The following is a 135,993-nucleotide window of genomic DNA, read 5'->3' as shown; positions in this document are numbered from 1 at the left end:
AGCCATGCTGACATGGCTTTCTGTTCATAGCTACTCTACCACCTTGCCCACCACACCACCACACTCACCTTGGCACCAGGGAGGCCAGGTTCCCCAGGGCGTCCAGCTTCACCAGGAGATCCTTTGGGGCCAACAGGGCCAGGGGAGCCACGTTCGCCAGGGGGGCCCTGGGAAGGGATAGGAGAGTGACAGAGGTTACCCCAACTGCAAGATGTCACTCGGACGACAACCAGAGCTGTGTCACATGAGCTGGTGGTGGCACAGAACCAGCCTTGCCACTGCATGGGGACAGGTAACAAATGCCTGGTGTCCCCACCACTCGTTTAAGGGCATGGCTTTCTTGTCTGGATAGGCAGGAGGGAGATGTGGACACCCACCTTGGGACCAGCGATGCCATCAGCGCCAGGGAAGCCACGGCTGCCGGGAGCACCCTGCAAGGGACAGGAAGAGGGGTCAGTGTGGAGACACGGGTGACCTCTGGAGGCTTGGGTTCAGAGGAGGTATGTACTGATGTGGCACCCAGCCAGCGCTGGCAGCAGCCTCATATCCCTGCTGAGATGCTCCATGGGAGACCTCAGCGGGGCTTGGGAAGGGGCTGGGGATGTCACCACAGTGGGTGCCTGTCCCTAAGTACCTAGAAGGCTCAGCTGCTGGATGTGGGGAGATAGGAGGAGGACAGGTCTGGGACAGGGACTGCTCCTACTCACACGTTCTCCAGCGGGGCCAGGAAGCCCAGCAGGGCCAGGCTCACCACGAGCTCCTCTCTTGCCTTCCTCACCAGCTGGGCCAGGGGGACCTTGGACACCAGCGGGACCCTGGGGAAGGAGGCAAAGAGATGAGCACCCACAGGGTGGGTGGGAGCCAGGAGGGGCCAGGTCCCCAAGGAGACGGGGATGGGGAGGTCACTCACAGGTTCGCCTTTGGCACCGGTGTCTCCTTTGTTGCCTGGAGCACCAGGTTCACCCTAGAGGTGGAAGGAGAAAAGAGGGAAAAGACGTTTAACTCCAGAGCAATGAGCAGAGGGAGCCCTGGGCCCATTTTGCTGTGCCCCTCAGCATCAGAGGGGATGCTCAGCTTCTGCCAGCCTTCAGCACCATCCTGCACTTGTAGGGCTGGAGCAAAAGGGATGTGACCCCGGGAGGAGGTGGATAGAGGTGTCTGGGGATACTCACGCTGTTGCCCTTGGGGCCAGGGGCACCACTGGGACCCTGTGGTCCAGAGGGACCACGGGCACCGGGGAAGCCGGGAGCGCCAGTGATGCCAGGAGCACCCTAGAAGAGGCAGAGGAGGCAGTGAGGGAGCAGCAGGGCCTCTCATCTCAGAGCCAGGTGGGGTTAAGGGACACTCACAGTTGCGCCTTTGGCACCAGGTTGACCATCAGCACCAGGGTTGCCCTGCAGGAAAGAAAAAAGAGAAGGGTCATGCTGGGGCTGGCAGGAGGTGAGGTCAAAGGACAGGGAGCAATAAGATGCCACTTACAGCAGGACCAGCAGCGCCAGCAGGGCCGGGGGCACCGGGTTCACCACGAGCACCTTGGGGACCTTCACTGCCACGAGCACCCTGGGGACCGGTTTCACCCTGGGGAGGAAGAGGAGGGAGGAAGAGCCATGAGCACAATGGCTGCCCTGAAACACAGTTGATTTCCCCCTCATCTGCAGCTGTTTCCCCATGGAGGCAAAGCCAGGAGACACGCCCATGGAATGTGTCACGAGTCCACAGCACATTGGGCTTTCTGATTTTTGGGCCACGTGGGAAATCCATTTGATGCTCCATCCTTCTCCCCCACCTCACACTCCCCGTTTCCACCACGTTGTCGCAACCCTGGAGATGCCATCTGGGAGGAGATGCTCAGGCAGATCCTACCTTAGCACCAGCAGCACCAGGGAAGCCAGGGGGACCAGCAGGACCAGTTGGACCCTAAAAGGGAGAGAGGACACTTGTCAGAGGAGGGATCCCATTCCCACATCTGGCTCTGTCGGGTTTTCCAGGCAGCAGAGCTCTGGCTTCCAGCCAGGATTTCCTGGCCTCCGTGGAGCTGGGATGGGATCTCCCCACAGAGAAGCTGGAGCTGATGCCAGGCACTGGTGGAGTGTGGATAAGTTTGGAGGTTACTTACGGGAGGACCAGCAGCACCAGGAGCACCGTCATTACCGCGAGCACCCTGTAAGAGAAGAGGCACCCGTTAGTGATGCTCACCAGCAGGAGAGGTGTCCCCCAGTCCCCTGAACCCCAGGGCAGAGGATGCTCAGTCCTGTCCAAACTAGATACTCACAGCAGGGCCAGATGGACCAGGACGGCCTCTCTCACCAGGAAGACCACGAGGACCCTGAGAAGAGAGGACACATTTGGGTCACTAGCAGAGACACTTTCCCCTTTCAGGGCTTCCTCCCATCGCTGTGCCCACCCCTGCTCCTACCCAGATTGACATTTCCAGGGGGTTAAACCCCTTGCCACTCCTTTCTTTGGAGCATCCCTGGGGAAGTATCTCCAAGGACAAGCTGTTTCCCTCACATTCTGCCACCCACCCCTTTTGCTGGCTGAGGTCAGATCCTCCCACGGTCTCAGCACTCACCATCTGCCCAGGAGCTCCATTCTCCCCGGGGCTGCCAGGCTCACCCTAGGAGAAAGGACAACATTGAGGGACCTACTCTAGACAGAGAGAGCAGCAATGACTTTACTGGGAGGACAGGGGTGACACTGCCACCACTCCTCACCTTGGGGCCAGCAGGACCGGGCTCACCCTTGGCACCATCCAGACCACTGAAGCCCTGAGAAGCAGGAGAGAGAAGAAGAGGGGGTCAGGAAAGGACCCCCCAGCAAAGTCAGCCTCCATCTTCCCCAAAATCATGCAAGTGTGGCAGCAGGACTCACTCTGTGTCCCTTCATTCCTGGCAGACCAGCGGTTCCTGGGAGACCACGGGCACCCTAAGAGAAAAGGGGAGGTATGATGGAGATGTTCAGGGGGCTGTTCTCCCACTCTTTACTCCTGACCCCAACAGGGACCAGCAGCTGCTGTCATGTTCTTGCTTTGCCACAGTGGGGATGTCCCCTCCTGTGACATCACCTCCTGAGCATCTCACCTGGGGCCCAGGGGGACCACGCTCTCCGGGACGACCGGGCTTTCCAGCTTCACCCTAAGGAGGACACTGGGTTGGTTGTACATCCCCAAGGCAGGTGGATCCTGCTTGCCCTGGGGGCTGCCAGGGCCACCAGGCCCCAAATCTAGGTGGGGGTGATGTGAGGAGATCCCAGCCACACACCACTTACATCATCTCCATTCTTGCCAGGGGGACCGGCAGGTCCACGGGGACCCATGGGACCCTAGGAGAGATGCAGACCAGGGATGAGGATGCTGCAGGCAATGACTGTCCCCTGTCACCCTGCCACCCAGGCTGGGCAGTGCCATTCCCACAAATCCTGGCTGAGATGCCCTGGAGCGGGGAAGGCATGGCCAGGGGACAGTATGAATGTAGCCAGGGCTGGGAACAGGCACCCTTGTCCCCATCCCTGTGGGACATCAGGCTGGAGGAGGAGGTGGCAGGACTCACAGAAGCACCAGGCTCTCCAGGTTCACCAGGGGGACCTTGGAAACCTTGAGGACCCTGCAGATCAATGGGGAAAAGAGAAAAAGGACAAATGGGTTAGAGGATGAGAAGATTGGGCCTGAAGATGCTGGTGGCAATGTCCGTGCCCTCAATGTCCCTAGGTGTTTCTGCAGCCATTGGGAGGGAGGGCCCTGTCCTGTCCTCACCTTGTCCCGTCCCACCCACCCCCCTCCAAGAGACCCTTGAGGCTGCTTGTCCCCAGAGCAGGAGGGAGGAGGATACTCACCGGGGCACCGGGAGGGCCAGGGAGACCGCGGGGACCTGCTGGGCCCTGGGAAGGAGAATGGAAAGTGCAGATGAGTGGCTGCCATGTCACCCTGTCCCCATCCATCCCTGTTACCAACCATTTTGTCCCCATCACCACCCTGTTGCTATACTCGTTGAACCCACCACCACTCCACCCCTTCCATCACTGTCCCCACCCATTCCCTGTCCCCATTGCCACCCCATCCCTGTCCCAAACACCTGCAGGACTGATATCCCTCCTCATCCCTCCCACCTGCTACCACTCAGCAGCACCACCAGTACGGGAAACATTGCCAATGCTTCACCAGGCTTCACATCTCACCCTGTGCCTCCCCACAGGGACCTGTGCCCTCCCCAGTGCTCACCATGGGGCCAGGCACAGCCATGCCACCAGCTTTCTCGTCGTAACCATAAGACATTTGAGGAGCGAAGTTCTGTGGGCAGGAAGGCAGGGGGGGTTAGCGGGGCGCAGGCATCCCCATGGGGGACTGCGTCACCAGAGACCCCCCTGTACTCACTCCACCGAGGCCTGGAGGACCTGGAGGGCCTGGGGGACCTGGGAGACCAGGCTGTCCAGGGATGCCATCTCTGCCAGGGGGGCCAGGGAGTCCCTAGGGGGAGAGGAGGGTGAGCCCCAGGGCCTGGGGGGGTCCCAGCAGAGCGGGGGGCTCTGCAGGGCCAATACCCACCCTGTCGCCTTTGGGGCCGGTGTCTCCCTTAGGACCCTATCAGGGAGAGACAAGACAGGTGGTTAGAAAAGGGATTCTCCAAAAACAAGGGTGCGATGTGACGGGGTTGAGAGGGGCAAGTGGGGGCAAGGGAGCCTTTACCTCTACTCCAGTACTTTCTGGGTAGACAGGGGAGGCTGCAGGAGAGAGAAGGGATGTTCAGAGGAGCCCGGGGTCACCCAACCCCCAGCCAACCCCACACCCATGACACTCAGGGGAGGGTGCTGAGCCGGGCCAGGGCCCAGCCCCACTGCTCCCCGGGGACCTGCGCCGGGGTGGCGACAGTGAGTCGGTACCATCGGTGTCGGGACAGATGGGGCAGCACTCTCCAAAGGGGATCTCGGCATTGGGGCAGTCCGAGGTGTCCTCACAGATCACCTCGTCGCAGAGGATGTTGCCGCTGTCGCAGACGCAGATCTGGCAGGGTTCGGGTTTCCACACATCCTTGTCGTTGTACGTTAGACCATCCTGTATGCAGCTTCCAGTTTGAACTGGGAGAGAGGGGCAAGGCAGAGGAAAGCGTCAGGAGGTGGCAGCGGCAGTCCCTCACACGGCCCTTCTCTTGCTCTCCCCCCGCCTCATTCCCTGCTTTGCTCCTGCAGTTTCTCCCTTCATCTGTTTCTCATTAGCCCATCGCGGTGACACGGGAAAAGCTCCACAATAAACTCTTCCCACATACACTGGAATTTAAACAAAACCTTCCAGACAGTTGCTACGTCCCGCGGCGGCTGGGGCCAAGGCAAATACCCCCGCGGCGGGCAGGGGGGTGGCACGGGCGTCCCCGCCGCCAGTGGAGGACAGGGAGGGGACAGGATGGGGATGGGACGGCATACGGAGGGTTGGCCCCGACGTCAGAGCTGAAATTAGATCCGGGAGGCTGCGGGTTGGGGCTGGATGGGGCCAGCTGGGCTGGGGAATGAGAGTCCAGGACGGGAACAGGGGCGGAGGGGGGGGGCATGGGGAGGGCAGGGCTGTGAGCCAGGGCAGCGGCCGGCCCCGCGGTGGAGAAGGGTCCTAGGGGGCGGGGAGGGGCGGGGCTGGTCTGGCCCAAGGCTCCCCACTCAGTAAGGGGTTAAAAAAAAAGGTAAAATGCAAACTGCAGAAGGCGAAATGCAGGATGTGGAATGTGGAAGGTGAACTGCAGGCTGTAGGCTAGGGATCGTCAAATGCAGAATTGAAAAAAAAAAAAAACAACCCCAAAGCAAAAAGGCACAAAAGTCACTCTCAACCAAACTACAAAAATGGGGTAAAAAGGTACTCAGGTCCGGCCCCGTCCCACAGTCCCCCGGGTCCCCAAGACTGCAAGGTGACAGGCTGTGACCCCAGGCGTGTCCCGTCCCACCGCAGCCCCACGGGGAGGCCGTGGGTGACATCCCCATTCCCATCGCGGGGGCTTCCTGGCCAGCTCCGGCTTTACGGGCTGCCCAAACATTTTCCTTATTAATCATTCGAGACTTTTCTAATTCTTTCCTGATGGCTTTTACAGATCTCCGGACCAGATCTCCCCTCCCTCCTTCTCCTCTCTCTTCCCCCTCACCGCTCTCTCCCGCGCTCTTTTCCCCCTTTCCCTTCCCTGCCTCCTCCTCTTCCCCGGCTCCCTCCTTCCCCGGCTCTTCTCCACCCCTCCTTCCCGCCCCGCTCTTGGCAGGGAGCCCCCACTCTCCGTGCTGGTACAGACCCCCTAAAACCCCCTCACCCTCGATCCCCAAATATCCCCCTAACCCACTTTTAAAATATTTTTTAAATTTTTCACCTCATTTCCCCCAATTTGTTTGCTCGGGTTTTTTTTTTTTTTTTCCCACTCCAGTTGCCAGTCACTCCTTTGTCCTTCTCCAATCCCACAGCTAGCAGGACCAAGCATCAGAGATGCCAACCCGACCCTGTGCCCACCCACCATCCGCACCCCACCGGCGGTGAGGACTCTCACCGACACTGACTACTTACTGTCTTCTTCTCCTTGCCCGTGGGTGAGTAGTACAGTTGCTGCTATCAACAGCAGTAACCGAGAATCCACAAAGCTGAACATGTCTAAATATTAGACATGTAGACTCTTTGGGGTCTCTTTTGTTCTTAGGTTGGGGTCATACGGGGCCGATCCGACTCCGGAGCTCCCAATCCAGACCCCAGCAGAAACTTCCTTCTGCCCTTGCCCACTCCTTTCCCTCCCCTTATATACAATGCGGTGGCCGGGAGAGGTGGAACCCATTGTAACCAGGGAATTTTGGACGGCCCCTCGGCCAATCAGCAGCACTCAGAGAGTTGGGGGGCACCTCACATATACACACACACACCCCCGCATTCATGCACATGCATACAGAGCCATGCACACACATGTCGTCCCAGAGCGGGACTGGGAGCTGTGGTTGGGGGTGGGTGGTAAGGGGATGCTGGGGTGGATGGGATGGGGTTTTGAGCGGGAGGGTTGGAGGGGTTGGAGGCTTTCAAGGAGAGGTTGCACATCCTAAGGTGTTTGGGGAGCTGGATGTGTCTGGGTGGGGTGGGGACAGGCAATGCGGCACATGGCATTTTGGAGACCCCTGTGCCACACAACACTGGGTGCTGCACTGGGGGTGAATCAGGGCACTGCAAACACCTGTTCCCACCTGCAACCCCCACACCCAGGGGTCCCCAACATCCACCTGCCCAAACCCTTGTGCAGTGGGACCAAACCCCTCAGAAAAAGCTGAGGGCAGGAGCAACAGGTGCCCACAGGGAGCATCTCTTGGGTGAGGAATCCTATAGCAAGACCCCGACTCCCAGACACCACCAGAACACCCCCAAGAAACACTGCCTTCATTTTTTCCCCCCTCTGTCTTTCCATCTTTTTCCTTTCTTTTCCTCAACCCTCTCCCTCCTTGCTGTCCCGCTCCCCTCTCTCCCCCCCGGCACGCCTCCACAGCCATTTCCACATTCGAAAGAGCCACGTTGGTTGGAAAAAGCAAAAACTCATTGAGGATAATCCACAATCTACCGTGCAATTTGAGGAGGGTGTAATTACACACCAAAAAATATATGTATTTACCAGGGCCGGGGCAATTGCCTGGAGCTGGGGGCTGGGGTGAGGAAGGAGTCCTGACAGGGCAATGTGGCACCCAGGGTGGAGAGTGGGTCACCCCCTCTTTTAAGGGGTAATTTTTAAGGAAATGGGTCTGGAGTCTTGCTGGTTGGGAGAGAAAAAGAGCTGGGTCCAATAATCATGCCTTCACTTGTCCTCATGCTTGGCTTGCAGGCTCATCAGCATACTGGGAGCACTGGGCTCGCTGCAGAGGGAAACCACTTCCAAGCAGGAGTTCCCACCAAGTAAGTTACTGTTTTTATTTCTCTTTTTTGTTGTTGTTCCTAGCAACAAAATCAATCAATGTAATTCCACAATGAAATAACGGGGCTGGGGAAGGGGAAGAGACACATTGAAAGAGAAAAGAAACCCCACCAAGCCCACCCTCGCACCAGTGACCCCTCTCTCTCTCTCCAGGTCTTTTTTTTTTTTTTTCCAGCCTGCAATTAAATGTAAAGAAAAAAAAAAAAACAACCCACAGGCCAGGAGGAGTTCTGGGTGCAGGTGTTGCACACACAGAGACACAGACACACACCCGCAGGCACACGCATGCAGCCAGGGACCCACGTGTGCACAGGGAGCACTTGGCCCCCTCTCAGGGCCTGCATCTCTGCATCCGAGACACGTTGCAGACAAAGGCTCCTCCAATCATGCCTCGGCAACTCCAAAACCCCTGGCTGAGCTCCAGCCTGAAGATGTGTCTCTAATTTTTGCAGCATGACAGAAAAGAAAAGAATGTCATCTTTTGCAAGAGGGGGAGGGCTTTTCTTTTTTTTTTTTCTATATGCATGGAGAGGGAGGGGGAACAAAAAGAGGGGGGGTTGTGATGCCACCTCATCAACCCCCAGCAGCCCGCCCCAGGAATGCAGGAGGGCTCAGTGCAGGGGCTTGGGGGCTGGAAGGGGAAAGGGAAGAAATCCTATCAAAATTAAAAAAAAAAAAGAATATTTAAAAGAAGAAAAAAAAAAGTCTGGAAAAGCCATTAGGATCCAAGGAAGCAGAATGGGAGAAGTCAAATGTAGGCCTGGGCCAGCTCCTGTGGATGCAGACAGAGGATGCCCGGGATGCTGAGTCCTGCCTAGAGTGCTGGTACCCACCTGCCACTATCCTGCTCCTTGGGGACATCAGGACAGGATGTTGTCACCCACAGACACCTCTCGCCAGCCCCAGCCTTTGGGGGACTCTGAGACCCTTTTCCACACACCTTGGACTAGTTTCACCAGTGCAAACTGGGATTTTCAGCTGGCAATGTGGGAATGGAGGCGTTTGCCCTCAAAAGACCACGGTCACCCCAAAAACTTGGTGGTCAAACCAAAAAGTCTGTGGATGCTCCAAAAAGTCGGTGAGTGCATCCAGGCCAGGGGTTGCCCCATGGATGGGGGAGATGAGAGGCAGAGGAGGGCAGCACCCCTTTGGGTAGGACCTACTGAAAAGCAGAGCTGATGGGGCTGGTGGGGGGGGAGGGAAGGGCACTGTGATTTGTTTGCCTGTGCCAAGAGGAGCTGGAGCAGACGCCGGCATCTGGTGTGAGTTAACTCCCCTCGACAGCAGAGACACATGGATTGGATTAAATCCCTTTTTTTCTCCCCCCCCCCCCCCCCTTTCCCTGCTCCCCCTTTGGCAGCCCCGGCAGCCGCTTCCCCCTGCATCGAGAAGACCCTTGGGGGCGGTGGGAGGTTTGTCTTTCCCCATCACTCTGCCCTACTCGAACCCAAAACACCTCGATCCCCGTTTTTCATCCCCCATGGGGACGTGGTAAGAGCCCCGTGCCTCAGTTTCCCGCGGGCAGCCCGCAGCCGGCACCGCCCCGGCTATTCCTGGTGGCCATCCGGCTCGCGGCACCCTCAGTTGTGGCAGCCAGGGCAAAACCCGTAATCACGGCTGCGACTGCCCCGCCTATTGCCAGCCACTCGGGCAAATTGCTTAATTGGCCTCGGGGCTGCCAGCGCCACGCAGTTCCTCGGCGGGGGCAGCAGTCGCCGGCACGGCCCCAAAATAGGATGCTCGTGTCCCAAGTGGGGAACACCAGCTCGGGGACGGGGCATGCAGGTGACAAACTCCTCCTGCTCTGCAGCGTCCTCTGCCTGGGACGAGTCCCCGAAGGTGTTGGGCTTTCAGCTTTGCCCCTTCCCAGGGCTCGTCTCTCCCGGGGGGGGAGGGCTCATTCCACCTCATCTGCACCCCCATATCCCAGGGCTGGAGTTTGGTGAGGAGCTGGGGCTGGAGGGGGGCAATCCTCAGGGATCAGCAGGGCTTTTGGGAGCAGGGGAGGCTTTGGAGGGAGTGTTTCCCGGGTGGGAAGCACCAGCTCAGACTGGGCCCCCGCCGTCTGGGCTCACAGAGACAGGATGGAAACTCAGAGCTGAGCTCCATGCCGAACATTTCTTTTCTGTTGCTAGTTTGCTTCCCTGCTCACTCCTTTTCTCTTTTTTGTTTCCTCCACCCCCCTTCCGGCTTCTTCTCCTTTTCATTTTCATTGAAGAATTTACTGCTCCCACCCACAGCCCCTTGCACCCCCCGGGGCCACCCAGGGTTGGGGCAATGCTCCCCAGCCCTGTCCCAGCCAGACCATGAGCCTGGGAGGGATGCAGGGCTACCCTCAGCACCCCACCTCCAAACACTCCACAGCCCTCCAGCTCCTTTTGAGGGGATCTCCACTCCTCTCATCACTGCACCCCCAGGGGAAGCATCCCCAGGGGCTGCTGGGCTCACTTCCTCAGCGATGGGGATGGGGCCATGGCCACAAGGGCTCCCTGTGCCGGCACCGGAGCCTGGCTGGGATTTCTCCCGGCGTGGCTCCTCCGGTGACCTCATCTGCCACAGGCTGGGCAGCCACCCAGGGCCTGGCTGGGATGGTGGCTCTAGTGCCACGTGGCTGAGATGTGGGGCTACTGGCACCCGCCTCTCATCCTCCACTGCTCCCAGCCAACAGGATGCCAGCATGTGGGGGGCACCCTTGGGGGCTGCTGTACCCCAAAAATCTTTGGAGACAGTGGATTGCAAATTCCAGGAGTCCCCCAGAAGGGATGGTGGGAGCTCCAGGTGTGACAGGACTGAATGATGCCATTTGGGAAACAGAGCTGCAGGATCTCCCATGCCAGAGAGAGGGCAGCTCCCTGGTTCCTGAAGAACACTGGGCGCATCTGGCACCAGTCCCTGCCATCTCCAGTTCTGGAGGGTCTTGCTCCCAGTGGGGAGTTGGGCACTGTTAGGGTTTGGTGTTTGGGACTGTTGGGCTGGAGTTGTTGGATTGGGGTTGTGGCTGTTGGACTGGGATTGTTGGACAATTGGGATTGGTCCATTCGTGGGTTGGTGATTGGGATGGTTGGGTTGGGGTTGATGTTGCTGAGTGGTTTTTGGGGGTGTGGTTTGATGCTTTATCTTGTTAGGAGTGATTTGATTTAGATTAAGGGGTTGGGGTCCTCAAGCTGTCCAGGCAGGAGGTGTCAGGGATGGGGGTGGCAGGACTGACAGATGGCTTGAAGCCAGGCAAGTGGGATGGAGATGTCCCCTGGGAGATGAGGGGACACCAGTGTTCTGAGGTCTCACAGCCCAGGGGTCCCTCAACCTCCGCTATCCCCAGCCATGGCACCTCCCACTCCAGGGAAGTGCTGGGTCCCTGGGGAGGGGGCTTCTCCCCAAAGCTGGGGTTCCAGGGGTCTGTGGAGCTGGGAGATTTTGAGGTATGAGAGTCCTGGCCTGGCTGTGGGGGCAGGATCTGTCCCCCCCAGAGGAAGGTAGGGTTCCCTGGGGCTGGCAGGGGAAGTGGAGATGGTGTCCCCAGCCTGACCCCCTCCCCAGCTCCACCACCCCTGACAAGGGGTCTCTCCAGCTGGAGTTGGGCCCAAGCAGTATCGATGCTCCTCCTCCTCTCCCCCTATGGACACTTCCCAGCCCCACGTCAGCATCTTCCTCACAGCATTCCCTAATCCCCCCAGTTCATCCCAGTTCCCTGCCTGGGGGACCAGCATGTATGAGAGGGGGTTAACTCTTCCCTCTCAGCCTGCTGCTCTTCATGGGGTACCCCCCCATCTCCGCGGTCCCCCCAGCCATCCCCGCCACGTCCCGTTCCATCCCCAGCCGCTTTGGCAGGAGGATGCGGCTGTCGTGGTATTATGGAAGGGGGGGTGGGGGTGGGGAGGGGCGGGGCCATTCAACAAAAGGTTTTCAAAGGAATGAAAATAGGGCAAAGCTAAAAAAAGTTTAAATGCCCTTTTCCAAAAAGAAAAAAAAAAACCAAACCCAAAAAAAACCCCACCCGCCGCCGACCTCGTTCCATCCCTGCCCATGCAGATATGTGCACACGCCTGGGAGGGGAAACTGAGGCACGGCGGAGCGAGAGGGATCGTGACAAAGTCCACGCAATCCCCATGCCAGTGTCCCCCCTTGGCTCCCATGCAGATCCCCAGGAGAGGCAGCAGTGGGGTGCAGGGAGGTCCTCCACCCCAGCCCACCCGCCGTGGCCTCTACCAAGAACTCGATTTGGAAGCAGACGGGATGTGGACGGGCACGATGGACGCCGGCTGCGGGTCTCCGGCGAGCGGTAACGGTGCCCGGCACATCGCGCTGGCCCTGCCGGCCGGTACCTCCTCCCTTGGCGGGGCGGCTGCGGGCGTCTCCGCTCCCCCCGAAGCTGGGGGCAGGCGATGCCCTTGGCTCCCTCCCCACCGCTGACACGTCTCCAGAACAGCCTCCACGTCGACAGGAGGGGTGGGGGGGCCCAGGGAGCTGGGGATTCAGAGAGCCCTCCCGCCCCGTGCCGGGCTGGTCCTCACCTCGCTCACCCCCAGAGGGGTGAGTCACGGGCCCCTCCACCCCGGCATCACCCCGAGGTGCCACCGGAGCCTGGGCAGAGCCGCGATGTGCGACGGGCTCGGCGTGAGGACATGGCCCAGTAACCCCCGCTGTACCACTGGCCCCTACTTCCCGGCGCCGTCTGCCCAGGCTGTGCCCGTCCCAGTCACCGGTGCCAGGGCAGCTGGTGGTAGCTCCACAGATCAGGGTGGATGAAAGCGCATCCCCCAACCCTGCTCACGCAGGGGTGCCTTGGGGATGTCAGTCCCTGCAAGACCAGGAATGTGGGGACACCCGTGGGTGCCATCCCCGAGAGCCGGTGGGATGTCACTGCCACCTGTGACACCAGTGGGCACGTCTCCAAGGGCAGGGGATGTTGGCAGGGAGTGTTAGCGGGAGGGGCTTTAGGGGCAGGGAGAGAATAAAAGGGTTACCTGGTGAAACTCAGGATGGCTTTTTGGTTTTAGGGTCTGTTGATGCCACAGCACTAATTGTCCTCCTTGGTCATGATACAGCCATCCCTCTTCCAGCCACCTGTCTGTTCTCTACCATCTGTCCCTTCTCCCATCCATCCATCCATCCATTCATCCCACCATCCTGTCATCCATCCTACTACTCTACATTCCCTTATTTATTCCTCCCTTCCTCCTGTCTCTCCCCTCCCTCCCCATGCCCACACTCTCACTTTCCCTCCCTTTCTGTGCTCCATCCATTCCCTCTCCTCCATCAGTGCCTCCATCAGTCACTGTCCATCCCCCCACATCTATCCTCCCCATTCATCCCCCTGTCCACTGTCCCCTGTCCCCCCTCTCACCACTCCCACCCCCCCTGGCTGTGCATATTCATCGCCCTTCCCACGACAGCACCCTGAGTTGCTTCCAGTTGTATCAGACCCCAGCTGCCATCCCCAGGGAGCTGCCAGGAGCTGTCTGGGCACTTGTGACATTTTTCTCCCAGTCACCCCAGTGGATGGAGAAGTGGATGGAGAGGGGCTGTGGGATCGTGCATGCGAGCCCTGCACATGCAAACTTGTGTGTGCAACTAATGCACCTATAACCCCTGTGTGTGCAAGCCCCTGTGCACATAACCCCTCCACGTGCAACTGTGTGCATGCAACTTCTGTGTGTGCAACCCCTGCTCACATGCATGTGCTGATCAGTATCAACCAGATTCACACCTGTGTCATGCGTGTGCAAGCTCCAGGTTGCATACACAACAAAGCCCACACAGGCCACCCCGTCCTTCACTCTTCCCATCACCAGGAGGGGACTCAGTCCTCAGGCCTGTCCTGTGGTGACGGAGCTGGCGGCAGTCAGTGCTCGGGGCTCAGTGCTGGGTGGGCCATGCTTCCAAGTGTGCACAGTGTCCGGCTCCCGGCCTCGCCGGCCTGGTGCCAAATTCCTCCACCCCCACAGGAAGCCATCAGTGTGCTCAGCACTTGCTCTGCACTGGGGCCAGACAAGGCCAGAGGGATGCCAGAGCGAGAAAGGGCTGGAGGAGAGAAACCAGGTCAGCCCTGAGCTGCCGGTGTCAATCTGGCAGGTGGTGGCTGGTTCCGTCGAGGAAGCAAGGCAAGGATCTGGCTCCGTGATGTCTCCTCCAGTGCGTGCAGCACGCACCAGCCACACCTGGCCACTGCTCGCTCGCTCAAGGAACCGACCTGGCCTCGTCCCTGCCATGGGATGAGCCCCAAATAGGGTCATTCACCTCCCCGGGGGCCTGGACAACCTGAGGGTGAGGAGGGAGCTTCAAGGGGAGACACTTGCCATGGAGCTGCCTCAGTCATTGCCAGCCCAGGAGCCCCAAGGCCATGGTGAAGGGCAGCAGAAGGGTTGGGCATCACTATGTGATACTCCCATCCCCAGGTACCACTTCATCCTTGGGTGCTGTTCCCCTCTCTGGGTGCCACTGCTATCCCCAGGTGCTGCTACCCTCCCCAGGAACTGATCCTACCTCTGAGTAATGCCCCCACCCCCAAATTGTCCTCCCATTCCCAGGTCGTGCTCCCATCCCCAGTGAATGCCCCTGTCCCTGGGTACCACTCACATCTCCAGGTGATGTGCCCATCCTGACCCCGTCCCATCCTGGGTACTCTTGGTACTGATCCCTTCCCTGGTTTCTGCTTCCTTCCCTGGACAACATTCCCTCCTTGAGCACAAATCCTCCTCCCATCCTTGCCTCCATAAATGCATCTCCCCCCCAGCCCATCCCTCTCCCTGTGCTGTGAATTCGAGGGGGTCTCTGCCCTTCTCCCGTGCTCCCTCTTCTCCTCCTGGTTGCCTTACAAACACGGCTCAGTGGAAAATGTGACCTGTTGTGGTCAAGCACAGGCTTGGCTGCAGCCCCAGCAGAGCCCATGGCAGCTGGGGGGGGGCTGGGGGTGGCGGGAGACCTGGCAGGAGACCTGGCAGGGGGAGGGGCACAGCTCGGGACTCCCTCATACCTCGCTCCCTCCCACCTCCAATATTGCTCCTGCACCCGGCCCCATCCTGTGCACAGTCCCAGCCACAGCCAAGTCCCCACGGGGACAGGCACAGTGAAGGAAGATGCTGTGGGGACATACAGTGCTTGGGGACTGGTGATACCCTTCCTTGGACCATCTCTGCACTGCAGTGGGATGGAGATGGCCAGGCATGGTGGCACATGGATGGGATGGAGATGCCCAGGGATGGTGGCATGTGGATAGGATGGAGATGGCCTGGGATGATGTTAAATGGGCAGGATGGAGATGCCTGGTGAGGCAACTGGATGGAGAGGACAGAGATGGCCAGGACATCATGGAGATGCCTGGAATGGTGACAAGATGGGTGGGACTGGTGGCTGGATGGTCAGGGTGGTGCTGCCTGGGGACAGCGGTGCATGGGCAGGGAGGAGACGGCCTGGGATGGTGCTGGGAGGGCAGGGTAGTGGTGCTCCCAGCCCATCCGATGGGCAGCCAGAGGTGTGTGGGCTGGGAGCAGTAGTGGTCGGAGGAGCCCGTTTGTTTCTCATTAGCGGCTCTTGGCAGGAGCTGTGGAAAAAATAGCTTCAAACAGAAGAGCTGGAAGGGAAAAGGCCAGGCTGAGGGAGGAGAGAGGGGCCGCAGTGGGGAAGGGGTGCACTGGGCCAGGCAGGAGGTGGGAAGGGGTTGGGGTGACGGTGATCTGGACAGGACACAGCGATAGGGTCAGAGACACACACGGTTGTCTCTGCAGTGTCCCTGTCCCCAGGGAGCAGCAGCTGGGTCCATCTTGGAGACCTCCAGCCTGTGTGCGCTTGTGAAGGGCCAGGACACACGGCCGGGCACATCTGTCTGCAGGGCAGCGCCTTGGCCCTGTCCATGCCCCACCCTCCCACCCCGGGAGGCTCCCACTGCAGCCCCAGACGATTCTCACATTTTTGGGGTGCCCTCAGCAGAGCCACTTACACAACCGTGTGTCTGTGAGCACTGGCAACGCCACCAAGTCAACCAAAAGTGAGCAGGGGTGGGGACTGGGGGGGCTTTGGGGAGCTTACAGTCCTGAGCTGGATGCCTGGTGGTTCTTCACACCTGCCAGATGATCCTCCTCCTTCAGTCTCACCACCAGCTCCTTGTCCTCATCTCTGACACTGCAGCATGGCATAACCAGAGGGTGTACAAAGCCAGGTGTCCCCCATGCCACCCTGCAAATCCCATGTGCAACACTGGACAGCCCTTGTGCCACTTCCTACACCCTGAGAGCCACCCTGGCCATTCCCTGTGCCACCTTGTACATCCAGTGCCAATTCAAGTAACTCCTATGCTACCCTTCCACCCCCTGTGCCACCCTGTCCACCCTCTGTGCCGCCTGGTGCACCCCATGAGCACCCAAGCACCCCCTGTGCCCATTCCTCACCCCAAGTGTGCACTGCACACACTGTTGTGTGCACATACTGCTGTGTGCACACACACCACACACACATACAAACATCTCACACCTGGCACAAGCTCTGCACACCCCCTACATTTCACACACACCCACATTGCACCCCCCCCACACACTACTGAGCAGCAGCACAGGACCCCCACTGGTCACTGCTCTGGGTCCTATGGGAACATAGCCCTTTCCCTGCCCAAGGGAGACAGACCCCTGTCCCTTGGGAAGGAGGGCATGCAGCCTGGCAAAGGCTCCAAATCTTTCCCTGCCCAGTGGGGAGGTGGGCAATTCCCCTCCCGACCCCCCCCAGGGCTCAGGGCTGTCTCATTGTCACCAACATGTCCCACACAACCACTGGGAATGAACCAGGGCCTCAGCCAGCAGCTGGCAGCCAGATGGGGTGGGGAAAGGCAGCGGTCAGGGCCGGCCCTGTGCTGTCCTCCCGGCTGGGGACCCCCGAGGAGGGCACGGGAACACCGAGCTGAGGGGTTCCCCTGAGCTCCCCGAAATGGGGGAAGGAGAGATGGAAGGGGGAGCAAAGGAGAGCTGAGAGAGGGATGGGCGGAGGGACAGACCAGGCGAGGGGTGAGGGACGGAGGAGGGACAGGGTGCAGGTGCAGGGGGTGACAGGCTGCAGGAAGGAGAGGAGCCAGGGATGAGACACCCCCCGTCTCTCCAGCCCACTCCTAGGGGGAACATCACTCAGTCCCTGGGGACCCTACTGCACCCCCTCAGCGTGGGACCCCCATCATCCAGGCACCGGGGCTGGCAGCAGGACACCCCAGAGGTGCCATGACACCGCCCCCACATGCAGCACCGAGTCCGAGAGGACAGCCAGGCCAGGCCAGACCAGGCCAGGCAAGAGCCTCCCAGGGGTCCCCATCCCAGCAGCGGGATGACTTCAGCCTGCACCACAGCCGAGTGCCAGCATCTCTCAGCCTGGTGCCACCTCTCAGAAAGACCCCAGAGTGGCCCAACTGCCCCACGGTGGGAGTCTCCCCGAGCTCCACCCATGGCAAAGTCCACAGTGGGGCAGGGAGGGCGCAAAGGGCAGCAGGTGCTGGCTGCAGGGAGCGGGGTGCCCTGGGCACCAGGGTCCAGAGTCCAACTCCAGCAAGGAGAGTGGCACAGCAGTGTCAGAGATGCTTCGGTTCATTGGCAAGGGGATAGGGGCACCCCACAGAGGGACCATGCCCAGGAAGGGTCCCTGGGGATGTGGGCTGTGGATCTAGGAGACACCCCGCGGGTGTGGGACAGGTTTGAGGGGGGTGCACCCAGGGGTGCCAGGGAGGGGGGACCTGCCAGCCCCTAGCACACACCTCTCGGTGCCCCTAGGACCATGTTCACCCTGATGATCATCATCTTCATAGCTGTCATCTTCCTCATCCGGACCTTCCATGTCTGCCAGAAGCTCTGCCACAAGGATTCCATGTCCCCTCACCCTACAGGGACCCTCAGAGCCCTGTGCTCCCCCCCATTGCCCCTGATGCCCACACTCCCCAGTTTGCCTGGCAGGGCCATCCCCATGGGCCTGGGGTCCCCACCCTACAGTGAGGTGAGTCCCACCTGGCTGAACCTGGCATGGGGGGATGGGTGGGCTATGGGTGGTGGGTGTGGGGGCTATGGGGTGGTGTGTGACAGAGGTAGGTGATGGGTGTTAGCGGTATGGTGAGGTGGATGCTGGAGATATGGAGAGGTGGGTCTATGTGGTGTTTGGTGCTGTGGCCATGAGATGATGGGTGCTGGTGGTAGTGGATCTATGGGGTGGTGGTTGCTGGTGGTATGGAGAGGTGGATGCTGGGGCTATGGGGTGATGGACACTGGGGCTATGGGGCTCAGCAGGGCATGGTGGGACTATGGGGGTCCACAAGACTCTCTCCATGACAGGGACACCCTCCTCTACTCCCATACACTCTGCCTTGCCATGTCCCAAACAGGGTGACTCAGTTTTAGTGTCCTGAGGTCACAGAATCACAGAATCTTAAGGGTTGGAAGGGACCTTGAAAGATCATCTAGTCCAACCCTGGGGTGGGGGCACTCAACATCCTGGGAGCTAGAGAGGGGGAACCACATGCCCCCCCACTCCACTGACCCCCACCCATCCTTAGGTGACAGCGAAGCCCTTCCTTTACCTGCTGCCATAGGGACCATGTCCTAAGTGTGGCCATGGCCAGGGGGCTCAGTCCCCCTTCACCACCTAGACCAGTCTCTAGGGGTGACCCCCCCCCCGAGGACAGTCAGGTGACAATGCTACCCTTTGCTGAGGGGGAACATAGACCCAGGCATTTGGGGCCATCTAGATGCCTGGGTCAGTATTTCCCCCCCAGATGTCTGAGTCCATGCCCCCCCCCCACTCATGCCATCAGGGCACTGGGGGGTGTCTATTATTTTTAAAATGTAAAAGAACTCCCTGCTCTGCTGGTTTTGGGGGGTTGGGGAAGCTTGTGGAGGGATAAAGGGGAAGAAGGGGGAAAGTTGGGGGTGGGCTCTGAAGCCTGCATGTACCCACAGCTGGCCAGATGAGCATGTGAACATGTGTCAGCCAGGGCCCTGAGACCCTGTCCTTATCTCCATCCCCACCCCATGCCATTTCCAGTCCTGTCTCTATCCCATCTCATTCTCAATTCCATCCCATCTCCGTCTCCATCTGTCGTGGTTTAGGCCCATCAGGGAACAAAGGCCACGATTAGCCTCGAGTACCGAAGAGGCTGAGAATTGCTCAAGGGCAGGGAGAGCTTAGTTGCCGCTTAAGGTTCAGGACAAAACAGACCAGGCCACTCGGTTTGGGGAAGAAAACAGAAAAATAATTTAATGCAACATCAACTAAAACATACCCCCAAAAACCCAAAACATAACCAAAATGAAACAACACAGAGTAATACATCAATGAAGAGTCCAACCAGCCTTTTTAAGAACACCTTCTTGCCACATCTCCCCTCTTCCCGGGCTCAGAGCCCTGATCCCGGTGTTTTTACCCTGTCCCCCCCTGAACGGTTCGGGGGGGCAGGCAGTGGGGGTTTCTGTTAGTCTGTTCCCGATAGCTTCTGCCGTTTGTCCCTCCTCAGGACGGGTGAACTCCACTCCAGTCCTCCCTGCAAGTCCATGGGGTAACTCACACGCATGGCAGCCCTGCACGGGCTGCTCCGACGCGCACTTATTCCAAAGGCTGCAGCTCCTCTCTGCCTCTCGTGTGGGGCTGCTCTGCGGCGTGCAGGCTCTCCAGCACGGCCTGGGCCATGGCCGTCTCCCCACACAGTCCCTCACCCGTCCGGGCTCACTCACACGGAGCTGCTGGTAACTCTCAGTCCTGCCATGGATCTCCATAGGTTGCAGGGGCACAGCTTGTATTCTCGCCACGACTTGCAGAAGAGTCTCTGGTCTATTGCTTCTCCTTCCTTCCTCCTTCTCTGGCTGAAGGGTCCGCGTGGTCGCCTCCATCTTGTATCACTCTTACACCTCCCGCCTCGCATTTCAAATTCCCGTCCCCTAAATAGTGCTGGCAGAGGCGCCAGATTGGCCCAGCCGGGCCGGAGGTGGGTGTGAACCCAGGAGCCGGGGGAGAGTCCGCAAACTCTTTACCGGGTCTTCACTGCAACCCGCTCCCCCTGTTACTAAGCCAAAAGCTGCTCCTTGCTAAACCAGAACACCATCTCATTCCCATCCCTTTCCCCATCTCATCTCCATCCTGAGAGATGAGATCCCAGGCCAGTGGAACTTCGGGGTTTATTGAGTTGGGCCCCCCTGGCATGGGGCTGTCCCCAACAGTCACTGGCCCTGGCCACTCACACCACTTGCTGGCCCTGGCCCTGGCGTCGATCTTCTTGAGGAGCAGCAGGTCCAGGTAAAGCAGACAGTCTAGGACAGCAGAGGCTCAGAGCAGCCCCCCGTGCAGGGCCCCTGCCAGCCCACAGCTGAACATGTCCTGCCCTGGGGATGAGCACGGTGGGACATGGCCACCCCCAGAGGTGACACAGCCACCACCATGAGAGGACATCCCAAGCTGTAGGGAGCCTGTGGGGACACTGTCTGCAGCTTGCAGTTGGGCATGGGGACAGAGGGACATGAGGACGTGAGGACATGAGGATGCAGGTCCCTTACCTGTCAGGTAGAGTTTCTTCATGGGTGTCTCAGCTCTCATGGCAGCCACCACGGCCAGGCTGAAGCGGGCAACGTCATGCTCAGTGCCGTACATCTCCCCGTGGGGAGCCACCAGATAGTGCTGGTTGGTGAGTGGTGACGTTGCCTCCACAAACTTCACCTGCCTGGGCAGGACACGGTGGGTGCTTGGGGCACATCGGGGTGCACAGGGCACAAGGGGCATGGATAGACCCATCCCACCAAACAGCAGGTCCCAACGCAACGAGTCCGAGTCTACCTAGGGGCTTCACCCCCCTGCGAAGGTCCTGGGGGCTGTGATGGCCATGGCTTTGCAGGGCACCTTGTCCCTGTCAGGCACCCCTTTCCTCACTCCATCTCCACTGTGCACCCATCTCTGTGGGGCACCCCATCCCTATGAGCCCCCCATTCCTGCACCCTCCTTGTCAGGCACCCTGTGTGGCTGGGGATGCTGTGGGGACCATGTCACCTTGTCGTGGAGGTGGGGGAAGCGCTGCAGAGCCCGCTCCAGCAGGCGCTGGGCAACGGTCATCTTGTACTGCTGGTAGTCGGGGCCGCAGTGCTTTGCATGGGTCCCAGTCCACTCCTCAAACCACTTGTACCGTGCCATGGTCAGGATGGTCATGCACAACCAGCCTACGAGGAGGGGACAACCAGTGACACGTCCAACCCATGGTGGGGTATCCCAGTGCTGGTGCCAGCCTGGGATGTGGCAGTGGTGGTACTCCCCAGATCCCAGCTAGTGGGATGAAGGAGACTCTGAGTCTGCAAAGCTGAGTGGTTCAGGGCTGCAGAGCTGGAGGGTGGCATGTGGGGCCCCCTGCTCTGTACCTGGGTGCTGCTGCTCGTAGGTGGGGTCCTTGGAGGTGAGGAATGTGATGAACATCATGGCCAGGTTTTCAGAGATGTCATCATAGCTCAGGGCAGCATAGTGGGTCATACTGCAGGCAGAGCGGGCAGCGCTGTGCACCCACCCCCTCTGCATCCACTCTGCAGTGCCCAGGGGACCTTACATGGCATCCAGGTCATTGTGGGGGTAGATCCAGAAGTTGGTGGCGGGCAGGACTAGCTGTCGCGCTGCCCTGCAGCCCCGCGAACACAAAGGAGCCCATGCCTAGCCTCACTATGGCCAGGTGGGAGCAGACACCTGCGGGACATGGGACATGATGCCCTGACAGGGGACACTAGGGGTGCCAGGGACATGGGGATGCTGGGACACTGAGGACAACAGGGACATGAGGACACTGGTGATACTGGGGACACAGGAATCCTGGGGACACTGAGGACATCAGAAACACTGGAGTCCTGTGTCCAGTTCTGGGCTCCCCAGCTCAAGAGAGACAGGGAACTGCTGGAGAGAGGCCAACACAGGGCTGACAAGATGATCAGGGGACTGGAGCATCTTCCTTATGAGGAATGGCTGTGGGAACTGGGGCTGTTTAGTCTGGAGAGAGGAGAAGACAGGGGAATCTTATCGATGCTTATAAATCCCTAAAGGCTGGGTGTCAAGAGGATGGGGCCAGTCTTTGTTCTGTGGTGGTCAGTGACAGGACAATGGATAATGGGCACAAGCTGGAACACAGGAAGCTCCACTGGAACATGAGGAGAAACTTCTTTGCTGTTCAGGTGAGGGGGCCCTGGCACAGGCTGCCCAGGGAGGGTATGGAGGCTCCTTCTCAGGAGGTTTTCAAACCCACCCGGACACATTCCTGTGCCCCCTGATCGAGGGGAACCTGCTTTAGCAGGGGGTTGGGCTGGATGAGCTCTGCAGGGCCCTTTCCACCCCCACCATTCTGGGATTATATGATTCTGTGACATAGCTCTTCCTTATTGTAACAGTGGTTTCCCTATTGCACCAACCTCCTCCCTATCATAACAGCCCCCTGACTGTAAAAGAGGTAGCTGAGCAGGGTGCGCAGGTCACAGTCATCCGTCAGACAGGTCACGGCCTTGCTGTGGCTGGTGGCTGCCATGAAGATGAGTAGATCCAGTAGATGAGGCCAGTGCGGACCAGGAGGTGGCCACCCACTGCGGCACCATCTTCAGCAGCACTAGCAGCACCACGTGTTGTGAGGCCATCTGCATGGGGATCATCCCACATCACCCAGGTCACCACCATGGCCCTGCCACTGCCACCACCACCACCACAGCCTCATGACTGTCACTGTCATGGTCCCAGCATCCATCCCCACCATCTGTGCCCCACTATCCCCATCATGTCCCCACCATGCCCAGTGCCTGTATCCACATCACAACCATCACCCGTGTCTCCACCATGACATCACCCTTGTTCCTGATGTTCCTACAACCCCTTCCCCACCGTGACCATCACTCACATCCCCACCACCCTTCCCCCAGACCCACTGATGCCACCACCACCATCCCCATCCCCATATTCCAAAGCTAGCCAGTCCAGCACCACACTCTGGGGACGTGCTCTCACCCAGGGGGCAGTGTCCCCAAGGACCCACCTTGGATAGCCTCATAAACTCCCTGATGGCCACCTTCTCAGTTGGGAACTGCTCCTCCAGGGCAGTGGCAAAGGCAGCCTTGCCAGCACGGAGATGGTAGCACCAGGGGCCCAGGTTCACCTCATTGTAGGGGTCGGGCAGACGCTGCCAGCACAGTTGCCCATCCATCAGCTGGTCCAGTGCCATGCGCAGCATGCTGCCATCATGCATCTGCCCCACACAGTGGATGCCTGCAGGTGGTGGTCAGTCAGGGGGGCTGGGGATAGGACTGTCCCCCCACAGAGACACTCAGTGGGAGCCCCCAGGGTGGCAGGCGGGGAATTGTGTGTCTAACCACCATCTGCTGGGGGGGTGGCAGGGCCTGGGTTGGGCGCACAGCATGCACACACATGTGCTACATGCAAACAGTACATGCATTGCATGTACACACACTGCATGCAAACGGTATGTGCCCATGTGGCATGCTGCAAACACAACTGGCATGCAGTGAGTGTGCTCACTGCAAAAACACCGCAGGTGCTACACGCACACAGCATGCATGCAAACAGTGCATGCAGGTATGCCGCACACAAAGGGCACATGCACTGCAAAAACACTGCAGGTGCTGCACTGTGTACCTGGCCAGTGCACACAGCAACAGGCACCGCATGTGTGTGTGCACAGTGCATGCACTGATGGAACGTGTAAGCAGGACACACTGCACACACATAAACACTGCATGCAACACACTGCAAATACATCCACTCTGCAATGCTGCCACAAGGGAACACCTGCACGCAGGCGTGCAACTGGCCTGCAGGCACACAGCAGGGCAGGGAACACCTGCACACTGCCTGCACACATCTGCATGTACATGCCTGCACACACACAGGCACACACTGGCTGCACACACACAGAGGAACATGGTGACTACACACACCTGCACACACAGAGACACATGCTGCCCACACACATAGGCACAGGGGGTACCAAGGGGAGTCCTTACCCATGTTGAACTCATTGCCCTGCTCCTGGAAGATTTGGCAGCACCCGCCAGTCTGGTTGTGCTGCTCCAGCACCAGCACCTGCTTGCCCACTTTAGCCAGGGTGCCTACCACTGCCAGGCTCCCCATGCCGCTACCGATGACCATGGCATTCAGCTCTGGTGGCACCCATCAGGCACTGAAGACTGCACACATGCATATGCCTCAGCCCCAGAGCATTGCAGGGGCAGAGGCGCACAGGCAGCACACTGAGCACAGCAGGATGGACAGACAGGTCCAGCACTCACCCTGCTTAGGGGGCCCGGGGGGGCTGGGCAAAGGGGTTGCCACTGGGAGCAAAGAGCCGATGGGCCACCAGCCCCATCACCAGCATGCCCAGGGCCACCAGCAGCAGCAGCATGACCCACATGGCTGCCACGGTGCACAGAACCTTATAGACACTGCACCATATAGTCCCAGCAGCTTATAGTCAGAGAAGCTTAGTGACATGGCACCTTATAACCGCAGCGGCTTATACTCACTGCAGCTTAAAGCTACAGGAGCCTATAACCATGGCACCCTAGAGCCATGACACCTTATAGTCACAGCACCCTGTGGCCACGGCAGCTCAGGGATGAGGGGTCACAGAGGAGGGTCCCAGGATGGGCATGGCCCCCCCTGTGCCTCCTTGGTGGTGCTGGGATGTGGCAGGACACAGGCCAAATCCCGGGGTGGCAAGGGGTATGCACACGTGGAGGGATGCATGGTGTTGCTATAAGAGGAGCACACATGCAAACACGCACAGCCACACACATGTGAGAAAGCATGTGCCCACCTACACACCTGTGCAAGCAAACTGTACACACACACATACACAGAGGCAAACACATGAACCCTCATACACACACATGCACCCACACATCCTCCTGTGCAATCTCTCACCTCCTTCCCACACACCCTGTCGTGCAAACACACTGCACACCCTTACAAAATCACAGAATCTTAAGGGTTGGAAGGGACCTCAAAAAATCATCTAGTCCAACCTGCCAGAGCAGGACCAACTAGAGTAGGTCACACAGGAACTCGTCCAGGTGGGTTTGAATGTCTCCAGAGAAGGAGACTCCACAACCCATCTGGGCAGCCTGTTCCAGTGCTCCCTCACATGAACAGGGAAGAAATTCTTCCTTACGTTTCTTTGGAACTTCTTGTGTTCCAGTTTATATCCATCGCCCCTTGTCCTGTCATTGGCCATCACTGAGAACAGCCTGGCTCCATCCTCCTGACACCCGCCCTTTACATATTTGTAAATATTAATGAGATCATCCCTCAGTCTCCTCCAAGCTAAAGAGCCCCAGCTCCCTCAGCCTTTCATCATAAGGGAGATGCTCCACTCCATCATCTTTGTGGCCCTGTGCTGAACTCTCTCCAGCAGCTCCCTGTCCTTGAACTGAGGGGCCCAGAACTAGACATAATATTCCAGATGTGGTCTCACGAGGGCAGAGACAGAGGAGAACCTCTCTTGACCTACTGCCCACAGCCCTTCTAATCCATCCCAGGATGCCATTGGCCTTCTTGGCCACGAGGGCACATTGCTGGCTCATGCTCATCCTGCTGTCCACCAGGACCCCCAGGACCCTTTCCCCTCTCCTGCTTTCTAAGAGTTCATTCCCCAACCTGTACTGGTACATGGGGTTATTCTTTCCCAGACGTAAGACTCTACACTTGCCCTTGTTGACCCCCTCCCCACACTCCCTCTTGCCCACCCAAGCGTGCCCGTCCCTCCACAGCCCCAGCTGCGGCGCCTGCAGCTCTGCTGACCTCTCCCGGCAGCACCAAGCAAGGGCCTGTGTGTGCAAAGTCACACACACGTGCCCCCCAACACACACAAACAACGCTCTGACCGCCCCTCCCAAATCCCCACCCTCCCGGCACCCACAATCACCAAATCCCAGATATGTGCACACACACACGCATGTCACACTCACCCTGCCCCACACAGACACCCCTCCCCCAGGCACTGAACTGGGGCAAACCACGGATTTACAGAGAAATCCCCTCGGTGCCGGCTGCGCCGGTGGGGGAGGGCAGGTGACCCCGTGTAACCCCGGTGCCGCTGTGTCCCCATCCCGTGCCCCCTCCACTCATAGGACATGGAACTCTCCCGCGGCTTTTCTCTTCCTTAATAAAAGTCACAGCTAAGTACCAAAAAGGAACAACCCGGGGGCGGGGGAAGAGCCGAGGGAGGAGTGGAAGGAAGAAGGGGGGCAGCACTGGCCTGGGAGGGGAGCTGAGCCCCGCTGTGAGGCCGAAGGGAGCAGCCCCCCCGGCTCAGTACCTTCCGTTTTCCCACTGGCGAGGGCGGACGGCGGGGCCCATGGGACCGGCGGGGGCTGTGGCCTCCCCTACCACGGGGTCTGCCCCATCGGGAGGGGTGGAGGGGGGACACACACCAGCCCCACTGCTGTGGCCAAGGACCGAGCCCCGCAGGACGGTGACGATGTCACTGCCTGGTCACGGACATCCCCGAGTTGAAGCCCGGAGGGTCCCCAGTCCCCCGAGCCTACCCCACGGGGGAGTGAGGACTTTCTGCCCCATTTCCCCCGAGTGACAGCAAACAGCCATTTTACAAAGGTCACAGGATGGCTCTGCCCGCGCGGGGGCGGGGGGGGGGGGGCGGTTGCTCCCCATTCCGCTCCCTCCCCAGGCAGGGCAGAGGAGGCCTAAGGGGACAGGGCAGGGGGTGCCCCCACTTCTCACGGTCAGCGTGGGAGAGGAGGAGGGTCTAGGGCTGAAGGTGCATCACTGGAGCCCAGGCAGTCCCCCGAGGGGAGGGGTCCAGCCCTCGTGGCGTTCCCCGGATGGAAAGGTGCTGGGAGAGCAAACAGGGCACTGCTGCTTCCCCACACTTTATGGCTCCGGTTCCGCCGGAGGCACATTAGGGAGGGGCCACGTGCGGAAGGCCCCCGGAGGAAGGCCCTTATCAGCCCCTGTTTGCTTTTCCACCACGCAGCCAGGGGGCACAGATGCCTACCCAACTGGGCGGCAGGACAGGCACATGGCCTGTAGGGATACCTGGGGGCTGCCAGCCCCTCACCATGTCCTGCCATGACATTTCCCATACCAGCATGTCCTCCTGCAAGCACACACCGCCAGGCACAGGCAGGAACTGGCAGCAAAACCCAGTCCAGGACACTGTACTTCCCTTGCCTCAGTTTCCCCATGGGAGGGGGAAGGAACACTCTGCAGTGCCCACACACCCCAAAAACATCTCCCCTCCCTGAACCCCCTAAAGCAGCTGGGCCCAGTCCCCTGGCACACAACAGCCTGGGGAAGAGCCCCACATGTACCCTGCTCCCCAGGTCCCACACCCGCCCCAGCCCTTCACCACCCTGCACTCCCACACTCACCTCAGTACCCACCAGCTCCCCCACACTTCCCCGAGACCCACACTCACTCCAGGTACCGCAAATGCATCCTACTACATGTACCTCAGTCCCTCACAGCCCCAGGAGCCCCTCAACTGCCCCACACCTACCCTAGCCCTATACCGGCCCCAGGAGCCCCTTAGCCACCCTACACTCACCCTAGCCCCTAAAACTCCCCCACTTGCCCCAGAAGCCTCTTGGCTGCCCCACACCTATCCCAGCCCCGCACTCGTCCCAGCAGCCCCTCACAGCCCCACATGTACTCGGCTCCCCGGGCCTCACCATCCACCCCAGCCTCTCCCAGCACCTCCTTCCTCCCAGGATCCCCCCAGCGCGGGGCGGTGCCCACCGGCGGGCGGCGGCGCGCTCGGCGCAGAGCAGCAGGCCGCTGAAGCAGTGCCAGAACGGGAAGCACGTCAGCAGGACGCTGCCGCCAGCCGTCAGCAGCCGCAGCGCGCGCCGCCGCCATCCGGGCGTCGCCGCCACCCCGACAACGCCGCCATCATCGCGCCTCCGGAAGTCCCGCCGCCTGAGCCGCAGAGACGGGTGATGATTAAAAAAAAAAAAAAATCAGGTTTTTATTATTGTTTTCTTTTCCCCTAAACAACACTAAAAAAATTTATTTTTTCCTCTTTTTTTTTGTTTTTATTTTTTTCATTTTTATCTCTCCTAAAGGCAGGGCTTGAATTGTTCAAGTTTGAGCCGTTTATTCTTTTCCTTTAAAAACAAAAACGGAGGAGGGAAGGATCATGGCAAAGAAAAAAAAAAATTAAAATTAATTAAAAAAAAAAAAAAGAGAAAAAACCCCCAAAGAATAAAAGAGAAGGGGGGAACTCGGGAAGCCCCAAACCCAGGTCTGGCCTGGGGGAGGAGTAGCCACAGCCCCCCCCCCCCCTCCCCCAACTCCCTCCCTGGGGCCGGCAAGCAGGAGGGCAGGGCAGAGGGGGGGTTGAGGGGGGAATGTTTTTTGCCACGATCCTGGATCGAGAGAACTGCTAGAAGCAGAAAATATTTAAAGAACATTATATATATATATTCATATATATAAAGATAAGAAAAATAAAGAGTAATTCAAGCCTTGCCCTGTGCAAACAAAATTAAAATAAGACCGCGCTGGTCACAAGGGTCTCAGCTCGGCCACCGCAGCCAGCTCATTACTTTTATTTTTGGAGGGCTTTTGAGGAGGAGGGGGGGGAAGGGGGATGGGCAGGAGGAGATCTGAGGGGACAGACATCCTTTAGAAAAGGGGTTTGGGAGGGGGCAGGAAAAATGAAAAGAGAGTAAAAAAAAACCCCAAAAAACTAACCAAGTCTGACTCGTCAGTGGGGAAGAAAAGATGGCAGACAAAGGAAAGTCTGTTAGTCAAGTAATGCATAAGCTTTTAAATTATTATCTTTTTTTGTTTGTTTTAAAGTCTAAGGTTTGGAATCAGTTGAGCTCCCCCATTAACGAGCTCAAAAGAAAGGAAACAAAAGCTGATCCCCCCACGGGCGCCCTCCTGCCTCCAAGGACTCGGTGGTGAGGCGGCGGGCAGCCCCAGTGCTGGCGCTGGCCTCAGGACGACAGAGACGTCTCCTTCTGTGTCTGCTGTGCTTGTGAACGTTGCATTACCTTCTGGCTTTCCATGTCTCGAAAATGTTTCTCCACCTGCCAGTGGGGAAGGGTGTTGGACAGAGAGAGGGGTTCAGCAAAGGCAGGGTGGGCAAGGGGCCCCCGAGGTGGGCAGGGGGTCCCCCGAGGAAGGAGCAGGGGAGTCCCTGGGGATGTGACTCCCTCCCAGTGTCCCCAGCAGCCCCAGTGCCACCCAGCCTCTACTCACTATTTTGCGTACGTGACTCAGGGCACTCCCCTCTTTGCCTTTACAGTTTTCCACTTGGTAGGGAGGGGCGATGATGACTTCTTCCATCACAACAATGTTCTTCTCCTGCCATTTACAGTCTTTAATGCTGCAGGGAGAGGGAAAAAGGATGAGCCAGTGCCACTGCCCGGGGCTCCAGTCTGTGCTCCCACAGCCCCTCTGGAAGCTGCTGCCCACCCCAGGCCCCTGACTTGCTGAGGAGGTGACATGGGGGCAGCAGCTCCTTCTGGGTACCTGACCAGGGAGGAGTGCAAGCACGCGGGGATGGACACGTGGCCAGTGTGCCAGGGTACAGGCCAGGTGCCACCCTCCCTCCCACGCCTGCCCCTGAGGGCTGTGGATCTGGCTGAAGGAACAGGCAATACAGCCCCTCCCACACCCCCCTGCAACCCCCCAGGCAGCACACAGGAGGTGGTGGTGGCACTGACAAGGGGACTTACGTCTTATGTATAGTCTGGAAGAGCTGCTGCCCCTCCAGAGAGACACCAGCACTAATTGCATACGCCTGGCTCATTTTCTCTTCCTTCTCCGTCCGTGCTTTGTTGGCAAGCTGGAGGGGAGACAGAGAGAGGAACCTCTGCTGAGCATGGCCCGAGCAGCCACAAGAGCTCTGAGGGCACACGGGACCCCCCCAGGTACAGCTCTGCTGGCTGATATCCAATTGCTCAGCAATTAAATCAGGGTGTCAGCAATCACCATGATCCAACCACACCCTTCCCCACACCCCCCTGCAGTGCCACACGACTTCAGGCCACAGCTCAGTTCCCTTTTGAGTCTCCATCACCACTGCCTGCAGCCTCCCAGTATCTGAGGGATGTGGGCACCATCTCTTGGCACTCCCTGTGCAGGCACAAGCAGCACGTCAGTCAGCTGCAGGGGCCACACACAAGAGCAGCAGCTGCCCCTCTACCTCTTCCCTATCAGTTGATGTGGTTTGGATCCAAACCACCTTCCACCACGTGCTGTTTATGTGGGGGGTGCAGGTGGGAGACGAGCCCAGAATAACCCTTCCATGAAGGCCTGCATGGTGGAGGTGCCTCTGTGCAGACCATTCGGGAGGATGAGCAACTCCAGCCCCGAGCACTTGTTCTGTTCCCCTCAAAAATAAGTGGGTTTGGTTATTTGGGAGCTGACAGTGTCCATGTGGGGAAGCATGATTACACTGGAAAGGCCCTGGGGAAGAAAGGGGAAGCCCCAAACCTGGCATCCTCTGCCTTCAATCCCACAGCCACTGGGGGGAGTCGGAGCTGGGTCGGAGCTGTCACAGTGCAAGAGCCACATTAGCATTGCCGCCCACAACGGCCCCACTCCTCCTCCTGCCCTTGGATTGGCCTGGTGCCTGAAAGCACTCCCCAGGCCAGACCCAAAGACACTTAATCCTTTCCAAAGCCCTGCAGCCCGAGCTGCCACTGAGCAGGGGCACCTTGTGCAGAAAATAATGCCAGTCAGGGACAGGTTTCCCCATGCCTGGCAGCCCACCTCCTGAGACGGTGGGTGCAGGGCAGACACAGCCCCTTGTGCCTCCTCCCCAGCCCCTCCGTGAGCAAGGGAAGCCCTCACAGCAGGACAAGATCTTTTCTCAGCCTCAGCACAAGCTGGCTCTGAAGCCACTCACCCCACCCTATGTAGGAGCTGCTCTCTTCACCAGTCTGGTGTCCAAACTGGTTTGTAAGACTGGGTGTAATGTTCCCCAGTAACTTTCCTGCATCTGAGTTCCCCACACGACTACCAGCCTTCTGTGGGGCCACACCAAACACCTCACCATGCAGGGCTGCCCCCTGAGCCACTGTACCTGGGTCTCAACTGGCTCCACCACCTGCACCAAAGCTTTAGGGACAGCCCTGTGAGGAGGTGGATGACAAGAGGCCACTACCAGAAGATGGGGAATGCTGGAGAGGTGTGGGTGAGGAGCAGTCCTTTGCGTGCTGCCACCATAGGGCAGCATCCTAATGGTACTTCATCATCCTGGACACTCCTAGACTCTGGGATCAACAGCACCCAAAGCCCAGCCTCCTCCTGTCTCTAGCTGGAGTCCATCAGCCCTCACCTAGAACTGCTTCATGACATCATTAACCAAGTGCCAGGATCCAGAGTCCCTTTGCTTATCTTTGCCCCACAACACATGCCCTCCCTATTCATCATCACCAGCCCTGATGAGACCCAAATTGACCACATCAAGCCTCCAACTTCCAGTCTCCCTGATTCAGGCATTCAAAACACTCACCTGGTTCCCAGGGCAGCCCCCCTGCCACACAGCTTCACACTCCCCAGCTGCCAGCACCTGAAGGCACTGGTGCTACCCAAGAGCCTCTGCTATGCACTCTGTGCCAGAATGAATGACTCACTCCCCTGCTCGTGGCCCTACAGCTAGTAGGAAACACGGCTCATGGCAGGAATCCATGAGTGCCACCGAGCACTGTGCTATGGCCCCTCATCCTGCTTGGGGGCTGGCAGCCTGGTAAGAAGATCCAAGCATGGTGTACTCTGGGCAGCAAGGAGAGCAGACTCCTCCAAACCCAGGCAGCCCACCTCTCCCCAGTGCAGTTCAGTGGCTCTGCCTCACAGCTGAGCTCCCCCGGTGGGTGCCATGGGATGTGGCTGGTACCCCAGAGGTGCCAGCGCAGGCATGGCCTCTACAACATCTTCCCACCTCCAGCCATGGGAAGCTCCAAGCCTCTGGGCTGAACCACTACCAGCCCCATCACACCTTGCCAGCCCCTCATCTGTTCTTCCAAGTCAGAGCTGACCCATAGACCTCTCCCCTTCCCATGCCCTGGTGCAAAAGCATTTTCCTCCCACAATTTTCACTCTGCCTCCCTCCTGAAGGTTCTCCCGGGGGAATCTGTGACATCTCTCCAGCAGCAGCCTCATTATAGCTACACCTGCAGCCAGCAGCCCCCTGCCCCCTTCCAACAGGGGCTCGCACCCCTGCCACACCAGGCCCCAACAGCACAGTCCTGCTGCCTTCCAAGCCCAGCAAGTCCTCTGGCCCCAACATTTTCTCTCACTGAGGACCCATCAGGGCTCTGCTTGCTCTCTGGGGCCTTCCAGAGCAGCAAGGGCTTGTCCTGGAGCACCACAAGGATTCCCAGGTGCCAACAGCTCCTTCTCCCAGTATAACCATTATCAGCTTGTCCATATTCCAGTCGTGCAGCAACCATCAGACCCCATCAGCCTGCACATTCACAAAAGACATGGGTCAGAGCAATGCAGAAAACTCCTCCTGTTGCTGCAGGTGGGGAGAGGGGCGGGCCAGCAGCTGCATGCTGACTTCCATCCACTGAAGATATTGGATTCATTTCCCAGCCCCCCACACCAAATCCACTGCAGTTAGTTTGATGCCAGACAGAGTGAAGGGAGCATTCCAAGTTGCTGGGGGTGTTTTCCCCTCAGCAGGCCTGTGCACCTCCCAGTGATGTTTCTCCATGCACTCACAAGTCTTATCTTTATGGCAGTTGTGGCATTTGAGACCTCCACCAACATGCCAATCCACCGAGAAGGGACCCACAGGGCTTTGGGTACCTGGCTGGTGCCAATTGTGTCACATCAACCTGCAGGCAGAGCTTGCCTGCACCTGCTTGCCAGGAGAGGAGGTGCCAACTGAAGAGCCCCACAGCCAGATCCCACACCTGGCTTCCAGACCCTTCACACCAGCATCCAAGGGTTCAGGCTCACCTTCCCTTTCACATCATCTCTGGGAATCAGTTCCTCAAAACTCAACTCACTGCACATGTGCGTTTCCACTCCTGTCCATGCCCTGCCACCCAGCTTCATCTCAAATCATTCTGTTTCTGAAAAGGACCAAGGCCTGCATGCAGAGGTGGCTGCAGGCAAAGGGGGCACCCACTGGAGCACAAACCTTGTCAAGCAGGCACGCCAGAAGCACTCTGGTGTGTTCTTAATCCAGGATCTTGGAAAAGAAGGCACAGCACAGGCTCAAGTAAGTGAGCACCAAGTTCAGCCCTTGCCCACCTTCTCCAGGTTTCTGATTTGAGCACTTGAGTCTTTTGCTGTCAGAGGAAAACGTTTGTGACAGGCTCCATCCTCCCTTCTCTCCAAGCAGCAAAGCACCACATTCCTCTCTCAAAGGTGCTGGGGCTGCTGTGGAGCCAGAAGGATCAGAGTCACTGGATTTCTCCTGGCTGAAGAGGTGCTTTGCAGCCTCAGCATTATCAAAACCATTTCAGAGGTCCTGATACTGAAGCTCTTGGTCAGTGCTTCAGGTAGCAGCTTGCACCCACTTGTCAGCACAGACACCCACAGTGAGTGCAGCCTCCGAGGAGGGCACTGGGCTCAGTGCCAGGCAGAGCTGCTCGCCGCACTCCCAGAACTTTCACAGGAGGATGCAGCAGCACCCAGGCACTTACATCTACATGGCAGGACCACACTGGAAAGGTGCAGCCAACACTGGAGCAAACAGGGTGTAAACACAGAGAGAAGGGTGTGTGGGCAGCCAGGGGAGCAGAGTGGCAAGGGACTAGCTCCACAGGGGAGCAGCGGCCAGCCCCACACAGGCTTCTTGGATGAAGCTGGAGTTCCCTCGCCCAGGACCTCAGCTCCCTCGTGAGCAACTCCAAAGCAGAGAGGGTCAGGTGGCTGCAGCCTCACTACAGAAACCCCCAGCAGTAGGTCACAGAGGCTCAGCACCCCCAAAATATCACCCAAACCCTTACCAGTACCACAGTTACAACTGCAGCGGGTGACCTAAAGCTTATAGGCTGCCTCATCCCCAACAGGAGGAAGGGCATTAACTTGCCCCGCTCATGAGGGCAGGCTCTTACCTTGCTAACATTGAGTGAAGCTAAAGGAGGAGGCGTTTCCGTGCGGTCGTTAATTATTTCCACTTCTGACACATACTGTAAGTTTACGAGCAGAATATCTGCGTGGTTAGGCTTCCCGCTGGAAGAGGGGCATTCTGGAGGGGAGAGGACATTAAGGAAAACAAATCCAGGTAGAGACATTTACAGCACCAAAGCTGTTCCAGGACAAACCAGGAGAACATTTGGTTTTCAGTGAGTTCCTCTACCAGCCCTGTTCCTGCCCAGCCGAGCACAGGGTGGTCTCTGAGACCCCAATACCACCAATCATCTCTTCTTGGGTCCGACAGTGACTCAGTCTTCCTGACTATAGCACGAGCTTTCTGGCCACTAACCCCCTGTGCCCTTAACATACACAGTCCAGACGCTGTATGGTCTCCTCCAAAAACGCCACTGAGCCCTGACTAGCTGAGGGGTACGGAGGTGCTGCTGCCAGGTGCTGCTCCTACCCCCTCACCACAAGCACCAGCCAACCAATGCTGGTCTGCACAGGGGAGTGAACCAGAACAGCCACCCTGTCTCCAGTTTGCACCTTGTATACCACAACTATTTCCCCTCCTGGGAGGTGACTAAGGCAGAGCCTTCCCAGGAGCAGCTCTGGCATGGTGGAAGAGCCCCGGGAAAGGCTCTCACACCCCCGCACACTCCCCAGGCAGCACCTCGAACACAGACAGATTTGTAGTGGTCGGAACTGCAGCACAACTGGGAAGTGTAAATGAGACAAAAGTGTACCAACCCAGAAACAAAACCTTTCCAGAGCTGACATTAATTCCTGCGCAATCTGTTCCCCAGGAGGCTGCATTGTTAGCCCTCCACTCCCCCAAGGAGAGGGGAGCACAGCACAGAGTCTCTTCCATGCTGACACCTCCTCAGAAGTGATGCTCCTGGGAGTAATTTTTCCTCTCCTCCCATCCCCCCTGAGCCTGGCTGTGCAGGTGGAGCCCTCCCTAGCAAACACCTTTCAATAAAGGAGAGGCAGAGGGAACTGCAGTCTCTTCCTTCAATGGGATGAAACAGAGCATCCCAGCTTTGGGGCAAAGCCAGAACGGGAGCTCTCAGCCCCCTCCAGAGTAGGCTGGTGCACTAAACCAAGCTGTGAGACCTCTTCAGACTTTCCTCCCCTTAGGCCTGGGGGGCTGTCCCCACCTGAACAGCATCAAACAAATGGGAGCTCACCTGGGACAGATCTCCAGTCTGCTCCAGAAGCACCTGGTGCCCAGGCACCCCACAGGGCTTTGCCTCCCACATCTCTCAGACACGTCCTCTAGGTACAGAGCCCCCTCGCACCTCCTCCAGAACCCACCCCTGGGGCCTCCAGCACTCTTCCAGCCCCCTTCTAACCCCATCCACTTTCCTCAGCTCTCTGCAGTCCCTCTGCTGCTCTCTAACAGCCCTTTGCTCTCCTCTTACTTGCAGCCTCACCAGTAAAGCATATCCTTTATCTTTTCCCACAAGTTTGGATATGTCTGTCTAAAATTTAAGTCCCTGTCTTCCTACCTCTCCTCCACACAAGGCAGCCCAGATCCACATCCTCCTTGCTGCCCCAGCCATGGACACTTCCTGGCCCCCCTCCCCCTAGCCCGTCCCTGTCCTCCTAGAGGGTCCCTGCTATCTGCAGCCACCCATAGAGCTTCTCTTACAGGGGTCCCCAGACTCCTCCCCACCTTCAGAAGACTTTGCCTTCATAGTCTCCCTTTAAATCCCCACAAGCCCATTGCAGACTCCCTCCTCAGCCCAAACCCCACAGGGGTCTCCTGACCTCTATTACACTAATACTTACTATGGGCTCCCACTAGACTCTCCCATACTCCTTGAACCCCACAGGGTGCTCCTGCCTGACCACCCCCTCCAGGCCTAATCGTGCCTCCAAGGTCTCTCCTAAAACCCCCACTACCCTGTGGGAGACTCCCATCCCCAGGCCTCTATGGAGCCACTCCTCCCCCATACAGGATTTCCCCCCCAGACCTCTCCTATAGGGCACCTACCCCCAATAATCCCATTACAGGGCTCCTCAGTTCCTCAATAACCCCACTCCTCATGCCCTCAAAAACTTCCCTACGGAGCACCTCACCCCCTCCCAGCAGCCCCACTGAAGGACACTCCCCCAGACCCACACTGCAGAATGCCTGCACCCCCAAGGCTTCCTTACAGGGTTCCCTCTTCCCCAGTAACCCCATACAGGTCACCCCACTCCTTCCCCCCAAAGCTGCCTACGTGAGGCCTCGCTCTCCCATTAACCCCACACAGAGCTCCCCACTCCTCCCAAATCTCCTTCCCGGGCTCCCCACTCCCCCCAAGACCCCTCCCCCCCGCGGCTCTGCCAACCGAGAGACCCACAAGGGCTATTCCTTCCTTCCCCCCCCCCCCCCCAGACCTCTCCTATAGGGCACCTACCCCCAATAATCCCATTACAGGGCTCCTCAGTTCCTCAATAACCCCACTCCTCATGCCCTCAAAAACTTCCCTACGGAGCACCTCACCCCCTCCCAGCAGCCCCACTGAAGGACACTCCCCCAGACCCACACTGCAGAATGCCTGCACCCCCAAGGCTTCCTTACAGGGTTCCCTCTTCCCCAGTAACCCCATACAGGTCACCCCACTCCTTCCCCCCAAAGCTGCCTACGTGAGGCCTCGCTCTCCCATTAACCCCACACAGAGCTCCCCACTCCTCCCAAATCTCCTTCCCGGGCTCCCCACTCCCCCCAAGACCCCTCCCCCCCGCGGCTCTGCCAACCGAGAGACCCACAAGGGCTATTCCTTCCTTCCCCCCCCCCCCCAGCCCTCCCCCCCCTCCCGGGCGGGCGATGCCTCGTGGGCCGTGGCTGGGGCCCGGCGGGCGTGTCGCCGAGGGGGATACTGAGCGCTAGCATCTTGCTGGGGTAGTCGAAGGCAACAACCTCGCCCTGAAGGCGCTGCTCCTGGCAAGTGCGACAGGACACCTGGCTGCCCACGCTGAAGTACTCGCCCGGCGCCGCCATCTTCTTTCTGCCCACAGCGGCCGCGGGGCTCAGCCTAGGCGGGGTAGGGCCGCGCGTCGTATGCGTCACCGCGCGCGACACGGGGGCGGTGCCTGTCGGTACAGTGGGGTCAGCCGGAAAGCGTAGATGGAGGAAGACAGATGAGATGGAGGAGCAGCAGGGTGAGTATTTTTGTGGTCATCCTCAGCTCCCCTGTAGTGAGAATGGCTCAGATCGGTCGCCATCGGGAAGGGCCGAGCCGCCCCGGCAGCCCTCGGTGGACCTACGAAGGCCCAGGGCCTGCTCCCGGCCTTAAGTGGGACTGGGATTCTTCATAGCAGCCCGGATCCGTCGGCGACTCCCGGGACATCCTCGGGATGGATTGCCTTGGGCCGTTTGCTGCACTCTGGTTTCTCTTCCCACCAGGTTCTTATTCGGGAAGTACCCGTTCTGGTGGGTCGATGAGTGGGGTCTCGCCAGAAAGGAGCTGGTCGTGCTGCACCCATTCCCTATCTCCCGTAAAACGGGACTGGGTGAGTAATGGACAAAAGCTTTTTGTCACATCTCTGGTGGGCTCCAGGATCTGTAGGGAAGGACTGGAGGAGCTGGGAGGCCCTGTCTAGATGGGAACACTGCACCTGAAGGCTGCTGCTGGGCTGGTAGGATAAGGGAAACCATTTGTTGGCCGGTGCCTCAGGGCAGAGCAAAGGAGCTAGGGGCAGGGAGCAGGGCAGGCGTCAGGCCGGGTGCTAGAGCTGCTGGCACTGCACACACCATGGCATGGGCAGATCTGGGGCTAGGAAACCAACAGAAGAGGCTGCTGGCAGCAGAGACCAGGTTGCCTCGCTCATTGTGTGAGTCAACACAAGCAAGACCAGGCAGGACGCAGGAACAACCACAGATAAAATGCCAAGAGCAAATTTATTCTCGTACCTCACGATCCAGGGGCTCTGCGAAACTGCACCTGGGAAGAGACACGTATGCGGGGATGCAGCAACACAGAGCTTGGTCCTGACAGCAGCAGAGCAGAAAAACAAAGACTTTGGACCTGCTGCTTTTCATAGAATCATAGAATGGTGGGGTTGGAAGGGACCTTTAGAGATCATCTAGTCCAACCCCTCTGCAGAAGCGGGTCCACCCAGATCAGGTCGCATATGAACATGTCCAGGCGGGTCTTGAAGACCTCCAAGGAAGGAGACTCCACAACCCCTCTGGGCAGCCTGTGCAACTGCTCCCTCACCCTCACAGTGAAATAGGTGGTTTTTTTATATTTAAGTGGAACTTTTTGTGTTCCAGCTTCATCCCATTACCCCTTGTCCTGTTGCTAGCTACAATAGAAAAAAGGGATGTCCCAACCTCCTGACATCCACTATGTAAAAATTTGTAAATAAGATCCCCCCTCAGTCTCCTCTTTTTCTAGACTAAACTGTGTCAGTTCCCGCAGCCTTTCCTCATATGAAAGATGTTCCATTCCCCTGATCATCTTGGTGGCCCTGTGCTGGACTCTCTCCAGAAGTTCTCTGTCCCTCTTGAGCTGAGGAGCCCAGAACTGGACACAGGACTCCAGATGAGGCCTCACCAGGGCAGAGTAGAGGGGGAGAAGAACTTCCCTTGACCTGCTGGCCACACTCTTCTTGATGCATCCCAGGATGCCATTGGCCTTCTTGGCCACGAGGGCACATTGCTGGCTCATGTTCAGTTTATTATCAACCAGGACTCCCAGTTATCTCTCTGCAGAGCTGCTCTCCAGCAGGTCACCCCCAGCCTGTACTGGTGCATGGGGTTGTTCCTTCCCAGATGCAGGACTCTGCACTTGTCCTTGTTGAACCTCATGAGGTTCCTCTCTGCCCAACTCTGAAGCCGGTCAAGATCCCACTGATTCAGCCTTCTGCTGAATCAGCCAGTCCTCCCAGTTTGGTGTCATCTCAACTCTGTCCCCTCATGCAGGTGGTTGATGAAGATGTTGAACAAGACTGGCCTCAGAACCAGTCCTCAGAATGTCTGTGGAATTCCACTGGCCAGAGGCCTCCAACTCGATTCTGTGCCATTGATCACCACCCTCTGGGCTCTGTCATTCAGCCAGCTCTTGATCCACCTCACAGTCCACTCATCCAAGCCACACTGCTTGAGCTTTCTGATGAGGATGTTATGGGGGACAGTGTCAAAAGCCTTGCTGAAGTCAAGGTAGATGACTGCTGCTGCTCTCCCCTCATCTAGCCAGCTGGTTATGCCCTCATAGAAGGCTCTCAGGTTGGTCAAACAGGATTTCCCCTTGGTGAAGCCATGTTGACTCCCCTTGATTACCATCTTATCCTTCATATGTTCAGTGATAACATTCAGGATGAGCTGTTCCATCACTTTTCCAGGGATGGAGGTGAGGCTGACCAGCCTGTAGTTTCCTGGGTCATCCTTCCTGCCCTTTTTGAAGACTGGGGTGACATTGGCCTTTCTCCAGTTCTCAGGCAACTTGCCTGTCCTCCATGATTGTTCAAAAATGATGGAGAGAGGCTTAGCAATCACAGCAGCCAGCTCCCTCAGCACTCTTGGATGCATCCCATCAGGACCCATTGACTTATGAGCCTTAAGCTTGGCCAACAAGTCTTTAACCTCTTGCTCTTCCACCCAGGGCAAGTCCTGTCCTGTCCAGGCCACCCTGTTATCCTTGCTGGAGTGGGCTTCCCGAGGGTCAGCCTTGGCCATAAAGACTGAAGCAAAGAAGGCAGTGTTGTAGTGGTGCAACCAATATTCATTCAAAGATGTAGAGAATCTAGGTAATACCCATGCAGAGACATACACAGACAACATACTACAACCAACAGAGTTGACTCAAAGCCACCTTTCCTTTGCTGGCTACTTCCTTATATGCTGCTTCTGCCCATGTGATCACCCAGGGCCCAATTGATTAACTTGCAGCACCTGTTTCTGATAATTGGAAGTAGCTTGCCAGCTGCATTAACTTGTCCCTACCATCTTTATTTAAGCTGGCTTGTCCAAGCCACATTTGTGCCTACAGGCTTTCAGTACTTTGGCCTTCTCTGCATCCTCAGACACCAGGGCACCCTCAGTGTTTAGCAGTGGGCCCACGTTCCCCCTCGCCATCCTTCTGCTGCTGATGTACTTGAAAAATGCCTTATTATTGTCCTTAACATCCCTGGCTAAATTTAATTCTAGAAGGGCTCTAGCCTTCCTAGTTGCACCCCTGCATGCCCTGGCAATGTTCCTATACTCTTCCCAAGAAGTCAGCCCCTGTTTCCACCTCTCATAGATGGCTACTTTCTGCCTGAGTTGTCCCAGCAGATCCTTGCTCATCCATGGAGGCCTCCTGCCTCCTTTTCCTCCTTTCTTGCACATTGGGGGACACTGATCCTGGGCTTGGAGGAAGTGGTGCTTGAAGACTGACCAGCTCTCATTAGCACTTCTGTCTACTAGAATCATATCCCATCAGATTCGTCCAAGTAGATCTTTGAAGAGGCCACAGTCGGCTCACCTGAAATCCAGGGTCACAGTCCTGCTTTGTGTCCTGCCTCTTCCACACAGGATCTTGAACTCTACCATCTCATGGTCACTGTAGCCAAGGTTGCCTCCAACCTTCACATCCCCAACCAGACTCCCTTCATTCGTCAGTTCCATGTCCAACAGCACACCCCTCCTCCTTGGGTCCTCAATCACCTGTGACAGCAAGTTGTCATCAACATTCTGTAGGAATCTCCTGGACTGTGTATGCTTGACTGTGTGGCTTTGCCAACAAATATCAGGGAGGTTGAAGTCCCCCATGAGGACCAGGGATTGTGACTGCGAGGCAGCTCTCAGCTGTTCATAGAAGGCCTCATCCACTTCCTCCTCCTGATCAGGTGGTCTGTAGCAGACTCCTACAACAATATCACCTGCCTTGCCCTGCCCATTAATTTTTACCCATAAGCACTCAGCCTGCCCCTCATCCCCACCCAGGCACAGTTCAGTACACATTAATTCCTCCCTCACATAGAGAGCAACTCCACCTCCTTGCCTGTTGGCCTGTCTTTCCTGAACAATCCATAGCCCTCCATGGCTGTGCTCCAGCCATGGCAGCTGTCCCACCACGTCTCTGTGACTGCAATGAGGTCGTAGCCCCGCATCTGCACCCACATCTCCAGTTCCTCCTGCTTATTCCCCAGGCTGTGTGCATTGGTGTAGAGGCAGTGCAGGGGCTTACTCAAACACACAGGTTTCCCTGGGTGGGTGCAGGAGGTTCCTCCCTGGTTTGTCTCTTTCTCAGGGTGGTCAGCCTTCTGCATCTCAGCCCAGTGTGCAGATGAGGGACACTTATCATCACATTCCCTGCCCTGCCCTTTTTCCCAGCTAGAGGGGACAACTTGTTCTGTTTTGCTTCTCCCCTCACCCCCCAAGTCCCTTAGTTTAAAGACCTCTTTATTAAGTTTGCTAGCCTACTCCCAAATAATCCAGTGCCCTTACGGGAGAGATGAATCCCATCCCGTCCTATGAAGCTGTAGTCCCCAAGGAAGGATCCATTGTCAAAGAACCCAAAGCCTTCCTGCTGGCACCAGCCTCTCAGCCAGGAGTTCACTTGGCTGATTTTTTCATTGTAGACTTCCCCATTTATCTCTGGTGAACAGGGTGGAAAGAAAATAACCTGAGCCCCCCTACTTTTTACTTGTTCCCCCAAGGTTTTAAAATCTTTTTTGATTCTGGAGATATTGTTTTTCATTACATCATTCATACTCACATGGGACAGGAGTAGTGGATAGTAGGCCGCATCCCTGACGAGCTGTGGCACGCTCTTAGCCACATCACTAACCTTGGCTCCTGGCAGGTAGCATGCCTCTTGAGACTGCACACCTCTCTCGACTATAAATCAGAGCCTGTGCCTCCTCCCACCCTCATCCTTGAGCCAAGCCCCCTGCCCAGGCTGGGAGCACTGAGCTCAGCAGATGTGTCCCCAGCATTCCTGGGTGACCTTGGGTGCTCCCCTCCAGGACACACTTCCCTCAGGGACATGCTGCCCCCCCAACCTGTGTGTCAAGCGTCCTGTGTTTCCCCCTCACAGGGAGCCCTCCAGCCACTGCATGATCATGGGGGCAGTCCTCTGGCCCCTGATCACAGCTCTGACTACACTGGCATCTGCACGCTCCAGGAGGTGAGTCCCGGGCCAGGGAAGCCAGCGTCTGGAAATCTCCAGAGCACCTTTTGGAAGACGGAAGTGAGACCCTTCCCCAGTGAGCAGCAGCCACAGGAGTGGGAAGGACACCTCCTCCCAGTGAGACAGCTCCTGGGAAACACAGCACTGTCCTGGCAGCTCTGGCTGCCCAGAGACCCCACCAAGCCCCTCCTGCCACAGCCAGGTGGGATTTTTCTCTCTTTCACCTCTTCTTTTACTTGTCCCTCCTGCCAAGTGAGGTCAAACCCTGCCTGCCTGGCACAGTGCCCTGGGCAGCACTGAGCTGGGCCTGTCACTGCCTCACCACTGAGCCCCCTTTGCCTTCCAGCCTGGCATTGAAGCTGACCCCCTTCGTTGCCTATGCCCTGCTCCTGCTGGCCGTGGGGTTCTCAAGGGTCTTCATCCTGGCCTACTTCCCCCATCAGGTAGTCAGTGGCATCCTTGCAGGTGAGTGGGGGAACATTTGGTCCCTCCAGCTCTGGGCCAGGGCATTCTGGGCAACTTGCTCACCTAATCCCAGTACCCCAACCTGCCTGTCCTCGCTGTGCAGGGGCCGCCCTGGGCTGGAGGCTGCAGGCTCACACCCCGGCCACCTGGGGCTTCTTTGTGGCTGCTGCGCTGGCCCTGCTGCTTGGCACCCTCACTCTGCACAGCCTGGTGATCACCACTGGCATTGACATCAACTGGTTAGTGCCTGGCGGGGAGGGCTGGCCCCCGAGATTTGCCCTCCAGGCTGGCAGGAGGCTGCCCCCAGGACTATGCCCCTAGGCTGGCAGAGGACCAACCCTAGAGCTGCTTCTTGTCTCACCCCACCACAGTTCCATCCACTTAGCCACCAAATGCTGCTCCAATCCCACCCTGGCTCTGCCTCGACACCCATCTGCCGTGATGCTGCCAGTGCCCTGGGGCTAAGGTTGCCCTCCCCCACTCCTCGAAGCAGATGGCCCCCCCGGCAGCACCTGGCTAGTGCCATGTTGGCCTTAGTGGCCTTCCAGGGCCTACACCAGCTGCTGCAGCTGGCAGATGTCACCCTGTGGTAAGTCACCAGCTTCCTCAAGTATGCCATTGGGCCCTTGCTCATCCTCACCCGCCCCCAGGGCTCACCTCACTGAATAGGGGTCCCCACTGTCTCCCAGTGAGCCCTATGCCCTCTTCCTGGCCTTTGTCTGTGGCTGTGCCCATCACTGGTGGCTCCTGGCCCAAGCACAGCCACTAGCTGCACACCAGGAGGGCACCCACAGTACCCCTTGCAACCACAGGCCAGTTGTTGCCAACAGCACTGCTTCCCTTGGGCAGCGACAACCCCACAGGGCAGGGGGCAAGTGGGGCAGAGCTGGGGGTGCCTCGTGCCCAGCACGTCCAGGAACACAGTGTGAGACAGCCCCAGCCCTGAGGTCCACTCCCACCTGCCCACCCTCCCAGCTGCCCCAGTTCTCCCAGTTCAATCTCTCACTCTGGGGCCACCCCCTTTCTAACCAAATAAAACTACTGTTATCAAGCTTCCAGCCCTGAGTCCTTCAAAAAGGGGGGAGGGGGTTGGCATGGCAGGGCTGGGGATCCACAGGGTGACAGGCTGGAAGGGCCCCACTCCACACCCCTGTGTCACACCAGACGGATGGCAAAGGAGCAGCCCTGCGGCTGCAGGTGGGGAAACTGAGGCAGACAGGGCAACCACAAAGCCCTGGGGCATGTCTGTCCAGGGGAGGGGACACCAAGGCCCCCCCCTAGGCAGCAGGGAGCACTGGGTATTGCCAGAAACAGTTTATTTATCCAAGGATGAACATGGGTAACATCTTACAAAATACTCAACTGAAAACCAGATCACGAGCGTGACTGGGAAGGTGAACGGACAGAAAACAAATCAAGGGGAGGTTGGCGGGAGGGGACAGGGAGGGGGGATGCACCACCCAAAGCAAGGCAGCCTTGCTGCTGAGGGCTGGCACCCACTGCCCCCTGGGAGGTGCTGGTTTTTAGACAAGGTGCTTCTCCCTCCTGGGATGGGGGCTGAGACGCTCCCTCGCCACCCAACAGAAGCTCTCCCAGGGGACATGGGGTTGTCCCCAGGGCTGGGGTCCCCGCAGTGCCCAGTGACACCCCATCCTCCTCCGCACCCATCACCTCGAGTCAGCCCCCCCCCAGGCCACATACTCATCCCCATCTCCACCCCTCCAATTTGGGGACCCCCTCTCCCCCCTGACCCCCATAGCCACCCCAACCCCCTTCCAGAATAACTTAAAACACAAAGCACTGGCCTCATCCTCTGCCCCAGGATCCCTTAAAAAATACTATTAAATAATACGTCTGTAATAAAATTATATACCTTTTTTTGGGATGGGTTTGTTTTGTTTTGTTTTTTTTCTCTCTTTTAAAGCTAAAATCACTCGAGTCCCCTCCAGCTGGTTAAGTGATGGGAAAAGAACATGGGTTTTTTCCTCCTTGTATGTCCTTTTTTCCCCCCCTCTTTGTTTTCCCCTCTCCTCTCTTTTTACAACAAAGTTTTGTCCCAACAAAGGTGCTGGGATCCTTCACCTAGCACCCCAGGGTAACAAAGGGACAAAGGGGCTCATTCCCCATGTCTCATGTTCCCCATCCAAAATGGGGATGCCAAAGGGAAAAACAAAACAAGATGAAGGAAAGTGAGAAAAGCCCCCAAAACATCACAGTGGAAATTAAAGTGTTAAAAAAGAAAAAAACCCAACCCCAACTGACTGAATTAAAGGCACGAATATTTCCCATCAACATCCCTGGAGGGGAGGATGGATGACAGTGGGAAAGAAAAAAGGGAGAGAAAACAAGGAAAACCCCTTAAAAAAAGAGAAAACCATAGCAGGAAAACCCATCGTGGGGCAGGTGCTGGTGGAACCCAGGCTTCACAAGAGACACGACCACAAACACCACGGGGAGCTGGGGGCCGACAGGAGGGGCAGGGGCCATTTTTTTGGTGTTTTTCTTATCTTTTTAATAGAAAAAGAAAATATTTTCCTCTTTTTTTCCTGTTTCTAACTTATGTGTGTTGGTGTGTGTTTTTGTTGTCATTATGAGGTTGGGTTTGGTTTTTTTTAATGTAGTTTTTTGTGTTTGGGGTTTTTTTAGTGTTTTTTTTTCCTCTGTCTTCTCCTCTTGGTGTTTCTTTTCTTGTTTCAGAAAAAGATAAAGCTGTGGGCCGCGCGGTGAGGGCCAGAGGGTCACAGCACAGGCTCAGCCTCCATCGGCTCCTCCGCTGGCCTGGTCAGGGGCAAAGAGCAGCCTCAGCAGGGCCCAAGCACCTGGCCCCCCCACCTTGGGAAACTGAGGCAGAGAGGCCAGAAGGGCAGCCCCAGGAACGGCTGCCCCCAACCCCATCAACCTGCCCGGGATCCCATTTTCCTCAGGGTGAGACATGCCAGTGTGGAGGGACACATGTCCATCACCCCCCAAGGACCTGTGTCACTGGCAACCACAGCCCAGGGACACAAATACCCCCCCAGGTACATGCATGGCTGCATTCACATCCTCAGGGACATAGATATCCCCTGAGGATACATGTGGCTTCACACATATCCTAGTGACACAAATACCCCCCAAGGATGTGCATAAATTTTCCCCCCAGGGCACACCCCAGGAACACAAATGCCCTCCAGGTCACACATGACTCCCCACACATCCCCCAGGGACACAAATACCCACCCCCCTCGCATATACCCCACCTGCAGACACACACATCCCCAGTGAAGACACCTGTGGCTCCATACACATTCCCAGGGAACACAGTCTCCCTCTAGGACACATGTGGCTGCACATCTGGGGACAGCTGTGGGCCATACCTGGGCTGAGGGTCCACACTCCCCTGCTCAGATCCCACCGACAGCAGAGCCATGGCCGTCACCGTCTCGGCCTCCTCCGCCTCCCCCTTCTGTGCCTCCAGCAAGGAGCAGCCCAGGGCGGCCGCAAAGTGCTTCAGTGAGCCCCAGTGCTTGCCTGCAGGCATGGGCAGGGCTGGGCACGGCCCCCCCATGGGTGGGACAATGCAGGGGGCCCTCACAGGTAGAACAGCTCTGAGGATCCCCATGACAGGGAAACCTTGGGACCTCCATGATGGAGGCAACTCAGAAGGTCAAGAGACCCTCATGGCAGGGAGAGCCCAAGGGATGTCTCTGGGTTCCCCCAAGGCAAGGACAGTCCCCAGGACCCCCCCATGGTGAGGAAAGGCCTGGGGATCCCCCTGTATCCCCCAGTGGCAGGAACAGTTGTGGAAAGCCCCCAGGGACCCCGACAGGATCTGTGCTCAAACCCCCATCCATGGGTTCTCACTCTGGATCTTGATGACCTTCTCCAGGGTGGCCACTGCATTCATGTTTGGCTTCTGCTGCAGGAGAGACGGGTCCAGGGGCTCCAGCTGGAGTGGGGGGGGACAGGCCATCAAGACCCCAAACCTGCCACTGGCACCCCCCCCAAAGCCCCCCCATATGAGAGCAGGGACAGGACTTAGAGCCCCTCTCATCAACTCAATTGAAACCAAGGCACAGGCCAGTGCACGCATCTCACACGCCCCATGCCTGGGGAGGGGATCCCCACAGTGAGGGGTCCCCAGGGGTGACCCCGTACCTCGAGGCCAAGCAGAGCAGAGACACAGGCCTCTGAGGCATCACAGATGGCCGTCAGGTCGTGGCCCCCCTCCAGCGCCAGCACCACCCGGCCCCTTGCCAGCATCATCAGATGCTTTGTCAGATGGCCAAAACCTGGAGGACACCAAGGTAGAGGTGACAAGCCACTCAGCCAGGGTCCCCACACCCTGGGGACACCCCAGACCCCACTCACATTTGGCGGTGACAGAGTAACCCCCGAGAGGGGAGAGGTGACCCTCCACGGCATCGAAGCCAGCCGAGACCAGCACCATGTCTGGGGAGAACTCGTTCGCAACGGGCATCACCACGGTCCTGGGGGGCAGAGGGTCAGGGCTGGGCACAGGGAAACACCTAAGGGCATGGAGACCCCTCAGGACACAAGGAGCCTCCTGGGGGCATGAGGACCCCCCAAGACACCCACCTGAAGGCAGTGAGATACTCCACGTCCCCAATGGGGGGGTCAACGCAACCGGTCCAGGCAATGTTGATATTGTAGCCCACTCCCATGCCACTGCCCACCTGGGCAGAGTCATGGGTAACCCCTCACTGCTGCAGTCAGGGTGGGAGGCATGCAGGGTGACACTCCCCCCCACCCATGCACCCCCATACCTCCTCAGGGGCCCCACTGCCTGGAAAGAAGTTGCCATCATCATAGCGGTGGAGGGAGATGTAGAGGACATCGGGATCACCATAGAAGGCTTGCTGGGTTCCATTCCCATGATGGATGTCCTGCCGAGGTACCAGTGGCATCAGGGACCTCTCTCATCCCACAGGGTCCCCGGCACCCAGGGGGTCCCTGTCCCCCTCCCAGGGGGAGGTGTACCCAGTCCACGATGAGGATCCTGCCCACACTGAGCTTCTGCTGGAGCAGCTTGGCCGAGATGGCCACTGAGTTGAAGAAGCAGAAGCCCCTGGAGATAGGGGCAAGGTCAACACCACTGTGGCCCCAGGCACCCACAGGTCACTACTGTGACCCATTGTCCCATACCCCATCTCACATGGCTGTGGACTCCTCCGCGTGGTGTCCCGGGGGGCGAATGACAGCAAAGCCGTTCTGCAGGGGCAGAGAAGGACACCTGTGGCATGTGCCCAAGGGCAGTGGTGCACACCCAGGTGAGGGTCCAGGGGAGCAGCACATACACAAGTGTGCACAAGGGCTGCCATGCACACCTAAGCCAGCGTGCACTAGTGCAGCACACACATACAAACACACACATGTGTCATCATGCAGGCACGAGGATGGGGCACACAAGCATGCATGAAGGCAGTCATGCACACCCAGGCAAGCACAAACATACACACAAGTTAGCTTGAGGACCATCACACACGCACAGTGTGACCAAAAGCAGTACACACATGTGCAAGTCTGCACAGAGACCATCACCCCCCCAGGTAAGAGTGCATGAGGACACTGAACATATGCAAGTGTGCTTGAGAATCCTCACACCCCCAAGTAAGTTGTGCACAAGAGCGGTGCAGAAGCATGGGAGCTTGCAAAAGGGCCATCACGCACACAGGCAAGCATGTACAAGCACAGAGCACACACATGCAAGCGTGCATGTGGGTCAGTACACCCTGAGGTCAGGCAAGCATGCAAGAAAGCAGTATACTCCACCTCCTCTCCCCCCGCTCACCTTGATCTCCCCAGCAGCCACCTTGAAGGCAAGCTCCAGCAGGCAGCCCACCGCCATGCGCACAGCACTGGATGAGTGCATCTCGTTCCACACTGTGTCACTGTCCACCTGCAGTGAGGGGGACACATCAGTGGGGTCAAGTCAGGCCAGCCAGGACCCCCCACCTCCCCCCTGACACCATGTACTCACCCCGATGCCCCCACAAGGCAGCACCGTGTACATCTGGCTGATGGGACCTGGTGGGGCAGAGCATGCTGTGACTGGGGGCAGAGGGAGAAGCCAGGAGGGACAGTGTGTGTCCCCCATCCCAACTCCAAAAGGGGAGCCAGGTATCTGGGCACCCCCCTACCCCCCAGTCAGCACTAACCCAAGAGCTTCTTGCTGTCAAGCTTCTGACGGTTGAGGGGGCTGGTGCCATAGAGCAGCGTGTGATGCTCTGAGTGCACTGTCTGGATCTCCTCCAGTGTTGCCTTCCTGCCCCGGATGCGCTGGGGAGGGGGACATGGGGTGAGCTACCTCCCCAAAACAAGTGGGGGACCCCCAGGACATAGGGTGCCTCACCTCACACTTGCTGAGGAGGCCGGTCTCCTGCAGGCGGGACCAGATGCTCTGGATGCGCCCAGCATGCTCAGGGTGGATGTTGGTGTTGCCGCAGGTGCACTGGTGCTTCAGCATGAACGTGTCGTACACCACGCCTGCATCGGGCAGCCACGGTGCACACCTGAGACTGGCCCCGGCACCCCAGTCCCCCGCATCCCCAGCTCCAGGGAAACTCACAGGACACCACAGGCAACCCATGCACCCCAATGGATGGGAATCCCTGTGGGATGGGGATCTGTGGGACATGGGTACCCTGAGGGACAGGGGAGCACCCCTGGCTCCACCAAGTGATGGGGCACCCCATGGGACAAGAGTCACCTCCCCTAGGAACACCCACTGTGTCATCCTCCACTGCCCCATACCTGTGGTGAAGAGGTGCTTGGGTGGTCCGTCAGGCATGGGGGGCTCGATGCCAGCGCTGGCAGGGGATGACTGCGCATGGGCGAGAGTCATGTGGGGCAGTGCCAGGATGCCCAGGGCAGGCCCGGGGTACAGCTGCAGCGATGCCTCAGGGAACACCTGCAGGGCCCAGACCCCCGTTAGTCCCTGCCACTGCCCAGTACGAGGCACAGCCATATCCCAGTCATGGAGGAAGTGAGTCACTCCCACAGGGGGAGTGGGGGAGTCACCAGCTCCTCCGAGTCATCACTGCTGCAGCGAGGGGGGGGGGGGGGGAAGGAGGGGGCAGGCCCCTGAAAAACTGCAAGTCGGTATGACTGGCTGGAGATGCTTGTGCAAGACATGCATGTGTAAAGAGCCACCGGGGGGGACATTTAGAGAGTCAGTGATATTTGGGGCCCCCTCTCACACTGATTCATTGGGACCCCCAAGGCCTCACCTGCTTGTATGTGACTCCCAGTTTGGTGACGTCAGGGGCCCTGGGGAGCTTGGCCTCGCACCCGCTGTCAGCTGCCTCCTCGCAGGGCACCCCGCAGCCCTCAGGGTCCTGCAGCTGCTCTGGGGGATCCCTGGCGTCCAGGGAAATGAGGGCGAGGGGGTGGGGAAGGGGGACCTCATCCCCTGGGGAGGGTGACTGCTGCTCTGTCAGCTCTTCCTCTGTCTCCTCGGGGTGAGTGGGGGGCTGCCATGCCAGCTCCCCAGGCTTGGGGAGCAGCTGGGGGGTGGGCGGTGGGTGGAAGGACAAACTGACTCCCCCTCCATGGCCAGCCCCATGGCTGCCCTATGCCAGCCCCTTCCCCATGCCCCCCTTCCTGCCCTACAGACACTCTATATCCACCCTATGCTCACTCTGTCCACGTCTATCTCGTGCCCATCTCACACCTTACAGCCACCCCATACCCACCCCACATCCACCCTGTGCCATTTCCAACCCATGTCAGCCCCATGCCCACCCCGTGACAGTCCCCACACCCACCCCACACCTTCCACTCCTCCCAGCTCCACAGCAGCCCCTGCCCCACCTTTCCCAGTTGGACCTTCCGTTTGTCAAGGAAGTGGTGCTGGAGGGTGCTGTGGGGCAGGGCTCCGTGAGGCAGGGCCTGGGGTTTCTGGGGCAGCGGTGATGACTGCGTGCGGCTCAGGGGCTGGTGCTGCGGCAGTTTGCTCTCCATCCGCATGCTCCCCACGCGCTCACCCATCACCAGCGGCGACTGCCCATGCAGCGGCACTGCGGGGGGTGGCCACTGTCAGCAGGGTGCCCCCACATATCCCCCCTCCGCCCCCAAATCCATCGGGGAGGGGAGCTGCAAACAAGAGAAACTGAGGCAGGGCAGGGACTGACCAGCAATGAGGGTGTTCTGCTGCCGCGCTTGCTCCAGTAGCAGGATGTGCTGCAGCAGGGACACGGGGTCAGAGGGGGGGTCTCCGTCCAGGGCCACCCCCAGCAGGCAGCCTGGGATGGATGAGGTGCTCAGGAACTTGCTGGTGAGGGCAGCTGCAGGGTGCAGGGTGGCCACTGCCGGGCGCTCGGCCTCTGACTGCGGTGACAGCTTGGGGGATGCCTGGAGGGACGGAGGACAGATTGTGGTCCCCCTACCCCCAGCAGCCATGGTGGGGGCAGAGGGATGCCCCTCACCCCTCATCATCAGCCCTCGCAGTGCTGGGTGACACCCTCAACCTGACCCTGCACCCTCCAGCCTGGGAGCACACAGGTGCTGCCAATCCTCCCCTGATTTCCCTCAGCTTCTCTCATGTGGGAAGACTGAGGCACAAGCCCAGCCCTGGGGGTTGAGGGGCTCAGATGGCCTGAGTCCTGACTTGGATCCTCCCTCCTGCCTATCAGCAACCCCGCAGGCACAGGGTCCCCATGTCAAGCCTGCGAGGGGTACCAGGTTGCCAGGCCACCCCTAAGGACATCAGGTCTTTGGGCCATCCCCTGTGGGGTCCCAACTCTTCATGTCACCCCATGGGACCCAGGGCCATATCAAGCCCCCTCAGCAGCCCCACTCACATTGAGGTGGGAGTTGGTGACGGTGACCTGCAGCCCCAGGGAGATGTTGGGCAGGGATGGGGACGTGTAGAGGCTGAGCTGGCTGGAGCCATCCGGGGCGAGGGCTGAGTGCTGGGGCAGGAGCTGCTGTAGGAGCAGGAGACATAGCACCAACATGCCATAAGCACACACATGTGCCATGACACACCACAGATGTACCTGAGCTGCAGCCCTGGGAGCACACACTATCTGCATGCACCTGAGTATGCATGTGCACCCTGAACATGCAAGTGCTGGTGCACACACCCAAGCACACATGCAGCCACATATGCTGGCTGCACACATCTAAATAGACATGTGCACCCTGAGCATGCTCCTCGCACATGTGTGCATGCTGAGCACACACCCTGGCTGCACTGATCACATGTGTACCCTGAGCAAACTCACAGCACACACCTACAGCACACGTCCACCCTGAGCACACTCACAGGATACACCTGAACACACATGTGCACCCAGCACATGCTGACGCACACCTGAGCATACATGTGTGCCCCAAGCACACTAATAGCATGCACGTGAACATATGCACAAACACTGAGTACCCTGGTTGCACACACGTGTGTACACCAGACATTCACAGCACACACCTACATATGTGTGTATGTCAGGCATTCAGAGCACACATTTGCATGTGTGTGCACGCCAGCCTTTCACAGTACACACCTGCACATGCATGTGCACACTGGGCATTCACAGCACACATCTGCATGCGTGTGTGCATCCCAAGCACACCAACAGCACACCTGTGTGCCTCTCGTGAAGGCTACTGGCACAGCCATGTGCCTCCCATGCAGGCTCTCAGCATGCTCCCCCACGCATGCGGCACCTACCTCAGCGTGGATGTTGGGGATGGAGCCGGTGAAGTCGTTCTCAGCAATGGCACAGTGGGAGCTGTTAGGGGAGCTGGGCCCGGAGCCCGGGGCACTGCTGCACACTGAGGACACTGCGGGGCCGGTGGGCGTCATGGGGGGGGACACCACTGCCCCCAGAGCTGCCCACGCTTGGGGACACGTGTGAGCGCAGAGGTGTGCAAATGCACAAGCAGGCATGTGCACAAGCACGTGCACACACGTTGCACCAACACGCAGGTGCACAAGTACGTGTGTGCCCTGGGAGGCAGGGAGGGGACGTGAGGTCCCAGTTGGAAGCCCCCAGCACTGCATGGGAAATGCCCCATGATGTGGGGAAACTGAGGCCCTCAGACTGCGCCACCAGCTCACCCGTGATCTTGATGGCGCGCTTCTGGAAGGTGCTGATGATGGTGCCATCCTTCCTCCGCAGCAGGGGACTGCTCCTCCTCTCTACCACCTTCTGTTTTAACCGCGAGCGCACTTTCAGGTTGGGTTCAGAGGCTGCGGGGGGTGGGGGTAAGCCGGGAAGCGGTGTTAGCCCTGGCATGGCTCCCGGCATCCCCCCCTGCCCCAGGAGCTGCCCACCAGCGCTCCGGCACCCACCGGTTTTGCGGAGCGGGAAATCATCCCAACTGTCATAGGTACCAAGGAGGGGGAGTTTGTAGGATGGGGGTGTCTCCAGGCTGCCAGTTTGGGGGGTGGAACTCTGGTCCAACAAAGTGTGGTGAGTCCTGGGGAGGGGAAAGGGGGGTGGAGGGGTGGGTGAAAGCAGCAGAGACCCTGCTAGGGGTCCCCTTGCCCCAGTTTGGGGAGGTTTATCTGGGATCTGGGGTGACCTACCAACATTTGGGGTGCTGGGGGAGGGAATGGTTGGGGGGGGCAGTTCCTGGCTCCTTTGTCTTGCTGAGCAGGAACTCCTGCAGCTTCAGCTTCACCTCTGTGCTGGCGATGGCACCTGTAGGGCATGGGGCTGGGATGGGGGGCATGGTACACAGCCCCCAGCCCCCAGGAGCCCCCCATGCCCACCTCCCCACTCCCGCTGTCCCCCAGTCCTGCTCACTCTCACAGCTCTTGTCCTTGGTGCGCAGGGCCTGGAGCTGCTCCAGGTGCTGCTGCTGCTCCAGGGTCTCCTGCTGCTCCCGCTGCTGTTGCTGCTCCAGCTCCTGCTGTTGGCGGGCGGGCAGGGCTTCCTGCTGCTGCTGCGGGGCACAGGGGCTTGGCACCCACATTCCCCTTCCTGCCCTGTTCCCCCCTCCCTCAACACAGCTCCATTGCCCCGGCTTATGACACCCCACAACTCCAGCACCCCATGCAACACGATGTCCCATAGCTCCACCACCCCCAGTCCCTCCCCAGCAGCAGCATCGCTGTGGGAAGGCGATACCCAATGGCTCCATCACCCCAGACAGTTGACACCCCACAGTTCCATCATCCCCAATCTCCCCCCAATCCCTAGCTCCATCACCTCCAATATGCCCCCAATAGCTCCATTAGCTCATCCACTACCCCAAACAGCTGATGTCCCATGGCTCCATCACCCCAAATCCCTCCCCACAGCTCCATCACCTCCAACAGGCCATGCCTCATCACCCCCAAATCCTTCCCCACAGTTCCACTACCCCAAGCAGGTGATACCCCATGCCTCCATCACCCCGAAGAGGCGATGCCCCCCAGCTCTATTGCCCTCAGCCCACCTTGAGGTGCTTCTGGAGCTGGACCTCGTGCTGGCGGGTGAGGTGCTCATGATACTGCTGGAACTCAGCGAAGAGCAGCTGCTTCTGGAGCTGCTGCTGCTGTTTGAGGGCCAGCAGCTCCTGCTGCAGCTGCTGCTCCCACGCCGCTGCGTCCAGCCCCAGCCCCTGGCACTCCCCACACGCCTCGGCTGCCCTGCATGCCTCTGCCATCCCCTCCGCCCCTGCGGGCACCAGGTGGGCTCAGAGGGTGGGCTGGGGGGTGCCAGGGATTGAGGGGGGAGCTGGGAGTATTTTGTGGGGGGAGTTCCAAAGATGGGGGACAGCTAAGGCACACTCAGGGGGCAGGCTGGGCAGTCCCAGGGATGGAGAGCAGTTTGGGGGCTGCAGGGAGGGAGGGGACATGGAGATCAGCCCCTCTCATCAAGACCTTGGTGGTCTCCTACCAGCTTCAAATGCCCTGGATCAGCCCTGAGCTTCAGATTCCCCCTCCCTCCCGCCGAATAAAAAAATAGAAGAGTCACCCCAAGCTGAGCCCTCACATCTGCAACATGCAACAACTGTCCCAGAGGACAGCCAGAAGGGAGTAAGATCGAGTCCCCCCTGCCATGTTCCCCTAAACAGCTCAGCTCAGAGTTGGGCATAAATCCATCAGTGACAACCAAGCTCCCAAGGAAGATCGAGGGGGGTCGGGAGGAAACACAGCCGCAGCTCACATCCCATCCCCTCATCAACAAAGGACATAGGGAGGGAACCCACCTGCCTGAGACCCTGCCCTTCCCCTCCAGAGGGAGCTGGTGCGGGGGAAGGGAGGGGGCCCTCCCCACACAAACAGGAAGGCAGGGGCAGGGGGCACGCGCTGCATGCTAACACGCTCCCTCCCCGCACTGGCGACTGCACATCTAGCACTGACGTGTGCCCGGGACGGACCTGCACGTCACCCAGACACGGAGCTCGGGCACCAACATCCCTCCCCTCCCCACCAGTTCTGCCAGCCCCATCAGGGACAGACAGTCCTCCTGGCCCCTGCAACCTGCCGGCCCCTCCTTCCCAGTACCATGCTGCACTCCCCAGCACCAACCAGTCCCCCCCCAGTGCCAGCCTCCCTCATCAGGCAGTCTCCCTCCCTCAGTATGTCCAGACGTCCTCACTGCCAAATAGCCTCACAGCCAGTGCTAGCCCCTCTCTCAACATCCAAGAGGAGCCCTGGGAACCTCCAGCCCCCCCTTACTATCTCAATTCCTCCACAGGGAGAGGGGTGTTTGGTTCTCCCGAAGAGGGGAGGATTTGGGGTGGGGGCACATTGGGGTGCCCCTGCAGCTTCCCCCAGTTTAGGGGGAGGGGGGAAAGCATGCCAAAAGCACCCTGATGGGTGTCGGGGTAGGATGAGAGTGGCGGCACCGGGGGGGAGGGGCACCAAAAAATAGCCCCAGGAGGGACAGGGATCAGCCCAGTCACAGCCAAACCGGCACTTAGGGGCTCAGTGGTGGCTTTGGTCTTACAAGAGGCCAGGGCCACCACCCTGCAGACCCCCAGCTGCTTTCTCGGGATGGACAGGGACTGCTTAACCCCTTGGTGCACATGGTCTCCCAAAACCGAAGAGCCCTCAGGCCAGTGCAGTGGGGCCCTCCTCGAGGGCTGGCACCATCCCCATGGGGGTGCAAAGTGGGGAGGGTCCTGTGGGTAATGGAGACATATAGCAGGGGCTGGGACTCTCCCAGTGGCCCCTGACCCATTGCCACCATCACCAGGGTCTCCTGCCTCTCACACCCCCCATCATGCAAGGAGAGCAGCTCTGCTCCTCCCACACATGGGTGACCGCACAGACACTCCCATGCCATGCCCTGCTTCACCCCCTCACGCCAGGCCAGAGCCACCACTCCATAGCTGGCTGTGTCCCCAGCTGCCACCACAGCAGCACCCACCACCCAAACCCACCCCAGGGCCAGCAGGGAGCTGCCAGGGAGCCCCTGTCCCGGTAGGGAGACACCACACCACCACTGCAGCCAGGAGCTCAAAATCCCCAGTGAGTGCCCCCACCACAGGCACAACACCAGCCACCATGGGGCTGGGGACCAGGGTGTGTGTCCCCCCAGCACAGGGACAGACAGGCTGCTACCCCAGGAGTGAGACAACCCAAAAATTAGCAGGGTCGGGAAGGCTCTCAGGGCAGGATCTGGCCTGGGGACATCCCATCCCCTCGCCTGTCCCAGCCCCTCAGCAAGGGAGAGCCCCTGGTGTGGACGTGCAGCTGAAATGTTCCAACCCTCAGGGACAGGATCAATGCCATCAGGTCTGAGAGGGGGTGGAGGTGCCGGGACTCCCCCCCCCCCAACACTCACCTGAGGCAGGGAGGTTGGCGTGGAGCTGGACATGGGACAGAAGCTCCAGCGAGGGCTCATGGCCAGACTCCCCCTCTGCATAGAAACAGCAAGCTACCCCATCAAGAGGCTGGGACATTGTGGGAGGGCCTGGGGCATTCCCCCTCATCTCAGCCTCAGCTCCCCAATCCCAACCTCTCTCTTACCCCCTTGGCATGGGGGGGACAGGGCAGCTACCAGATAGGCCACCGAGCATCCCTTGAGTTAGGGGCGAGGGGAGCAAATCTAGGCCCCCATCCTGGGTGGGGAGGGGCAGCGCTGAGTGCCCCCCCCTACCTAGCCACCACATGTTTTCCCCTGGCCAGGTGCTTCTCTCCGTCATCTGGAACTAACTGGTGCACAGGAACAGCAGTGTGGTGGGGGGAGCCACAACAGTTCCCGCGGGATGGGGCAGCCGTGGGTCCCCAGCCCAACACAGCTCCCACTGCGGACACGTGGGGGGCACCGCCGAACTGCCCTGAGCCCTGAGGGACTGGAACTGTCCCTGCATGGGGGACCCTGGGATCAACACCCCCCCCCCCAGGGCACCCCAAGCTCCATCTCCTCCTGCCCCTAATTGCTGGGGACATTAATCTGCATCAGTACTGCTAAACAACTGGGCTATGCAGAGGGGGTAACATCCTCCCCACCCCAAACAGCAGTCACGTTTATTTACCAGTGCATTAATCTCAATATAAAACTTTTAATAGCTTGGAAAATTAATGGGTCATTCCCCCTGCCCCCACAGCTGCCCCCCTGAGGTGTTTTGGGGCTTGACATCAGCCTGGCTATTTCTGGTGCTGCCAGCGGGCAGGAGGCCACAGGAACAAGCCCTCCCAGCTGCTGGACCCCTGAGCATGCATTGGCTGGCACCCCGGGCAGCCTCATCCAGAGGTGTTGGCACATCTGTAGGATGAGGGAGACCCTCAGGGGATGAAGGGAGAATTGGGGACCCTGAGGCAACCTGGGAGGGATGGGGGAGTTGCATTCCTGGAGCCCCAGTATGATGCTGGGGGATGATCAGCTCCTTCAGGACTCCCCCAGTGCAGCCTGGCTTTGGGGTGTGAATGGGAGAGGGAGAGCCCTGGGGGCACTGAGCATCCAAAGGGTGATTGAGGACCACCATACCCCGTCTCCAGGGGTACCTTCTGCCATGTCCCCTTTATGGAGGGAGCCCCAGGGATGCCTGGCTGAGATCTGCCCAACTCATCCTAGCAGCTGAAAGGTCTCATCCCATGAAAGCATCTCCCACGTGCCCCTGAAGCCCCCTGAGCTCAGCCTCAGACAGGGAGGGGCCCTGAGGAAAGCATAACAGGGACAGGCAGAGGCAGCCAGGCTGTGCCCCTGTGCCACCATACTGCACTGCTCCAGCCCTTTGGCCACTCCAAAAGTACTGGCAGGTGGCAGCGGCACCGGGGCAGGTTTGGAGACATGCGCTGACCTCAACTGACATCGACTCACCAGCTCCACCCAGTGGGATGGGTGGGGGGGTGTATGTCTCTGCTGCCACTCCCCCTCCCCCCACCCCCCTGTGTCTCAGTTGCCCTCCCGAGTGCCCCAAAGGGTGCAGACAGCCCTGTAGCGGGCAGAGCTGCATGTCCCTGAGTACTGAGCGTGCATCCAGATGTCACCGGAATTCCCACGGCACTAATTGCAGGGTGGCTCTGAGGAGGAGCCAGCAGTGGGCAATGCAGGGCGGGCACAGCCTCGTGGCAGCTCACACTCACTCAGGCTGTCCCCTTGCTGTGGGATGTCACTGAGGGGACTCCATATCCTGGCACCTCAGAGTCTGCAGGGATCCACCACCAAGTGCTGCCACCACATTTCACCCATAAAGAACCATGGCAGCCACTGCATGTAACCCGTGTTGTGGCAGGTGGGAGGACAGCAGTGCCTCGATCCTCCACTTCAGCTTCCCCCTGCAGCAGGTAGGTTGCTGGAGGTCCAGCATAACCAGGGAAGGGGGTGGCTTGGCACAGCCCTAGGCTCACAGACGGCCATGGCACTGCATCCACCACCGCTCTACACGTGTCCATCTCGCATGGTGACACCCATGCTAATGAGTTGCTTGACAGCAGCAGTAGGCATGCGGCATTGATGAGCCGTGCCAGGTCAGACGCTGCGTGGTACACGAGTCCCTGGTCCCCCTGACACCCGATGGGTGCTGGGGCAAGGAGAGGGACACCACAGCGGGGACCTGATCCCCGTGCAGGGGGCTGTGCCTGGGGAGGGGGAACAATGTCCAGCACAGCGCAGGGGACTCGGCTGCAGCAACCCCCTCCCAGTGTCCCTAGGTCTCACCTGCATTGCTCTGGGAGTCCATGGTGGCTGGTGGGCAACAGTGATGCCAGAGGGGGGCAGAGAGGCAGATGTCTGGAGAGGCTGTCAGGGTCAAGGCTGTGCCTGTGCCACCTGGGAGCCCTGTGAGACCAAGCGCCCTTGTCAGCATCCCTGGACCCCATCCGTTTGGGGAGGGGGGAGGAGGAGGAGAACCTGGGCTTTTCAGAACCAACAACATCACAGGGCCAGAGCCAGCACCGTGCCCCCCTTAGACCCTGAGCATCCACTGGCCATGGCAGGATATGGTCCCGCTCCTGTCCCCTACTCCCAGAGGTCTGGGGGCACCCACAAAGGGGACGTGGAGGGGAGGGCAGCAGCGTTACACAAGGCTCTGTGGGAAAAGGGAAGTGGCCCAAAGCGAGGGCTGAGCAGGATGGCAGAGAGGAGGATGTCAGAGAGGACGATGTCAGAGAGGACGATGGCAGAGAGGACGATGGCAGAGAGGACGATGGCAGAGAAACGCAGCCACTGGAACCCTGGGCAGCAGTGTCACCACATAGGGACACGGGTGGGTCCCCACAGCAGCAGAGTCGAACTCAGCTCCATAGGGACATATACAGCTGTCCCCTCCACACTGCGAGACCCTCATAGGCATCGCCCCGAGTTGGGGATGGGGAGGGGCCACGCTCGGTTCCTCACGGTGCGGGGGAGAGAAGGCCACTACTGGCAGATCTGAGCCCGGCGCGGTGCAATGGGCTTCCTCGCCTGCAAACGGCCCGCTCTGCGGAACCGCCGCCACACTGACGCACAGGCCCTCCCCCGCGCGGGTCATCCCGTTCCCCCCGTTCCGCTCTACGCAGTGCAAACCCCGTTGCACGGCCTCCTCCCACATTACATGGCCGCTCCCCAATACTGCACACCTCCCCTCCCTCCGGCATTACATTATGCCAGGCCCGCTACCCGGCGCCCCCCGCCCGCTCCTCACGATGCAGCCCCCTCGGCGCCGCATGGTGCCCTCCCTGCCGTAATCCCACTGCACCGGCCCCCACTTCCACCGCCCCGCGCCGGTCAGTCCCCCCTGCACCATTTCCTCCCCCTCCCCTCCGTACCTGCGCGGTGCCCGTCCACACCACCCCGCACATATCTCGCAACCCCTCCATCTTTGAACCGGTGCTCCACCCGCTCCAACAACAACATTCGGTGATGTCATTTACTGTCACGTGACGGAACCCGGCGCTAAAAATATTCTCGCTCCTCCCCTCGCCCCCGTGGGCGGGGCTCCGGGGGGCGGGGGGGGAAGGTGCGCCTTAAAGGGGCCGGGGTGTGCAATGACACACGTATGTGAGTTTGTGCTTACCGTGGGACGGTGTGCAACAGCCGAGGCGCGAGTGTGCACCACGCGCTGCTGTGCGATGACCCACGTGTAAGAGTGTGTGTATGGCATAGACTGGTGTGCAATGACACACGTGTGTAATGGGAAAGGTCATGTTCGTTAATCAAATCATAAAAGACAGGTCGAGCAAGGGACCATAAAGACCATTGTGAAAGATAAGTCTTGCAGAACCTTAAAACAAGTGCAGCTTGCTTAAGACGTATACCGTAGAGTTTACATAAGATGCACCTGATTGCGCATGAGCCAACAGACTCCAAGAAGAAGGGTCACGAACAGGCCACTAGAGGAAGACTACTGACTTCATCCCCACGACCACCGAAACCACCAGAAGGCAGAGAAGGACCCCCTAGCAACAGAACCAGCACATGCGCACAGTACTCCAGGAAGTGATGCACCTGGCCAAAAAAGGACTGTATAAAAGGACTCTGGTATAAGGGGATGTTGCGTGCCGTTGGTGGAGCAGAGTCTCTCGGCCGTCTAGCACTGTTTTGCTTATTTGCTGCTTGCTTAATAAATTGCTTTAATGACTCATTTAAATTGGCTTGTAAACTTTGTCACAGCAATTTATAACACATGTGAGCATGCATGACAGGAGGACATGCAACAGCCCATGTACATGTGTCACAGGCTAGTGTGCAGCTGCATGCGTGTGCATGCATGCACAAGAGGCTAGTGTGTGATTGCTCTTGTATATGAATGTGTGTGAAACAGACTGTCAGATCACACATGTGCAAGCGCACCTATGGCAAGCAGGTGTGCAATGGCACATGTGCGCTCTGTGTGCGGAAACCTGTGTGCAGCTGCACATACATACATGCATGTGTGATGAGCTGGCTCGCAGTTGCACATGCGTGTGAGTACACCCAGGAGGCTTCTGTGGGCAGCCCGTGTGTGCGCACCTGCACGAGGGACTGGTGTGACCCCATACATACACAGGCGTGCACCTGCCTCACTAGCCAGCAGCATCTTGTTATAGAAGGTATAAAAATTCAAGTAATTTTATCAAATAGTTTTCTTTAAGTAAAATTTAAGTAAGTTAGCATAACTAAGCAAAACTAGGCCTCCTTGGTGAAGCTGCTCCCAAAGAGAAGAACATGCATGAGAAATCAGGCACAATGAAAATAAGAGTGATAATGAGGGGGATTGTTTAAATACATGCACCTGCAAGCCATAAAACATCTAAGAACAATGTGAGGAGTGATTGCTTCAGAGGAAGAAAAGAGTTTGTTATATTAACCTTTAGGCTGTTTGCTGTCCTGAACTCCCATAACTTTCTGGTCCTGAGCACCAAATAATCAATAGCTTAAATCAGTTAGTTGGCCAAGTGATTTTGAAATATATATGAATATGTATAACTTGTGTAATAAGGGACCAATCGATTAGAGTGATGAGATGTGATGTGTAAAAGTAACAAATAACCAATCAAGGTAAAGGGTAAATTTAATGAACAATTCTAAGCAGGCTTTTAGGCATAGGGGAAAAGAACAAAAAAATGCTGGGTATAAACATTTGTTAATTTTAATGCCTTGTTGGACATTCTTTGGGAATGATCCCTTGTCCCCGGTGCATTGTCAAATAAAGGATGTCTCTGCTTATCTAACTGTTTGGATAAGTTTTTTCCTCCCCAGCAGATTTGCAACAATCTCGTGCATTACACAAGTGTGTGTGTGACAGCCAGGGGTCTGCAGGGGGTCCCCTGACTGTGCAGCGTACACTGTAACCCTCCCTGGCGGTGGTAGCCCGTTAAGCGACACTGCCTCACTAAGAAGTGACTCTCTCTTGGCTTTGATCCCGGGGGGGCTGTTGTGGCAGCGTTCTGTGCTGGCCTGATCACCCCATGGTGGCTCTGCACGGGGCTGTTTGGCTGCCTGGTGCCTTTTCCTTCCCACCCCTAGGGTTTCCCCTCTGCCGTGGAGTATGCAGAGAACGAGTTTGTGTTTCCCAGATGTTCATTACCTGCTGATGGCCCAGTCCCTCCCAGTGCACAGTCCCTCTGCCTGCAGGGACCTCAGCTTGGTCACCATCCTGGTAAATATATCAGGCTGTGGCCCCTCAATGGGCTGGGGTAGCAGCCTGGGGGCTTCCAGGAACCCCCGGCTCAGGAAGTGGCCCCCATGGATGAACAGGACGATTTCTTCCTGGCTGCCTGCATGGAGCTGGAGGGCCCCGAGCTGCCAGCAAGGTCCAGTGCTGCCCAGCTGCCCACAGATGGAGAGAAGCCCCCATGGATATGTGTGGGGCAGGAGAGACCCCAGGAGTGGATGGTCCCTAAGAAGCTGTGAGTGGGTGTCATGGTTTGACGACAGCCTTTTCTGGTAAGGGGGAAGGGGCTGTAAAGATGGCTCCTGTAAGAAGTTGCTTGAAACTCCCCAGCTCTGAGCCAGACCCACTTCTGGGGCTGAGCCAATTAGACGCCTCCACGATCACTTTTTAAGAAGAAGATGGAAGAGGAGGTTTCTTCCTCCTTCTTCTTCTTGTTTCTTCCTTCTTCTGCCCCCTCTTCTTTTCCAGCTGGTGGTGGTTCAAGGAGTGGGAAGAGAGAGAGAAGCAACCATGCAGACTCCAAGGTTGGTGAGGGAAGAGAGGAGGAGGTGTGCTGGAGCAGAGACTCCCCTGCATTCTACAGAGAGAACTGGTGAGATTTGTTTGCATTTTGCTAAAGACTCCGCATCAGCGGTAGAGACTTATTTTGATAATGAGCCCAAATCAGGGGCGGTGACTATGGCCAGAGGAGGCCGTATCCCGTGAGAGGGACTCAATATTCACAGAAGCTGTAACTGTGGGGAGAAACCCACAACAAAGAAACTCATTAAAATTATGCCCAGAAGAGGCCGGATCCCGAGAGAGGGACCCTGTAACTGCAGAAACTGCAACCGTGGCAAAGAATCCACACCAGAGATATTCACCAAGGACTGCGTCCCATGTGAGGGACCCTGTATCGGCAGAAGCCGCAGCTGCTGGGAACAACCCACACCAGAGAAGTTTGTTAAGGACTGAGAAGACAGAAGCAGCAGAGCCCATCTGTGAGAGACTGACCACATCCCCCACTCCCTGCCCCCCTGAGCCGTTGAGGGGGGAGGAGGTAGAGATATCAGGAGCAGTGAGCTGGGCCCGGGAAGAAAGGAGGGATGGGGGAGGGAGAGCTTAAAGTGCTGGTTGTAATTTTCTCATCATCCTACTCTCTTTTTTTTTTTTTTGCTTTTATTCTGTTCTGTTTCTTGTAGGCAGCACAATAAACTTTCCTACTTTCCTCTCTCAGTCGAGCACTGGAGTCTGCCCGGAACCATAATTGGCAGCGAGCCCTCCCTGCCCTTGTCTCAATCCACAACATCCTTGGTTATCTTTCTTCCTCCCATTTCGCTGGGGCCTCCACCATCCTAACAAGGATGGGAGTGAATGGGGGGCACTGAGCAAGAGACTTGTGGTGCTTCTGTGCTAGTTGGGCCAAACCACAGCAGTGGGACAGGAGCTGGTCTCCCCCAGCTCCAGGGATCCAGAGTTCAGCCTGGACTTTCCTGCCCACCCCCCAGGCAGCTCCTGTTCCCAAGCTGGTGCTGTGGCCCAGCGCAGCTGGTGTCTGCCCCCCCAGGCCCCCCACTCCACTGGGAAAGCCAGGCATCTTGTGGGGCTCCATCCCCACTCCTGGGGGTCCAGCCCTGAGGCCTCTCCGTGCATCCCCATGCCAGCCAGGAGAGAGCAGCTCTGCAGGGCAGAGCTGTCCCCCACGCCGGCTGCCCCCCAGACCCCCCAGCAACCCGACGGCCTTGATGAGCTGTGTGGAGCCCCTGCTGAGGCAGCAGCCACTTGGGTCAGCCCCAGACAGCCTGTAGACACCAACCATCTCATGCAGCTGGTGACAGCAGCTAGCAAAGCACCAGGGGCTGCCCCCTGCCTCCCACTGAAGACTCGCTGGTTCCCAGGGACTGCTGGAATCCTGCCCCAGTAGGTGAGTGCAGGGGAAATGATGACACGGGAGCAGCTAGTAAAAAGATATGAAGCCCTAGGCAGCTTCAGAGCCTCTCCTGGGTGCCCCATGATGTGTCTTTTTCGCTCTCTTCTATAAAACATGCTGGGAAGCTCCTGGAGGAGATCCTCGTTTCTGCTCCCCAGACTCCAGCTCATGGAGCTGTGGTGAAGCTGCAGATGGAGGTAACCCCTGGCTCTGGTGCAGAGCTGGATGTAGGTCCCAGCAGTGCTGCTGTGGGCAGTTCCTGAGGCTTTTGGAGGGCGATGCTGGAAGGGGAGGAGGTCCCTGGGGCCCCTCTTGCTGTGACAGGCCTACAAGATGCGCTGGCTGTGCTCTGGGGTGGTGACTGCAGTTGTCCTGTGACTCCAGGAATTGCCCAGCTCCTCACTGTCTGCAGAAGAGGATTTTGGGAAGGGGCTAGATGAGAGGGACCCTGGGTGCTTCCTACAGCGTGGTCATGGTGCTGCGGAAGGTGAGGGAGGCTCTGGGTGAAGGTACCAGCCCTGAGGACTCCTTGGCTTACCAGCTCTCCCCTTGCCCCTTGGAGCCATTTCCAGGACCAGGTGTCAGTGTGGGGAGGGGGCTGTGCTGGGCTGACTGCAGACATCCCATAGGGCTGCCCTTGGGGACATGGGTGTGATGAGTGTCTACATGTTCAGGCAGCCTTGAAGCAGCTCCCGAAGAACAAGGTCCTCAGCATGGTGGTAATGATCAAGACACTGACCAGGACCAACGTTGATGCTGGTGCCATGTTCAGGGACCCAACTGGTGTGTCTGGGCTCATGCCTGGGTTGGATTGGGGTTCCTGGCTGTTGCTCCCCATGGCTAATGTGACCCCTCTCTGTCCACAGGAGAGATACTGCTGGAAGATAGACACTGTGAACTCAAGCCTGGCTCAGTGCTGCTCCTGAAGCAGGTAGGAGGCAGCTCTCTGACAGCAGTAACACCTTTGGGGCCCTTTCTGCCTCAAGTGTTGCCAACTTGTGGTCACTGTGCCCAGTTGTTGGGCTCACATCCCGAGGGAACAGGACAAGTACTCTCTGTGTGTGTGTATATGTATATACACATCCCCTGTACTGGGCACTGGTGAGGCTGCACTTTGAATACTGTGTTCAGTTTTGGGCCTCTCGCTACAAGAAAAGACACTGAGGGGCTGGACCGTGTCCAGAGATGGACACTGGAGCTGGGGAAGGGGCTGGAGCACAAGTCTGATGGGGAACAGCTGGGGGAGCTGGGGGTGTTCAGCCCAGAGAAGAGGAGGCTGAGGGGAGACTGAGGAGCATTCTCTGCAACTCCCTGACAGGAGGCTGGGCTGGGGATCAGTCTCTTCTCTCCAGTAATGAATGATAGGACAAGAAGAAATGGGCTCAAATTGCGTCAGGAAAGGTTTGGATTGGAGATGAGGAAGAGCTTTTTCATCAAGAGGATTGTTACACCCTGTCCCAGGCTGCCCAGGGAGGTGGGGGGAGCCCCTGGAGATATCAAAAAGACACATAGCAGAGGTGCTGAGGGCCGTGGGTTAGTGGTGGGCTTGGCAGTGTGAGGGCAGGGGTTGGACTTGATCTTAAAGGTCTTCTCCATGACCTTAATCTGACATGATTCTATGAGTCTAAGGGGCTCCTCTGGCTCCTCCCCAGGCTGCAGCCAGGGGTGCCACTGAAAACCACAGCTCTGGCTCTGACCTACCGCTCTGTCCTCACAGGTGGGCGTCTTCTCCCCATCCCACCACAATCACTACCTCAACGTCACCCCCACCAACCTGCTCAAGATCTACCCACTGGAGCCTGAGGGCAGCTTCTCCCAGCCATCGCCAGTGCAGCAGGAGGTGAGGGAGGGCACAGTGCTGCTGGCCCTGGAGACCTGGGATGCTGAGACCTGCCAAGGGTACGCAGGGGGAAGGAATTCCAGACCCCTGTACTGCAGGGATCCTTGAAAACAACTGAGGAAGGGGAGGGGCTTAGCAGGGATGGATAAAGCCTCCTGTGGGCTCCCAGCCACTCATCTCTGCTGGGTTTTGCAGGTCCCTGCCTGTTGCCGCCACCGGCAACACCACCAGGCCACCCACACGGATTACTCAGCCCCCCCACTGAGGGGACAAGGATCACCACACACTCAGCATGGATGATACTTTATTCCAACCCCTTGTTTACACCATGTGCTTATATCTGCTACCACCAGCACCTCCTCTCACTCCACCCCATGCCCACCTCTTCTGTACCTTCCACCTCTCACGTTAGAACCCGAGATCTTCCAGATGCCTACCACACCTGCCCAGGCTGGGCTACTCCTGCCTCACCCTGCAAGGCTCCACTGAGTGGCCCTGCCTCTGGGGACTGGGGCCAATGGAGGCCGGGCAGCCACAGCACAGAGCAGGCTCCTGGGGGCATCTCCCTGCACTGGCAGAGCCCTGGGCCTGAGCAAGAAGAGCCAGTGGGAGCTGATGGCTGTGATATGGGTGAGTTGAGCCCACTCTGTGTGGGGAGGAAAACAGGTCCTGGGGTTGGGCAGTGTCTCCTCTCCCTTGTAATGCCAAAGGGACATCTTGTCCCACCACATCCCCAGTATGTGGAGTCAATTCTTCCTCTAGACATTTGTAAGAGTAGCACATTTTGTTCTGCCTGTGCAGATGACCTGGATGGGCTCCTGGGAGAGCTGCCTGAGGATTTCTTCTCTGTGCCGACCCAAACTGACTGCTGCTGACCTCGGGGAGCTGTGGCACAGCCATGGGGCTGGGGACACATTCCTGCTGCCATGACCCAGGCTGAGCTGTGGCCTGCTAAGGATGCACCAGCCACTCACCTGCTCCTTTGTGTGTCTGTTGTGTTTGTTCTGGAGCCAAGAGGTGTGTGTGGGGGGGGACACCCAGGGAGTCCCAGGGGTACACTGTCTCAGTGTCTGTTTCTGCTCTTCAGGACAGAATGGCCCCTCTTGGTTTCATACCTATATTAAAGGGCTGTTTTGTCCCTGCCTCACTCTGTTTGTGTGTCACTATTTCCTCTGCCACTGGGGCCAGTGGTGCCCCTCTCCTCTCTCTGCTCATCTGCAGCATTCCAAACCCTTCCTCTCTGGGGGTTCCCTGCTCTCCCTCTCCTCCCCAGGGGGTGAGGTGCTGGATCCCAGCCCCATGGGACTGTCCTCCATCTCACACTCACCAACAGGTTAACATCTGTGGTAGCCTCACACCAATGTGATTCTGTTTACCACATTAGGGAAGTTATTTATAGGGTGGTCTGGCTTGGGCTCTTGATTCAGCATTTAGTGTGGGGCATAGCCCTATTTATAACCCCTATAAGGTGCAGGAGGCAGCTTGCTCTTCCCCCAGACTCTCCCTGCCATCCTGAGCCACCTAGGGACCAGGAAACCACCTCCTTCAGCTCCTCAGCCCTGCAGTCGCTGCAGCTCCAATGGGAGCTGTTGGAGCAACAGGAATGCTGGTGAGCCCTGTCTCGGGAAAGGGCCACATGCTGGTTGCTGCCCCCTAGCCCCCCACCCCCTGCTCGGGCCCCAGTACTGCTGGGACCCTGCTGTCCCTGTACACTGGGACCCCCTGCGCATCAAGAGCATCTTTAAGGATGAGACCACCACGAACCTGATCATGGAGCCGATCACTGAGGAGCTGGTGTGGTCACCTGAGCGGGGAGGGGGGGGGGGGCAGGTGTCCTCACTGCAAAATAAAGGGGGGGAAAGGGGCAGCAAGGTCAAGAACAATGGAGGAGGAGGGCTGGCTGCTCTAATTCGGGGGTGTGGCTGGGACGGGGAGGACGCCTGGGGAATCGGGGGTGTGTGTTCCGGTGAGTGAGCCGGCTTCCCCATTCTCCGCCAGGGTTGTGGGTGCTGAGTTCCTGCCAGCAGCAGACGTCAGCTTCGTGCATCGCGGCCGGCCGGGACTACAGCGCCTGGCACCTGCTGCTGCGGGGCGCGGAGGTGAACGCGGTAGTGGGCGGCCGTGCCTCGATGCACGACAGCGTGGCCGCGCCCCGCGCCGATTACGCCTGCCTGGTCCTGGCCTTCGGCGCCGACCCCAACCTGCCGAGTGCCGACGGCGCGGCCCCGCTGCACCGCGCGCGACAGCCTCCGGTGCACGCAACAGAGAGAACCCCACCTCGTCTGCAGGGCCAGGTCGGGTCACGCCTACAGTCCATCATCCCCATTTGCAGGCCCCTCGCCGAGCCCCCCCCCTCATCTGCATAACAACCCCCAACCCCCTCCTCCGAAGCGCCTCCCCTGCCCTGGCCCCATCCCCGGACAGCCTCATCTTCATGCGAAGCACCGCCCCCACCAAAGCCCGCCCGCCACCCGCGGCCCCGCTCCGGGACCCGCCCGTTCCCGCCCCTCCAGGCTCCTTCCCGCGGCCCCACGTTTGGATCCCCGACTGCAGCACTCCCAGGGGGTGGTCCCGGGGGGCGGGCCCAGCGGGTGGGTGACAGGGGTCTTTGGGGGGGTTCTCAGCCCCGTCTCACCCACATTCTCCGCCAGGTGTGGAGCTGCTGCTGGCGCACGGGGCACGGGTGAACCTGGGGACGCGAGACCGGCAGCTGACGGCGCTACATGTGGCGGCATGGTGGCCTACGTGGAGCTGTACCTGGAGCACGGTGCTGACCCAGCGCGCCGCAGCCGCCAAGGCAAGATCTCCCTCAAAGCCACCTGTGCCGCCGCCGAGCACCCCAAGGACGCTGAGCGCTACTACCAGGTGGCTAAGCAGTTGCTGGCAGTGGGGTCCGACTCCAGGGCCGCCAGCCGCAAGGACCTCATGCTGCTGCAATAACGCCTGTAACGGACAGGCGTGGTTACTGCTGCACCACGGGGCTGATGCCACTGTCTCCAACTGCGCTGGCTATACCCCCATGGACTGTGCTCTCCACGCTGTCGAGGAGTACCAGCATCAGCATCCTGAGGAAACCATCGCCCTCCTCAACCACGGCGCTGGCCCAGTTCACCGTGGGCAATCGGGGGTGGAGGGTGACAGGGGTACTGTAATAGTGACCCCTGCCTCGGTGACAGAGCTCTGTCAACAGATGCTCAAGTTCTGCTGCCGGCACCCGCTGGTACTGGAGCTACATCTACGACTGCATTCCCCCTGTCGAGAGCTGGGTGGAGGCCATGCCTCCAGGGATGTGGGAGGTAAGGGGGTGCAGCATGCTCTGGCCTGTTCCCCCACCCCAGCGTGCTCACCCCTGTGTCTGTCCCCTCCCTCTCCAGGAACACCAGGATTTCTATGCCTTGGCGGTGCACATGGTGGGCACCATCCAGCTGCCCCTCGAGGGGCCCATCTCCTGAGGGTGGCCCCCATGGCCCGCCTCCCCCCGGATAGGAGTGACAAGGGGAGGCCGGCAGCTCCATGTCACCCCGTGGCTTCCTCTTCGCCTGCGTCATGTCCCTCCCCAAGCACCTCGATGCGAATAAAAGACCTGGCAGAGGTGGCTCTCGATGTGGCTCCCTCCCGCGAGGCCTGGCAGGAGCCGCGGACACCGCACGGGGCAGGAGGGGAGGGCACAGCCTGTCACGGGGGAAGGTGAGGGGCCGCGGCGCCTCGCGAGGCACCGGCCGTGGGCCCCGCCGTCGCCCCGCCCCTCCACACGAGGCTCCACCCAGGCTAGGGGCGTGTCGCGCGTGCTCCGCCCCTGCGTGCTTTGAACCCGTGGCTCTCGCTCCCCTCGCTTTCCTCCCCCCGAGGCGGCAGCAGCACCATGGCGTGGCACTTCTGGCGCGCGGGTGGCGGCGGAACGTGGTGAGTTCTACACCCGTGACTTCGGCAGCCACACACACCTCATCCCCCGGCAGAGAACCCCCCGCGGGCCTGACAGCCACACACCCGGCCCCTGCCTTCCCTGGGCCTCTCCGCGCAGCACCGGGCCTATCAGAGTCCCCCTTCCCCGGGAGCGGCCCCGCCGCTCGAGTTAGCGAGGCCGTCTCCCACCGCTCCGCGCCGTCCTGTCGCTGCTCGGCCCAGCCGCCGCCGCCCCTCGCCCGCCTTCAGAGGGGTTGAACTCACCGGACTGTGCCCGCTGGTGGCCGCCGCTCCCCTCCCTGCCAGGCACGGGTCTGGTGTTCGGGAGTGGCATGACCCTGTCTGGGCACCGAGGGTCCTCGGGAGCCCACCACGGAGGGTTCTCCGTGGCGAGGTCAGTGCGGCCCCGTGGAGTGCCCGGCACCTTCCTGGCCGGGCCGGTTCCAGCTCGAGCTGTATTCACAGGTGCTGTGTTGGAAGCACCAGCATTGCCCTCCTCCCAGCGGGAACAGGGCCATTGCTCCTGAGCCATAAGTTTTGCCTCCTGGAAGAAGCTTTGCTATTGCAGAGGTGTTGCTGCCTTCCCTCCCCGCACCATCAGGGAGGCACAGGGTCTTCCTGGGGAAGTTGAGCCAGAAAGCAAGCTACTGGGCTGGATGGGGGAGTCCTGACTCCTCCAACCGGCTCCAAAGATGGAGCTCCCCACTGACACCTTCATCCAAGGGGTGGGGGATGAGGTGACAGTGGTGGCTGGTATAGTGATGCTGGTCCTGGTGCGGCTGTCCACTTATGTTGCTGACAGCAGCAACCAGCTTTTGGGAACAATTGTGACAACAGGATGCAGCTATTATCTGGCTTGGCCACGTGGAGCGGTTTGTGGGGACAGCAGGGACAGATTAAGTACCAGAGCCCCCCAGGGTCCCTGAAAACCCAGAAGAGAAAACAGAAGAGGAAGGTGGAGCAGTGTCAGGGCCAGTAGCAGAGCAGGGGGCTGGCAGCAGCCCCCCTGACCCTGGCCTAGAGCAGCTGCTGGTCATCCAGAGATTGCCTAAAAGGACCACAGCTGCTGAGCCCAGTGCCCCAGGTAGCCAGAGGGAGCCACCTGCCCTGATGGGGAGTGATTTGTACTCTGGCATCATCAAGATCTGGCTCAAATTCCTCAATGACATGGAGGAGGACACTGTGGGGGGCCTCAAGAGGTAAGTCCTGAGAGAGGTGGACACAAGGGAGCACCGGTTACCTCATTGCAATCCCCCCTCCCTCCCTATGGTTCTTGTACAACAGCCCCCTCCCCACCATTCTGCTGGAGAACAGAGGAGGGTTTCCATCCATTTTTGCTGTGCTTCTCCCCCTGTGCTTTGCTGAGGGATCCCTCCAAAAATAATTAAGTGCCAGTTTAAAAATGGCAAGGTTAAAAGAAGGGACAGCATCTGGTGGCCACTGCTCCCCTGAGCTGGGACGTCCATCACCTTTACCCTGTGGTCTTCCTCCCAGCACCCAGGTGACTTTATCTGCATCCAGGAGTGCCAGCTCTTCTATCTCTGACCTCTTCCCTCCTCCCACAGCAAGTATTTCCTGGGCCAGGAGAGCCAGATAAAGTTCATATACCGTGGGCACCTGCTGCAGGACCAGCAGCAGATGCTGCGTTCGCTACACATCACAGACAACTGCGTCATCCACTACCACCGCTCCCAGAGTGCCACCAACACCCCCACCTCCCTGCCCAGTGCTGCCACTGCCACACCAGGTGCCAGGGGCCTCCCCCTGGGTGCAGGGAACCTCATAGTCCCCACCGTCATGGTGGTGCTGGCAGTTGTCTGGCATTTCTGGTCCCCCCCATCCCCCAGGGACCAGCAGTGCTCAGGTGGTGCTTTTCTCCACTGTGGCATTATGGTGACTGCAGCTGGTGCAGCATGGAGCTTGGCCCACCCTTCCCAATCTTGCTGCTGGACTTTGCCCCCCCCCAGAAGGGGCTGTGCTCCCCCCAGATACTGTCTTCCTCCTCCTCCCCCTAATCCCAAGCACAGATCAGGGGAAAGATCTCAGCCTGAGTGAACATGTTGAAGGTACCCAGGGCTCCGCACTGGGCTGCTGCTTCCTCCCACAGACTTTTTAAAGGAAATATAAGATGTAACATCAGCCCTCCCCTTGCTTCTGGGAAGCATTCATTAAAAAACAGGCAGCCCCAAGAGCAGAGTCTGGTAAACTGTGGCTGCAGCTGGGCTGGAGGAGGGTATGATGGCCCTGCTCCATTAAACACAGGCAGCCACATGCCAGGGATACCAATTCAAGATGCAGGTTTATTTACAGGGGCAGCCACAACCCACTGCTGGGACACACAGACCTGCCCCAGGCTCAGGGCCCCCGGGCAGGATGGAGCTCAGGAGGGCCCTGGGCACCCACAAGCTTGGCCAGGGGGCTCACCCTGTGAGGGTGAGGACATGGACTGGCGGTCCCCAGGCTCTTTATGGCCCTTGAACCCCAAATTGCAGTACCTCTCCTGCAATGGGAGGGGCTTAGGCTGTCCCAGGCAGTGGGAGAGGGCCCTGTTTCTGGGTGCCTGGATGCTCCTCCTCGGGCCCCAGAGCAGAGGCCAGCTTGGCCTGCTCCAGCATCCAGGCCCAGACCCAAAGCCGTGCCAGGAGCTACTGCCAACTGAAATGGAGAGGAAGCCTGGGGATCTGCAGGCAGCAAGGCTCTCCCCCAGCAGCTTTGGCTGCTCAGGGCTCTGGGGGAGCCCCCTGGGTCCTGCTACAGCACTAGTCTTTAGCAGCAGTTTTAAAACAATAGCGAATCCAGAGTCAAGAGCACCATAAATTTGCAAGACCCACTGAAAGTAGCCCCCCACCCCGGTATGGGGAAGTGGAACAGAAGCAGCCCCTGCCCCCCCCCCAGGGACATACAGCCAAACTCAAGGTGTCAGCTGGTGGGTGAACAAGAGTGGGGACTGAGCTAACCCTGTTCCCACACAGCCCCTGTGATGAACACAGCTGGGGAGGGGTAGGAGCTAGGGAAGGGTCTGGATCCAGGCAGAGGGACCTATCCTTCCTCACTGCACAGGAGAGTGCTGCACAACCTCCCCCCTGCCCCCAGCCTGGAGCCAGGGCCCCAGACACATGGGGACTGGGACATTAAGCTGCCCTGGGACCACTAGCCTGGGGATGAGGCCAGTGCTGGGGGGAAGGGTGGAAACAGCATACCACACTCTGCCTCAAGTCCAGGTTGTGGCCCTCAGGTTTGCTCTGGGGCCCATGGGCTGTCCCCTGGCAGGTCAAGGTCCTCCCCTCCCTCCAGAGGCCAGTTCAGAGCTAGAAAGGCTCCCCCCCCCTCCCCGAGCTGCCCCAGCTGTCCCCCTCAAACACAAAGGATGCGGCAGAACCCCCCGCCTCCCAGGGCTTGGGCAGGTTCTGTACAAGCAAGGCTGGGCCCCCAACACCCCCCAGCAGCTGAATCCAGCCGCTTACAGCAGAGTATGGGGGAGGTGTGGAGTCCCTACTTGTCTCCATCAAGCATGAAAAAGCCCCCTGCAAGCACACCACCCCCTGATCCTGAGCCAGCCCAACCCATGAGTGCTGGCCTGCAGCAGGGAGGGGGGAGCAGCCACAGGCTGGGAGCAGCCACAGGCTGGGGGCTGCCCCCAAACCACAGGAATCTGCACCCCCATCACCCATGTGCCTCCCCCCACCCCCCTGGGGTAAAGGGTGCTCTGGAGGAATGAGCCTAGGAGGAGGCACAGCGGGTTTCTGGGTGGGTGGTGGGAAGGGGGGTTGTGCCCCCATCTCTGAGCGAGACACTCCCCTCAGAGCCCTGATGGGAGCCCCCATGTACAAAAACTATGTCACAGAATAAATAGAGGCACCAGACTGGGGGAAGAGGGACACAACTGAGGGCTCCCAAATCCAGCCCCGTTGCCACCCCACCCCCCAATCCCTGTGGCAATGGCCGAGTCCTCCTCTGCCCCAGGCACCCACTTTGTGTCCAAATGTCAGTGCTGTCCCAGTCGAAGGGGGGGGGGTGCGGGGGAGAGGGGCTGCCCCAGCCTGTGTCCATCTGTCTGTCCATCTCCCCCCTCCTCCATCAGCTCTGCTGTGCTCAGCTGATGTCATCATAGATGCTGGGGGTGTGGGGCGCAGGGGGTTTGGGCTTCTTCTTCTTGCTGGAACTCAGCCCTGAGGTCCCGCTCACCAGCCCCAGGTGGGGCTTCTTCTTCTTGGTCTTGCGGGATTCAGAGTTGTTTGTACCTGAAGGGGAGAGAAAGGGAGGAGATGAGGACATGGGGGAGGAGATGGGCCATCAGGAACCCCCACAAAACAGAGAGGATCTCCCTGTCACCAATTCATAGCCAGGAAAGTGTCCCCAAAATACTCCCTCCACTCCAGGAAGGTGAATAATGATGTCCCAGCAGAAGCTCCAGGGACGCTTCAGGCTGGCTTGGGGTAGCTGTGGTCAGTCTGTGTCCCCTCTTGTGCTTTGGGGACATCAGGAGGACTCAGTTTTGCCCCCACAGAGGGGTCTATGTTGCAGGATTTGCTTCCCCCGCCCCCAAACACTCACTGGCTTTTGAGGAGGCCGAGTCAGAGGGCGAGATGTCAGAGGAGCCGTCCCACTGCAGCCGGCTCATGAGGGCCTGGCTCTCAGCTACCTCAAAGCTGTCATTCTCCACGCTGCTCTCTGCCTCGGGTAGGGACCTGAGCAAAGGCGTTATGGGGGTCCCCAGCCCCTGAGAAAGGGCAGGATGGAGCCCGTGGTGCTGCACCCCTCAACGTGAGAGGCTGCCAGGGGCTCCATCCATCTCCCCAGGACCCTCCCACCTTGCACATGCCAATCCTGGCCCTCCAAGCCTCCCTGGAGATGTCCCTGTGCCCACCCCCACCTGACCACTCCATGCAACCCCCCCAGTCCCTGTTCTCGGGGGGCAGAGCCTGGTTTGCCCCTGCCCCGTGCCAGGTGTGTGGTGGCATGTGCTGACTCACGCGGAGGGCCCCAGGAGGTACACGCGCACCGACCGCCGCTGCTCATCCGTGTGCTGCGGGCACCGCAGGGACCTGCCAGTGAGACACCGCGCACACTCAGGCCTCTGGCTGCCCCCTCCACAGCTCCCACAGGGATCCAGGCATGTTGAGGACTCCCCTCCTATCCCAAAGCCCCCCAGCTTCCTGCTTGGTGTAGGGTAAAGCCAGGATTCACTCACCTGGTGCACATCTTCTTGGTGTGCTCAGAGATGACCCCACATTGCTGAGGAGAGAAGGGATGGGTGAGGGAGTGGACGAGCAGCCACGTGATCACCAGCCTGCAGTGTGGTCCCGTGACCCTCAACTCCCCAGGCGCTGTCCTGTCACCCCAGACCAGCTCCACACTCACAGGCCACCATGTCCCCCAGGATTGGGACTTCATGCCCTGTAGGGTGCAGAGCTTGTCCCAGGGAAGAGGCATCTCCCTGCCACTGGGTTCAGATCACGCGTGTCCTCATTCCCTGGGTCAGAGCTGAGCCAGGAGAGACCCTGGCAGCGCACCAGTGCCCGTGTGCCCCATCTGCCCAGGTCAGGGCTGCGCTGTGCCCACTGGTGCCTCCCCAGCCCCGTGGCCCCAGACACGCACCGTGGTGAGCAGCGTCTGCAGATCCTCGGGGCCCAGTGTTTCGTAGCTGATCCCTGCTGAGTTGCTGTACTGTGGGGGGCAGAGAGCCGAGTTGGGGCTGGCAGGGGGCAGGGGACACCTAGGGGGGTGAGGGACAGGGCCCAGGCCCCCTGGCCTCATCTCGCACCAGGCTCACCTTGAAGGGGTCGGGGTTCCCGCTGATCTCACCTGGAAGACAGGAGGGATAAGGAAGATCCCTGCCTGTGACCTGGCCCCCATGTGACCTCCGGGGCCACCAGCCGCTCCACTGTCACCAGTCCTCACCTCACCCCCCCCAGCCACTCACCATTTTTGTGTTTCAGGGACTTGGACCTGCGGGGCGAGTTGGGGTTCTGCAAGGAGACCAGAGCTGTTGGGAGATGCAAGGTGCCCCCACCATGTCCCCCACACCCTCTCCGCCCTGGGTCCTCCCACCTCTCCAGCAGCCCCTCACCTTGTCTGATTTCCTCTTCTTTGCTACAGGGAGAGACAGAAAAGGGAGAAGTTTTACCTTTTCTGATGGATTTAGCCCCAACTGCTACAGCAGTCACTACCAGCCCCCACTCTGCTCTGCTGCCAGGAGACTCCCCTGCCCAGGCATGGACTGGGGCAGTCAGGCACCCCAGGACTTGGTTGTTCTCACCCTGCCACCCCCTCCACACATGCTCAGGACTGCGGTTCAAGGGCCATGGGGCAGCCAGGATGTGTCCCTGACCCCTTACACAGGGGCTGGGGGCCTGTGGCACCCTGTGTCCCCCCCACCTTTCTTCTCAGAGCCATAGGACCAGTCATTGTCATTGATGTCATCGTTGTCCTCCTGGTCGCTCTCTGACTTGTTCATGTTGTTGCTGCTCGCGATCCTGCACAGGGAGGGAAGGAAGGTCAGGGACCCACAGCTGGGATCCATCATGCACCCTCCCTGGCACCCCAGGACTTGTCCCATACCCCACCAGCTCTGCCATGCCCAGCCCAGATCCAAGGCAGGGGTTCCCAGCAGCCACCAAAGGAAGGGGGGACAGAGGATCCAGGATTCCCAGCTTGTTTTTCCAGAAATGAAGCAGTGGGTTGGGGCAAGAGGAGCTGGAGGTGGGACTCCAAGGCTGGGGCACATGGATACACCCCCCACAATGAAAAACAAGGAGTGAGGAGAGGCCAGATGTCCAGTTTCCATCCCAGGCTCATCAGCACTGAGATGGGGGTACCCAAATCCTCCACACCCCCCAATGAGAAGAGACACAGCCCCACAGCCTCAGTTTCCCCTCGTGCCCCCATTTCCCTATGCAGGGGGGACCACAGGAACCTCCAGCCCTGCGCTTTGGGGGTGAAGGGGGCCATGCCCACCTCCGGTTGGCAATGCGGCTGCTGTTGCGGCCCATGCCCAGGCACTTCTCCAGGTGGGGGGCGAAGCGGGAGGCAGCAATGCTGCGGCTGCAGTTGGGGCACACGCACTCCTTGTTCTTCCACTGGTTATAGACCTGCCCGAAGATGTCCACGCCAGGCTGATCCACGATCTCTGTGGGAGGCATATGCATCAGTCCCCCCATCCCAAGACCTCCCTCTGATGCTGACCATGCCATGTCCCTCAGCTCCGGTGCTTTTCTTGGGGGGGGGGAAACCTTGGGCTGCTAGTCCCCTTCCATATCTGTGGGGACCTGAAACCAGTAACAGGGAAGCTGGATGGATTTACCCTCCCACCCCCGACCCAGCCATGCTTCTCCAGGGCAGACCATCGCACCCCAAGGAAACATTTCTGGGGTTCTTTACCCCAAGGCTTTACAAAATGGCTCCTCTGAGATGGGGCATTCATGTCCCAGCAGCGCTGACAGTGCCAGGGGGTGCCTGGGCCACCATGTGTCTAACCCTCCTCAGCACTGCTTGTGCTCAAATCCCCACAAGTAGGGACAAGCAGTGGTCCGTGTCCCCCTCACAGCCTCTTCGTGGCCTTTCCCAGCAGCATAGGTAGCAGGATGCTCACTGTGTCATCATCGTCCCCTCCCCCATCCACCAGGGAGGACATAGCAGCAGGATGCTCACCAAAGTCTTTCATGCTGTCTGGGTCTGTGTCATCCAGGAAGAAGTAGCCACACTTGACTGCCCGGTGGACTTCAAAGCAGAGGCCCAGACAGGCATCTTCCACCAGATCTGTGTAGATCTCATGCGAAACAGCCTAGGGGAAGGGAGGGGCAAAAGGAGAGATGAGGAGGAAGGTGTGGGCCAGGGAGGTGGGGGCCAGGGGAGGGGGCAGCCATCCCTGGGGTGCTGCTCACCTCTAGTTTGCTGTTATCCAGGCCAGATAAAGACATTTCCTCCATTTTCATTTGCAACTGCTTGCAGAGAAGTCACGAGGAATGCTCATAGCACAGGACACACACACACGGGGGGGGGGGGGGCTTGCTGTGAGTGGGTGGAGGGGAGGCAGGGCACACACTGGCATCTCACTCCTGGCCAGCAGACACCCCCCCCCCCACCCAGCCAAAGCCCCCACTTTGTGCCCTGGGCAATGGGAAGCTCCCAAGACCTCTGGGGTGCCTTCCAAGTCCCAAGAGGCAGAGTCCTGGGTTAAAGCCCTCAGGAATGGCATGGGGAGTGGGGGGGCATGGAGGTCCACCAGCTTAGCATCAACTTCCCTGTATGATAGGTCAAGGGGAGACAGGGAAGGGTCCTGCATTTGGATCAGCTGCTTGGCTGCCCTCAGGCCAGCCTGGGACATGCCCAAACATCATCAAAGCCTCAGTTCCCCCAGGTGCACACTCACACTCCCAGCACTGCCTCCACATTGCAGGTGGGCTCAGGGGACTCGAAGTGTCCCCTAAAGCCACCCCTCCGCAGAGGGGCAGGGGTTTTTGCTGCATCACCCTCCCTTGAAGCTGATGGAGAAGTAGAGGGAGAGGACAGGGCAGGGACAACCATGCCCTCCTCCCACCTCGCAGAAAGGGCACCCAGACTCCCCTCTCCAACAGCAGGTATAAACGGGGGACCCAAACTCACTCCAAGACACTCCCACCAGCACCGCTCTGCTGCCAGCAACCACAAACGGCGGGTACTGACCGGTAGCTCCATGCCCCGGTTGCCATGGCATGGGGGTTCTGACCACAGAGACTGGATGGCGAGGTCCCCGCGCCCGCCTCCCCCCACCCCCCCCGACAACATCGGCTGGCAGCAGCTCGGACCTGCGCCGTCGCGCCCGCACTCCACGGGACCCTCCGGGACCCCCCCATATGCCTCCCCCGGGGTGAGAGGAGCCGAACAAAAGGGATGCGGAGTCCCAGCTGCAGATAAGGGGGGGAGCTGCACCCTGCCAGCCCCCCACGGGACGATGCCTGCGGGAGGGGGGACATGGCTGAAAAGGAGGGGAGCTAGAGAGCGAGGGGCGGGAAAAAAGGGCCAAAGCAGGGCGGGGCGGGGGGGTCCGAGGTCCTCCGGGGCAACAGGGCGGGGTCACCGGGCCGCCCTCCGGTGCTGCAGGGCCCCACAGTGGGGCGGGGCCCCAGGAGCAGGAGCTCTGGACTGGGCAGGCCGAGAGGGGCGGGTCGGTCACTCACCAGCGCAGAAGGCCCGTCGGAGGCGGGCCGGGGTCGGGTTAGCACCCTCCGCGGCTCCGCCGTGGGTCCTGGCGGCGGCTCGCCATACTCTGCGGAGGGGGAGGGGGAGGGGCCGGGGCCGGGGCGGTGCGCGGGCTGACCGGACCAGGCCTGGCGCTCCCTCCGCCCGGCGGCGGCCCGTGGCGGAGGGGGAGAGGGGCGGGGCGCCGCACCCGGCACGCGCACGGCCCGCCCCCGCGCCCGCTGCCAATGGGGAGGCGCCGTGCGGAGCGCGGCCAATGGGGAGCGGCCGTCGCGGGGACCGACACCTGGTCGAGAGGCGCGAGACCGAGGGGAAGCCCGGGCGGGGCGGGGCCACACGAGGAGGGGGGACCTGGGGCACGATCCCCCGGGTGCTTCCGCGGGGACCTCACGGACTCCCAGTCCCTATAGACTCCCAGCCCCGCGGATTCTCCCCTCCCTGAAGATCTATCTCCTTATCCCCATGGATCCCCCCTGTCCTTTTAGACCCCTCCCAACGACCCCCAGGGACACTCCCACACACATAATGACGCTAACGGAGCCCCCTAATCCTCGCCCCTACAGCCTACCCTCTTCCCCTTAGCACTCCCTACGAATCCCTGTGGACCTCCCCCAGCCCCTAAAAGTGACCCCTAGGGATCACCCCACCCCCACTCCACAGACCCTTCACATCCACAACGTGGAGAAGCTGGGGAGAAACACTCCTCATACTTGGCCTATTTTTCCTAAATTTTTATTTTTTATAGTAAGGACATGAAAACAGAAACATCATTTTTCACTTTATTGTACAAAAGAAAAACCAACTCAAAACAACGAAAAAACAGAAAACCCGAAAAAAAAAAAACCCAGAAAAAAAACCTAAACCCCCCCCAAACAACCCAAAAACCAAACCAACAAAAAAAACCCCAAACAACAACGAAAAAAAGGAAACCTAAACTGCAGCACAGCAGCCTGGGAGCCCGCAGCAGGAGCCCCGTGTCCTCCTCAGCTGTACAAATTCCAACTGGGCATTTTTTAAATTTTTTGTTTTAACCTACAAAAAACACTCTTTAAATATTAGAAAAAAAAAAAGATCTTTTTTTTCTTGTTTTTCTCTTTTTTTTTTTTTTAACATAATTCACAAGAAACTTCCATCTAAAGGAGCCTGGGTTTGGGTTTTTTTTTGTGGCAGTGCCAAAATGCACTCAGGTTCAATTCTCTTGCAGCGCAAACGCCTTTCCCCCCCCATTGTTGGCGCTGTAAGAATTTCTTTTTTTTTGGTTTTTTTTTGTTTGTTTTTTTTTAACAGAAAAAAAAAAAGCTGGGGGTGTCGTGTTGGGGGTTTTTTTTTTCCTTTTTTTTTTTTTTTGTTACTAAAACCACATCCACTAAAACATGACGGTGCTGGGTACATTCAGCAGAAAAAAAAGGAGGGGTTTCTCCTTGGGGGATGGGGGGAATAAAAAATTGGGAAGAAAATGAAAGGATAATCCCAAATGGAGGTCAGGAGAGGGGAATGACAGAGGGACAGACAGACAGATATGGACATGGACACCACACACACACACAGAACTGGCCGGGTTCTCTTGGGGGGCTCCAGTCCCTGGGGGGGCCCAGGGGGAATTGTCTGTGCAGGGGCACTTGGGTTCACCTCACTCCTCTCCCAGGGGAGGGTTGGGACCTCCTCCCCATCCCCCTGCAGCCAGAAACGACCCTGCAACTTGCCCCTCTCAGCTCTGCTCTCCCCAGGATACCTGCTGAGCTGAAATTTGTGTGAAGAGAAAAATGGCTAAATTAAAGCCCTTGAGAGTAAAAGCCCCCCAGACTCCTCTCCCCAGTCTGGAGAGGAGGAGCAGGTGCCCCTTCCCCCTCCTTGGGGCCCCTCAAATCCTGTCCCCCAGCCCAGCTCCTCTCCAGGGTCAGGATGTGGGGGGACAAGAAGGGACAAACTTTATTCCTCTCCCCCTAGAGTGGGGAGCTGGAGGAGGTCCCCAAGTGCACCAGATGTTTGGGGACACGCGCGCACACACACACACACATATATGGACGGACATAGGAAACCTGCAGGGAGGTGCCATGGGATTGCTGGTGCTCATGTCTGCTTAGAAAAAAAACAAAAGGTGGGGAGGGAGTGTCCCCAGACAGGCACTGCCAGCCCCCCTCTTCCCCCATGCATCCACCTTGGTCTCCATGGCCCCATCTTCCCCCCAGAGACTCTCCAAAATTAAACCCAAAACACACCAATATTTACAGCATGGCCAGTGGGGTGCAAAAGCACCCCCTGGGGGGGGGCAAACTGGGGGTAACTGGGATGAGAGGAGTGCTGGTCACACTGGGGATTTGAGGCGAAGGGAGAGGAGCAGTTTCACCAGAGATGGCGGGGGAGGGGGGGAAGGGGCAAAGAAAAAAAAAAATTTTCATTTTATAAAAAGGAAAAAAAAGAGAATAAAATACAACAGCACAACAACCACCGACAACAGCGAGGGGCCTGCAGCCCTCTGCCTCCCCTTGGTCATGCACAGCAGTCAGGTGCCCTCCCAACCCCGCATTCACGCTCATACATCCCCCCATTCCCCCCCACCCCCAGCATCACACCGGGCAGTCATGGTGCGTGGTTGGCACTCCCAAGTGCTGTGGGCGCGGAGATCCCGGTGAACTTCTGTACAAGGGGTGGTGGGAGGCACCCCCAGAATGCCAGGGAGTTGCACGGAGGAGGGGTGCGCAGAGAGGGGATGGGGGGAGCAGAGAGACATTGTCCCAATGGCTGAGTCCTGAGCAACTCAGCTCATGCTCTGTGTCTGTGGGGCAGGACAGGGGGTGCAGGGTAGGTTTGGGGGGGTTGGGTTTTTTTTTCTATTTATGTTTTTCTTAATTAAAAAAAAAAAAAAAAGTCCAGAGCTGGTAGTGAGGATGTGAAGGGGTTGAGGATGGGGCGACCCTCCCAAAATAACATCTTAGCAAACAAAAAAAATCTCTTCTCCTCCCTCAGTAAGGGGAGAGGGAAAGGAGCTGGGAGGGATGGGGGGGGCTCACTCCCTCCTCTCCCCCCAGCCCAGACAGTAGCAGGCCCCAGTTTCTCCTCTCCATAGTGTGAGCTTGGTGGAGGGGTCTCTCCAACCCCTGCTCCCCAGGCTGAGGGGTTCCCACAGGGACACAGAGGGGGAAGGGGGCAGGAGGAAGGACTTTTGGGGAGCTGGAGGGCAGGAATTTGTGACCAAAACTGAAAAAACCAAACGACGTTACTACAAGCTTGGTTGGATCAGTTGGAGTCGGAGTCAGAGGAGTCCCCTGAAGAGGAGGAGGAACTGCTGCTGCCCTCAGAGTCGTTGTCATCCTCATCATCATCATCCTCATCCTCATCATCCTCATCGTTCTGCAGAAGGGGGCATGGCAGAGAGGACAGGGGGAGGAAGGTTAGTGGTAGGGTGGAGGGTGGCTCTATCTGCTGTCCATCATTACCCCCCTTGCCCCTTGCTTGCCCTCCCTGCTGCAGCATGGGAGGTTCCCCACCACTACCACCCTGGGGTGGGTGGGGCAGGAGTGAGATTGCAAAGGCTCAGCCTGGGGCTGCCAGGGAGCGAGAGGAGCGTGCCGGAGCAGCGCACAGGGGTCCCTACTCTCACCTTTGTCACGATGCGAGGAAGGGCCCCCGACCCACCTCGTGCCTCATTTTCCTCCCCTCTAAAGCCAGGGAAGGAAGAGATGTGAGCTGAGACCAGTGAGGGGGTCAAAACATCTCACCTGTCCAGTGGCGAGCACAGGGCACAGACACGGTTTCTGGCCCCAGCGCCATCCAGCATACTCTGATTTCAGTTGCACCGGTGTAAAGCCTTGACTCTGGTGATTTACTCAGCATTCACACTGGTGCAAACGGAGTCGAGACCAGACTCAGTATCTCCATCAGGAAAAAGACAGGAGATTTTTCTCTGCTCACTAGGAGCTCTGCACAACCCACACCTCTACAGCCCGAGGCTGCTCCTAACTATGCCCTATGGCTGCTCCTTGCACCTCCCCGGAGATGCCGGGCAAGGGGAGGGGAATCCCATTCCTCTTCTCCTCCCCATGTCCCCCCACTTCCTGGGGGGCTTCTCTGCCACAGTCCTATCTGAGCCCGGGGACAGAAGCCCCCGAGCCCCAGAGGAGAGGGGCCAGGCATAAGAGCAGTACAGGAGCAGAGCGAGGCTCGGGCTGGACCCGCTGCCCTCCCGATGGCACACCTCGCAGCCTCACCTCGTCCCCATCCTCACTCTCCTCCTCACTGCTGGACTCCGAGGAGTCGCCGCCTTCCTCTGATGAGTCACCATTGTCATCATCATCGTCCTCATCTTCATCATCATCCTCCTCCTCCTCTTCCTCCTCATCATCATCCTCTGACTCCTACAAGGTGGAAGGGGATTAGTCACAGGTGGGTGCCCCAGGACATCAGCACCCATGGGTGCACTACCCCATCCTTGGCCATCAGCCTTCATGTTCCTCCATCCACTGAACAGGATCAGGTAGCTCCTACCCCACACTCTGTCTGGGAGCCTTTCCCCCATTTATGTTACAAACAGCTCCTGGAGTGGCTGCAAGAGGATGTCATAGACCACAGGGGCACAAAATGAGACCTGGGTGGGTTTTGAGTGCAGATTTGTGGGGGGCCCTTGGTTTGTTGCCTCAAGGAAAAGGGTGGGCAGCAGAAAGTACCAGGGCTGCCTTGAACGAGAGGTCTGGGTACCCCCGGGATGGCCTTCCCAGGAAGAAGGGTGTGGGGTGTCCCCAGTGCAGAACACAGCCATCATGCACTCACCGACTTGGACTGCATCGTTGGCTTCATCTTGGGGTTGGGGCCCCGGATCTTCCCTATGCTCTTGCGTTTCTGCAGGGCAGGGGGGAGCAAAGCAAAACTATTTAGAGCTGCAGGGCTCAGGCTCAGCTTCTCTCCTGTGCCTGGCACAGAGAAAACCTCATCACTGAACTGCTACAGGCCTGAGTCCCTTTGAGGGGCTCTCCTGAGCTTGTCTCATCTACTGCACAGCCTGACCTTCCCCAGGGCTGACCCCAGCCCAGCCCCAAGCCCCTATATCTCCCCCTGGATGGTTACTTACGTTGGTAGTGTGTTCCTTGTAGGCAGCTCGCTCCTGGGGTGAGAGGCTCTGCAGAGGCAGGGGAGACAGTCAGGACATAGGAAGGCATGGAGTAGGATGGGATGGGGTGGGGAAGGACACAGCATGGGGCAAATTCCACACAAGCATTTTTTTTTAGAGGCCTTTTAAGTTATAAAACGCCAAAACAGGGTCTAGAGATGGTGGTTCCCAGCAGAAGGCTGTGAGCAAATACCAGGACAAGCATCCCCAGGAACAACTGACCTCAGTCCCACCCCACCATCGGGACTCGGTACTCACCTTGAGCCAGATTTCAAGGTGCACCTTGTACTGTTTCTGTTGCTCCTCCGCCAGCTTTTTGTAGTGGTCCTTCTGGCCCTGGGAGATGCGCTGCCAGCGGCTGCCAATCTCCACCATCCGCTCCTTCAGCGGGAGGTGGTTCAGCTCCCCATTTGACAGCAGCTCCTGGGAGAACTTCTGGTAACCATTCCTGCGGGGGGGAGGGGGGCACAGAGACCGGATTAGACTGCACACACAGAGAAGGGAGGTGCAGCCTGAACTAACCACCATCTGTGGGAATACAACAGAAGATCAGAAGAGGATTGTGAACACACTCAAGTGACCTGCAGCCGGAGTGTCAAAAAGCACATATATCAATGATGCTAATTGTTGCTTAGCCCTGTGTGCTTGGCAAATAGAACATCCTTGTTTAGATAACTCAGGCCTGTGATGGACTCAGAGGCACCTATCAGACATTCTCAAGATTCCTGCCTTGCTGTGGGAAGGATCAAAGCACAGGGGAAAATTACACCTGAAAACCAGTCCCTGATTTATAGAAGAAAGCAGCAGGTTCAAAGTCTTTGCTTTTCTGCTCTGCTGCTGGCAGGACCAAGCTCTGTGTTGCTGCGTCACCGCTTACATGCCTCTGCCTGGGTGCAGTTTTGCAGAGCCCCTGGATCGTGAGGTATGAGAATAAATTTGCTCTTGGCATTTTATCTGTGGTTCTGTGGTTGTTCCTGCATCCTGCCTGGTCCTGCCTGTGTTGGCTCACACACCATCTATCCCCACCATGGGGCTAACCACCTCGGTCTCCTTTGCACCAGCTCACTTGCCCAGCCAGATCCAACTTTTCAGGCCTCAGGTACTCACATGGGGGGTTTCTTCGGCTCCCCCTGGAACTTCATTTTCTTTGAGGAGTTGGTGGAGCATGGAGGGGCCCGCATCTCACTCAGCTCCCTCTGAGAGGAGAAAGAGGGGTCAGGGAGACAGGGGCAGCACTGGCCATGAGGATGCAGGGAAGGGCAAGAAGGAACAGGGACCCACCTCATATCGTTTCTGATCCTCTGCTGCTTTCTTGATCCACATCAGCTTCTCCTTCTTCTCCATGTTGTTCCAAGTGGCCTCCATGGCCTTCAGTGCCTTCCCCCGGTCATTCTGCAGCACAGCCCCCCATGCCAAGTCAGTGGCACTCAAGGTGCCCAGGACACAAAGGTGCTACCAAAATGCCACAGATCATGGGGGACCTGCTCCCTTGCTGTGACCCCTGTCCTCCCCATGGCTTCCAGCCCCAACCTGCTGTTTCGGGTGTGAAAGCAGAGGTGAAGGTACAAGGCAATATCTGAGGGTGGAAGTGATGATCCCACTTCCAGCTCCTTTCCCAGCCCACTCCTCACCTTAAAACGAGCCAGGTAGTCTCCAATGACACTCTGTTGCCAGATCTCCTCAGCTGTCTTGGGAGACTCAGGCAGCTTCCCACGCTCCTCTTTATCTGAGCCATGTTTCTTCTCCGACTGCGCCTTCATTGCTGCCTCTCGTGCTTTGTACTTGGCCTGCCCCGAGTGCACAGCAGGGGTGAGGGAGCAGCATGACTGCCTGGCCACAAGCCCCCAGTCACCAAGCACCAGGCAGGCAGGCAGCAGGCTGCTGCAGCTTCCCCTAGTGCTGTCCCCACAGTACCCTGCACACCCACGCCTCAGGACATTCCCCTCCCACCAGCCAGGAACACCATCAAGCCTTTAAATTGAGGCTCAAGACTCTCCAAAGTTTCTTAAGCTGCTGGGATTTGACCCACCAGGTCAGAGAGGGAAAGGGCACAGCACCTGGGTGATGGCTCACTGGAGCTGTCGCGCTCTTGGGGAACACTGTACTCTGGCTGCAGTGCCCAGGGGTGAGCAAAGCCCCTGGCAGCAACAGGGCAAGGACAGGCTGTGTCCCCTAGACTGCTGGAGATGCCCAAGGGAGCAGCACAAATAGGGATGGAGAAGGGTTGGGGACGATACAAACCTTCTTCTTTTCTGAGAGGTCATTCCACATGCGGGCCAGAAGCCGGGTCAGCTCACTCTCCGACAGCTCTGGCCGCTCCTCCTGCAGCTGCTTCCGCTTCTCTTCCGAGAAGATGAACATGGCAGAGATGGGCCGTTTGGGCTTCTCTGAGCTGGCCTGCGAGAGGGACAAGGGGCCATGGGTTGGGGCAAGCCCACAGAGGGACCTGCCTTGCACTAGTAGCCTCCAGCCCCAGGAACATGTTGAAATAACCAAGGAATGAAGCCCTCAAAGCATCCTGAGACACCAGCAACCCCATCCCATGTCTCTGGCACGTGCTGCCCCATCTCTCCAGTTGCTGCTCTCACCTTGCCGGTCTCTGGTGAGGACTTTTTGGATGCAGGACTTGTTGCCCCTTTCCTGTTGCTTCCCAGCATCTTCTCCTCACCCAGCACCCGCTGCTGCTCCTCCTCAGGCAGGCTCTGGATGGCAAAGGAGGAGAGACACAGTTAGACAGCCCAATGCTAACAAGGCTTTGATACAATCGGGGAACAGGGACATTGGAGAGGGAGAACTAATGCCCTCAGTTGTCCTGATCCAAAAGCTACCCCAGCCAGGGCCAACATCAAGCACTGCAAGCCTGAGGGTGCAGCCTGGAGATCCCCATGCCTGTCTCATCCCCTTCTTCCCCAGCCCTGTCTCCTCCCCAGCTCAGTCTCATCTGCTTCCTCTTTGCACAGGCAGGGAGGACAGGTGCCCAGATCCAGGCACATCCCTGGGCTTTCCACCCTCTACCCCTGCAGATGCAGCCAGAGCCACATCACGTCTGCCTGTGGAGCGAGCGCAATGTCAGGGTGGCCTCAGCATGATGTCAGCCAGGGGGGCTTTGGTGTAGCAGTTGTCACCTACACTGCGGGAAGGAAGCAAGAGACTCACTCCTTCAGCAACAGCCCTCGCCCCCAGCTTCCCCTCCCACCTGTGGGACCCATCCCCACCTCCCAGTGCTCAACTGGAAGACTCTGGGTCAGGTGTTAGGGCAGCTGGGGAAGGGTCAGCCATGTTTTGGAGGGAGCAGGAGAGGGCAGCATCAGTACATTCCCCATTTAACCCATCCTGGCTCCTGGGCAGTGCTCCCTCCCTGTGTTTAGAGTCTCCAGCACCCAGTGACTGAGGCACTCACACATCACTCACCTCCAGGAAGCGGAGGAGCTCAATCTCGTAGTCTTTCTTTTTCTGGAGGGAGATGAAGCCATGTGGTTACAGAGAGACCCCATACCCCATCACCCCTGCCTCATGCAGTCCCCAACCTGGCCTCAGCTCCACCCCAGCAACAGCATCTTTTCCCTGGACCATCTGCTAGTCCCACACACATGGACCAGGGAGACAGAGGACCAAGAAAGATGACCAAGGACCTCAGTGGGGATTCACGGTCAAGACAAAAACGGGCACTGAGGAAGCGTGAGGGGCTCACTTTCAGTGAGGTTTGTAGCCCAAGTTCTCATCTTCTACTCTCTCCTCCCCCAACAGCACTGGTGCCCATCTGTCTATGCTCTGCCACTCACTTGGTCACACTTTTTGTGGTATGCATCCTTTTCCTTCTGGGAGAGCAGCTTCCACTGCTGGCTGCACAGCACCATTCGCTCGGTGCTGGGCACATCTTTCATGTTGGCCATCAGCTCTGCACAGTACAGGGAGTAGCTATTCCTGCAACCGATGGAAGGACCCAGAATTAGGGACAACCTGCCCCACTCACATCCCCTCTGTGGCACTGTCTGGGTGCTAAGAACCCCCCCCAGTGAAGTGCTGTGCCAGAGGTGTCTGCCTTTTAGGGAAGCTAGGAGTTGGATTATCCCCTAACCCCAAGAATGCAGCATCACCATCAACCTCGCTCAGATTCTCTGCACATGTATATTTAACATGTGTTCAAGGACCACTTCAATGGAGTCATCAACAGCCCATGCCCACAGTCTCAGAAACAACTGGGGAATGTCTCAAAGCCAGGCAGAGCCCCAGTTTCCTCATCAGCATGAGTCAGCATCCACTCGAGGTGGCCAAGGGCCTAAAGTGACAGCTCAGAGAGGGACACAGCCCTGGCAGGACTCACGGAGGTGGCTTTGTGGGTCGTCCATCAAACTTGTCCTTGAGCTGGCGCTCAGCCTTGGTGAGGGTGGAGCGGGTGATGCCCTCCTCGCTGATGTTCAGCTCAGGGTGCTTCTGGATGTAGTCACGCATGATCTCCTACACAGGACACAGAGCTGTCAGGAGAGGGGCTCCAATCCCCGCCTGGCTGGGGGCTGGAGGAGGAGGAAAGAGAAGCCAACCATTGCCCTAATCATCGCCCAAGGAGCACTTCTCCCTTCCCTGAACATCACTGTAGGAGGCAGAACTCAGACTCACTAGGGACCTACTGGAATCTGGCTGAACCCCCACGCTGGCTATGGGGTGAGGCTGTGTAGCTGCCAGTGGTTGTGGCCAGGAGGCAGAGTGGTTCGGAGTGAATGCAGGGACGAGTGTGGAGTGTGGAGGGGAATGGATGAGACTGCTCCCTACCTCGTACTCCTTCCGCTGTTCCAGGGCCTTATGAATCCATTTCAGCCTCTTTTTATCCGAGAGTTGAGACCACTGCTTGCCCAGCGACTCTTTCACCTCCTTCGTGGTGGCCTGAAAACCCAAAGCCAGAGGTGAGGGCAGAGGGGTAAAATCCAAAAATAGAAGAGGAAAAATAATAAAAAAAAAATCTTAAAAAAAAAAGGGCAAAACCAGCGTGGCCCAAGGCTGTGTGCTGGTGGCCCCTGGCTCAGGGCCGAGGGGAGGCTGTGAGCGGCCAGGAAAGGGGCTGCATGTGAGTGTGGGGCATGGCCAGCGGTGGAGGTCTGTGCTGGGAATCCTTCCTGCCCTGACTCAGGCTGTGGTCACCCTTTCGACTGCAGGCAAAAAGTGGGGTCTGTAACACCCCGAGCCTCTTCCAAATGTACAGAGCTCCTTCTTACCTCCATCCAGACTGCTGGGAGCTTCTAAGCAGTGTCTTCCATCCCGTCTCCACCCCTAAAATGCTTCTCTCACTTCCCCCTCCTCTCCCCTCACCAGCGGGGCACAGGACCCCTCCACACTCACACGCACTCTAACCCACCGTACTCACATCTGGACGCACTTTCAAGTAGATCTTCTTCTCGTGGTTGTACCACAGCTGCTGGGGGGTCTTGGGCTTTTCGGGGACGTCAGATTTCTTGGCGTTCTGGATGAGATCCGGGTGATCTTCCCTTTATCCAGCAGGGAGGCAGGGGAGGGAGAGTATTACGGAGGCTGCGGGTGGAAGGACAGCACCCTCCAAACCTTCCCACTAAGAGGTAACTGACATATTGCAGGGCTGAGCCTCTCCAGGCTCAGATACTGGGGGGATCCCCACAAAGAGCAGGAGGGTTTTGGGAGAGATTTGGGTCTGCCCCTCCTGGGGGAACATCAGCTACAAGCATCCCCTTTAACATGCCAGACTGGGCTGCACTCCTGGAGCAGCGGCAGGTCATCAGGAACATCAAGATGTGCCTGGGACACGGTGACCACGTTCAAAGGGAAGGACTGGAGAGAAGGGGGTAGTCGTTTCAGCTTCTAACAGTACTGGTGGCAGGACTCCTGCACTTCCCTCTCACACCCTAACCCCCACAGCGTGGCTGGTCCTCTGCTTTCTGCCCCTCGCCAACTCTCCCAGTTGGAGCGCTGCTCTCAGCCTCCTGTTCCTTGCTCTTTTTTTCCAGCATCTCCAATTTTGTTCTGCCTTCAAGTTGCAGCACCCATCAAGGCGTCCTCCATGAGCTACAGGCAGGAGGAGAGACTGGGTATGCCTGGAGGGGCCCAGGGAAAGGCAGGGGGGCTGCCCACTCACCTGAACCTCGCCAGGTTCCTCTCAAACTCCTGCTTCTCTCGCTGGAAGTCCTGGATGTATTTCATCTGGGGACACAAAGCCACCAGGGAGGTGGAGAGGGATGTCAGCATAGAATCATAGAATGATAGGGGTTGGAAGGGACCTTTAGAGATCATCTAGTCCAATCCCCCTGAAGAAGCAGGTTCACCTAGATCAGGTCACATAGGAACATGTCCAGGCGGGTCTTGAAGACCTCCAAAGAAGGAGCCTCCACAACCCCTCTGGGCAGCTTGTGCCACTGCTCTGTCACCCTCACAGTGAAATAGTTTTTTCTTAAGTGGAACTTTTTGTGTTCCAGCTTCATCGGATTACCCCTTGTCATAGCTACTATAGAAAAAAAAGGATGTCCCAACCTCCTGACACCCACCCTTTAGATATTTATAAATGTTAATAAGATCTCCCCTCAGTCTCCTCTTCTCCAGACTAAACAGTCCCAGTTCCTGCAGCCTTTCCTCATAAGGAAGATGCTCCAATCCCCTGATCATCTTGGTGGCCCTGTGCTGGACTCTCTCCAGCACTTCCCTGTCCCTTTTGAGCTGAGGAGCCCAGAACTGGACACAGTACTCCAGATGAGGCCTCACCAGGGAAGAGTAGAGGGAGAGAACAACCTCCCTTGATCTGTTGGCCACACTCTTCTTGATGCATCCCAGGATGCCACTGGGGAATGGGCAGGCAGATACACCCATCAACCCTGCTAACTGGGCACCCCACCAAAGGGACTTGAGGGCTCTCCAGCCTACCAGACTGGTCCCGTAGCTCCCAGATAAGGCTTTTCAGCTTACCCAGGGATTCAGAGGCAGGATCTCCCCCTCTCCCTGCACCAAGCGGCCCTAAGCAGCCCTGGCCAAGAGGCCACAGCAAGACTTTGTGCCCCTGGACCTTTCCTGCTAGTGGAAAATCCACCCAGACTGAGAGTTGGGGCACCCAAAACACCTCCCCAGGCTCTGGACAAGCACAAGGCCTCCCCCAGAGCTGGAGGTGAGACAGGCAGCTCTCTTCCCAGCATTGCCCACAGCTCAGAGCAGAGCCTGCTCCTCTGCCCCTCCATCCCTCACTCAGCCAGGGCGGCCATGGCAGGGCACAGGATTTAACTCCAGTGCTAAATACTGATCCACCCAACAGCAAAGTCACCATCCAGGTCCGTCTGGAAGAGACAGTTGGATGGACAGACCCAGTCAGCCTCCACCTCACAGAATCTGGGAAGCAGGACATGAAAAGGAAATCTTACTGGTCCGACAGGACTAAACAAGCACCCAGGCTTCTCCCATCAAGAATTGGATTAAACCCTCACCAGAGGGAGTCTAGGCTCCGGTGGATTTACTGGAAGAGCTGGGCAGGCAGAGCCCAGCACACAGAGGCACACAAGTAGGAAGGGCCTTGCTGACTCCCCTCACTGTACCTTTTTCTTCTCGGGAAGCTCCTTATATTTCTTGGACAGGATCTTGGTGAGATCCAGGTTGCTCATTTCAGGGTGTAGCTTGGCATATTTGGCCCGCTTCTCCATGAAGAAGCGGAAATAGGGAGTCAAGGGCTTCTTGGGGAAGTCGGGGTGTTTCTGGGGAGACAGCAGAGCAGCACATGCTGAGTATGGAGACAGTGGCACTGCAGTGGGCACAGCTGAACCTCACTGGCTCCCAGCACCCCCACTACCAGAGGAGACCCAGCTCCCTGATGTGTAAACACACTAGCTTTACAGGCAAAGTGAAAAAAATATATGCTGGGAACAAGGGCTCCTTTCCCTAAGGGTTACAATATCCCAGTGCTGGGTATCTGGGGAGCAGCCTCCAGAGCTGTTGGCACAGAGTAGTTGTGCTACAAGAAGGGAAATTAAGGCAGGAAGCGGGGACGGGACCCACAGGTGGTGACAGCATCAGCTGCCCTGGGGCCACCCAGCTGAACACAGCACCCCACTCAACCCAGAAGGCCAGGAATAGAATGGTGGCTTCCCAGCCCCTCCTGTACTAAACTTGGATGCAGGCTGCCAGCACTACAGTCAGCCATATTAAATGTACCCTGGGCTTGGCCCAGGTCCAGAGCCCATGGCCTCCAGAGCCTTGGACCACAGGGCTTATGGGCAGTGAGGTACCTGCAGGGGCTCTGGAGGCAGAAACATATGGGTCTGGGGTGCCACACAGGTGACAGTCCCCTGTCCAGGGGAACAGAGAGGTCTCCCTTTAGTGATCAACCACAACTCTTGTCCAATACCTTGAGCTTTTTGCCCTTGTAAGGATTTTTCACATGCTCTTCAGCATCCATAATGAGCTCTGTGAGGGTCCGAAACTTCCTCACCTGCAGGGTAACAAAGGGCAACAAATGTGAACAGGCTGCACACAGAGGACAAAGCAGGCACCTGCTCAGCACCAAGCCACACCGGGCCCAGCATAACCCCACAGTTTTGTAATGCCACTGGGTGAACAACCCATCCTAGTGCCTCCGAAGGGTTCGTGATGGCGACAGTAGCAGGATGGAGTCAGCACTAAGGATTGAGGTGCTGAGCTTGAGTGATTCAAACAGCCCTGAGAGGTCGCCAGGACACCCATCCCTCTTGCAGAGACCCCTCTGAGCCCCGTACTGCTGTCCATTACCTCATTAGAAATCTCCATCCACTTCATCTTGCACATCTCCCCCGAGAAGTCCTTGAAAGCCACTTTCTCCCAGTCCAAGTGGGACTCGGTGGTTTTGAACTTGCTCCCATCGTTGGAGGGCAGGTTATTCTTCATGCACTCCAGCAGAGTCAGCATGTCCTCCTGAGACCAGCGGTCTGAGCACCAAAGAAAAAGGCTTAGCAGCAGCAAGGGGCAGGCAGCCTTCCCGGCAGGGCACGGGGACTACAGCTCCCGGTGTGCAGCTCCACACTGTGTGCCAGGACACGTCATCTCTGTGTGCAGCCTCTCCAGAACAAAGATCAAAGGGACGTGGCTATTTCCATCACCCTCAAGCAACTTTCTATGGGCCAAAACAATCCAGATAAAGCTAGAAAAACCACTTGGTACAAACCAGAGAGACTCGCTCATCCCCATCCACCATCAGATAAGGCGAGGGCTGTGCCACACGGGAGCAGAGGGCTCTTTCCTACACACAGGAGCGAAGCCCTGCAGAGCCAGATGGGAGCCAACGTGTTCTCCAGCCAAGAAGGAAACGGGGAAACCCACTTTCTAAGTGGGAAAGATGTCTGGAGCAACAGGAAACCTCCCAGCGCTGCTTTTCCTTCCACTCAGAGAGCCTTGCCATCACCTGGGACCAAGGTCAAAGCTCAAAGACTGCAAAGCAGGAGGCAGAATCCAGCACAGTTCCCCTGTCTTGAAGCAGGGTCCTTGATGGCACAGAGGTGATGGTTATGCCATCCCAACACCTCCTGAGCTGCCAAGGGTAGCATCCCCAGCTCCTGTACAGACAAGCTGACAGCATGTGGCAAAGCTGGGGAGCCTGGAGCAACCAGGAGGCCAGGATGGACAGCAGCCCTGTGCCAGGACAGGCAGCATATCCCAGCATTGAATGCTCCATCCAGCACAGCCTCTGGGGCTGCTTCCTTGCCAGGGGAATTCCTCTGCCCAGCTCTCTGCTCCGAGCTTGCATGCCAGCTGGGGAGAGGAGGCCTGCAAAGGTGCTCTGCAAAGAGAGGTGGCCCTGGGGAAAAGCAGCAGGCCCTGGGAATGGAAAGAGAGGTCTCCAGGGAGAGGCTGGAGGAGGAGCAGAGCCCCAAGCCATACACCTACACAGCCCTGGTTGCTTCAGTCCGGGATGAGCACCTGAGCACAGGGGCTCCCCAGGTTCTCCACAGCATCCCCTGCCCCACACCACTGCTGGGCAAAGATTTGCTGGGCAAAGATTGGAACTGCCTGAGGCACACAGGGCATTCCAGTGAGATGGGGACAGCACAGCCAGTCATGGACTTGAGGGAAGCATCTCTCCCCATCTGCCCTCAGATGGGGAAACGAGCTCCCACAAATACCCTGCTGCTGCTCTCCCTCCTCTCAAACTCAATATGCACAAAAACAGCACTTCTGCCTCCCACCTCCAGCTGCTGTCTCTGCATCAGCCCACTGGAGGGCAACCCCCCCCAAACCTGAAATCTCAGCGAGGGATATTAAAAGACAGGTGAGAACCCCAACCAAGGGAGCACAGCCAGGACCTGTCCCCCCACCCCATTTCACCTCCCAGATCTCTCACGTTGGGAGGGTGGGGATGAGGCAGGAACAGTTTGGGATCTGCCTGGTCTCCAATATTACCTCACCAGGTCTGTTAGGGATTAATTGGGGGTGGGGAGGTGAAAAGAGCTCCCCCATAAAGCAGAAAGGCCAGTGGCTTGGGATGTGTAGCCATGCTCCCAGCTTTTAGAGGCCCATCACAAAGGGGGAAAAGAGACACGGTGTTTTGGGGGGATCAGAACTGGGGGAGCATCAAACCCAGGTTTTTTTTCTTCCTGTTTTTCCCATTCACTTGCCAGACCACCTCCAGGGAAGGGCCAACGAGGCAGAACTGGACTGTGAAGCTGGTGCTGACTTTACTTGCAGAAATCAGGAGAAATAACTGAAAGCAACACAGCCATGAAAATCAAGTAGGGAGGGAGGGGATGAAGATCCTTCTCTCCCCTCCAAATCTGCCCCATGCCTCAGTTTCCCACCCCCCAATACAGAAATGGCTCAAGTCCTTTGGCCCCGTGTGACTCCCCCTGGCTGTCAGATGGCCAAAACAACCACAGCCTACAGGAATACGTAAGAAACTCTGGAAACCTCCCAAAACTCTCGCTGCCAGCCAAGTGGGAACAATAGGGATCCCACACTCAGCCATCCCTCCATCCCCCCTCCCTCCAGCCAGAGTTTGAGGAGAAACGCCAGATTTGCAGAGTTCACCCACCAAGATGGATGGGGTTGTCTGTGCCCTGGGACCAATTTATCTCTGGCTCTCCTGGCATTGGCTGGGCTGGGTCTATATTAGGAAAGCTGCCCCGGTGTAATTAAATCCATCTAAAGACCCAGCAAAGGACACGTGCCCCAGCCGTGTTTGCTCAGGGCAACAAATCGACTGTGGCAAGGAAGAAAAAATGGGGCCCAGGTGGGTAGAGAGGCCAGACTCTGCTCCCCAGGGCTGCCGGGGGGACCTGCAGAGTTTTTGGGTGCTGGAGTAGCAGAACCCTGATGCCTGGCCAGGCTGTCCAAAATATAAACGTCCATTTTTTCTTGTTTTCCTCCCCCTTTGCCAAGAAAAGCTGAACCTCTGATGTCATCCCAGGGTTTGGAAGCCAGAGGCCCAAGGTAATAGCTTGGCTTTTAATGCAGCCCAGATGCAAACGGTGAAGGCAGCACCTATCTGTGCCAGATCCCCTCCCTACACCCCCAACCAAAATGCCAGCCACCCAAAAAAGAACATCCCCAGCGGTGGGGGGCCAGAGAGGCTGCCAGCACACTGGCATCCATACGCTCCCAGGCAAACCTCCCCGAGCAGTCAGGGCTATGGCTTCTTCAGCCCTTGGACAAAAGGGCCGCCCTGAGGATTTTTTTAAAATTTTAATAGCAGAAGCAGCATTCCCATGGGAACATGGGGGAAGGGGTGTATTTCAGTGGGGCTCACCTTGGTTTTTGGGAGCTGTCATTTCCAAGTCTGTAGGGCACTCGGCTTCACCATTCATCCTCCACCTGCCTGCGCCCAGGACAGTCCCCACCAGCTCCCTTGTGCGCTACCAGAGATTGCTCCTGCTTGGCTCTGCAAGCAAAGGGAGACCCCTGCTAGGCACCCCTATGCCAGGACAGTCCTTCAACCCCTGACAGGGAGCAGGGGGCCTGACCCAGGCATCTGTGTGTAACCTTTTCTGGCAACTCCCCCACACTCAGCCTTGTGAGGTTTGGGGTGACTTGGGAGAGGGGGTGGAGGGCAGGGGTAATAAGGGAGTTGAAGGTGGGTACCAGAGATTCTGGGAGGGGGAGGGTTGAGGAGGAAGGATACTGAATGGTAGTATGATCCTCACCCTGGCAGGAGAAAAGGGGTGTGTGGGCAGGGGAAAAAAGTTCAAGGAGATGTCTAAAAGGTGTGGGGCTAGGGGGAACCAGGATCCAAGGGGAATCCCCACAAATTGGAGGGGAAAAGGGTTCAGGAGCTCTCCCTGAGGTAGGGTAGGTGGCATCCATAGCCCTGGGGTCAGGGGGATGTGATCTCCTAAGGGAGGTTCGCTCTCACAAAAGGGGAATGTCAAAGGAAGAGATACCACAGATCCTGTGAGACCTTCCCCAGGGAGGTCAGAGATCCTCCAGATCTGAGGGAGCTCAGGGGATACCTATTTGGGGCACTCTGGGGAAAGACCTCTACACATCTAGGGGGGGAACACATTTCAACAGGGCAAGGACCCCTGAGATCCTAGCAAGAAGGATCTTATGGCTCCATGGGGAAGGATCATCTGGATTGGGAGGTGGGGGGCAGTATGGAAGAGGGCTCAGTGGGGGTCTCCAGGCTTAGGGGGGAGCAGGAAGGCAGCCTGCAGGGGTTCCCTGGTGGCAGGTGTAGTAGGGCTGGAGACCTCAGGAGAGATTGCCCCAGGGGACAGGCCGAAGGCCCAGTGAGGAGGGAGCCAAGGGGGCCATCGGGACTGCCCTGGGGGTACAGGGCCCCAGCAAGCCCGGGGTAGATGGTGGATCTCTCCAGGGCAGAGGATCAGCCCCCAGAGTGGGATAGCCCTGAGTTAGGGTCAGTCCAAGGAAAGGAATCAGGATCACCCCGGGGGATACAGACCCCACCAGGCCCTTAGGGGGATAGGAGATTGCTGCAGGGCTTGGATCAGGTGCTGGGGGAGGCGGATGGGATGGATCAGTGCCTGGAGGGGTGGATGTGGGATCACCCCGGGGTGGGACGAGCCCTCGGGGGAAGGTTAGCTCCAGGGCTGGATCAGCCCCCGGGAGGCCGATCTGGGACAACCTCGGAGGCTGGACAGGGGATCGCCCTGGGGTGGGATCGGCCTAGCCGCCGGGGGTGGGGGACCGGGGATCGCCCCAGGGGAGGAAAAGCAGACGGCGGGGGGGGGGGGGCAGGATTGTGGCAGAGGGAGGGAGGGATCCATCGTATCATCGCGGGGCGTGTCGGAGGCGATCGCAATGCGCGCGCAGAGGGATCCCCAGGAGTGGGGGGTGCGGGATCCCCGGGGGGGACGGACGACGGGACGACACCGGATCCGGGGGGGAGGGGGTGGTGAAGAGGAGGCGGGGGAGGAAGAGGCCGGGCCGTCGGGCGGAGGCGGGGAGCTCGCACATGCCCTGCGCCGCTGGCCAGCCCCAGTCTCCTCCTCTGCCAGGCAGCAGGAACCGGGTGGGACCGAGCGCAGGCGGCCCCGGCGGCGCCTCCTCGATCCCTTCCCGCCCCCGGTTCCCACCCGAGCGCCAGCGAGCCGCGCTCCGCCGCTTCCCCCCCCTTCCCTCCGCAATACCTGGGCAGACAATGGAGAGGGGGAGAGGGGGCGCTCGCACTCCCCTGACCCCTCTCTGCTGCCTTGGCCCCCTGGAGCGCTGCCCTACGGCTTCTCCCCATGGGCTTCCCCATCCGCCATCCTCCCATCGTTACCGGCCGGCGCGGCCGCTCTCCGCCGCGGCACACAATGGCCGGGCTGCGCCCGCCTCCGCCCGTCGCTCCTTCCCCTCCACCCGTGCAGCCGGCGCGGTTATAAAGCCGAGACAAACCCACCTCTCTGGGCTGCAAGGGGGAGGAGGAGAGGAGAGAAAGAGGAGGTAGTGGTAGAAGGATGAGGGGGGGAAGCTGTAGCCGAGCCGCCGCAGCCCCAGCTCCGCGCCGGAGCCGCTGGGGGAAGAAGGCGGAGGGGGAAAGGGGGCGGGGATGCCCGGCTGGGGGCGGCCGAGCAGCTGCAGCGAGCCGGGCGAGGGCAGCGCGACCTCCCCGCACCGACCCCCGGGGAGCGGCTCCTACACAATTCTTTCCCCACCATCGCCCCCTCTTCTCTTCCCCCTCTCAACAACGCGACCCCTCCTAAACACCCACCCAGCGAGGGGCTAGAACTCGCTCCCGGTCCGGAGGAAAGAAAGGAAGAAAGATGGGGGAGCGGAGTAGAAAGGGGGAGGAAGGGGAAACAAAAAAGGGGGGGGGGAATTAAATAAATAAGGGGGGGGGGGGGGCAGTGAACGAGCTCGGCAAGGCTCCCCGCCACGGCGCAGGACTCACCCGGGCTGAGGAAAAACAACCAGGCAGCACTGGAAGCCTGGCCGCCGGGCTCCAGCTGCAGCAGCCGGGAGGGCGGGAGAGCGGGAAGGAGGGAGGGAGCGAGCGAGCCAGGAGGAGGAGAGGGAAGGGAGAAGGAGGGAGGGGAGGCACACCGAGGCCGCCGAGCCGAGCGCTGCCCCCCGCCGGCGCGGAGCGGGCCGGAGCGAGCGAGCGGCGGCTTCCTGCTCGCGGGGCCTGAGTGAAATCGAGCCTTTTTTGTTGTTGTTCCCTTTCTACGAAAATATCAACCTCTCTTTTTCCCCAAAACACCCTTAAAAATTCCCCCTTTGGCGGGTGCAAAACCCCCTTCCCGGCGGAGCGGCGGCGGCGCCTTACCGAGGCTGGTGCGCGGCGGCAGCGGCGGGAGTCCAGGGAGGAACAAAGCGCCTCCTCCAGCCCCGCCGGCGGAGCGGCGCGGCGGCGAATGGCGAGCTCGGGCGGCACGACGCGTCTCCGCTCCCCCGGCGCAGGCACGTACTTGCGGGCCCGCGGCTTTGGGGGGCCGCGGCTCGGCGGGGCCGGGGCTCGCTCGGCTGGGCCGGGGCGGGGAAGCGGCGGTTGAACGGCGGCCAGCTCTGCAGCGCTGGCCCCGGGCGTGGACGCACTCCAGTCCCCGCAGAGACGATCGCGCTTTCCCCCGCCTCCATGGCGCTGCGTTTTCTCTTCCAATCAGCCGGGCTCTGGGCGCCGGGGTCCGCCGCCAGCCTCCGCCGCTCCCCCAGCGGCACCGTCGCCTCGCCGCCCCGCGCTCCCGCCGCTTTCGCCTGGTATTTTTATTGCTCTTTGCTTTTGCAACACTGTGGCGAGAAGAAAAAGAGGAGGAGGAAGGAGAGAGGAGGGGAAGGGAGAAAAGGAGAAAAAAAAAAATCTTACATGTGCAACAATCCGCGCCCGGCGTTTGCATTTAAAAAAAAATAAAAAGGGTGAGGGGAGAGGGAAAAAGGGGGGGGAGAAGGCAAGGAAGGGGGAAGAGGGGAAGAGGGGAGCCGGGGAGCCGAGCCGCCTCCCGCCCCGGTGAGTCCCCTCCGAGACGGCCGGGCCGTGCTCCCTGCCCACTCCGGGACACGACAGCGGTGGGGATTTTCCCCGGCGGGGCGGCCGGAGGCAGTTTCCTCCCCTCCTCTGCCCTCTCCTCTTTCTCTTAATTTTTTAAATGCAATTTCTCCAACTCCACCTTTGTTGTGCTGGGCGTCATTTCCCGCAGCCAATCCCGGCCGGGCAGCTGCCTGCAAATTACCGGCCGTCCCAAGCTGCCTATACGGTACTGGGTTTACCCTAGTGTTGCCACAGGCAGCCGGCCGGGGCTACCAGCGCACCGCAGCCCCTGCCCCTCGGCTTCCCGCGTGCTGTCGCGGGGTCGGCTCCGGCGGCACCTGCCGCGAAGTAGTGCCGGGACCTCCGCGGGTTTGCAGTAAGGCCTGGTAACGCCGGGTCAGGCTGCGGACCCGCTCGGCTCTGCTCGCTGCCCACGTCTCCTCGGCCGGTTGCACAGGAATTGCTGAAATCGGGTGAGGTTTTCACCCCGGTTATATTGAAAAGGGGCCAAAAAGAAAAAAAAAAATCCCAAATCTGGGTGCAATTTTCCCCCACTCCTCAGTTGATTTGGGGGTGCGAGGTGGTGGCGATGGGAGGAGAGCCCGGCAGTGCCAGCGGCTGCTGTAGGCCTGCTGTTGGCGAAGGATGTGTCGGACGGGACGGCCCCTGCGCCGCGGCCCGGCCTCCAGCCTCCGCCGGGCGGCTTCGGCGCCGAGTGGTTAATCCCGCCGGTGAAAGTTTAAAAAAGAAGCAAAGAAAATATTTATTCTGCGTGGAAAGGGCCTTCATCTGAGCTGTTTTTCCTGGTTTAAATTAGATGAAATGTCACTGTTTTGCAAGAGGGAATAATTGCAAAAGAAATAAAAGCCAATAAGTATTTTGTATATAAGTATTACTATTCAATATATTAATATATTATTGTATTAATATGTATATAATATTTTGTATATAAGTATTTGGAGCATACGAAAAGAAAAAAATTTAAATTTATAGTATTTTTTAAAACCAAATATATATTTAAACCAATATGTTTTTTAAACTAAACTCCTGTTTTGGCTGGGACATGTGAACACACAGCAGCCCTGATGGCAGCACAGATTTCCCCCCCCCGCAATGTTGTTGTGTGGCTTTTGCCACTGAGAAGGGACACAGGAGCCCTGGAAATCATCCACAAACCCCATAGCAGGGGGTCAAAAATAGGGACCCCTCAAATGCACACCCCCAGCACTCCTTCCCCCTTGCTCTTTGCCCTCCTCAGGATTTGCCTCTTACCAAGGGAATTTTATAATTGCTGTTATTGGCATAGATTAGTATTTTTTTGCAAATAAAGATGCAGTAAGGCGGCACAACTGCAGCCTTTTGGTTTTGGAGGGGTTTTTTTATGCTTTCACTTGTTCAGTGCACAACCAGTAAAGCAGACTGATCCTGTTCCAGGGCTGTTGCAGGCATGCATCAGCAGAGGAACAGGCAGCACAGGTGAGGGCACTCCATGACACTGTGGGCATTTTTTGGCTCTTGGCCTAAAAAACCAGGCTCGAAGCTTAAAAAACAAAACCAGACTCGAAGTCTAAAAACCAGGCTCGAAGCCTAAAAACAAAACCAGACTCGAAGTCTAAAAACCAGCTCTAAGCCTACTTCATGCGGCGATCAACCCAGGGTCCGATTCTCAACTAGGTGGGAAGAAATCCAGTCCTACTCAATGTGAGTGATAGCAGAAGTCTTCATTATTGAAAGCAATCTCTTATATACACAGCAGCTTCAAAGCTAGCTCAGCAACAGCAGCTAATAGGTTACATTTTCATGTTCATCCTACTTGCGGTTTCTGCGATAAGCAAGCTCCCTCACATTTTCCCATCTTGTTTTTCCTTGAAGTTGTCTACCACCTTTAGCCGAAAACAGTCCGACCTTGAGGGAACAGAATGCGGCCTGCTGTCTACGTGACAGCAACTGCTTTAACCATGGCTCTGACTCTGGTCTTGATTGTGCATTAAATTCATATAACTAGAGCTCAGGCTGCCTTGCCCCAACAGGCCTAACATTATACCCTGGGGTCCATGTCCATGCTCCCTCATTTTTTCTCCACAATTCCCCCGTTTTGTTTTTGCACAATCAAGACTGAGTCAGTCAATTTATGCACTGCCTTCATAATACAACTATATACTATCTTAAACATTATAAGCAAAAGCATAATAATCAATATCCATCTTAACCCTTCTTTGATTAACATAGTCAACCAAGGTGACAACCCCCCAAAAGCTGATTGAAGCCAATTATCAAAAGGGTTATAACCCACCGTAATGTTCTTAGCATGAACCTTTAAATATGCCAAAGCTTTGTGAATAGATTCACTATGATCAGAAAGATTAAAACAACACATGCCTTCAAAGTCTTGACATCCGTGTCCTTGTGCCAATAGCAAAAAATCGATAGCTGCATGATCTTGTAATAAGGCATGTCTAAGGCTTTTCTGGTCTGCTAGCAATTTTTCTATAACATCAGTAGTAACATTAGCTTGCTGCTCCGACCAACACACTAATTTTTCTAACTGCTGTAAGGCCTGGGCTGCAGCCAACCCAGGTACAAATGCTGAAGCAAATACATTCACTGTAATGGACCACAATTGTACTTTACCATCACAATCTCCTTTTAAGTTGTGGGTGTCTCTTGTTTTCCGCAACTTGGTAATTTTTAACCATTCCTGTTGTCGAGGAGCAAACAAAGTCAATTTCCCTAAATAACATGGCCCCCCAATTGGGTTAGCTGGGATTCCCTGCCATGCTCGATCCCCACATATTAAGAAGATGTTATTAGGAAGGGCTTTAGCAGACCCATTGCTCCACAGAGTAGGCCCCTGAGGGGTCCCGCATTCCCAATCAGTGTTACTCCCCCCATATATCAACCCAGATAAATTGGCCATCCAAGTCCCACCAAATTGTCCTATGGCCAATTCACAATATCCTCCTTTTGGATCTACAAATTGACTATATGCGCCCTCGGGGGAAACATCAGTCCACTGCTTAACCATATATTTATATTGTTCCATTCCTCTTAGTCCTTGATATTTAGTCCCAAAGCTAAAACAAGTATAAGTCCAACTCCCATTCGTTATGTTTCCGATTGCTTGACTTCCCAGCAACTCCAACTCTTGTGGGTCCCAGGGAAGAGGGACTTTGAGCCGACTTAACAAGTCCGTGGCACAGTCCAATGTCACTTTGCTGGAACAGGAGGCGCTCCCGCTGACATATTTCTGGAAATCACTAGGATCAAAATCTGGTATCCCAACCAGGCAGGTGTGGAATGTATCACTCACCGACTGAAGACTCAGACAAAAGTCAACTTGGCCTGTCTGATTCGCCCAGGTGACCCACATGTTCTGACGTGGATTCACTTGATTCAATGGCGATGTGTGAACTGTCACCATCAGGATTATTAGGAGTAACAGCCACTCTAGTCCATTTTGCAGGAACCCATATTGGACCTGTAGATGTAAGCACAGACATATAACCCCTGCCTAAATACTGCACTTTAGCTGGGCCCTGCCATATACCTGTTCGTGGATCTCTGTAAGTTACCCACATTGCCGGCGGTCTTTTCGATGTTTCCACCATTCCTTGATGTAGTCGAGCTGGAGGTTCTTTCTCCTCCCCAAAGATACATAAATGATTTATAGTAAACAATACCTTAGACAACCGTTCCTGTGGGTCCTGTATGTCAGAAATCTTGCTTAAATATGATTTTAACACTTGATGAGTTCGTTCCACTATAGCCTGTCCTGTCGGTGAGTGTGGTACCCCTGTAATGTGTTTCACTCCCCAGGTTTGGAAAAACTGTCTCACCCGTTGACTAACATATGCAGGGCCGTTATCAGTCTTAATGGTGCTTGGCACCCCCATAACAGCAAAACATGCAGTGGTATGTCGGATTACATGCATTACCCTTTCTCCTGCTTGAGCCGTTGCCCATATATACTTACTGAATGTATCCACAGTTGCATGAACATATTTAAGCCTTCCAAATTCAGAAATGTGAGTGACGTCCATCTGCCACAATTCTAATGGTCCCAGACCCCTGGGGTTGACTCCCAGACCTAACCCTGGGCCATAGTGGCTACACTGCGGGCAAGCCATCACTATCGCTTGAGCATCCTCTATTGAGAGGTCAAAACTTCTCTTTAGGCCTCTGGCATTTTGATGAAAGGTGGCATGGGCTTCTCTTGCCTGATTGAATTTATTTACAGGCACTCCCAAAGCTACCAGCTTGTCTGCTCTAGCATTTCCTGCTCCTAAACCAATGTCATACTTATGACTTCTGATGTGTATCACACAATATGGAGATGTGCGCTGCCGGATAGCAGCCTGCATGGCTCTAAGCAGGTCAAAAAGGTGTCGATTGCGCACATCTTTAATGCGAGCATCTTCTATTCGCTGAGCAATTCCTGCAACATAAAAAGAGTCAGTTACAATATTCAACGGTTTACACCACCACATTTCAAGGGCCCGAACAACCGCAAAAAGTTCTAAAGCCTGTAAAGAGTCCATTTCCGTGGCATGTAATAGCTGGTGTTTCCATTGTCCTGCCTCTTCCCAGACTATTACAGCCCATTGAGATTTCTTTCCTGCATCTGTATATGCTGTAACGGCATTTGACAAAGGTTGCTCACTTAGCTTAGGACGAATAATCCACTGTTGTTGTGTCATACACGCCAACACCTTAGATTCTAGTGACTGTATGTTTATCTTTTGGGCAGATGACAATAAGCTAAGCTGTAGAGGCTCCGATGTTGCTATGATCCATTCCAGATCTCTTCTCGCTATAGGCACATATCAAAAAAAAAAAAAAAAAAATCCTTCACCAATGAGTCTAAAACACAAACCACCTTTTAGCTTCTCAATGTCAAAATGTTCTGTTCTTCCAAGTTCCATTCCTGACACCTAAAACACCTTAGAAAGTTTCCACTGTAAGAAAACCACTATTCATCATCACATTTACAGCAAAATGCATAACATCACGACCAACAGTTTTTACACTCTTTGAGGCAAGGGATTGAGGATGGAAAGGACGAGCCCAGCGGTCCGTGAGGACTGGGGCCGGCGGTGTCGGCGCGCGGTGTGTGTGGGGGGGCACCGGAGACACCGACCGGGCGCGGGAAGCGGCTGCGCGGCGGCGGCTGCGGATGGAAGGGGCGGGGGGGTCTGGCTCACTCCGTGCCGTCCCCGGCGCCGGCGGCGCAGTCGGTATTACTCTCTCTCGTGTTTTCTTTTTCTTCCCTCGCGTGCCCGATGGTGCCCAGTCTAACACGGGGTCGCGCTCCCCCACTCCTCTGATCGTCCTGCGCTGCACCCCCGCCCGACTCCGCCCACTTGGCATTCCCCTGCAAGTCGTCCCAGGGGTAACTCGGCGGGCTGGGCTCGAATGGGAAGCAGCTCTCCCGCGGGGGCTCTGCTCCGAAGCCCCTTCGCCTCTCTGACTTTGCAAAAACTCTTGTGTAGAGGAGAACTTTTTTTGTTTTTTTTCCTCGCAGCACGCCCCGCTCAGCGACGGGCGGCACCGGGCTGGCTTTCAGTGGCGACTGGCTGTGTCTCCATGCTCTCTTGTCGCTCCAGTTTCTTTAATACTTCCTGCAGGAGCCTGTCCGTTCCCCTGTCTGTCTCCTTCGGCCTCGGCGCAACGGTCAACGCCTGGGCTGCAGCCATGGCCACACGCTGTTCTGCTTGCATTTCTTTTAAAGTATTTATCACGTCTCTCCAAACGAGACCTAAATCTTTACTGATCTTACTATTGTCCTTATCACCACTAATAGTGGCTTCCCAGAGAAGGTTTCCAATTTCTCGCCCCTCACCAGAAAAGGGAGGTGAGACATAATTAGTCCCGATACCATACAGTCCAGCTGTTGGCTCAGCTACAGTCTCGGGCATATCAAGCCGCTGAGTTACAGCAGCGGCCAAATCCTTTTCCATCTTCAGACAGTTAATGACCTCTCTCCACGGTTTTATCAGTTTCCGAGCAGTTTTGTCTTCGTCTATAACCAAGTCCCAAAGACAAGTCCCATATGCTCTCCACTCCTCCTCATCAAAATATTTCTCAGAGTCTTTAAAAAAGCCTTTGCAATTACCATGTACAAGTAGACCAGATAAATCGGTCAATTTAAAGTCCACCCCCCGCTTTTCTAAAAAGCGATGTAAAAGTGAGAGTGCTACCTCCTTTTCCATGTTGCCGGCTCCTCGTCTCACCGCAACCTGTAGCCACTCCCCCGGGTACAGCAACCTCTGCTTGGGATCCGGCAGGCTTCCTCCAACGTCTGCCTCTGCCTCCGGATTTTCAAGTCTCAGCTCCCCGCAGGCAGGCTCTTTACCCGGTAACACCCAGTGAGTGCCCCACGTTGGGCACCATGTAGCCCACCAGCACCAGGGCTGTCCCCTTCCAGGGGTGATGGCAAGGGGCATGACCCAGCTCTCCAGCAATGTGCCTCCTGCTCTTCATTAGCAAACCTGTTAATTGGAATTTTTATTTTTCCCCCTGCAATTCACAGCCTGCCAGGAGCCATCACTGCCCATCCCCACAACAAATCATTTTTTTCTGGGCTAAGTCAAGCTCAAATGAGAGCCTGACCTAAATCCTGCCCCCTAAACCAGGATGGATCTTGTGGCAGTAACCTTGCTGAGATCTCCAGCAGAATAAAAAGCTCTTCCCAGAGTAGAAAGCAAGGACGGGGTGCAGGCAGATGCCTTCCTCCAGTGCGGCTGCACTGGGCATTGCAGCAGCGGGTCCAGGCGGCAGCAGCAGCAGTCTGAGGAGCCCTCTTGATGGCCTTTGGTGTGGCCAGCCTGCCTGCCTGAGGCCAGCAGAAGGATAGGCAGCTGCCAGATTGGCAGGCCTTGGGCTGAAAAATACCATCCATGTACCTCTGACCTCAGGAAAAGAGGGCCAGCAGCTGCGCCAGGCTCAAACAGAACCAGTGCCCATGATGGGATTTATCCTAGCCCCACAGACAGCCCTTGGGGTCACAGTCAGGAGCAGTTGCAGATGCCAAGCTCAATGCCTGCTCCATAGAAAGGCTCAGGGCAAGTGTGCACACTTCTTCCTATGGCCCTATTTACAGAGCTGGACCATGGGCAGGTGCCTTCCATGGGGGCAGCAGTGCTACTGATTATTCTTGTTAATGAGATTATGGGTAATCAGGGTCAATTCAGTGGCAGCATGGTTTGGAGTGAGGTGCTAGGATCTACTCTGGGGTACGTTATAACATCATCCCTGGGCAGGCAGCTCAGTGTGTCTCCCCCTGGCGTGGGAACAACCATGGCTGATTGGCCCTCAGCAATAAGGGGTGCAGGGGGGGCTGAGCATCCCAGGATGGCTGTGGGGAGCACCCTGAGATGGCTGCAGTGAGCACCCCGGGATGCCGTGGAAAGCATCTTGGTACAGCTGCACTGAGCGTCCTGGGGCAGTGGGTAGCCACTACCAAAGGATGCTGCTGCACTTTGTGGAGTGGGGATGGGGGATGCAATTAAATGACGTGACACCTCAGCAAATGGCCAACTGGAAAGAAAAACCCCATTTCCTCTCTGATCTTATTAATTTCTTTATTAAAACCTGATACAAAGGCGAGTGAGGAGGGAAGGCAAAAAGCCCAACCCCAAAGCTCGCAACATTGTTTATTTCAGACACTTAATTAGTAAAACTAAACCAACCCAAACAGGAAGTGGCACAACTCTGGGCACAGCTGCCCCTCCCCTGCTCTCCCCCATGATGATTTTAGGATCTTCTCTTCTCTGATTTATGCCAAAAGGAGCAAATTCACAGCCCGATGGAGTGTGCTGCACCCTGGCTGGATCTGGCCCAGGGCAGGATCAACCCTGGCAGGTACTCAGCCAATTCGGGAGCTATCCTGGAAGAAATGGGGCAAGATGCAGTCAGCAAGCAAGGGAAGAAAACTATGCAGAATTAACTGAAACGCTAAAAAAAATGAAGATGATACGAACACTAATTCATCAGTGGAATGATGATACCAGACTAGTCTGTAGAGTTTAGGCCCTGACCGGGATCCTTTAAAATAAGCCTTTCTAGAAAACTGTAACTTTTTATATAGCTTCTCTCTAATATATACACACACACACTCACATGGCCCCTGCTGTGCATGGGAGCACAGCCAGTCTTTAGAAATTAATTACAAACTCCCCCAACCACTAGCATCAAATATACAGATCACTCCTTGCAGATGCTTTTTTTGGTGTGTTTTTTTCTGATTTTTTTGTCTTTTTTAAGGTGCTTTTTCATCCTTGTTTTTATTATTATTATTATTTTGATTTGCTTCTGAGTGAATTCTACCTGTATAAGCCTATTTTTATTTTTTTTCCCCAGTGTTTTTATCATTATTATTTTCATTGCAAATATATAAACCCTTTCTCTGGACTATTTACATCCCAACCACAGGAGATGCTGCAAACAGCCACTAGTGCAGTGGAGCATCTGGGATGCTGTCACTGGAGCAAATGATGGAGAAAAGGGGGAAAAAAGGGCTCTGTGGGGCAAAGGATCCCTGTTTGGGCTCATTAGCACTGAAAGTTGATCTGGTGAAGAGGGACCAGGTGGGAGGGGGGGGTCCCTGGGGGAGTTGGCAGGGCTGGAGGGAGTCGGAGAGACCCCGTCCTGCTGCGTCTCCATCCCCGCCATATCACCCCATCCCTGCCTTTTTCCAGGCCCCAGCATCTTCCTCCAGCTCCTCCCTGTTATTGGTGCTGGGCCCCAGGATAGCCTTGGAGACAGAACGGTGACATGGGGCACAGGCCATCCTGCCCTGCCATAAGACCCCCGGCCCCCAGCCCAGCCAGCCTCTTCCCTAGCAGGTAGCAGTGTGATGAAATAACACCATTCAAAATATGTATAAAAAAAACCCTAAAAAAAGTCAAGAAAAGAAAAAGTGGCTCAATTCACAGTGTGTGCAGGTGGGGACTGTGTCCCCGAGTTCTCCATTGACCAGTGACCCTGGGACAGCAGCAGTAGAACTGTAAGCAGGGAGGAGTGGGGGGGCCAGGGGGCATGGGGCCATCCTGGGGGAGCCCAGTGGTAGCCAGCCCTTAGCTGGGCATCTGCACCTCATTGTACATGTCTGTGCCCTCTGCCTCTTCGAAGGTCACCATGGCATTGTTGGCGTCCAGCTGAGGGTACAGGAGAGGTTGTTAGGTGGGATGAGAACAGGGACAGGGGTGAAGATGAGGTCAGGGATAGGGATGGGGACAGGAATGGAGACAGGGATGGGAATGAGGACAGGGAGGGGATAGGATGGGGACAGGGTGAGGATGGGGAGGGGTCAGGAATGGGGACAGGACTGAGGACTTGGACAGTGATGGGGATGGAGACAGGGCTGGGTATAGGAAGAGGAGTTAGGGATGAGTGGGGACAGGGCAGAAACAAGGATGACAATGGAGACAGGGACAGAGATGGGAATGGGAACAAGGATGGAGACACAGAAGGGGATGAGGAAAGGGACAGGGATGAGAATAGACACAGGGTCTGCAACAGCACCACGGTGGCTCACAGCCAGTGCCAGGGCTACGTACACATTTGAGCTCGACGTCCCTGAAGATCTTGGGCAGTAGGAAGCGTCACAGGACTACAGTGAGGATGAGGACAAAGGGCAGTGCCAGCGAGGCTGGGGTGGACTTCACCACCCACAGTAGCACTAGGACGACAATTTGAGTGAAGGTGAAGAGATGCATCCGCCAAGTGAGATGAGGAGCCCGGCAGGGTCAGGGTGGTGGGTCCAGTACCCCTCACTCTTCCCAGGGTGCTGGGTGCTGAGGGGATGGGAACAGTGCCTCAAAGAGCCCAGCAAAAGCCAGCACTGAAGGAGGAGGCTCTTTGGGGTGCTCGAAGCAATTGTAGGCAGCCCAGGACACTCCCAAGCCCACAGCCACCCAGAGGCTCACTCACTCGGGTGACGTAGGACTCATTAGGGTGGTACTTGGGTGGCATCAGCAAGAGCAGGATGCGGTCAAAGAGTTGAATGCCAAAGAGGGAAGTGACACCCATGTAGAGGAAGATGCCAAAGAGCACAGCCAATAGGATGTACTTTAGGATGGGCTCCATGAGTGCCTGCAGTGGAGAAGGAGAGGTTGTGGAGAGCTGCTGGGGACACCCAGCCCTTGCTGCCTGGGGCAGTAGGCACCTCCCCAGCTCACCAATGAGCACGACCACCAACAAGCCACTGAGGCGCTGCTCCTTGACCTCCAGGATCTGGAACTTCTTGTTGGGAGCAGAGGTCTTGGCCATGATGGTTGAGGGCGTTGGCGTGGGTGATAGTGTGGAGTGTGGTGGCACTGAGCCAGGGCATGCCGAAGAGGGTGTCCAGTCCCCCCATGGCCACAATCAGCAGCAGGTCCAGGTGGAAGCCAGAGCACTTTACCAGCTTCCTCTCAGGCTTGCTGACGATGACTCTGCCAGTGAGAGGGGAAAGAGCGGTGAGAGGTTCCCTTCCATCTCTGTCCCACTGGGCACCTCACAGCCCTCCCCTCCCTCCCTGAATGCCCCTGGTCCTCACATGGTGATCTGTGTCTCGAGGAAGATGAGGATAAAGACCACGATGGCTGGCACCACAGAGGCAAACATCATCCAGGGAGGGAAGCTGTTGTTTTTCCCCATGGGGCTGATAAACCAGCCACGGGTGGATGAATTGGTGACCTCCAGCCCTTTGGGGACATTCAGTTTCTGGATGGGAGCAGACAGGGGAGTGAAAGGACAGGGATGAGGCCCAGGGATGAGCATCCAGTTTCCTGTCCCCTTGCTGGGGACACCCTTTCCCCCTGCCCAGCCCTGCCCTCCCACTGCTCCCGGACCTGCGTGTATGTGTCCTTGATGAAGAAGTCAATCAGCGCCATGATGAAGATGGAAATGGGCACCCCAAAGTCCCTGATCAAGCGTCGGGCCTGTGGGGACAGCATGACCATGTTAAACCTGCCAATGTCCCTACCCAGCCAAGGGGTTCCCCACTGCCATGTCCCTGCCAGCAGTGAGCTCTAGCAAAGACATCTATAGGAGCATACAATGAGTTTGTGTGGTCTCAGCCAGCCCCTTGCAGAAAACTGCACCCACCGGGCTCCTGCTTTGCCCCTGGTTCTGCCCCCAGGTCCAGTGGGGGGGGGATGCCATCGTGCCCCCCTTGTCCTCACCTTGCCAGGCAGGAAAGCGCTGTTCTTAAACTTGCGGAGGAAGAATGCCAGGAAGAATGTGCCAGCCATGAGGACGAGGGAAAGCAGCACCGTGTTCAGCTCCAGCACCTTGGGATCCACTATGGCCTGCACATTGTACTGCCGCTTTAGCGGGTGATCCTTGAAGATCTGGGAGGGGGGAAAGGGGAGAGGGTCAGAAAGAAGGGGATCCCTGCTAGTGGATGGGGATGGGAGAATCCCCCTGCACCCCTCCTGCCCTGCTGGGAGCCCCACAGCACCATCCCGGCGGGTACAGGGCTGCAGGATGTGTGCCAGGATGGCTGGTATGGCTGGGAATTTGCCATACGGTGAGCAGGAGGTTATTTTTAGGCTTGTTTTTCTCCATGCTCCTTTGGAAACAGGGCTGGAGCAGGGGCTGGGTGGCATGGCAGAGACAGAATCACAGAATAACAGAATGGTGGGGGTTGGAAGGGGCCTCTAAAGATCATCTAGACCAATCTCCCTGCTAAAGCAGGTCCACCTAGATCAGATCACACAGGAACATGTCCAGGCAGGTTTGGGACAGATTAATGTGACTCCTCTGCAGATCATGTGTCCCCCAGGACATTGGGGGTTGTGCCTGTGAGAAATGCTGATGTTGTTTTTACAGAATTAGAAAAGAAATGAAGACAAAGAATTGGGGTTTTTTTCTGTTATCTGTTTCTGTATAGTATTAATCAGAGAACTGGCCTTGTCCGTTTCTGTGTAGTGTAAATCAGTGAATTGGCCCTGGGACTGTTATCTGGTTCTGTGTAGCAACTAACATCTGTTTGTTTGAAGTGTTAATTAGAGTTTAAATCTTAGGACTGTGGGGGGAATCTATGATAGGATACAAAAACCAGACATCCTCTGCAGAGGATTTTTAGACGCCTCGAGAAGTTGTAAATCTTGGAGTACCTAATCAATGGGGAAACAAGGGAGGGAATAAAAAGCCAAATACTGTATCTATCAGGTGTGCCTGCTAGCTAGGACACCTGCTCTTGCAAGAACGCTTAATAAAAGTGCTTCATGGCAGAGTCTGACCTGAGTTGCGAGAAAACTTGTTTTGTTTCTCACATGCCCAGCTCATAGAGGGGTGCACAGGGGCACCTTGGTGCAATGGGGATCTAGGGTGTGATGGGGCCTGTCACATCTCTGGCACCACTGACATCCCTCTGGGTACCCAGTATGTGGGGTGACACTACTCCATTGCTACTGGCCAGCCAGGAAGGGTCTGAGACAGGGGATAGGGGAAGAATTTGTGGCTCTCCAGGAAGTTTCTGTGCAAGGACCATATTTGCTGCATCCCAGGTGGGACATCTGCCTGGGCTTCATCTCCCTGCCCCCAAATCTCCTGCAGAGAGACTCAATAGCTAGGAAACACCTGGGGAGAGGCAGAAAAATGCTACAAGATGGTCTCTGTTCCTTGCCTGCATCACTCGTCCAGCTCTCACTATTTCTATGGAAACCTGGTTGCTGAGCACAGCCTGCAGCCCCGCCCTCCCCTTCCCCCTTCTGTGAAGAAGGTCTCGTAGATGAAGATGAGGGAGATGAGGAAGGAGAAGATCTCCTGGGTGTAGCGGGACACGTAGCGCACCAGGAAGCTGCCCTCACAGGCCACCACCACCAGCACCATCAGGATCATCCAGAAGCCGATCCAGACCCGGCCCATGATGTACTCCACACCATTGACATTGCAGAACTGGGGAGACAGAGGGCACAGCCCCGTCAGTCTCCTGGAGCTCCCAGCATGGGCACCCAGGCTGGCTGGGCCCCAGGGTCTCATGGTGGCCCTGCAACACCTGCTCAGGGGCTGGGGGGTGCAGGGATGGGGATAGTGGCATCTCGTTGTGGCAGGAACCCCATGGGATCGCCCACCTGGAAGCACCCTGATGGCAGCACCTGCCTGGCATCACCCTCATGGTGTCACCCATGTGGTGTCAGCTATTTGGCATCACCCATGGGGCATCATGCACCATGTCTCACCCCTGTACCAAAACCTGGATGACTCTACTTGCATGATATCACTCATGTGCCACACCCACATGACCTCACCTGTGCAGCATCACCTATGTGCCATCCCACCAGAGCCATCACCCACGTGGTAGCACCCTGTACCTCTGTCAGGGCTGGGAGAGACAACATGAACCCGCTGTGAGGACCATGGGCAGGGGGCACCCAGGAGCACAGGGTGGCACCCATTGAGTAGAAGGCTTCCTCAAAGACAAGGAGGGGCCCTGAGAAGCCGATGACAAGAAGGGTCTGGGCGCTGAGGATGCTGAAGAGGACACACTGCACGCAGGTAGAGATGAGCAGCTCCAACACCCCCATCATGCCCTTGGTCTTCTCACCTAGGGGGCAACAGAGCCAGTGAGTGCTGGGGGAGAACAGTGCTGCATCTCCCCCATCCCACACTCCTCGTCACCGAGATTAGGGGGTGCAATAACCCCCCCAGGAGCATCTCCAGGGGTTGGTGCTGCAGGCAGTGGCAGCCTGCTCCCTCAGCCCCATGCCCAGCTAGGGGACATCCCCAGCCCCCGATGTATCCTCAGTCTGTCCCCCCCATTACTCAGCAATCCTCCAAAGGTGACAGCAGGTGACAGCGCAGTGAAGTAGATGAAGATGACAGCGGCCAGGCACTGGGGACTGAAGACGTCCTTGATGTCGCTGAGATATTTGGGGTAGCAGCAGCAGATGTCTTGCACCAGCCCCCCAAAAGGTTGCCCCATCCTGCGCAGGGGGTCGTCATCCTCTGGCGCTGGCTCCTCCAGCCCTGGGGACACGAGCAGGCAGCCATTGGGGGACTCTGCATGCAAGGAGGGGGTCCTGCCAGCCACAGGGACAGGGGAGCCTGGGGTGGTCCCCATTGTACCCAGGTCTTTGAGGAAGCCCTCGCTTGATGCCTGCTCAGGGGGCTGGTCGCGGCAACAGAGTAGCTTGTGCTGCAGCAGGAACTGCTCGTTGGGGGTCTCGGTGGGTGGCAGGACGATGCTGACCTCCACCCCCCACAGCAAGTCCTGGCAGCCCTCAGCCAGGTAGGCATCCTGGCAAAAGACCTGTAGAGGGGCCCCGGGCACAGGCACTCAGCCATCTCCAGCATTGGGTATCTGGCCCCTGAGCATCCCCACAGGGATAGAGCATCATGGGGACATGAGGATGAGAGGGGGCATGAGACCACAGGGGCATGAGGACATGGGGAGGACATGGGAGACATAGGACCACAGGAGCATGGCAACATATTTGATCAGCCACATGGAGACAAGGGGATATTTGACCTCAAGGCCATGGGTACATGGAGACACAGGTGCATGGGGTCATGGGAGCATGAGGCTACAGGGACAAAGAAGTGTAGGGACAGGGATACATGTGGAGATGGGGATGTGGGGACAGCATGCATGGGGACATGGATACTCAGAGGAATGAGGACTCAGGTGTGTGGGGACAAGGGGGGGACAGTGTCATGCAGACACAGGGACACGAGCACAGAGAAGGACGTGGCACAGGTGGACAGGCCCTATAAGAAGATGTAGCCACAGAGCTGGGGACTGTAGGGTTCTCAGGGGGGCTGGCACCCTAGATGGCAGTGCTGGTGGCGGTGGCAGTGACAGTAGCAATGGCAATGGCAGGCAAGCCCTACCCTCTCAGACATCATGGTGGCAACAGCACGGCTCATCTTATGGTAGCTGATGTGGGGGGTGTCAGGGCCCAGGACCACAAGGAGGAAGCGGACGGGTAGGGACACATCGAGGATGGCATCCAGTGTCACTGCGTCCTTCAGGCGCACAAAGACCAATGTTGACTGCTCCAGGAAGGCTACACAGCCTGGGGGGAGGAGGACAGGATGGGATCACAGGGAGTCAGGCACAGGGACATGGGGCACAGGGACACGAGAACATGACAGCACGGAGATATGGGGATGTTAAAACATGGGGGCATTAGGATATTGAGACAAGGTGACACAGAGGCATGGAGATGTGAGGGGATAAAGGGAATAGGATAGAGGCACTGAAGCACAGGGACACTGACGAGGGAACACAGGGACGTGGGGGCACAGGAATAGGTGGGCATGGAAGCATAGGGACATTGGGGCATGGCAACATGAGGGCACGGGACATAGAGACATGAGGACATGGGATTACAGGGCACTGGAAAAAAATGGAATGTGAGGACAAGGGATGTGGGGTCACGGGGCGCAGAGAGCAGCAGCCAGGGCTGAGGATAGGAAGAGTCAAAAAAGGTGCAAGAAATGCAGCGAGTGAGCAGGCAGCGATATGCAGGCACCAAAGCATCCCCTGTGCATCTCAGCCTTGCATCCACTGCCCTGACCCTGCAAAAGGGGTTCCTGGAGAGGTTCCCCTGGGGGAGGAGGCAGGGATGGGGGACATAGCCAGGTTCCTGTCTGTCTACAAGGGATCACCATCCTCAGGGTGCCCTGTGAAGAGGTGCTGGGACAGGCAATGCTGCATTGGTGCAGGGTGAGATGGATGTGTACACATGTGTATGTGTGTGTATGAGTGAGTGCATGTCTGTGTACACATGGGTGTGTGAGAGAGAGCATATCTGTGTATACGTGTGTGCATGTTTGTGTATAGGAGTGTGTGCACGTGCATGGTCAAGTGTGCATGAGTGTATTTGCACACATATGCACAGGCATGTGCACACACATGTGTATATACATGTACACATGTGTGTGCCTCTACATTTGCAACCTTCCTAAAAGGCTCCTGGCCCCAGCCCCAGTTCCCAGGGTGTAGGGAAAGAGACCACTGCTCAAACATACCCATGAGCACATAGCTCATGTGCCAGCTGTGGGGTCAGGATGCTGCTGACACCTTGCCCCAGATACATCTAGGGAGACCATCCAGGCTGGAGGCTGTGGGCTGTCACTCCATTCCACGCATTAGGGATGCGGTGGCATCCACTGAAGGGCCAGGAGACATCATAGCTGTGGGGCTGGGTGCTCAGATAAGGGCCCCTAGCATTATCTGGGTGCTGCCAGGGGTTCCCCTCCTGCAGCAGCCTTGGGCATTTTGAGCATTCCTCCTCCCCAGGGCAACCTGCTGCCCCCCAAATGGCTGAGTCCCCTTTGCAGGGGCAGAGGAGGGCATGGGGCACCCCAGGGGGCACAGAGAGAGGGGACATGTCCCCACAGGTTGTGGCTGGGGGATTCTCTCTCTTCTCAGGGTGACTCTGATTTATGTGGATGCTGTGGGGGGGATGTGGGTGCCTGTGGTATTCACCCCTTACCAAATTTCCCTGTCACATCGATGGGGAAACTGAGGCATGGTGCAAAAGCAAGGTGCTGGGAGCATTGCAGGGCTCCCCTCCAGGCACAGCGAGCTCCCCGGGGGCTCCCCCCCACCTCCCCTGCTCAAGGGGTCCCACGAATCCCACAGACTCCAAGTGAATGATGCTCAGCACCCCCCAAAGTAAGGACCTGGGGCAAGAATGGGGGCAACTGAGTGTCATGGTTTGACATGACAGCCTTTTCTGGTAAGGGGGAAGGGGCTGTAAAGATGGCTCCTGTAAGAAGTTGCTCGCAACTCTCCCCAGCTCTGAGCCAGACCCACTTCTGGGGCTGAGCCAATTAGACACCTCCACGATCACTTTTTAAGAAGTCAGAAGAGGAGGTTTCTTCCTCCATCTTTTTCTTCTTCTGCCCCTTCTTCTTCTTCTGGCTGGTGGTGATGCAAGGAGTAGGAACAGTGAGAGAAACAACCATGCGGACTCCAAGGTCAGTGATGAAAGAGAGGAGGAGGTGTGCTGGAGCAGAGACTCCCCTGCATTCTATGGAGAGAACTGGTGAAGCTGAGATTTATTTTCATTTCTTTAAAGACCCTGCATCAGCGGTAGAGACTCATTTTGATAATGAGCCCATATCAGGGGCAGAGACTCATTTTGCTAAAGCTGGCCCCAGACCAGGGGCAGCGATTCACTTCATTAAAGGCCCCGAGCCAGGGACAGTGACTATGGCCGGAGGAGGCCTTGTCCCGTGGGGGGGACCCAACCACTTCACTGCAGACTCCGAGCCAGGGGCAGTGATTTTCTTCTTTAAAACTTTGGCCAGAAGAGGTCGTGTCCCGAAGGAGGGACCCTTTATCACTATGGCCGGAGCAGGCCGTGTCCTGAGGAAGGGACCCAATATCCACAGCTGTAACTGTGGGGAGGAACCCACGACAAAGCAGCTCATTAAACTTATGCCCAGAAGAGGCCTTGTCCCGAGAGAGGGACCCTGTAACTGCAACCGTGGTGAAGAATCCACACCAGAGATATTCACCAAGGTCTGTGTCCCGTGTGAGGGAACCTGTATCGGCAGAAGCCGCAGCTGCTGGGAACAACCCACACCAGAGAAGTTTAAGGACTGTGTTCCGGGGGAGGAACCCCGTGTTGGAGCAGGGGAAGAATGCCAGGAGTCGTCCTCATCTGAGAAGACAGAAGCGGCAGAGCCCATCTGTGAGAGACTGACCACATTCCCCACTCCCTGCCCCCCTGAGCCGTTGAGGGGGGAGGAGGTAGAGATATCGGGAGCAGTGAGCTGAAGAAAGGGAAGAAAGGAGGGAGGGGGGAGGGAGATCTTAAAGTGCTGGTTGTAATTTTCTCAATCATCCTACTCCCTTCTTTGCTTTTTGTTCTGTTCTGTTTCTTGTAGGTAGCAGAATAAACTTTCCTACTTTCCTCTCTAAGTCGAGTACTGGAGTCTGTTTTGCCCAGAACCATAATTGGCAGCGAGCCCTCCCTGCCCTTGTCTCAATCCACAACAACCTTGCTTATCTTTTTACTCCCATTTTGCTGGGGCCTCGGCCATCCTAACGACGGTGGGGGTGAATGGGGGCACCGTGCGAGAGACTGTCGTGGTGCTGCTGTGCTAGCTGGGCCAAACCACGACACCGAGCTCAGCTCAGGGAGGGAGGGGGAGGGGCTTCCCTAATTACCCCAGGGGCTGCCCGGGGTTCGGCTGGAGCCTGTCTCCCCTCCCAGCCGTGGCTCTGCCCATGGGGGTTTCCACTGGTGGCACGTCAGGACGAAGGAAGCTGAGCTCTGCAGGGAGGAGAGGCCTCCCCCGGGGACCGCTGCTCCCCCCCCCCCCCTTTCTTCCCTCCATCCCCTCCCTCCCCAGGAGAGAGATTTGGGGGGCCGGGGGCAGGGAGAGCACCAGGCTGCGCATCCCTTTGGGGTGGGGTTGGGGGTGGGGCGGAGCAAGGGGCGGTGGAGCAAAGCCTGCGCGGTGCGGGGAGCCGTGGAGCGGGGGGGCACCCACGGGAGAAGGGGCATCGCCCGTGGCCGTGGCCTTGCCGGCTCGCCCTGCTCTGGATGGTAGCGACCTGCGTGCAGGCTGCCATGGCTCTGGGGCCCTCCGCCAAGAAAGCTTCCTCCCGAAACATCGCCGTAGAGAGAAAGAACCTCATCACCGTCTGCAGGTGACGGCTGGCCTACGGGGGACACCCACAACAGCGCGGGGGGCAGGGGAAGAGGACCACCGCTGGGGCGGATGGAGGAGATGGGGGAGGGATTGCGGGGGGAGGAGATGAGGAGGTTGATACCATGCCCCACTGCGTCCCCTTTACCTCGGGGGGGGGAAATTTTTGTTGTTGCTGCAGTTGCTTTTGAGGGGGGGAGAATTCAGGTTTGGAAGTGGGGAGGAGAATGAGGATGCGGGAAATGAGGAGCCGCGGGGCCGCAGGCGGGCTGAGGGCGCGGGAGCCGGAGGGGGTCCGGGAGGGGCGGGGAGGGGGATGAGGGACACAACGATAACATGGAGGCTGCCAGTGCCGGGGATGTCGGGGGCAGCCGGGTTGGGCGTTGGGAGGTGGTGGTGCAGGGGGGCAGAGGATGCGGGACGGGGGTAGAGCTGGGGGCAGTGGAGTCCCTGGAGGCTGTGGGCCAGGGACCCCCCTGCAGGCGAGGGGCCGAGGAAGTGACGTCAAGGCCCCCCCCTCACACCGCTCTGCTCCGGAGGTGGGGATGGAGGGATGAAGGCAGTTGGGGGGGGGGAAATCGGAGGGTGAAGGCTGTCATGGCAATCCCCAGCTGGACCAGGGCAAGGAAGGGAAGCTGCTGCAGGGATGAGCTGGTGGGGACAGGGGTGGCGGGGCTGGGTGGTCTCCCAAGTGTGGGGATGGGGTGACACCCCTTCAGCCCCTGGTTGTGCCAGGCCCCTGACAGGAGCCTTGCTCCAGGGCTGCCAGGGGAGGGATGTTGGGTGCACTGAGGCTTGGAGTCACTGTGCCAGGGACCTCCAGGTCCTGCTGTTAGGGTCTGGGGGACCTCCAGGGCTCTTCGTCATGGCATGGGGCACCTCCAGACCTCTCACCCTGACACCAGGATGTCTCCTTACCACTGTAGACTCCTCTAGACCCCACTGCCATAGTGAGGCATATTCCATCTGCTGTCATAGGGATCCTCAGTCTCACTTTCCCCACATGTGGCCGTGACCCACAGATGGGGCAGTCCATCCCTCTCTCCCTCCCCATGCAGACACCTGCCCTGGCCCCCACTGTCTTGCTGGGCCCAGCAGGTTTCGTGTCTTTGGCATCTCTGTGCCAAGCGCAAGTGACTGGGTGGAAGGGAAAGCCATCACCACCCGCGCACAGCCAGAGAGGAAGGGGGCCTTTGTTCACCCTTCCTGGACATTCACACGGGGGAGTGGCAGCCACTCTGGTGGGCTTCCCGGGGGGGGGGGGGGGGGGGGGGGGCACAGGACTGAGCGAGCTGCAGCCCAGCCCACCGCCTTCTTCCCATTGCCGGGTGCGAAAGCCAACATCTGCAAAAGTGTTTTGCTCCATTGCTAAAATCTAACGTGTGCTGGGTATGGGGTACTGGCTGCCTGTTGCCTCCCACCCATGATGCCCGTGCTCCCCAGCAGGTTCTCGGTGAAGACCCTGCTGGAGAAATACACAGCAGAAGCCATTGATGATTCCTCTGAGGAGTTTGTTAACTTTGCTGCAATCCTTGAGCAGATCCTCAGCCACCGCTTTAAAGGTAATGGTGGCCCACAGGAATAGGCCCCCGTTCAGCTCCTGACATGTCCCTGTGCCCGTCCCTGTGCTGCACCGTGGGGTAGGGAGGCAGGCACACATGCTGGCACCAGGGAACATGTACAGGCTCTGGCTCGGGGCTTTCTAGGCGGATGGGGTTTGCTGGCACAGCGGCCCCTGACTGCAGCCCCTTGGTCCCTGCAGGCCCCATCAGCTGGTTCAGCTCAGATGGACAGCATGGGTTTTGGGACTACATCCGTCTGACCTGCAGCAAGGTCCCCAACAACTGTGTCAGCAGCATTGAGAACATGGAGAACATCAGCACCTCCAGGGCCAAGGTCAGGAAGGTGCCAGTTCCTATCCCTGTCCTCATTCCTGTGCCTATTCCTGCCCGTTTCCATTCACACCTGGTCCCTGGCACATGGATCCATCCCTATCTCCATCCTTGTCCTCATCCCCCTCCTCATCCCATTCCATCCTCTCTCTGCACCCATTCCCATCCCCTCCACCCTGCCCTTCTGATCCCCATCTCACCTGACAGGACTTAGAGGGGCAAAATGGGAGCTATCAGTCCCTGTGGGGGGAAAAATGGGGCCAAAAGCAGCTTGTGGGTGGGAACCCCGCTTGCCTGCTGGTGCCCAGTGACCCTGGGGTAGGTGGGAGCATGGCAGGTGGCAGCTGAGGGTGGCACCTGACAAGCAGCCAATGGTGGCCCCTGTCCTCAGGGCAGCCCCGCGGGGCTATGCCTTGCAGGGCCGGGCCTGGATCCGCGTGGCACTGATGGAGAAGCGCATGTCCGAGTACATCTCCATGGCGCTGCGGGACACGAGGACCACGAGGTGAGTGGCCCACAGCACAGCTGATTGGCACCGCTGAGGGCATGCGGGGGCTGTGGCGCGTTTTGGAGTGCTGGGGAGTGCACATGCAACTGTGTCCCCACAGGCGGTTTTATGATGATGGGGCCATCATGCTGCGGGAGGAGTCCATCGTGCTCACAGGGATGCTCATCGGGCTCAGTGCCATTGACTTCAGGTAGGGGCAGGTGGCACGGTGGAACACGGGCACCCTTTCCCCGTCCCCCTCCCCGACGGGCCTGCCACTAGCCCCTCACTACTGCTCTGACTTGGCTCTTTCTCCTGCTGCCGCTCAGCTTCTGCCTGAAGGGTGAGGTGATGGATGGTAAGACACCTGTGGTCATCGACTACACACCCTATCTGAAGTTCACACAGAGGTATGAGCTGGGGTGTCTTCTCTGAGGTGGGGACTCCACTGCCTCTCCCCTGGTACCCTGCAGTGCTGTCCCCACTGAGTCCCTGAACACCTCAGCTATGACTACCTGAGCGAAGAGGAGGAGCGGGGCAGCGTGGAAAGCAGCACAAGTGAGGACAGCTCCCCTGAACACCCCTACCTGCCCCTGGTCACTGATGAGGACAGCTGGTACAATAAGTGGCGCAAGATGGAGCAGAAATTTCGCATCGTTTATGCCCAAAAGGTACTGGAAGCCAGGATGGAACTGTCCAGGCACCATCCCCCGGGATGCTCTGGAACAGACCATCCTCAGTGCATCCCCACAGCCTGGTGGTACCCACAGCCATTCATGCCGCTGCTGGGGTGACCCAGTCCTCTCCTTGTCATCCTGGGTGGCCCTGGAGATGTGAGGGGGGCGTTTGGAGGGGGCAGTGGGACACTGATGACAGTGGCCTCGTTCAGGGGTACCTGGAGGAGCTGGTGCAGCTGCGGGAGTCACAGCTAAAGGACCTGGAAGCAGAGAACAAGTGGCTGAAGCTACGCCTGGAGGAGGTGATGGTGCAGAACCAGTTGGAGAAGAGGGAACTGGAGGGCATCATCCTGGAGCTTCAGGAGCAACTGTGAGTAGGGACCTGCCACTGCTGCTGGGCATGGTGGTGAAGGGGGTCCCTGCAGCCTCAGTGCCCCATAGGCTCTGCACGAGTGGTGATCCCTAGCACACTGTGCCTGGGTCCTTGGGTGTCCCTGGCTGTGGAACACAGTGTGTCCCCCGGTGTCTCATATGCCCCACGGTATGTAATAGGTGGCAGGTCCCTGGTACCAAGGTGCCCCATGTGCCCTGTGGAACACAGTGGGGCCCCAGTATCACATATGTCCTGTGGGAGGTGGTTGGTCCTCGATACCCCATACATCTTACAGACTGCGCTGCCCGGCAGGTCCCTGGCACTTGTGACTGTGCCAGGTGCTGAGCACTTTGCTACAGGACAGGGCTGATCCCCTGTGAGAATCCTCAGCTGGCCCAGCTCTCCAAGGAGATGGTGCCCCCCTTGGTGAACCAGTGGCCCTTGCTGGGGACCCTCAATGGCAATGAGAGCAGCTCGGACAGCAAGTTCTACCGGAGGTAACCCCCCAGGTGGGGGGAAGAGCTACTCCAACCCACATCCAGTACCCTATCCCGCCCCGGGGGGTCTGTCCCCGGACAGGGAGAAGGGCTGGCTGTAGATATCAGGGCTGTCACAGCTCCTGGGGCCACAGTGCAGTGGGGGCTCAGTGCTGTCGCTCTGCAGGCACAGTGTGAGCACCGACCAGCTCTCAGCAGAGAACAGCCTCAGCTCCGACTCCCAGCGCCTGGGCAAGGGCAAGCGCAAAGGTGAGCTCTGGGTGCCTTTGGGTAAGAACCCCCTCCCCCCCCACCACTGTAGGGTGCCCTGTGAGACTCAGCACGTCCCCCAACACACACCCAGGCTCCTCCAGCAGTTCCCCCATAATGGGGATGCTATCCCAACAGTGCAAGGACACCCAGGTCCCTCCTGGAGAGGCGGTCCCTGTCCCCATCCTTCTCTCTGCAGCAGGGCTGGGGTGCGAGGCTGCAGCCCTCCACAACATCCCACTCTGCCCACAGGGAAGGATCCCACACCCTCCATGCTGGGGCCCTGCGGCTCCCTGGCCTCCCTGCCCAGCTGCAAGTCCCTGACCAGCCTCAAGTCTAACGAGTGGCCTGGTGAGTGATAGCACGGAAGCCAGCCCAACCCGCAGCACAAGCTGAGGCTCCTGGCCCCGTGGCCTGGCCCCACTGTGGAGGACTGACTTCAGCCTCCCCATTGCCGACCCCCTCAGGGAGGCCAGAGACAGGCAACTCCCTCTCCTGATCTTGACATCCCCCTGTGGCTGCAGCTTGGTCCCCCGAGCCCTGGGCCCTGGCTGGAGACATAGACCCACAGGGATGGGACCCCACATGAGCTGTGGAGTCTCCTTCCTTGGAGGTCTTCAAGACCTGCCTGGACATGTTCCTATGTGACCTGATCTAGGTTGATCTGCTTCTGCAGGGGGGTTGGACTGGATGATCTCTAAAGGTCCCTTTCAACCCTACCATCTATGATTCTATGACAGTTGTCCCTCCCGTTCCCCACATTCGAGGTTGTTTTGGGTGATTCTGGTTTTAATTCAGCCTATTTGCCTTGTTGGAGCAAAAGGAATCAATAAACGCAGCAGGAAAAGTTGGCCTCCGTGAGCTTCCCCCTGAGCCAGGAGGGAGGAATAACCCCTTGTGCTCTCAGCCCAAGATCCTGTTCCAGGGAAGGATGCTGCAGGGGGCATCTAAGTGAGCCTCCCTTAGCCCCCCCACTGAGACCACCAGGGCAAGGAGAGCACCTCCATGACACAACAGGTCACGTGAGGATGGGGCAGCCCCTGCCCATCATGTGGATTGCTAATGGGGATTGCAGGGATGTCCTGGGGCTCTCCTTACTCCCAATAAAAGCTCAGCAAGGACTTGGTGGATGGCAGCACCACATCCACACGGTGACAGGACAGCTGTCACCCAAGGGGTGCCTTTCACAGCCCCAGCATGCCAGAAGCAGGGAAAGTCATCTGTCATGGCTTAGCAAGGAGCCACTTTTGCTTGGTAACAGGGGGAGCGGGTTGTAGTGCAGACCCGGTAAAGAGTTTTCAGACTTTCCCCCGGCTCTTGGGTTCAGACCCACCTCCATCCGGCTGGGCCAATCTGACGCCTCTGGGATCACTATTTAGGGACGGGAATTTGTAGTGCTTGTTAAAAGATGTAAGAGTGATTCAAGATGGAGGCGACCACATGGACCCCGCAGTCAGAGAAGGAATAAGGAAGGAGGAGCACCAAACCAGAGACTCTGCAACCTGTGGTGAGAGCGCAGGCTGTGCCCTGCAACCATGGAGGGCAGTGGCAGGACTGAGAGCCACCAGCAGCTCCGTGTGAGTGTGCCCGCCGGACAAGAGACTGTGTGAAGAGGCAGCCATGACGAGGCCGTGCTGGAGAGCCTGCGGGCCACAGAGCAGCCCCACACGAGAGGCAGAGAGGAGCTGCAGCCTTTGGGATGAACACACGTCAGAGCGGCCCATGCAGGCTGCCGGTGTGTGAGGTACCCCATGGACTTGCAGGGAGGACTGGTGCCCTCAGGAATAGATTGACAACCGCCCCCCCCCCCCCCCCCCCCCCCCCCCCGACTCTTCATCATTGTACCACTTTGTGTTGTTTTGTGTTGGTTATGTTTTGGGGTTTTATGGTTATGTTAGATTAATCTTCTTTTCTGTTTCTTCCCCAAGCTGAGTAGCCTGTCTCTTTTGTCCTGGGACCATAAGTGGCAATTAAGCTCTCCCTGCCCTTTGGCAATCCTCAGGTCTTTGGTACTTGAGGCTAATCATGGTCTTTTGTTCCTGATGGGTCTAAACCATGACAGTGAAGTACGTGGAGTCTTATACCAGGTGATGCAGTCATTTCCATTCTGGCAGATGTATAGATGTCTATGAGCCCATTGCAGTAGAGAAAACACTCCCCTGGGGTAGAATGCAACACCACTGCTGTTAAACAGGAGACCCTTCCCCTCTGCCCCATGCCCAGCCCATTTGATCTCCAAACCACCATCTCTCTCTAAGAGAGCCAAAACCCTCAATGCACCTGAGCCTGGTGGTGACCAGCCCCAGACCAAAGCCAGGAGAGGGATAACCCTTCAGCATGGGTAGACCCCTGGGGTGGGGGGCATCCAGCCCCACCACAGGGATGGTGGCAAAGCAGCAGCCCTTGCCCAGAAGCTGGGAGGTTTATGTCTTGCTGGCGCTAACTCCACTGCCCTGGCATAGATGGATGCCATTGCAGGGAGCCAGCACAGCCCTTTGACTGTGCTCTTGGGCCAGGTTGGGCAGTAGGGTACAAGCAGGGTGGCAGAGATCCAAGGGGACTTTAACATAGCAAGAGGACAGGACAGAGTGACGAGACAGGTCAAGGTCAGTGGGAGCACAGACAGCCAGGCCTGTTGCACAACAGACCCCCAGCAGACCTCCCAGACAAGAAACCAGCAGGGCCGTTGCATGGGCAGCCCCAAAGTAGGGCTGCAGGAACAGCTGCAGTGCTGGGGATGATCACAGAGTGATATCCTCTCAGCTGAAGGATGATGTAGAGCTTTATACTAACATGTGCTAATAAACCTTATACTAACTTATCGCAATAGTATAAAGCTTATTTTTCAGACGGGACAAAATTCACACAAGCTGTAAAAGGTCACGCTTATCTCCTCACACAATACCTCCGGGGTCCTCCAACTTCCTTGAGGGCAGAAACCGGTGCTGCCAGGGGCCAAGCGATATCTGAAGATCAGGGGTGAGAAAGCCTCAGGACTTATCAGCCTTCATCTCCCAAAGCCCCAAAGACCATCACCGGCCATCACCGGGAGACATCACGCAAATGAAAGGAAGAAAAGACCTAATTTACATGCGAAATCGGGGACAGGTTGTGTCTTTGTCTAGGCGGATAATGTCATCATATGATTTTGTAACTTTGTAACAAATATAAGTCAAGCAAGTTGCGGAGTCGGGTGCGCACGTTTGTGGTGGAGCGATCCCCCGTGCGCCCGGCGCCGAATAAACATACCTTCTTTATAACTCTTTGAGTTATAGAGTTTGATTCCACAAGTCAAGGAGCCCAAGCCACCACCAGCAGGGAAGCAAACTGGGGTCAAGGCTTGGGAAAGTAGAGTTGCCTGGAGCTCCTAGGAGTACTCACATGTGGCCTGCTGAGTGCCAAAGGGCACAGACCCAGCTGAAAATGCTGAAACACAATGGGGACACTGCTGAGCTATGACATGGGGACATGCCACCTCCCCAGGCTGAGGAACATGCATGTGCTGCAGCCACAAGCTGGGCAGCAGGAGAGCTCCATGGCTGAAGAGGCAGGATGCCTCCACAGCCACTTTACAAGCAGCCCATATTGTCACCAAACCAATCCCTTAGTATCAGCCCCAGCCCGGTGACCCCACAAGGACAGGGGTAGACAAGGGGCAGAGTCCATAGGGTCTCTCCTGCCTTGTGGACACTGCAGAGCAACACAGAGACCAGGATAAAGGTAGCTGGGGGAAGTGAGCAGCTGGGGCAGGCCAAGCCCTTCCGCCCCCTCCCCAGGGCTACCAGGCACAGTGCTGACTTGGCATCCACCCAGAGCTTTGAAGGGAGATGGACAGAGCCAAGCACTAGCCCAGATTCCCCAGCTGGAATCAGGATGAGGGGCCCATGGTAATCTGCCCCTTCACAACAGCCCCACGCTCAGGAGCTGAGAAATCCGTCACCAGCTCCGCTGGAGACATCCATATAGGCTGCTGGCTGTGGGTGCTTGGCCGGAGAGCCCTGCCGTGCCCCGAGCAGGGTTACCTTTGGAGAAGGGAGTCCTCTGGGCTTGCAGTTGGATCTTCACCATGTCCAGTGGCGTCACTGCAACACCACCACCCTTCAGCCACTCCGCACTGCACCAACCCACCCACGCCTCTCACCGAAGAGGGAGGTGAGGATGGCCCCAGTCCCCGAGGCTAGCATCTGCTGCAGCGGCGTGATGCTCCCGTTGGGGCTCCATGATGACATCTCTGCCATGGCACCGGTCCCCTGCAACACATGGCGGGGGGATGCTAGGGGCTGGGAGTACTGCGGGGGGAGGAGGGGAGTCGAGCTCCCCAAAGAGCAATGGGACAAGCAATGGCTCCCCAGGGAGCACCCCCCCTGCCCTCCCTACCATGCCAGTACACAGCTGGGCATCCCCCCTCCAGCCCTGCTACCAGGGAGGCACAGGGCAGGCGCGGTCCTCCCCATAATCGTGCTGTCCCGGGGATAGGGGGGGATAGGGACCACTCCTGGGGCTGGTCCAGCCCTGACAACACTTCCCCCAGCCCCATTGCTGGCAGCAGGCCCAGCCTCAAAGGAGAGGTGGGAACACCCTTCTGTGTGGGAAACACAGGGTGGGAAACACCCTTCTGTGTCCTCAGAGGGGAGGGCTGAGCCTCTCCTCCCTGTGCTTGGGAAATGAAGGGACAGGAAGGCACAAAGTCCAAGGGCAGCCATGCTGCGACAGCCTCTCCATCCCCAGCTGAGAAGGCAGCAGAACCCAGCACTGCCATGGAGGGACGCCTGGAGGGACAATCCCCCTCACACAGCGGGGGCAAGTTTGCAATGAGCATCACAGAAAGGGTTTGCACACCCAGAACCTTCTGCATGTCTTCCCCCTTCCCCTGCTGCCACCCCCTGCGAGGCTTAGCAAGGATACAGCCCCCAGGGCTGGTGTCTCTACTCTCAGGGAGGGGGGAATATCAGACCCTTCCTGTGGGAGAAGGATAGGGTGAAGGGAGCCCACCAGCTGCTCCTCTGTGCCACAGCCTGGGCCAGTGCTCATGCTGGGCTGGGGCCCTGGCTGTGCCAGGAGGGCTTCCAGCCTTCAGAACTTTTTTTTTTTTTTTTTTTTTTTTTCCCAAAGCCAGCAAATGGAGGGGAAAAAAAAAAAAGACCCTCCATCTTGTGAGTCAGCAAATTGCAAGGTCAGAACAGTCATAAATCTCCCAGTTACAGGCTTCAGACTCATTATGTGCCCAGGGCTGCAAACAGGGCTGGGTCCATCCTGGAGCTGCACCAGAGAGCTGGGTGCTGTGTGCAAGGGGGCACAGTGCTTACTGTGCCTGTCACAGGACAATGGTGAGGCGGTGCAGTGCCCTGGCACACTGCTCACAGACCATGGCAAAACTGTGCCAGAGACAGGGTGCTCAGCCCAGCACCAGATATGATGCAGCCCTCAGGTAAACTCTTACAGAAGCTGGGGGGAATCTCTCGCTCAAAGCACTGTAACACCTGAATGGCTTAAAACATGCCATTTATATGTGACACAACATGTCCCTCACTTTCTGCTGGGAGCAGTAGAGCCCAGCACGCCTGGGGCACCAGCAAGTGCATTCTGGTCACATCCAATCTCTTGTCTCAGCTGGAAGCTGCTTCCTCTTCTATCTAGGAAAAGACAGGCCCCTAAAACCATGACCTTGAGCCCACTGCTCAGCCTGGAGCACCATTTGGTCTGGGCACAGTGCCATGATGGTTTATACAAAGTTTATACAAAGAGTAGGGAAAAAAGCAAATGTGAGTTAAAACAATAAAGGCAAGAAACTCGAGGGGACATGATGTTGTTGGTGGAGCTCAGCATCCTCTTCCCACGCAGTAAGGGCCCCACTAGGTGTTAGAACCCCAAGGAAAATCCTGTGGGCAGACCCTTCCAGTGCTTTCCAGTGCCTGGGCTGCTCCAGCCCTGGCTGCACAGCAGTGCCCAAACAGCACCAAGGTCTCATTCTGCCTGGGCACACCCCACCACACTGCCCTAGCTTGGGCAGGATCCAGGCGCTGCCTGAACAGCTACCAGCACTTCTTGGGGTGTGTGTATGAAAGCTCCTGGATCCAGCTGGGAGGTACAGGGTGTCAGTGGGTTGGGGGACAAACCTATCCCCAGGGAGCAGCAGGATGAGTGCTGTCGTGTCCCCTGGGGTGCACGGACACCCAGTCAGGCCCGGGAAACGCCCTCACGGATGAGTGCAGCCCCTCACCCTGGAGCTTGCACCTCCACGTGGGGTCTGCAGTCCCCCTCCGAAGCTTGACCCCCTCCCTCAGGGCTCGCAGCCCCAAGCCCAGGGCTGCACACTCCCCGCCGGGCTTTGCAGCCCCTCCAAGCACATCACTGCCCTCTCCAGACGCTGCACCCCCTCCTCCGGGACTTGACTATCCCCCAGGCTTTGCACCTCCTGTCCTCGGATTCGCATCACCGCCCCAGAGTCAGGCATGAGGTGGCTGCATGTCAGGTCACAGTGAGGTCAGCAGAGGGGGGGCGCGGACGACGACACCCCCACCTGCTCATTCCAGCCACGTACAACATTCCCATCCACCGGACGGCAGCGTGGTGCAAACACAATGCGGACTACACACCCCTGCTGGGCTGGGAGGCTGCAGCCCTCTTGTGCCGAGATGGTTAACTCGTGGATGTGGCAGTGCTAGGATAACAGTGGGATTCAATGATCTTAAAGGTCTTTTCCAATCTAAGCAGTTCTAGGATTCTATTATATGTTTCTGTTGTGATTTGGCCTAGCTAGCACAGTAGCACCACAACAGTCTCTCGCTCGGTGCCCCCATTCACCCCCACCCTCTTTAGGATGGCAGAAGCCCCAGAAAAATGGGAGGAAAAAGATAAGCAAGGTTGTTGTGGATTGAGACGGGCAGGGAGGGCTCGCTGCCAATTATGGTTCTGGGCAAAACAGACTCCAGTACTCCAGTAGGAAAGTTTATTCTACAAGAAACAGAACGGAATAAAAGCAAAAAGAGAGTAGGATGATAAGAAAATTACAACCAGCACTTTAAGCTCTCCCTCCCCCATCCCTCCTTTCTTCCTGGGCCCAGCTCACTGCTCCTGATATCTCTACCTCCTCCCCTCTCAATGGCTCAGAGGGGCAGGGAATGGGGGATGTGGTCAGTCTCTCACAGATGGGCTCTGCCGCTTTGCTCTTAGATGAGGATGACTCCTGGCATTCTTCCCCTGCTCCGACATGAGGTTCCTTCCCTGGGACACAGTCCTTAACGAACTCCTCTGGTGTGGGTTGTTCCCAGCAGCTGCGGCTTCTGTCGATACAGGGTCCCTCACATGGGACGCAGTCCATGGTGAATATCTCTGGTGTGGATTCTTTGCCACGGTTGCAGTTTCCGCAGTTATAGGGTCCCTCTTGTGAGAAACAAAACAAGTTTTCTCGCAACTCAGGTCAGACTCTGCCATGAAGCACTTTTATTAAGCGTTCTTGCAAGAGCAGGTGTCCTAGCTAGCAGGCACACCTGATAGATACAATATTCTGCTTTTTATTCCCTCCCTTGTTTCCCCATTGATTAGGTACTCCAAGATTTACAACTTCTCGAGGCATCTAAAAATCCTCTGCAGAGGATGTCTGGTTTTTGTATCCTATCGTAGATTCCCCTCACAGTCCTAAGATTTAAACTCTAATTAACACTTCAAACAAACAGATGTTAGTTGCTACACAGAACCAGATAACAGTCCCAGGGCCAATTCACTGATTTACACTATACAGAAATGGACAAGGCCAGTTCTCTGATTAATACTATACAGAAACGGATAACAGAAAAAAAACCCAATTCTTTGTCTTCATTTCTTTTCTAATTCTGTAAAAACAACATCAGCATTTCTCACAAATTCCCCCCTTTTTTTTTTTACACATTTGTTGCCATTTGCAATGACTCTTCGAGGTTAGACAACATTATTTCACAGTTATTCTTTAACTCTATCTCTTCTTGATCTTCTTCCTGGTCCTTAAGGAGAAGCATTGTCTCATGGTAGGGAGGCGGGTCTAAGGGCATTTGTTTGGATATCGCAGTTTCAATTAATCTGTGTACAAGCTCCCTAACACATGGGATTATACAGCAGTCAACTGCCGTTAATATCCCTGCAACTACTCTCAGAGATGTAACCACAGATATTACCATTTCCCAAACCATGATTCCAACCATCCCATAATAGAGTTATCTATCCCTGAATTCTCAGCCAATTCCTCTCAGCCAATTCCTCTGCTAGTGTGGTAAGTCCCTGTAATGCTCTGGTTATGGTTCCATCTGGTGCTGTGTTGTTTGGTATGAAAGTGCAACATTTGTCTCCTAACATTACATAAACCTCTTCTTGTTCTGCCAATATCATATCTAGAGCTATTCTGTTCTCCCATGCCATTCTGCTAGTGGCATCTAGTTGTTCTGTGATTCCTCTGATTGCATCTCTGGTGTAATTTATAAACCGCTGCTGATTGTAATAAATATAGTTTATCCAATCCACATTCTTATTTATTGTTACCCACCAAAACAGAGAGGATTCAAACCCTGCTGCTATTTGATTTCGTGCTTTATGTTCATCAGGTACCCCCCTGGGAACTCCAAATGAATCAATATAGATCCTGTCATCGAATGACACCCCCAGATTTCTTTTCATTCTTTTCCCCGAAATACATGATTCTCTTTCAAATGCCAGGGTAAATGGAATAGCCAATTGAACAAGGGCACATGTGCCTTTCCACTTTGGAGGGAGCACGGGCCTCAGGATTTTTCCTCCACAATACCACTATAGATCTGCCCTGGGGATACTCACAGCCGAGTAATTTCCTGCTTTATCCTCAGTCACGTTCAGTGACTCAGTGCACATTTCCAGGTCTCCCAGATACCCGGTAGCCCCTCCACCCTGTCGTGAGAGACAAGCTGTGTGGTTACCAGCCACTGGAGAGAAAGGAGGTACTTTGACGTCTTTGCTCTGCAGAGCAGGAAAAAACAGTGAGAGAGGTTCGCAGCTCTCTTTTTCCCCATGCAGTCTTTTCTTGGTATAGGGCAATCATACAATCTCATTCCCTGTGGTCCTTTACTCCATCCCAAAGGAAAGGGAACTACCTGTGCAGTGGGTCACCCTGAAGCACATGCATAGCAATTACTGCAATTCAGGCTTTTTACCGTATACTTAACCCATTCAGTTCAGGCATTTGCATCTCCATATCCTGTTGCAACCTCTCAGATTGCTTACTTCAGTTATAGTTACAATCTTTGGGTCATTTGGTGGGTCCCATGGTTTTATTTTGACTCTGGAGCAGTCCATCCATTAAGAGTAGTTGTGAACCAAGCACTATTCCATCCAGTGCAAGGTGGCATTCTTTCTGCATGGTTACTGTGTTCTGGACACAAGTATTTATCACGGTTACTAAGTTGTCTTTGACTATTCAAATTCTCACAGTCCAATATTTGACAAGCATAAAACTGTATCGTTTGTGGAGCCTCCCTGTCAGTTACATTTATCCATAGTTTAACCGAATACTACTTTGTCCCACTCCAGTGGTCATGATGCTGTCCCCTGGATTTCCAATAAACAATAGCCCATAATTCCAGTGATCCCCCTCATTTTCAACAATTAATGATGTTTCTGCTACTACCACCTCATCAGTTAGTAACATTAATGAGTGTCCTTGTTTCCATTGGATTCTTATTGTTTCTTTAGTTTCTTTTATATCAGTACTCTAGAATGGGTTAGCCACCTTTCAGCTTTTCAAGTTAAAATAGTTTTCACTTATTGGGAGGTATTTATTACTAATATCACTCCGAACTTGAGTTTTCTGCTTTCCTCTACTAAGAGGGCAGTGGCAGCTTTTGCCTGTACACATTCTGGTCATCCCCTCAATATGGGATCCAGAAGTTTGGATATATATGTGCCATTCATCCCCCCATTCTTAACACTCCCTTATCTACTGTGACAAACAAAACAAGCAGTTAACCCAAGGATGACAGTGCTAACACAGGAGTGGTGATTACACTTTGATTCCTGGATTGGCTTTTCTTCTCCTTCTGTCCAAGTTAAAACATTTGTCTCTTCATTTAGCAATTTTGAATCTAACCCATTTGTTTTCTGTGCATAACAGTTTTACCCACAGAGGGCCACAGTCAATCACAAACATTTTCTTAATTCCTTTTTGTTTATTTATTGGCAAGAAGGGCAATTCCACAACTCCCTTTATTCTCTCTGGATTCATTCTGTGTTTCCCTTCACAAATAAAATGTTCAAAATATCTAACTTCCTTTTTGACAGATTGCAATTTGGATTTTGATACTTCTTGCTCTCCTAAAAAGTTTAATAATCAACAAAAAAAATCTGTGGCTTCTTTTACCTCATTGTTCTCTTTGCCCAAAATTTAAAAGTCATCAATATACTGAAGTAAAATAACATCAGAAGAAGGACTATCAGATTTATTTGTTCTTATATTCTTTCTTAATCTTAATAACATCAGTTTAAACATAAGGAAAGAAAATCTCTCTCCTTTAATTCCCGAGAGTTTTATTTGTTGATAACTTTGCCCCATAGAGTATAAAGTTTAATGAGATTCTGGCAGTTCCCATGCCAACCAAGAGGACCACCTCTTCTTCCTGGGATCCCACCTTTAGATTTATCAAGGGCTCCCAATGGGACTTCTAATTACAAAACTCCAGACCTCCCCATTCAGTATCTTCAAAAGCCATTAATGACACCACCGTTTCTTTTTCCTTCGACTTGGGGCATTCTGTCTCAAAGTGCCCCGCTCCCCCACACTTAAAACATCCCGCTGGGGAGGAAACATCTACATTGCCTGCCCAGGCTGTCCTTTACCTTCCCCCAACACTTCTTCCCCTGGCTTCTTTCGTGCCTCTTATTTTGTTCCATGCAATACACTCCTATCTTCCTTCAGATTCCAATCACACACATCAAATTTGCAACCATTATCCGACAAACTCTATCCATTCGCTCAACTTCCATAATCCCAGTCTAAAGTCACTCTGAGGCTAAATTAAAATTTCATCCCACATTCCTGTGAATTATCTTTTCTTTCTCTTCAAACAAAATAAGTTTCACATACATTTTAACATCAACTTTAGATTATATCCTGAACATCAAAAAAAAAAATAACACACACTGACTTCCTCACACACACATAGTATATCAAGGGGTTAAAACCTTCCACAAAAACTCACTCACTGATTGCAAAACATTTTACCCAAACACACTCCTCGTACATACAGTGCAGAGACCGGCTCTGCAGGCACCTTTAGTTAAGAGCACACACAATTGCTGCAGCTTAAATTTTTCATTTTTCCTCTAATGTTTATAGTATACAACCTGAACTGCAGCCTTTTTGCCATCTTTACAGCAAACAATTTGTTTTGATGTTGCGATATTACAATTTGACATTACAAATCACATTGTCATTCTATATGAGTGTTTTGATAACACCTTCTCCTTTTGTTGGAGCTGGTTTCACTATGCTGTTAACAAAATCAATTCCCGTCTTCCCCAGCCCACAAGTTCCTTTTCTTTTTCAATAGACAATCTTAATTTTTCTTTTTGTTCCTCATTCGGGAATGTTAAGGTGAACTGATACGTTTAGTTTATAAAACAATCCTCTCTGTGACACTACATTTATTTTGTCAAATGACAGGGACAATGAGAAAGACACAGACACCAACAAAAAGACCAGTCCCACTTTACTGTCTATGGCAAAATGACACAGAAAACAAGACAATGCATTCAGCCACCACAAAAAGCCCACTACACTCTGGACGACGACAACAACAACAAACACCAAAACAAAATGACACACATAATCATTTATATATTATGCAGGTTTTCAGGTGAGCTCACTCAATGTCAATAATTGGATGCTTGGAGGCAACAAAATCTAAGATCCACAAGCACTCATGCTGCCAAAACTTGTTTCCTCATCTCTTTAGACCACATAAAACAACAGTACTGTATCCTGAGTACCCGACATGTTTTCTCAGCTTCCAACATCCTCCCAACGGACTATCTGGAGGAATGTTCCCGGGACCCTTTTCCTCGTCCCTTTTATTTCCTCAGGCCTGGCACTTCTATTTCCCATTCTGACTTCCCAAGACCTTTACTGTCACTCTGTGCTTTCGCTTCGTCCTTCTCTGGTTGTTTTCCTCGCGGAACAACAGAACCACGGATCTGGACTCCGCAATCACTTCGCACCTGTGGTACGTCTCAAGCACACACATGAACACAGAAAGTCTCTCAGAATGCCTTAACTATCCAGGTAATACTTAATTTTCTTACCCTGGATACCCGACCACCAAAGCAATACTTAAAAGTCAATTTTCTTACCTTGGCCCGTGCACAGTTTCCTGGTCGATATGATTGTGCCTACTATTCCTATGAGTCCTACATAAGTCTCTGCCCCTGATAGGGGCTCATTATCAAAATGAGTCTCCACCGCTGATGCAGGGTCTTTAAAGAAATGAAAATAAATCTCAGCTTCACCAGTTCTCTCCATAGAATGCAGGGGAGTCTCTGCTCCAGCACACCACGTCCTCTCTTTCATCACTGACCTTGGAGTCCGCATGGTTGTTTCTCTCACTGTTCCTACTCCTTGCACCACCACCAGCCAGAAGAAGAAGCAGAGAAGAAGGAAGAAGATGGAGGAAGAAGCCTCCTCTTCTGGCTTCTTAAAAAGTGATTGTGGAGGCGTCTAATTGGCTCAGCCCCAGAAGTGGGTTTGGCTCAGAGCTGGGGAGAGTTGCAAGCAACTTCTTACAGGAGCCATCTTTACAGCCCCTTCCCCCTTACCAGAAATGGCTGTCATGTCAAACCATGACAGATTCTATGAAATGGGGTATATTAAGAGCTTCTGGGGATGTTTTTCTGTGTGTTAGCCAGTTGGAAAATCTCTTTTATGTGAAGGGCTACAGGTTGTGCTTCTACGCCTTCTACTTGAGAGTGGCTTTCTTAGTGAAAAAGCATGAGAAGAGGATTCTTAAGTCCCTTCTCTGGTCTTAGAAGAATAATGTAGTTAAAAAGATGCTGTTAGAAGTTCACTTCCCAAAATGGGCTGCTGTACTCTGGTGGTGGCTCATGTCTCCATCAACAGATAGAAGTATTGGAGCCTTCTCTGTTACTTCCCTCTGGAGTTGTGACTCAACTTAGGGACTTGCCTTGTCTGGGAGGCTAAAATACTACCTCTGCTTAATGTAGTTGTTCACATTTGCTCTTTGGACTGTATTGGAAGTGCCAGTGCTTCCTGTGGAGAGTCCAGAGACCTATTGTGCTCTCTGAGATTGTCTGTTGGTATTTTAATCTAGAGAAGATGCTTTAAGTTTGCTTGTTCATGGGCTGATGGGAGAGCAGCAGAGCAGTGCTGAAGGCTATCCTTGTACCCTGACAATGGGTGCTGCCTGATGCTTTAATGTGAGCTGATAACAGCAGATGGCTCTCAAAGCCCCTCTGAAACCTGGACGGACACTAACAGAGGAGCACAGGCTCTGGCCTGGCCTGTATTAGTGGTCCTGCATAATGCAATCCTCTCCCTTACTTCAGAGCAGGTTTGAAATCTTCCCCTGACTTAAACTCAAGGTCTCAAGACTGCAGTGGTGCCTACACCCCTCTCTGCTCCCGTGAGAGTGCCATCCTGTGGCAAGAACAGAAAAAACTTCAAAGACAGGCAATCTACAGATAGCCACCAGCAGACTGCACGGGGTAAGCATAGTTTAGGGCCTCAGAGTTTGCTGACACGGTGGTATTTGGTAAGTAGCCTGTTTCACACTAGAGCGACGTTCCCTGTCTCTCTGCAGAACTATCAGGGCTGTGATGACTGCTCACCTCCAGGAATAAAGTCTCTTCTGGCCACTGGCATCTCTGAAGTTTGTCAGTGTGGAAGATGCCAATGTTGTTTTTGCAGAATGCAGCTGTGGGGCTAGATAACT

The 135,993-nt window shown here is 56.9% G+C and overlaps 11 protein-coding genes across 43 annotated transcripts in view; 4 read left to right on the top strand and 7 right to left on the bottom strand.

The window, feature by feature from the left end:
- Positions 1–6,685, bottom strand: part of LOC104554855 (collagen alpha-1(I) chain) — a 14,538-nt gene extending 7,853 nt beyond the window's left edge. The window contains exons 1-23 of one of the 2 annotated variants that reach the window (XM_062016622.1): positions 6,524–6,685; positions 4,876–5,070; positions 4,682–4,716; positions 4,541–4,576; positions 4,370–4,462; positions 4,217–4,285; positions 3,832–3,876; positions 3,549–3,602; positions 3,268–3,321; positions 3,081–3,134; positions 2,872–2,925; positions 2,715–2,768; positions 2,573–2,617; positions 2,273–2,326; positions 2,117–2,161; positions 1,864–1,917; positions 1,480–1,578; positions 1,350–1,394; positions 1,173–1,271; positions 911–964; positions 708–815; positions 378–431; positions 69–167 (exon numbers count right to left, since the gene is read on the bottom strand). In XM_062016622.1, the coding sequence (XP_061872606.1) occupies positions 69–167; positions 378–431; positions 708–815; positions 911–964; positions 1,173–1,271; positions 1,350–1,394; positions 1,480–1,578; positions 1,864–1,917; positions 2,117–2,161; positions 2,273–2,326; positions 2,573–2,617; positions 2,715–2,768; positions 2,872–2,925; positions 3,081–3,134; positions 3,268–3,321; positions 3,549–3,602; positions 3,832–3,876; positions 4,217–4,285; positions 4,370–4,462; positions 4,541–4,576; positions 4,682–4,716; positions 4,876–5,070; positions 6,524–6,605 (1,581 nt within the window). In that variant the 5' untranslated portion in view covers positions 6,606–6,685. Of the gene's footprint in view, positions 1–68; positions 168–377; positions 432–707; positions 816–910; positions 965–1,172; positions 1,272–1,349; positions 1,395–1,479; positions 1,579–1,863; positions 1,918–2,116; positions 2,162–2,272; positions 2,327–2,572; positions 2,618–2,714; positions 2,769–2,871; positions 2,926–3,080; positions 3,135–3,267; positions 3,322–3,548; positions 3,603–3,831; positions 3,877–4,216; positions 4,286–4,369; positions 4,463–4,540; positions 4,577–4,681; positions 4,717–4,875; positions 5,071–6,523 lie in introns of those variants that run through there. The other variant, XM_062016623.1, reaches the window with a different exon arrangement.
- Positions 6,686–19,805: 13,120 nt separating this feature from the next.
- On the bottom strand, positions 19,806–24,282 carry LOC133628603 (all-trans-retinol 13,14-reductase-like). The gene is given in 6 exon segments (XM_062016989.1): positions 19,806–22,412; positions 22,415–22,438; positions 22,441–22,498; positions 22,891–23,120; positions 23,876–24,043; positions 24,201–24,282. Coding segments are annotated over 6 exon segments (708 nt in total). The 3' UTR covers positions 19,806–22,266.
- Positions 24,283–28,403: 4,121 nt separating this feature from the next.
- On the bottom strand, positions 28,404–36,996 carry LOC104558545 (protein LSM12). Its single transcript, XM_062016878.1, has 5 exons — positions 36,810–36,996; positions 33,917–34,050; positions 29,576–29,685; positions 29,097–29,223; positions 28,404–28,924 (listed from the first exon to the last, which is right to left on the bottom strand). Exons 1-5 carry the CDS (start codon positions 36,928–36,930, stop codon positions 28,832–28,834), a joined length of 585 nt encoding a protein of 194 aa, XP_061872862.1. The 5' UTR covers positions 36,931–36,996; the 3' UTR covers positions 28,404–28,831.
- Positions 36,997–39,536: 2,540 nt separating this feature from the next.
- Positions 39,537–59,740, bottom strand: LOC133628546 (histone deacetylase 5-like). Of its 22 annotated transcripts, none has more exons than XR_009820737.1 (26): positions 59,646–59,740; positions 58,558–58,677; positions 56,239–56,313; positions 53,900–54,120; positions 53,266–53,404; positions 53,046–53,175; positions 52,809–52,936; positions 52,575–52,706; positions 52,185–52,354; positions 51,313–51,438; positions 50,644–50,863; positions 50,324–50,529; positions 49,265–49,421; positions 48,864–48,997; positions 48,670–48,790; positions 48,492–48,538; positions 48,303–48,410; positions 47,667–47,722; positions 47,492–47,579; positions 47,278–47,397; positions 47,090–47,187; positions 46,862–46,980; positions 46,649–46,782; positions 46,355–46,439; positions 40,397–40,578; positions 39,537–39,614 (listed from the first exon to the last, which is right to left on the bottom strand). XR_009820737.1 is itself a non-coding variant. In XM_062016864.1 (26 exons), the coding sequence occupies exons 1-26, from the start codon at positions 59,731–59,733 to the stop codon at positions 45,250–45,252; spliced, it is 3,216 nt and encodes a 1,071-aa protein (XP_061872848.1). In that variant the 5' UTR covers positions 59,734–59,740; the 3' UTR covers positions 45,159–45,249. The 22 variants fall into 22 exon arrangements, 19 of the variants coding, with proteins under 19 accessions (XP_061872852.1, XP_061872841.1, XP_061872842.1 ...); XR_009820738.1 differs by having other exon boundaries at positions 39,607–39,676; XM_062016864.1 differs by lacking the exons at positions 39,537–39,614; positions 40,397–40,578 and adding exons at positions 45,159–45,289; positions 45,868–46,021.
- Positions 59,741–62,043: 2,303 nt separating this feature from the next.
- Positions 62,044–65,986, top strand: LOC133628602 (homologous recombination OB-fold protein-like). Its single transcript, XM_062016987.1, is given in 10 exon segments — positions 62,044–62,163; positions 63,460–63,705; positions 63,753–63,871; positions 63,991–64,078; positions 64,266–64,339; positions 64,341–64,368; positions 64,556–64,697; positions 64,751–64,812; positions 65,599–65,780; positions 65,917–65,986. Coding segments are annotated over 10 exon segments (1,131 nt in total).
- Positions 65,987–66,347: 361 nt separating this feature from the next.
- On the top strand, positions 66,348–69,412 carry LOC133628601 (ankyrin repeat and SOCS box protein 16-like). Its single transcript, XM_062016986.1, is given in 6 exon segments — positions 66,348–66,351; positions 67,379–67,675; positions 67,720–68,015; positions 68,324–68,447; positions 68,450–68,655; positions 68,657–69,412. Coding segments are annotated over 6 exon segments (1,683 nt in total).
- Positions 69,413–70,135: 723 nt separating this feature from the next.
- Positions 70,136–71,835, top strand: LOC133628600 (transmembrane and ubiquitin-like domain-containing protein 2). The gene is given in 4 exon segments (XM_062016985.1): positions 70,136–70,459; positions 70,461–70,496; positions 70,542–70,823; positions 71,190–71,835. Coding segments are annotated over 4 exon segments (951 nt in total). The 5' UTR covers positions 70,136–70,316; the 3' UTR covers positions 71,680–71,835.
- Positions 71,836–72,978: 1,143 nt separating this feature from the next.
- Positions 72,979–78,980, bottom strand: LOC104555361 (ataxin-7-like protein 3). 4 transcript variants are annotated; one of them, XM_062016945.1, is made up of 13 exons: positions 78,783–78,980; positions 77,508–77,567; positions 77,275–77,407; positions 76,582–76,753; positions 76,003–76,100; positions 75,695–75,717; positions 75,548–75,593; positions 75,398–75,429; positions 75,223–75,291; positions 74,816–74,859; positions 74,598–74,669; positions 74,179–74,312; positions 72,979–73,865 (listed from the first exon to the last, which is right to left on the bottom strand). In XM_062016945.1, exons 2-13 carry the CDS (start codon positions 77,556–77,558, stop codon positions 73,717–73,719), a joined length of 1,023 nt encoding a protein of 340 aa, XP_061872929.1. In that variant the 5' UTR covers positions 77,559–77,567; positions 78,783–78,980; the 3' UTR covers positions 72,979–73,716. The 4 variants fall into 4 exon arrangements, with proteins under 4 accessions (XP_061872929.1, XP_061872925.1, XP_061872927.1 ...); XM_062016941.1 differs by having other exon boundaries at positions 77,508–77,634; positions 78,783–78,874; XM_062016943.1 differs by having other exon boundaries at positions 77,508–77,564; positions 78,783–78,860.
- Positions 78,981–79,569: 589 nt separating this feature from the next.
- On the bottom strand, positions 79,570–99,389 carry LOC104555657 (nucleolar transcription factor 1-like). Of its 8 annotated transcripts, none has more exons than XM_062016716.1 (21): positions 99,117–99,389; positions 95,619–95,750; positions 92,633–92,808; positions 92,253–92,336; positions 91,447–91,602; positions 90,009–90,073; positions 89,259–89,388; positions 88,679–88,789; positions 88,233–88,366; positions 87,691–87,832; positions 87,320–87,361; positions 86,497–86,610; positions 86,150–86,305; positions 85,540–85,695; positions 85,190–85,300; positions 85,016–85,104; positions 84,167–84,356; positions 83,870–83,917; positions 83,572–83,640; positions 83,013–83,159; positions 79,570–82,155 (listed from the first exon to the last, which is right to left on the bottom strand). In XM_062016716.1, the coding sequence occupies exons 2-21, from the start codon at positions 95,674–95,676 to the stop codon at positions 82,042–82,044; spliced, it is 2,292 nt and encodes a 763-aa protein (XP_061872700.1). In that variant the 5' UTR covers positions 95,677–95,750; positions 99,117–99,389; the 3' UTR covers positions 79,570–82,041. The 8 variants fall into 8 exon arrangements, with proteins under 8 accessions (XP_061872700.1, XP_061872698.1, XP_061872701.1 ...); XM_062016714.1 differs by lacking the exon at positions 99,117–99,389 and adding an exon at positions 98,580–98,665; XM_062016717.1 differs by lacking the exon at positions 99,117–99,389 and adding an exon at positions 98,580–98,665 and having other exon boundaries at positions 89,268–89,388.
- Positions 99,390–108,352: 8,963 nt separating this feature from the next.
- LOC133628548 (band 3 anion transport protein-like) lies at positions 108,353–114,293 on the bottom strand (the record flags this gene model as incomplete). The annotated part of the gene is given in 14 exon segments (XM_062016881.1): positions 108,353–108,433; positions 108,836–109,004; positions 109,204–109,370; positions 109,412–109,419; positions 109,457–109,553; positions 109,555–109,711; positions 109,816–109,982; positions 110,111–110,200; positions 110,444–110,611; positions 111,939–112,163; positions 112,658–112,812; positions 113,031–113,234; positions 113,334–113,517; positions 114,099–114,293. Coding segments are annotated over 14 exon segments (2,067 nt in total), but the record flags the coding sequence as incomplete, so codon positions are not given.
- Positions 114,294–117,698: 3,405 nt separating this feature from the next.
- On the top strand, positions 117,699–122,734 carry LOC133628496 (RUN domain-containing protein 3A-like). Its single transcript, XM_062016729.1, is given in 12 exon segments — positions 117,699–117,879; positions 119,325–119,440; positions 119,641–119,774; positions 120,190–120,275; positions 120,379–120,468; positions 120,587–120,667; positions 120,763–120,928; positions 121,147–121,304; positions 121,667–121,804; positions 121,971–122,053; positions 122,306–122,400; positions 122,402–122,734. Coding segments are annotated over 12 exon segments (1,302 nt in total). The 5' UTR covers positions 117,699–117,772; the 3' UTR covers positions 122,450–122,734.
- Positions 122,735–135,993: the final 13,259 nt, after the last annotated feature.

The sequence above is a fragment of the Colius striatus genome, chromosome W, assembly GCF_028858725.1.
Source record: "Colius striatus isolate bColStr4 chromosome W, bColStr4.1.hap1, whole genome shotgun sequence".
Classification (NCBI taxonomy): Eukaryota; Metazoa; Chordata; class Aves; order Coliiformes; family Coliidae; genus Colius; species Colius striatus.
Note: the sequence above shows the minus strand (reverse complement) of the source record. Positions and strands in the feature narration are given on the sequence as shown.

What these genes read in the sequence shown, in the direction of transcription:
- LOC104558545 (XM_062016878.1), bottom strand. Translation starts at nt 36,930, where the DNA reads ATGGCGGCGCCGGGCGAGTACTTCAGCGTGGGCAGCCAGGTGTCCTGT. An exon ending in TTCCAGACTATACATAAGAC is followed by an intron (nt 29,224 to 29,575) that starts GTAAGTCCCCTT and finishes CTCTCCCTGCAG; the next exon opens with CATTAAAGACTGTAAATGGC. An exon ending in TGAGTCACGTACGCAAAATA is followed by an intron (nt 28,925 to 29,096) that starts GTGAGTAGAGGC and finishes CCCCACTGGCAG; the next exon opens with GTGGAGAAACATTTTCGAGA.
- LOC133628546 (XM_062016857.1), bottom strand. Translation starts at nt 59,733, where the DNA reads ATGTTGTTGTTGGAGCGGGTGGAGCACCGGTTCAAAGATGGAGGGGTT. An exon ending in GGAAGGTCCAACTGGGAAAG is followed by an intron (nt 49,422 to 50,323) that starts GTGGGGCAGGGG and finishes TGGGCCCTGCAG; the next exon opens with GTGTTCCCTGAGGCATCGCT. An exon ending in CAAGCACCTCTTCACCACAG is followed by an intron (nt 48,998 to 49,264) that starts GTATGGGGCAGT and finishes TGCCCGATGCAG; the next exon opens with GCGTGGTGTACGACACGTTC.
- LOC104555361 (XM_062016945.1), bottom strand. Translation starts at nt 77,558, where the DNA reads ATGAAAATGGAGGAAATGTCTTTATCTGGCCTGGATAACAGCAAACTA. An exon ending in TGGATAACAGCAAACTAGAG is followed by an intron (nt 77,408 to 77,507) that starts GTGAGCAGCACC and finishes CCCTTCCCCTAG; the next exon opens with GCTGTTTCGCATGAGATCTA. An exon ending in TACCTCCTGGGGCCCTCCGC is followed by an intron (nt 74,313 to 74,597) that starts GTGAGTCAGCAC and finishes GCCTTTGCTCAG; the next exon opens with GTCCCTACCCGAGGCAGAGA.
- LOC104555657 (XM_062016716.1), bottom strand. Translation starts at nt 95,676, where the DNA reads ATGAATGGTGAAGCCGAGTGCCCTACAGACTTGGAAATGACAGCTCCC. An exon ending in GGATGGAGATTTCTAATGAG is followed by an intron (nt 92,337 to 92,632) that starts GTAATGGACAGC and finishes GTTACCCTGCAG; the next exon opens with GTGAGGAAGTTTCGGACCCT. An exon ending in CAACGATGCAGTCCAAGTCG is followed by an intron (nt 83,160 to 83,571) that starts GTGAGTGCATGA and finishes TCCACCTTGTAG; the next exon opens with GAGTCAGAGGATGATGATGA.